This window comes from Buteo buteo, chromosome 23 (assembly GCF_964188355.1).
Source record: "Buteo buteo chromosome 23, bButBut1.hap1.1, whole genome shotgun sequence".
Taxonomy (NCBI): domain Eukaryota; kingdom Metazoa; phylum Chordata; class Aves; order Accipitriformes; family Accipitridae; genus Buteo; species Buteo buteo.
The window spans coordinates 10821992-10963282 of NC_134193.1; the positions used below are offsets into that span (position 1 = coordinate 10821992).

Here is a 141291-nt window from a genome sequence, read left to right on the forward strand (position 1 = left end):
AAGGAGCCGGACGTTTGCCTTTTCGGAAAGAGGCTCTGCCGAGAACGAGCACCAGGAGAACTGCCCACTGTGGGAAAGCACAGATGCCCAGTGTTGTTGTGCCTGCGGATAGGCTGCCCGGGGATGGTGAAAGCCAGCATGAACTTTCAGGTGTGTCTCCTTCCTTGTGGGAGAAGGAGCCGGACGTTTGCCTTTTCGGAAAGAGGCTGTGCCGAGAACGAACCCTGTCACATGTGCTGTCTGTGGGAAAGCACAGATGCCCAGTGCTGTTTAGCGTGTGGATAGGCTGGCCGCGGACAGTGAAAACCAGCAAGAGCTTTCAGGGCTGGCACCTTCCTTGTGGGAGAAGGAGCCGGACGTTTGGCTTTTCGGAAAGAGGCTCTGCCGAGAACGAGCACCAGGAGAACTGCCGACTGTGGGAAAGCACAGATGCGCAGTGCTGTTGTGAGTGTGGATAGGCTGCCCGGGGATGGTGAAGACCAGGAAGAGGTTTCAGGGCTGGCACCTTCCTTGTGGGGGAAGGAGCCGGACGTTTACCTTATCGGAAAGAGGTTCTGTTTAGAACGAGCGCCGTGAGATGTGCTGTCTGTGGGAAAGCACAGATGCGCAGTGCTGTTGTGCCTGTGGATAGGCTGCCTGGGGACGATGAAGACCAGCTAGAGCTTTCGGGGCTGGCACCTTCCTTGTGGAGATGTAGCTGGAAGTTTGCCTTTTCGGAAAGAGGCTCTGCCGAGAACGAGCACCAGGAGAACTGCCGACTGTGGGAAAGCACAGATGCGCAGTGCTGTTGTGCCTATGGATAGGCTGCCCGGGGACGGTGAAAGCCAGCATGAGCTTTCAGGGCTCTTACCTTCGTTTTGGGAGAAGGAACCAGACGTTTGCCTTTTCGGAAAGAGGCTCTACCAAGAATGAGAGCCGTGAGAAGTGCTGTCTGAGGGAAAGCACAGATGCCCAGTACTGTTGTGCCTGTGGATAGGCTGCCCGGGGACGGTGAAGACAAGCAAGAGCTTTAAGGGCTGGCACCTTCGTTGTGGGAGAAGGAGCCGGACGTTTGCCTTTACGGAAAGAGGTTCTGTTTAGAACGAGCGCGAGGAGACTGACGACTGTGGGAAAGCACAGATGCGCAGTGCTGTTTTGCATGTGGATAGGCTGCCCGGGGACGGTGGAAAACCAGGAAGAGCTTTCAGGGCTGGCACCTTCCTTGTGGGAGAAAGAGCCGGACGTTTGCCTTTTCGGAAAGAGGCTCTGCCGAGAACGAGCGCCGTGAGATGTGCTATCTCTGGGAAAGCACAGATGCTCAGTCCTGTTGTGCCTGTGGATAGGCTGCCCAGGGACAGTGAAGACCAGCAAGAGCTTTCAGGGCTGGCACCTTCCTTGTTGGAGATGTAGATGGACTTTTGCCTTTTCAGAAAGAGGCTCTGCCGAGAACGAGCGCCAGGAGAACTGCCGACTGTGGGAAAGCACAGATGCGCAGTGCTGTTGTGCCTCTGGATAGGCTGCCCGGGGACGGTGAAAGCCAGCATGAGCTTTCAGGGCTCTTACCTTCGTTTTGGGGGAAGGAACCAGACGTTTGCCTTTTCGGAAAGAGGCTCTACCGAGAATGAGAGCCGTGAGATGTGCTGTCTGAGGGAAAGCACAGGTGCCCAGTGCTGTTGTGCGTGTGGATAGGCTGCCCGGGGACGGTGAAGACCAGCAGGAGCTTTCAGGACTGGCACCTTCCTTGTGGGAGATGTAGCTGGACGTTTGCATTTTCGGAAAGAGGCTCTGCTGAGAACGAGCACGGTCACATGTGCTGTCTTTGGGAAAGCACAGATGCCCAGTACTATTGTGCCTGTGGATAGGCTGCCCAGGGACAGTGAAGACCAGCAAGAGCTTTCAGGGCTGGCACCTTCCTTGTGGGAGAAGGAGCCGGACGTTTGCTGTTTCGGAAAGACGCTCTGCCGAGAACGAGCGCCAGGAGAACTGCCGACTGTGGGAAAGCACAGATGCGCAGTGCTGTTGTGAGTGTGGATAGGCTGCCTGGGGACGATGAAGACCAGCTAGAGCTTTCGGGGCTGGCACCTTCCTTGTGGGAGATGTAGCTGGAAGTTTGCCTTTTCGGAAAGAGGCTCTGCCGAGAACGAGCACCAGGAGAACTGCCGACTGTGGGAAAGCACAGATGCGCAGTGCTGTTGTGCCTGTGGATAGGCTGCCCGGGGACGGTGAAAGCCAGCATGAGCTTTCAGGGCTCTTACCTTCGTTTTGGGAGAAGGAACCAGACGTTTGCCTTTTCGGAAAGAGGCTCTACCAAGAATGAGAGCCGTGAGAAGTGCTGTCTGAGGGAAAGCACAGGTGCCCAGTACTGTTGTGCCTGTGGATAGGCTGCCCGGGGACGGTGAAGACAAGCAAGAGCTTTAAGGGCTGGCACCTTCCTTGTGGGAGAAGGAGCCGGACGTTTGGCTTTTCGGAAAGAGGCTCTGCCGAGAATGAGCGCCAGGAGAACTGCCGACTGTGGGAAAGCACAGATGCGCAGTGCTGTTGTGAGTGTGGATAGGCTGCCCGGGGATGGTGAAAGCCAGCATGAACTTTCAGGTGTGTCTCCTTCCTTGTGGGAGAAGGAGCCGGACTTTTGCCTTTTCGGAAAGAGGCTGTGCCGAGAACGAACCCTGTCACATGTGCTGTCTGTGGGAAAGCACAGATGCCCAGTGCTGTTTAGCGTGTGGATAGGCTGGCCGCGGACAGTGAAAACCAGCAAGAGCTTTCAGGGCTGGCACCTTCCTTGTGGGAGAAGTAGCCGGACGTTTGTCTTTTTGGAAAGAGGCTCTGCTGAAAAAGACCCCAGGAGAACTGCCGAGTGTGGGAAAGCACAGATGCCCAGTGCTGTTGTGCATGTGGAAAGGCTGCCCGGGGATGGTGAAGACCAGCAAGAGCTTTCAGGGCTGGGACCTTCCTTGTGGGAGAAGGAGCCAGAAGTTTGCCTTTTCAGAAAGAGGCTCTGCCGAGAACGAGCGCCGTGAGATGTGCTGTCTGTGGGCAAGCACAGATGCCCAGTGCTGTTGTGCATGTGGATAGGCTGCCCGGGGACGGTGAAGACCAGCAAGAGCTTTCAGGGCTGGCACCTTCCTTGTGGGAGAAGGAGCTGGACGTTTGCTTTTTCGGAAAGAGGCTCTGCCGAGAACGAGTGCCGTGACATGTACCATTCTGGGAAAACACGGATGCCCAGTGCTGTTGTGACTGTGGAAAGCCTCCACGGGTCTGGTGAAGACCAGAAAGAGCTTTCAGCGCTGGGACCTTCCTTGTTCGAGAAGGAACCAGAAGTCTGCCTTTTCGGAAAGAGGGTCTGATGAGAACCAGCACCGTGAGTTATGCTGTCTGTGGGAAAGCACAGATGGCCAGTGCTGTTGTGCCTGTGGATAGGCTGCCTGGGGACGGTGAAGACCAGCAAGAGCTTTCAGGGCTGGCACCTTCCTTGTGGGAGTAGGAGCCGGACGTTTGCCTTTTCGGAAAGAGGCTCTGCTGAGAAAGAACACCGTGAGGTGTACCGTTCCTGGGAAAGCACAGATCCCCAGTGCTGTTGTGCGTGTGGATAGGCTGCTCGGTGAAGGTGAAAGCCAGCATGAGCTTTCTGGGCTGTTACCTTAGTCCTGGGAGAAGGAAATGGACGTTTGCCTTTTCGGAAAGAGGCTCTGCCGAGAACGAGCACCGTGACATGTACCATTCTGGGAAAAAACAGATGCCCAGTGCTGTTCTGACTGTGGAAAGCCTCCACGGGGCCGGTGAAGACAAGAAAGAGCTTTCAGGGCTGGCACCTTCCTTGTGGGAGAAGGAGCCGGACGTTTGCCTTTTCGAAAAGAGGGTCTGCTGAGAACCAGCGCCGTGAGATGTGCTGTCTGTGGGAAAGCACAGATGCCCATTGCTTTTGTGCCTGTGGATAGGCTGCCCGGGGACGGTGAAGACCAGCAAGAGCTTTCAGGGCTGGCATATTCCTTGTGGGAGAAGGAGCCAGACATTTGCCTTTTCGGAAAGAGGCTCTGCCGAGACTGAGAGCCGTGAGATGTGCTGTCTGTGGGAAAGCACAGATGCCCAGTAGTATTGTGCCTGTGGATAGGCTGCCCAGGGACAGTGAAGCCCAGCAAGAGCTTTCATGGCTGCCACCTTCCTTTTGGGAGAAGGAAAGAGACGTTTGCCTTTTCGGAAAGAGGCTCTGCCGAGAACGAGCGCCAGGAGAACTGCCGACTGTACGAAAGCACAGATGCCCAGTGCTGTTGTGCCTGTGCATACGCTGCACGGGGACAGTGAAGAGCAGCAAGAGCTTTCAGGGCTGGCACATTCCTTGTGGGAGAAGGAGCCGGACGTTTGTCTTATTGGAAAGAGGCTCTGCTGAAAAACACCCCAGGAGTACTGCCGACTGTGGGAAAGCACAGATGATCAGTGCTGTTGAGCAATTGGATAGGCTTCCCGGGGATGGTGAAGACCAGCAAGAGCTTTCAGGGCTGGCACCTTCCTTGTGGGAGAAGGAGCCGGACGTTTGCTGTTTCGGAAAGACGCTGTCGTGGTTTAACCCCAGCCAGCAACTAAGCACCACGCAGCCGCTCATTCACTCCCCCCCCATCCAGTGGGATGGGGGAGAAAATCAGGAAAAGAAGTAAAACTCCTGGGTTGAGATAAGAACGGTTTAATAGAACAGAAAAGAAGAAACTAATAACGATAATGATAACACTAATAAAATGACAACAGTAAGTAATAAAAGGATTGAAATGTACAAATGATGCACAGGGCAATTGCTCACCACCCACCGACCGACACCCAGCCAGTCCCCAAGCGGCCAAAAAACACTGCCCCCCCCCCCTTCCCAGTTCCTAAACTAGATGGGACGTCACATGGTATGGAATACACCGTTGGCCAGTTTGGGTCAGGTGCCCTGGCTGGGCATGAGAAGCTGAAAAATCCTTGACTATAGTCTAAACACTACTGAGCAACAACTGAAAACATCAGTGTTATCAACATTCTTCACATACTGAACTCAAAACATAGCACTGTACCAGCTACTAGGAAGACAGTTAACTCCATCCCGGCTGAAACCAGGACAGACGCTCTGCCGAGAACGAGCACCAGGAGAACTGCCGACTGAGGGAAAGCACAGATGCCCAGTGTTGTTGAGCATGTGCATAGGATGCCCGGGTACGGTGAAGACCAGCAAGAGCTTTCAGGGCTGGCACCTTCGTTGTGGTTGAAGGAGCCGGACGCTTGCCTTTTCGGAAACAGGCTCTGCCGAGAATGAGCGCCGTGATATGTACCCTTCCTGGGAACGCACAGATGCCCAGTGCTGTTGTGCCTGTGGATACACTGCCCGGGGACGGTCAAGACCAGCAAGAGCTTTCATGGCTGCCACCTTCCTTTTGGGAGAAGGAACCAGACATTTGCCTTTTCGGAAAGAGGCTCTGCCGAGAAGGAGCGCCAGGAGAACTGCCGACTGTGCGAAAGCACAGATGCCCAGTGCTGTTGTGCATGTGGATAGGCTGCCCCGGGATGGTGAAAGCCAGCATGAGCTTTCAGGTCTGGCACCTTAGTTGTGGGAGAAGGAGCCGGAATTTTGCCTTTTCGGAAAGAGCCTCTGCCAAGAACGAGCGCCGTGGTATGTACCATTCCTGGGAACGCACAGATGCTCAGTGCTGTTGTGCCTGTGGATACGCTGCCCTGGGACGGTGAAGACCAGCATGAGCTTTCAGGCCTGCACCTTCCTTGTGGGAGAAGGAGCTGGACGTTTGCCTTTTTGGAAAGAGGCTCTGAAGAAACCGAGCGCCGTGAGATGTGCTGTCTGTGGGAAAGCACAGATAGCCAGTTCTGTTGTGCGTGTGTATAGGCTGCCAGGGATGGTGAAGACCAGCAAGAGCTTTCAGGGCTGGCACCTTCCTTGTGGGAGAAGGACCCGGACGTTTGCCTTTTCGGAAAGAGGATCTGCCCAGAACGAGCGCCAGGAGAACTGCCGACTGTGGAAAAGCTCAGATCCCCAGTGCTGTTGTGCCTTTGGATAGGCTGCCCGGGTACGGTGAAGACCAGCAAGAACTTTAAGGGCTGGCACCTTCGTTCTGGGAGAAAGAGCCGGACATTTGCTGTTTCGGAAAGAGGCTCTGCCGTGAACGAGCACCGCCACATGTGCGGTCTGTGGGAAAGCACAGATCCCCAGTGCTGTTGTGCGTATGGATAGGCTGCCAGGGATGGTGACGGCCAGCAGGAACTTTCAGGTCTGGCAACTTCGTTGTGGAAGAAGGAGCCGGACGTTTGCGTCTTCGGAAAGAGGCTTTGCCGAGAATGAGCGCCGTCAGATGTGATGTCTTTGGGAAAGCACAGATCCCCAGTGCTGTTGTGTGTATGGATAGGCTGCCGGGGATGGTGAAGACCAGCAAGAGCTTTCAGGGCTGGCACCTTCATTCTGGGAGAAGGAGCTGGACGTTTGCCTTTTCTAAAAGAGGCTCTGCCGAGAATGAGAGCCGTGAGATGTTCTATCTGTGGAAAAGCACAGATGCCCAGTGCTGTTGTGCCTGTGGATAGGCTGCCCGGGAACGGTGAAGACCAGCAAGAGCTTTCAGGGCTGGCACCTTCCTTGTGGGATAAGAAGCTGGACGTTTGCCTTTTCGATACCAGGCTCTGCTGAGAACGAGCGCCAGGAGAACTGCCGACTGTGGGAAAGCACAGATGCCCAGTGCTGTTGTGCCTGTGGATGGGATGCCCGGGGACGGTGAAGATCAGCAAGAGCTTTGAGGGCTGGCACCTTCCTTTTGGGAGAAGGAGCCGGACGTTTGCTGTTTAGGAACGAGGCTCTGCCGAGAACGAGCGCCATGAGATGTGCTCTCTGACGGAAAGCAAAGATGCCCAGTGCTGTTGTGCCTGTGGATAGGCTGCCCGGGGATGGTGAAGACCAGCAAGAGCTTTTAGGGCTGGCACCTTCCTTGTGGGAGAAGGAGCCGGACGTTTGCCTTTTCGGAAAGAGGATCTGCCGAGAAAGAGCAACGTGACATGCGCTGCCCATGGGAAAGCACAAATGCCCAGTGCTGTTGTGCCTGTGGATAGGTTGCCCGGGGATGATGAAGACCAGCAAGAGCTTTCAAGGCTGGCACCTTCGTTGTGGCAGAAGGAGACGGAATTTTGCTTTTTCGGAAAGAGGCTCTGCCGAGAACGAGCGCCGTGAGATGTGCTGTCTGTGGGAAAGCACAGATGCCCAGTGCTGTTGTGCATGTGGATAGGCTGCGCGGGGATGGTGAAGACCAGCAAGAGATTTCAGGGCTGGCACCTTCGTTGTGGGAGAAGGAGCCGGACGTTTGCCTTTTCGGAAACAGGCTCTGCAGAGAACGAGCAACAGGAGAACTGCCAACTGTGGGAAAGCACAGATGCCCAGTGCTGTTGTGCCTGTGGATAGGCTGCCCGGGGACGGTGAAGGCCAGCAAGAGCTTTCAGGGCTGGCACCTTCATTCTGGGAGAAGGAACCGGACGTTTGGCTTTTCGGAAAGAGGCTATGCCGAGAATGAGCGCCATGAGATGTTGTGTCTGTGGGAAAGCACAGATGCCCAGTGCTGTTGTGCCTGTGGATAGGCTGCCTGGGGACGGTGAAGACCAGCAAGAGCTTTCAGGGCTGGCACCTTCCTTGTGGGGGAAGGAGCCGGACGTTTTCCTTTTCGGTACCAGGCTCTGCTGAGAACGAGCGCCAGGAGGACTGCCGACTGTGGGAAAGCACAGATGCCCAGTGCTGTTGTGCATGTGCATAGGCTACCTGGGGACGTTGAAGTTCAGCAAAAGCTTTGAGGGCTGGGACCTTCCTTGTGGGAGAAGGAGCCAGACGTTTGCCTTTTCGGAAAGACGATCTGCCGAGAACGAGCACCGTGACATGCACTGCCCGTGGGAAAGCACAGATGCCCAGTGCTGTTGTGCATGTGGATAGGCTGCCGGGGTGGTGAAGACCAGCAAGAGCTTCCAGGGCTGGCAGCTTCCTTGTGGGACAAGGAGGCGGACGTTTGCCTTTTCGGAAAGAGACTCTGCCAAGAACCAGCGCCGTGAGATGTGCTGTCTGTGGGAAAGCACAGATGCCCAGTGCTGTTGTGCATGTGCATAGGCTGCCCGGGGATGGTGAAGATCAACAAGAGCTTTCAGGGCTGGCACCTTCCTTGTGGAGAAGGAGCCGGACGTTTGCCTTTTCGGAAAGAAGCTCAGACGAGAAAGAGCACCGTGACATGTGATGACTGTGGGCAAGCACAGATGCCCAGTGCTGTTGTGCGTGTAGATAGGCAACCCGGGGAAGGTGAAGACCAGCAAGAGCTTTCAAGGCTGGCACCTTCGTTTTGGGAGTAGGAGCCGGAAGTTTGATTTTTCGGAAAGAGGCTCTGCCGAGAACGAGCACAGCCACCGGTGCTATCTGTGGGAAAGCACAGATCCCCAGTGCTGTTGTGCGTGTGGATAGGCTGCTCGGGGATGGTGAAAGCCAGCATGAGCTTTCAGGGCTGGCACCTTCGTTGTGGGAGAAGGAGCCGGACGTTTGCTTTTTCGGAAAGAGGCTCTGCCGAGAACGAGAGCCGTGAGATGTGCTGTCTGTGGGAAAGCACAGATGCGCAGTGCTGTAGTGCATGTGGATAGGCTGCCCGGGGACGGTGGAGACCAGGAAGAGCTTTCAGTTCTGGCACCTTCGTTGTGGGAGAAGGAGCCGGACGTTTGCCTTTTCGGAAAGAGGCTCTGCCGAGAATGAGCGCCAGGAGAACTGCCGACTGTGGGAAAGCACAGATGCCCAGTGCTGTTGTGCCTTTGGATAGGCTGCCCGGCAACGGTGAAGATCAGCAAGAGCGTTCAGGGCTGGCACCTTCGTTGTGGGAGAAGGAGCCGGACGTTTACCTTTTCGGAAAGAGGCTCTGCCGATAACGAGCACCATCACATGTAGCATTCTGTGAAAACATAGATGTCCAGTGCTGCTGTGCCTGTGGATAGGCTGCCCGGGGACGGTGAAGACCAGCAAGGGCTTTGAGGGCCGGGAGCTTCGTTGTGGGAGAACGAGCCAGACGTTTCCTGTTTCAGAACGAGGCTCTGCCGAGAACGAGCGCCGTGAGATGTGCTGTCTGTGGGAAAGCACAGATGCCCAGTGCTGTTGTGCATGTGCAGAGGCTGCCTAGGGATGGTGAAGACCAGCAAGAGCTTTCAGGGCTGGCACCTTCCTTGTGGGAGAAGGAGCCGGATGTTTGCCTTTTCGGAAAGAGGCTCTGCCGAGAACGAGCACCGTCACATGTACCATTCTGGGAAAACACAGATGCCCAGTGCTGTTGTGCATGTGGATAGGCTCCCCGGGGCTGGTGAAGACCAGCAAGAGCTTTCAGGGCTGGCACCTTCGTTGTCAGACAAGGATCCGGACTTTTCCCTTTTCGGAACGATGTTCTGCCGAGAACAAGCGCCGTGAGATGTGCTGTCTGTGGGAAAGCACAGATGCCCAGTGCTGTTGTGCGTGTGGATAGGCTGATGGGCATGGTGAAGACCAGGAAGAGCTTTCAGGGCTGGCACCTTCCTTGTGGGAGAAGGAGCTGCACATTTGCCTTTTCGGAAACAGGCTCTGCAGAGAACGAGCGCCGTTATGTGTAGCAATCCTGGGAACGCACAGATGTCCAGTGCTGTTGTGCCTGTGGATAGGCTGCCCAGGGACGGTGAAGACCAGCAAGAGCTTTCAGGGCTGGCACCTTCCTTGTGGGAGAAGGAGCTGGACGTTTGCTGTTTCAGAACGAGGCTTTGCCGAGAACGAGCGCCGTGAGATGTGCTTTCTGTGGGAAAGCACAGATGCCCAGTGCTGTTGTGCCTGTGGATAGGCTGCCCGGGGACGGTGAAGACCACCAAGAACTTTCAGGGCTGGCCCTTTCCTTGTGGGAGAAGGAGCTGGACGTTTGCCTTTGCGGAAAGAGGCTCTGCCGAGAACGAGCACCGTGAGATGTGCTGTCTGTGGGAAAGCAGAGATGCCCAGTGCTGTTGTGCCTGTGGATAGGTTGCCCAGGGATGATGAAGACCAGCAAGAGCTTTCAGGGCTGGCACCTTCCTTGTGGGAGAAGGAGCCGGACGTTTGCCTTTTCGGAAAGAGGCTCTGCCGAGAACGAGCGCCAGGAGAACTGCCGACTGTGGGAAAGCTCAGATCCCCAGTGCTGTTGTTTCTGTGGATAGGCTGCCCGGGGACGGTGAAGGCCAGCAAGAGCTTTGAGGGCTGGGACCTTCCTTGTGGGAGAAGGACCCGGATGTTTGCTCTTTCGGAAAGACGCTCTGCCGAGAACGAGCACCAGGAGAACTGCCCACTCTGGGAAAGCACAGATGCCCAGTGCTGTTGTGCCTGTGGATAGGCTGCCCGGGGACGGTGAAGACCAGCAAGAGCTTTCTGGGCTGGCACCTTCCTTGTGGGAGAAGGAGCTGGACGATTGCATTTTCGGAAAGAGGCTCTGCTGAGAACGAGCGCCGTGAGATGTGCTGTCTGTGGGAAAGCACAGATGCCCAGTGCTGTTGTGCGTGTGGATAGGCTGCCCGAGGACGGTGAGGACCAGCAAGAGCTTTCAGGGCTGGGACCTTCCTTGTGGGAGAAGGAGCCGGACTTTTGCCTTTTCGGAAAGAGGCTCTGCTGAGAATGACCCCAGGAGAACTGCCGACTGTGGGAAAGCACAGATGCCCAGTGCTGTTGTGCATGTGGATAGGCTGCCCGGGGATGGTGAAGACCGGCAAGAGCTTTCAGGGCTGTCACCTTCCTTGTGGGAGAAGGTGCCGGACGTTTGCCTTTTTGGAAGGAGGCTCTGCCGAGAACCAGCGCTGTGACATGTACCATTCCTGGGAAGGCACAGATGCCCAGTGCTGTTGTGCGTGTGGATAGTCTGCCCGGGGACGGTGAAGACCAGCAAGAGCTTTCAGGGCTGGCACCTTCCTTTTTGGAGAAGGAGCTGGACTTTGCCTTTTCAGAAAGACGCTCTTTCGAGAACCAGCGCCGTGAGATATTACATCTCTGGGAAAGCACCGATCCCCAGTGCTGTTGTGCCTGTAGATAGGGCACCATGGGACGGTGAAGAGCAGCAAGGTCTTTCAGAGCTGGCAGCTTCCCTGTGGGAGAACGAGCCGGACATTTACCTGTTTGGAAAAAGGCTCTTCCATGGCAGAGCGCCATGAGATGTTCTGTCTCTGGAAAGGGAAGAAGCAAAACTTGTTGGACTTGTGTTTTCTGATGACCGCAGCTAACATGTGCTGCTTCATTGCTAGCCAAGACCACTGGAACTCCACCTGATTTTAGAAGCAGCGCACACTGCCTTCCAGAAGACACAATTTGCAGGCAGTGCAAGAGCTGTGGCCATTTTTTCTCCAGAAGTGATAAATGTGGATCTTAAGCAACATAAGTTACATTCTCTTTCTGAAGGATGCACTGGGACTGTCAGCCCCAAAGACTGTTTCAGCCTTCCATTGTCCCAGTTAAATTTGCAAATGCTGTAACTGTTGTGGCAGGTGGAAGGGCTGGTGGTTCGAATGAGTTAGTACTCAGCATGATGGTGCTGATTGGAATCCAGTTTCAGAAACATGTATTCATGGTTCTGCCAGATATAGTAGCATAGTATCAGTGAGAGAAGGCCATAACTTTCACTGAGTCAATCTGGACTGACTTCAGCGATCCCTGTCCTGTATTTGGGACAGGGGGATTCATTGTCAGTCCACAATACAAAGCCATTTTCAAATAGACACCGAGAGCAAGATCCTCACTCAAGTCGGTGTGCAGCAACCTACAAAGGCGCTTGGTGCTTCAGTGATTCCCCAAATTCCAGTATAAATGGGTTGTATCAGCGTGGGCAACAAGAGATAGTTGCAGATGGTGTAATCTGGGAGACAGACAGAGGGTACTATTACTCCTACAAACAGACCGAAATGAAATTCCACCCAGCATAGCTCAGCAGGAACTGATCCAGAGCCAGTTATTTTTGTAGCTTCATCTGCCATTTCTGTATCATCGTAGGACTGTTCTTTCTCAGCCTTAAATTTTCAGCTATTTGGAAATGCAACTGCTCATTGATCCCTATTAACCAACAGTTCCATCATAAAGGCAGTACAGGACAAAGCAGAGAGGAAAAGAATAGTGAATGGAAGATTTGAGGCTCTCTGAGTAGCTCATTTAAGCTGCTTTTCATTGCTAATCATTCTTAGAAATTAAAAAAGCTCTGAAATGTCAAGATTTCTTTGTTTTCAAACAATTACAGCTGGTATAGCAATCTCCTTATAGCTAGCTCTCCAAGTAAGATGTTTCCTGCAGTCTTGTCCAGTAGTCACATAGCAGGGTTTTTATAGAAGTGGATGCAAGAGATACCTTCTTATGGATTTTTTGACTGGTTTAGCTCTTTTGGAAGGTGTCTGTATGACCAAAGATAGAACTAGACTAAGTGACTCTTTCAGTATGTAGACTTCTCAAAAGGTTAAATTTATTTTACTCTGCTAGGTAATGGGGACAATCAAGTGAGACAATGGATATCTCTACACTTCCCAGCTGGTCTTTGTGACTAACACCTACATCTCAACACCCACTGTGTCTTTCAGAAAACTGTGGGGAAAACTCTAGAAAACTAGACAATTAACTCCTGGGATATGTTTGAGCCTTGTCAAGTGCACAGACTGAGCTTTACATCTCATTTCCAGATAAAAAGGCACCAGACTTGATGCCAATTGATTAGTAACGATGTGCTTTACAGTTTGGTGCTCTGGACTAAGACCATGAAGAAGAAACATTCAGTACCAAACAGCATTGTTAGTATCACTGGGCATTTCTGCCATTGCAGAAAAGGCAAGAGCAACAAAATTTTGTTTGCTCCCACTAGAGACTGAACAGTAAACAGCAGAACTAGTATTTAAGACTAGACTGATGGACTGTTAAAGTCACTGCCTTATGTTTAAAAGCCTATACAGAAAGCATTAAAGGAAGCAAATAGAAAGCTGTAACAGACATAAAAGGCATGGCTGACCATCATAAATGGAGGCTCTTTCTTCACATACATTCTGACTTTAGTGCCTGGATGCAGTGCCTGTGCAGCAAGTCTCCTGGCTGGGTTTTCAACATGTCCAGAGACTGCACGTGATACCAGAACCTTTGTATGCTGCCAGGTGCACCCAGGCAGACTGAACACAGACAGTCTACCAGGCATCTGTGGTTGAGAGATGGAAAAACTGCAGAGCAAGCCCTGCTTCCCACTGGTCTTGGGGATTGTTCCAGCTCAGGGGGACTCAGAGGATTACAAGTTGCTCATGAGGCAAATGGTGGCTGCTGATGCAGGGAAATAAGGTGACCTCAGCTGCATTCGTGGCAAATGCAAAACCTGCTCTGCTAAGTGAAATGACTGGATTTTACTAGAGAGGAAACAGAGCCCAACCTGGGCAAGTTTGGGGCTGCAGCAAAAGTTTCTCTATGATAAAAAATGTCACTGCCGGAGCACAGATAACATCAGCCCTTCACAGCTCCCTCTTTCAAGCACAGACCTTCCCTTTCCTTTTCCCTTTCTGTTTCCTTTTCCCTTTCCCTTTCCCCTTCCTTTCACCTCCTTGCATGGAGCGATGTACTCCTGCCAGGCTCTGGTGATTACACTTCAAATGAGAGGCCTTGATGTAGCTACCCACAATCACAGACTGGATTTTAGGGCAAGGAAAGCCCCTTTGAGATATGTTACAGTATTCATCAGTAAGCTATAAGATCAAAAGAAATTTCTGTCTACTTATTATCAGTCATCGTCTGTATCCGCTGTAATGAAAAGTGAGCAAAGGACCTTTCAACCTCTGCATTGTGATGAATGTTTCTTCTGAAAATGAGTTAAGTCAGGGAACTCCCATAGCATGAAGCAGGGCAGGTGAGTAATACATATCTTTAACAACTGTGCTGTCATCTGTGGCACCATAAAACCAGCCAGAGTTTGGCACAGTTGGTGGTACTGGATCTTTTTATTTCGCATTGTGTGAATCAATGAGAATTTTCCATGGGCTTCCTGAAACAGCCTCAGGGTTGATAAAGTGAAACCTAGTCAAATGAAGTTATTCCCTGCTCTAATTTTGCATGGAATTACTAAAATAGGCAAGAAAATATGGTGTCGTGGTTTAACCCCAGCCAGCAACTAAGCATCACACAGATGCTCGCTCACTCCCCGCCCAGTGGGATGGAGGAGAAAATCGGGAAAAAAAGTAAAACTCGTAGGTTGACATAAGAACAGTTTAATAGAACAGAAAAAAGAAGAAACTAATAATGATAATACAAATAAAGTGACAGCAGTAATGATAAAAGAATTGGAATACACAAATGATGCACACTGCAATTGCTTACCACCCACCAATCAACACCCAGTTAGTCCCTGAGCGGTGATCCCCCTGCCCCCACTCCCCCCAGTTTATAGACTAGATGTGATGTCACATACTATGGAACACCCCATTGGCCACTTTGGGTCAGCTGCCCTGGCTGTGTCCCGTGCCAACTTCTTGTGCCCCTCCAGCTTTCTTGCTGGCTGGGCATTAGAAGCTGAAAAATCCTTGACTTTAGACTAAACATTACTTACCTGATGCAGGAGGTTTTTCTGAGTACAATGGCCTTGCTGTTTCTTTGCCTGATTGTTTGCTGATCAGTGGTGGATGGGGGGTCTGTATGTTGCAAAGTGTGTGAGAAATTGCTTTTCGATGGCCTTGCAGTTTCTGAAGAATAAAAGGCCTCTAGCCCTTTTAAGTAACTTAGTTTAGAAGTATCCATATGAATTACGTCAAACTGTAAGCATAGATAATAGAAGCACTAACGAGCATTCTTTAGGATAAGATGTATAAACCATACAGATCACACTGCACAGAATCATCTGAGAAGGGTCAAGTAGCTGACAAGTGACGAAGACTATGGAAGACCATCAGTGGACTCCTGAAGACCACCAGAGACCTTCAATACGCCTGCATACAGGTCATTGTCATATGCTTATAGTTTCCCAGAAAACTAATGAATATGTATAACATTTCTCAGAAATCTAGTGAATATGTATGTAGAACATGTACTTAACCTGCACAATTAGGCCTGATGGTGCACGATAGGTGGAGCGATCCCCGTGCACCCAGCACTGCAATAAAGAATTCCTGCTTTCTAAAACTCCAAAACTGAGTCTTAGAGAGTTTCTTTGACCAGCTTTTTCAGTATCATACCAACAACAGAAAACATCAGCGTTATCAACATTGTTCTCATACTGAACTCAAAACATAGCACTGTACCAGCTACTAGGAAGACAATTAACTCTCTCCCAGCCGAAACCAGGACACATGGAGAGAAAATACATGCTGTAAAGAGGGAAAGAAAGAGAGAGGACAGTTGATGTCATCTCCAGAGTCTGTAGACACTTTCTGACTTTCTGGTTTTATTCTGCATTTGTAGTGCATGTGGCCTGGGTCTCCACCAGGCCCCTTGGGGCTACAATAGCCTGTGTTACCAGTGTAGCAATGGCTTGAAGGTGAAGACTAAAACTTTCATCCCTTATGTGGGGAAGTTGTGCTGAGGGTTGCACTTTTCCCTTGTGCTTCCACATGACGTCTCTGTTGCCAGGCAACATTAAGGTTTCTGGGTCTTTGTTTCTACAAAATGCACTCTATTTTGATTTAACAGAGAGAACCAAATTAAGCTTTTTTCCCCTAACCTGCCCAAGGTTGATGGTGAAATGTATAGTAGGTCACAGAGCCACCAGCAAGTCTGTTCACTGCTTCTGCTCTCAGCATTTCCGAACATGCACTTGCAAACAGGACCAAACATTCAGCAGCAGTTTTGCACTCAGCTAGGTAAGTCCCATACTGAAAACAGACTCCAGCTAGTGATTAAATAAAGCCTTTCCACACAACTTGTCACAGGGTGAGAAGCAGGAATAGGTGTGTGTGGGAAGCTGGGAGTCTGAAGTCTGGGAACTGCTTTTCCACTGCTTAAAGAGGCTCAGAGGGCTGAAAAAATGGGCAAAGAAACAGAGCCAATTCTGCAGAGATAGCCATCCACCATGGGGAGGACTGGCCAGCAAACAGCCGTTGCTCTTCTCTGCCTAGCAACCATACTGTGTAATGCTGATGACTCACGTCTGAGTGAGGGTGAACCTCATTCCCCACCAGCCTTATGGACCTTTGCTCTGTGGAGATGCCTCTGAAGTCTGCTGAACATGCAGTGCCTGAGGGGCAAAGTGTGGGGTGGTGCCTGAGGTGAAAAGTGTGGGGAGCATCCCCAGGACTAACACTGTAGCTTTACAATATGATTTTAAGTATGTGAAGTCAGTACAAAGCATGTTTCAGGTTTTTTTGATTCTGAAGAAATAGTTTCAGGGTTTTTTCTTCTGAAGAAATAGTTTTGGGGCAGTTTGCTCAGTGCCCCAATGCCTGCTGCTGGTGACAGCCTGTGGTGCTGTGGGAAGTGCCTGAGCAGAGTGTGGGCACTGGGGTGCTCTTCCAGGGAAGGTTTTCTGCATTCTGCATCCCACGGCCTGCAGGCTGTGATGGTGGTGCTCCCTGAAGCAGAAGAGTATCTTGATGTAGCCTTGGGCTTTTTGGCTTTTGTTTTTTGCTAAGAATACATTTAATCCCTTTCCAAGCTCATTTTTCTGTCCTCTCACATACACCCCTTTTTTTTCTTTTTTTTTTTTTAATATTGCATTTTTTTCCATAATTTTACCACCCTTTATGTCTTCTGGGCTAGAAACCCAGCAAGTATTGAGTATTTTTGACACTATGTATTAAGTAAGGATTAGTCCAGCTGTGTCTTGGTGAGAGGGTTTCTGCTCACTTCTTTTCCCCTCAAGAAGTCTAAGAGACATCAGTGTATGGGTTTTCTATGTTATTCCATGAATCAAAGGCAAGAGTCACAGTGCAGCTGTTTTACAGGAGTCAGATACCTGTGCACCAGGAGGTGTGATGGGCTCCCCAGTGCTGTTGTCAGACAGCAAAAACTGAGCAATATAACTCGAAAAGTCTGTCTCCCTCAGGGAGGCGAGTGGCTCCTCTACTCCCCACAGCCCTTAGGGAGTGCTGGTCAGTGTTCCACAGAAACCTCCAGGTGTACATCAGCAGAATAAAACCAATTCAAACACATTTTTCCCTTGAGAGTGTTATACAGTCTCCATCCTTGGAGATTTTCAAGAACTGACTGGACAAAGCTATGAGCAACCTGGTCTGAGCTCAGCACTGATCGTGTTTGGAGCAGGAGCTTGGAGCAGAGACCTCCTGAGGTCGCTCCCAGCCTGAATTATACCCTGATCCTGTAGTCATGTAAAAAGGCCACTCCAGGTAGAGATCAGGATAGCTGGTCTCCTCTTTCTAGTTCTTAAAACTCATGAATTTAGGTGTCCAATAAAGTGTGGTCTTTTCAGAAAGAAAACTCAAGATCTGTTTAGTAATAGCTGCACAACAGGGCAGTTAATTTTATTGTTTTACTGCACAGGAGAAATAAAGAGGTTACACAGGTTTTCTGGTCTCTACTTACTTAGGCGCTTCGTATTCTTCTGACAGATGTGCCGGACCTATAGTGTAGAAAAGGTGGATGTTTCCTAAAAAAGCCAACTTCTTGTCTCCTTTTTTCGCTGTGTTTTATATCATGTCTGGTCTTTTATATCACACCTGTCATAAAATTTTATTTTGCTAACTACACAAGTCTACAAGGATCCTTTAGTTAAAAAAAAAAAAAAGCCAAAGAGAAAAGCTGCTTAGAGTTGAATTTAAATGATGGGATTTGAGGAACATGTGGTTCGGTCAGTCTCTTTAAACAGAAGCATGTGTCTCTGAATAAATTCTTGTGACATCTCTACCTAAAAATAAACAGTCTGAGAATAACACTCATGCCCAGCCGAGATATACCCAAGTATTGTCAGCACTTCCCTTTCCCCATATTTGTACATTTTTAAAGCCCCTAAAACAGTGACAACCTTGTCAGCAATGCTAGCTTCCTTTTCCAGTTCACCCATCAGTAGTTAATTCTCGGTTTAATATCTACCTAGGAGCAAAGAGCTGCCGGGAGCTGTTAGCCAGTGGGGTCGTCCTGAGTGGCTGGTATCCCATCTACCTCTGGGACTGCTGTGCCGTGGCTGTCCTCTGTGAGCTGGAAATGGGCGGCTGGCTGGTAAGTGCCACTAGAGCAGAGGTGTGAGGCTGCCCCGGCCCCTGCGGGTGCACAGCTTCCTGCTCCGGTGCCAGCCAGTTTTCCAGAGACAAGTGGATGGCTCCATGGACTTTTTCCAACACTGGAATTCCTATAAAAAAGGTTTTGGGAGCCAGCTGACTGTATTCTGGCTCAGGGATGACAGTATTCACGTGCTGACATCAGAGGTTAAAGAAACTGCTAACATGTTTTCCTAACACTGTTCTCATCTGGCAGCAAGACCTGTAAATTGGTCCAAATGCGATGGCTCCTCAGCAGAGCCTGGCCAGGGAGATATGGAAACAGCCGTGTCCCCAGCCCCTTGCCTTCAAGCAGAGCCTTTGAGGGAGAAAATGGATGTGACTGCTATTTTGGCTGACTCGGTGGGGATGGAGGGCAGGAGCCGTAGCTATACACAGTTAGTGAGCTGTGAAGGACCCCGGCAGCAGCCAGCATTTTCCCTTCGCATGTCCCATAGCACATCCCAAACCACTGCTTTACTCCAAGACAAGAGGGAGAAAGATAATGGAGGAAGACCCTAATTTCAGACGGAACAAGATAATCATAAAGATGGAACACCAAAATAAACTATTACCAAAAAAGAAAAAAAAATTAACAAAAATCTGGTTTTTCCCCCAAAAAAGTAATCAGGTTTTCCTGGAAGTCTAGAGATGAGGCAAGAGACTCAGCTAACATCCAGGAGCACAGATTTCAGTTGTGCTATGAATATTTAATGAGCTGAGGAGTGGCTGTGAGCTAAACTAGGAATCTCTTCAGCAGTAAATCAGAATTCCTAAAGACCACAGAAATAAAAATACAGAATTAAAAAAAAAACCAGCAAAGCACTGGCATAATGTGTCTATCAGTCTGTCTGTAAATTGTTGTGATTAGGTAATAACAACCTTTGCATGAAACTGAGAGACTTTGACAACAACCATCATTTTGCCTAACACGTCATTCACAATTTTAGGGGAGACTGAAAATTACAAACTGATCCTCAGAAACTTCAGCAGGGGTAATGCAGGTAAGGAGGCTCCAAGGGATAAACTAGAGCTTCTAGCAGGGCAGGGAGGATCTGCAGATGAAAAGTTGTATTATATAGTGGCAAGACATTAAATGCTTTCTGCATCATGCAAATGATCTTGTCTCGTCTGTCCCATAAGGGACCATGCAGGACCTTTCATGGGCTGGCACCACTAGGGATGCTCAGAGCACAGGTAATAGAGCATCTGTTGCAAATATTTTGATAAAAGTTAAAATTTTATAAGCTGGGTTTGCTTAAAAGGTAAAGATTGTAGAACATAGGGGTTTGAAGCTCGCAATGTAGTCATAGAAAATCAGGACCATACAGGATGTGTTGTACACAATCATAAGAAAATAAGTATTGTCTAAAATTAGTTAACCATAGAAACTTTGACAGATTTGTTAGTCTGTAGTGTTTTAGTTCTGTTGCTTAGAAACCCGACTTTGATCAAGATTCCAGTTAGTGGAATTAAGTAAGATTAACCAATGATTGTTTTAGTATAAGAATATTGATAAGGTGGTGTGACTGAAGGGCCAATCATTAGAAACGTTAAGGTTAGGAATTAACATAGAATGTATTTTATGTAATCTAATACATGATGGCGAAAAATCGTACTGCGCAGAATCACATAAGAGAGGTCAACTATCGGACAAAGTGAGGAAGACTATGGAAGACCATCAGAAGGCTTCTGAAGACCACCAGAGACTTCACTGTGCCTGCATAAAGGGACATTTACATACGGTAATGATTTATCAGAAAGTTGATGATTATGTATGACATTTCCCAGAAATTTAGTGAATATGCATAACAGGTGTGTATTTAATCTGTACAGTTAGACTAGCAAGGTGCACGCACTAGGTGGAGTGATTCCCTGCGTGCCCAGCGCTGCAATAAAGGAGTGCCTGCTTCTTAACTTCTCATTGCTGTCAAGGAGTTTTATTCCGGATTTTGGCAACACATCCAGCATAATTACAGAGCCCCGTTAAATACCACCCCAGAACATCACTGATGCTGCTGGGGTTACAAGTTCTCCTCAGACCAAGGTCACTAATCCTAAAGACTAAAAAGGCATAGCATAATTCGGTAATACTCCCTGGTGATCTGTGCAGGCAAAACTCTCACTCCATCAGGTGTCCAGAATTAGTTGTACCAACTAAGCTTTCTATTTGCAAAGGGACTCTTTGATTCAGCCACACTTTGCTGAAGAAGGACCTGGATATGGAATTTGCTGGACACTTAAAATAGCAACAGATAGCTGTTTTCATGTCTGGGTTTTCTAGCACTTCAGACAGGACACCATCACAAGCAGGTAACAGCAGCAAGAGAGAGACAAGACAGACCTAAATATTTTTGATCCCAGACACCTTGCCGCTAGTCCAAAGTGCCTCCTCCACTCTTGCTCAACAGGTCCTCACCACCCTTGGCTGGAGGAAGGGGAGGTGTGAGGTCAGGGACTTTGCCCCCCCTGCAGAGGATTGTGCGTTCCTGGAAGGCCAGATAGGATGTATGTGCAGGATGGACCAGTGATGGTGGTGGGGACAGGGCTCTAGTGACACATGGAAGCTGGAGTTTTAACAAGACTTGTTTGTTTTCTCCACAGGGGATTCATTGGTCAAACACAAAAACATGCTGTTTTCATCCAAAGACCGTGATAACAATGCATACCCTAATAACTTACAAAGGTGCCTGGTGGTACCACCAGTGCCACAGCCCCAACCTCAATGGCTTTTACCACTATGGAGCTCATGACAGGTTTGCAGATGGCATCAACAGGCAGACAGGCAAAGGTTACTCTTACCAGCTGTTGGAGATGAAATTCAGGCCAATGTAGCCTAGCAGGAAGGCTGTGGTTTGTCTGTGGCTTTCAGGAAATTTTTCAGTGACACAGGTTGTTGCCAGCAGAGCTGGATTTCAGCTGGATTTTAGCTCCATGTGGGGCAACAGTCCAGCTCCAGCAGCACTCAGGCCTTGGCCTTCACTCCCAGCTCAGGCTAAAGGAAAAGAAAAAGTTACTTTCTACAAGATTCATTTATGCTGAAACAAACAAAACTAAAATAAAGAAATGTTTGTTTAAAACCTTATACTTTTCTGAGTAACAAAGTCACTCAGTAGTCCTACCAAAGCCACAATGGATATCAAATCAGAGAACAAAATACTGGACTGAGCGGCCCATTTGCCAAACCATTAACACTGAATCTGTACCTTTCCTCTCCAGGCTCAGCTGAACACTGTCACTCGAGAAGATACTATTAAACAACCTGAAAAGATTTAGAATAGAGAAACTACAATAGAGTTCAGCCCTGCAGGAAACCAGGGAAGTCTATCCCTCAGCTTTCCTGAAAATCCAGTCCTTATTCTCCATATAAAAAAGTCCATCATGGTTTTATGGCTTGTATTGCACAATGTCTGGAGGGAGCCAGAAAACCTGGACCGAGCTGTTATGCTTGACATACAGCACTGCAGATAGCGGTGCCTGTTTGGGGAAATAGTTTCCTATTCTAAGCTCTTCAGCTGCTTAACTCTGCAAAGTTACTGGACTCAAGTCAGGAGAGCATGAAAATCTGGAGAGGAAGGAAGCAAATATTGTAATGCAGTGGTCACTAAAAAATGGGACATTTGAGGCCTGAATGGAGATAATAAGAGAAGTACATGCAAACCCTTCACCAAGAACCAAATAATTCACCTCATGCAGGTATAACTTCCAATTTTGTGACATTTGTCTGGTCCAACAGCAGGCAAATTGTTGGGGAAATTATTCTGCTGTTTAGCTCTTGCTGTCCTTGCCCATTTGGTGTGCATAGCCTCATCAGATGTCCTCACAGCAAGAGCCTCCTTTGCCCCTTTCCTGAGCACATTCCTCATCCAACCATTTGTGCCAGAGTGACCAATCCCTCCTGTGTCTCTACTGCTCTGTACATGGGGAAATTAATATCAGCAAAGGAAAAGGGCTTGTGCCCTTTTCCTTTCCACTCTTCAGGATTTATCTGAGGAGGGAGGGTGCACATCTCTGCCTGTCTTCTCTGCTCTCAGTGATGAACAGCTGCCAGCCTTTCACAGATCAGATGAGGTGTTACCAGCGATTATAAAATAAGTTAAAAATGGAATACAGCAGGAAATATCTTGTCAAAGCAGAGGCTGATAGAGAGGCTGGTAGGAAAGAAACCACTGAAATGAAATCCTTTTTTGGGTAGATTCTCTCAATACGTTATCATAAGGAGAGTTAAGCAAAGGCTCCCCAGCACCAGCTCCTAGAGGAAACCAAGCAAATGCCAAACCAAATGTTCAGCAAGGGCATGCAGCTGGTGTGCAATAACTGATAAAGACCTGTCCTAATTGGCTCTTGAAATTAGGAAACCACTGTGCCCCAAAATCAGTGTACAGAAATGTGGGGAAGGAGCCCCTAAATGCACTGCCTGGCTGTCCAGTACTAAGACATGCTACAGTCAGCACCAGCTATGGAAAAGGTTGGCTTTGCTCTGCCCAGCAAAGCAGACTTGTCTGTGGGCATCAGTCAAGCCCAGGGAAACCAGCAGCCTGAGCTCCTCACAGCCAGGAACTTCCATTGAAGCTTCCCTAGGAAAGCAGAGAGTGAAACCCAAGGGGTAAGCAGCGAGAAGTCTTCTCCCTTTGCTTCCCCACATTTCCCTTCCCTGGTGAGGACAACTGTCTTTAGAAACTCTACCAGTTACCTTTGCCTTTTGGGAGCCTCAGAAACTCCTTGAAACTGGTTTTGTAGTAAGGACAAGGGAAATTTGCAGCAGGGCTCTTAGGACTGAGGGGCTTGGGCACTCAAAGATGCCATATGCTCACAAAACCCAGAAGCAGAAAGGGAAAACCAAGGGATATCTTTTGAAAAAACTGCTGTCTGACCTTAAGCAAATATACCTACCACAGGTATTAAGACGGGTTATGGGCTGAAGAAATTCTCCCTTGGAAATATAAGTGTTCCTCAAAATAACCCTGGAAATTTTGTTATTTGCACATAGTGAAGAGCTTTAAATAGCATAGCCCACAAAAGGCTAAGCCAGAAGAACATCTTTCCTTGTTGCTTTGGATGAAAACCTACCCTTGCAGGTTGACATCACTCCTTTCCCAGCAAAGCAAGTCTCCAAAGCACATGGAAGCTCCCCTTGAGCACACGCAATGGTGCCAACTCTCAAACAAGCTCTTATTTCACATTGCTTGAAGTCAGGTGTGTCAGAGCTTACCTCCCAGCTCCCCAGTGCCGACTGCCCTTCTTGCAGCTTTAGGAGTTGCGTAGTAATGTCCTTAGTTTAGCACAGAGGAGAGGAATGCAATGTCTGGGGCTTGCTGCATGTTGTTTTAGGTACTTACAGCTTTTGCAGCTTTCCCCATTCCCACTGCAAAGCTCTAGCATCCTGGTGGCAGCAAAGCCCCAGGACCACACCCGGAGCCAGGATTTCACCTACAATTTTGCATTAATCAGTGCTAAATCCCTTGTTGCACACAGTTATGATGTTCCCACATTAACTTTTTGAAGCTCCTCTGTCATCTGGTTATGCCTTCTGATTTTCTAAGCTTAATTTCTTGGAGATTTGCAGATCAGTTCAATTCTGGGAACTTCACTCTTGGCATGTATGTCTCTAGAGGTGAAGTGATGGGTCACAGTGTTCAGAGGTGCTCCCCATTTACCCAGTGTGCTTAAAATTCTTGTTTTCTCATCCCCAAAGTGATCCTGGACTTTTGAGATTTACAGGGGACATTTTCCAGGGCTCAAGGAAGAATCTACATAGAAAAAAGAATTGCTGGTGGTGTAAATGATCACGCCTCTGCAATCTTCACTGGGTCCTAGCATGAGGAAAAGCAATTAAGGACATATTGATCACTGGGCCAATTTCAAAATCGACCCTTGGGGGCCTGACCTACTTTCGCCTAAGCTTGTTCATTGGCAGTTTCCCCCTGCTCCCAAAAGTAGCTGCATCCACAAGGACATTGCTGCTCTCCTTGGATGGAAGTGGGTTGACATCTCCAGGTGTCCCCCAGGTTGGATGGAGCCTGCAGCTGGTAACACCTAAGGGGATGCACCAGTGCTGGGCAGATGCATCACAGCTACCTCCACAACATGCATTCTCAGCCCAACCCAGAGCTGGCCACCCTGCTAATGGAACAACTGGGAAAAGTTGGACAAACCCATTCTTACTTTTCTTTTTTTTGGCAGGACGGATCTAGCCTGGTTCCCTTAAGAGACTGTAATGATGGGGTAATCTGCGAGACAAATTTTGCCATTGCTTTTTGGAGTGATTTATTAAGGAAAACAGCTGAGGGCAGCAGCTTTTGCCTCCAGATATTAGGAAGAAGGTATTGCAGCCATTTCCAGGCACAGAGCACAGGATATAAGGCACTGGGTAGGAAAAGGCTTCTCAGTGCTAGGGGCTGGCTCTTCTTCATCTCCACCTGCCCCATGGGGCAGACACAGATCTGTCCCAGGTGGGCAGCACAGGCTGTACAGATGAGAGAAGAGGAGTGCGCAAGTCACCCTGTAGCTGCCCTGCATAGACCTCTCCCTCCCTAGCAGCTCAGAGGCATCTACTCATCCTTCTTCTCTTTCCTTCTGAAAGGCTAAAGAAAGAAGTTGCTCTCATTTCACCCCAAGAATTGCATGCACAGGGCTTGCCACAGATAATGAGATACTTTTTCCCATGCAAAGCAAATCCCAACCTTGAATGCAACCAGTCTGATCACAATCCCTCTGATTTCCCTGCACTTTTTTCAGATGGGGCAGGAAAGTAAAGTGTGCATTTCCCTGCCAGAATTGGTTCTCAGGATTGACAATAATCACAACATCTACTGGATTATTATTTTATATGCATGCATATATGAATTTGTATACAAGTGTGTGTATGTATGGGCTATTTGGGGGACACAGAATTTAAGTGACAGCCAAATACTTATCTCCCCCCTGCTTTCTCCCATTTGTTTCACGTTAAAGAAAGCTGTCAGATATCATTGGAATTTGGGATGTTAGAGGAACCTCATGATAGAAGCAAATGCTTGAGTGGTAGCTATGTTCTGCCTCTGACATCCTGATAGCTGGGAAAGGCTCCAAGAAATAAGAGTCTTCTCCGAACTGGCATGCAATGGTAAGGAGAAAAAAACCTTAAACTCTGCCCTCTGCTAAAATTCATAAACTTTACAGGCTCTATGTCTGAAGGTAACATGGGGGTCAAACTCGATAAGGCAGTTTGGACCTGTAGTAATGCTGCCACAAATGAGCAGAGCACAGGGCATAGCAACAGCAAAGCAAAACAGAAATCCTGCTCATTATTACAATGAACAGGGACTAGAGAAAAAAAAAGGTGAGGAAAAAAATCAGACATGCTGTGCCCACCTAACCTTGCCTGGATACACAGAGTTTTAACTCCATATCAGTCATGGGTCATGTATAAATTGAAACCTCTGTTTGAAGGGTTGCAAAATGACGCTGGGCTGCCTGTCAGGCAGAGCATTGGAGCATGAGCCAGGCTGTGCCAGTGGCCTCAGCTGACCTTGGGCTTTTCATCTCCCAGTACCTCAGTTTCCCCATCTACACGGTAAGCTCTGCACTTTGTAAATGGCCACTGGCAAGCAGGGTGAGGGGGGGTGTCTGCTCTTAGCTAAACCTGTTTTTGCAGGTTCATTTCCTCTAGAAATACAAAATGGGAGGGGAAAGGCATCCAAAATTTGCTGAGGACAGAGGCGAAGCAGGCTGGGGCAGCCAGGCGAGAACTTTCCCATCAGACTTGTGGAAAGTGGCTTATCTGGGAAACAGCTTGAGACCCAGCCAGAGTCCCAGACCTGAGAGAAGGCAGTGGGCCAGCGCAGAGGTGGAGCTTACAAGGGTGGGTGGTTTTTTTTTGTTAGATATAAAAGGCTTAGATGAGTCGATGCTAACCACAGTGCCTGGGACGTGGATGAGGGGAGCTCCGCAGAGAGCGGAGAGCAATGCTGGCCATGGGGAGGGCAGCCCCAACCCTCTTGGCTCTTCTCAGCCTAGCAGCAACTATTTGTGATGCCCAGGACACCTGCCCAGGTGAGTGGGACACAAATCCTACTGCCATCCTGCTGAGACAGCCTGTTTCATCTTCCCCATAACACAAGGAGCTGGGGGGAGGAGGGTGGGATATGATTTTTTTCTTCTATGTTTTTTTTAATTCAGCTGCAAGTGGGAGGAGGGTAAGGGGAGGCTGAAGTCTCAGCAGCCACATAACAAAAATCCTGGCTCCAACCAAAGACGTAGCATCCTCCCCCACTCACTAGTGGGATCTCCAGAAACAGGCTGTCCCAGTTGTGGTTTTCCATTCTCGTTAAGGTTTTTTTTTTTCCTGGTGCCTTGGCCCAGTTATGAAAGGATGCAGAGCAATACTAAGGATCGGTCAAGTGCTTGCTGGGTCCCAGGCACCCTGGCAGCTTGGGGACGCTGCACACCACAGCTTTCTGCCTATATTCCTTGGGAATGTGATGGGGCGATTTCAAACTGACATGCTCTCAGGAAATTTAGTAGAACCTTTACTGTCCACAGATCCATCAATGTCACTTACTCTGCTGTCAATACCCCCTCAGGGCACCTCTCACCTTTTGTTTTATTGAGCTACAGTATATGTGTCATGCATGTAATGTCATATATAACAGCTTCCTCTCCCACTGAACTCCCATGAAGCCCGAGAGATTCAGTGTCTAGCTCCTCTAAAATGTTAGATCCTCCATGCCATCTGTTAATTCATACAACACCTCCAGACTCCCAACCCCATTGCTTTTGCTTGCACTGTTCCTCAACTCCAGAGGGTTTGGTTTCCTCTCCAAGACATTTCAGAGCCCTAATAATCTCCATGAAGACTGTCTTCATTTCCTCAGAGGTGAGAATAGTGGGACTGGGTGATGCGGACCGGCTTGCCATTCTCCAAGGATGCCCAGGGATCCCAGGTGCCTCTGGCCCAAAAGGAGAACCAGGCCTCTCAGGAGCAAAAGGTGAGGCCCCAAAAGCTGGTAATGAACACTGTGATATTAGATGGCTTTGTTGCTGAGTAAGGGAAGCAAGCTAAGGCCGGAGCAGTGGCTGGCCTGGCATTGGCTTCTGTGAGCATCTGGAGTATCAAATAGGAGTGGAAAACACCCCATCTAGAGATGTGCTGGTACATGCAGAGTCATCTTTTTTTTCCCTGAGTCCTGTCACAGGTCTGAAGTGGTCGTGGGGTGTGAAGTGTCAGAACTCACTTGTTTCTGCTACAGTAAAAACATCCATTTATTTTCTGAGCCTTTACTGAACAGCTTGGGTAGGAGGAAGGTTGCAATGCTCCTGCAGTGCTGCAATGCCTCCATTGTCTACTGGGAAACAGTCTTGGAACTGTACTGGCACGCCCTACCCCAGGAAGCAAGGGAGATGGGGGTCCTTCAGGGTTTTCATAGCCAACTTATAGAGAAGGTGAATCACGTTAGCAGAGGGAGCAGATCGACCGCAGCAAAATCCATGGACTGTCTTCAAGATGTACAAAGCTCATAGTAATTCATATGGGTACTGCAAATTAGGAATTACACTGGCGGTACCAGTGTATTGTAGCGTCCACAGAAGAAAAGGAGTAAGATACATTGCAAGATTGAACCTAATTAAAAAAACCCAGCTGCTTTGTTTCTGCAAAAGCCAAGGCCCAGCTGCCTGGGCTTTTGTATCACCTCCCCTCTTGTAAGTTTGCAACGTGCACATACAAACTGAGTCTTTCCTTGCAGGAGAAACGGGAGCCCAGGGACTCCCTGGGAAAGCAGGACCACCTGGTGCAAAAGGTAATGCATAACATATTCAGCTCTACTCCATAAATCTGCCCAAGTTCAGGACATGCATTGGGAGTCTGGGTCTACAGAGATGAACTGTAGAGCTGGTCATAGTCCAAGAAACAGCCCTGAAGTAGCATAGGAAAAGCAGGATTTGGGGGTATGGATCTTGCATGGGGTGAGTACTAGAAACAGTGTCCTTGATTGGGACTACATCACAGAGAAAGATACTATTCTTCTCAAAGTTCCCCACTGACCCTTACCAGCCCCCTAAAATCAGACTTCTCCCCATTTCCCACTGCTATCCTAACCTGCCTCCACCCCAACAAACCTGCCCAAATTCCTCCCCTCTCTGAGGAGCTTTGGGGTGCTTTGGCCAGGAGGCTTGGTGCAGAGACATGATGCTAAGTGCTTCCAGCAGTCTCCAGGCCTGGACTCAGCATGAAATGCCATTGTAGCCCACTTGACCAGAAGGATGGGATCAAACCACTGGGAAACAGTTGGCACAGGGTGAAGCAAGGAGGGAATGGGGGGTTCTTTGCAATGGGATGAGCCCCTGAAAAGAGGAAGATGTCTGCTGATAAATTGGCTTTCACTCCATCCAGGCTGTGCTTAAGGTCTTCAGCAGGATCTGCGTGCTGCAGACATTGGAAAAGTGTCTCTTCTGAAGAAACCAGTTTCTAGCACAAGGTGGCACCCAGTAACTGAGCACTGGTGCACTGAAAACAGACCCTTTGCATGCTGAATATATAGCTATTTCCTGGCCAAAAGCACCAAAGACTTCAGCTGAAACCCCAGCAGGAGATGGATGAACCCACTGGAAAAGCAGCTACTGCCCAAAATCTCACAGGTGCCTGGCTGAAAACAGAAAGGTCCCACAAAAAGTCACTGAGACGGAGCTGTGAATCCCCCATACACTCCAGCAGACAGAGCACCAGTTCTCCCTCCCGTGTCCTGTTCTTCCTGCTCTTCCTGAGAGATGCTCCTGATCAAGACAGCAGCCAGGCCAGGGTGCAGCACCAGCTGGGACACTCAGCAGAGCACCATTGCTTTGCACCACTTGACAGCCTCTCCTGCACATTTGGGACATACGGGAGGGCTGGAGTAGCCACTTGGGGAGCCACAGTAATTCACTCGCATTGAGTCATCTGTGATGAGCATTTTCCTCTTATATATTTTGCAGGAGCAGCTGGAGATCCTGGCTTCCCAGGACCGAAAGGTAAATCATGTCATGCTGAATTTCTCATGTGAGCTGGTTTAGTTAAACTTCCATCCTGTGCTGTTCTGGAACAACACACCAGGTGGGAGCAACTACAGAGAAATAAAAGTATCCCATCATGTACTGGGTGGGGCTATTTGGTGACAGTTGTGCCCCATTCTTGGCTCAGCCCTGGCCCAGGTGGTGTGAGCAGACCCTCTCCCAAACCAGCTGTTCAGCCACAGGGGCTGTCCCTATCTCGGGTGCCTGATGCTGCTGGCCAGCACCATGAGCTACAGAAACTGCAGGGCTTCACATGCCCCAGCCTGAGGGACCAGCCAGATTTGGGCAGATCTCTGACCTTCCTGTGCTAAGGCAAAAGGCAGAGGCTCAGATGCTAGTTGCTGCTGGTGCCAGAGGAACATGTCTCTACTACACTACATGTCTCTACAGCACTAGCAATAGGGTAGAGGGAAAACAAGTTGGTTTTTTTTTCCTGATGCCATCATCCTGCATGCGAGAGCCACTGGCACCTGTCGCTGAGCTCTGCCTGCACTGCGGCTTCACTCACTGGAGCTTGGCTGGTAATAGCTGGGGGCAAGTACTGCTGATCTGGTGGCTAGTTCAGTACATTTGCTTCAGCTGTCACAGCTGCTCCCAAACCACTGACTAAAGCCCTCTGCCAGCAGCAACCATTCTTCCCTCAAGCTTTTGACCCTGCCTTCCTGCAGGTGCATTTCCTCCTCCTTCCCACACCCACCTTCTCCTGGCCCATGTATCCCAGCCCAACAGGAGTCACTAGCACAAATGTTGGTACCCAACTCCATGGGCTGGCCAGCAACAGGCAGAGCAGCCAGGTCCAACAGAGACACATCTTGTGTCAGTCTTGCCGTTTGGACCTCCCATCCCCAAATCAGATGTCAGGGGGAAAGATATCCTGCTGGGTCCACTAGCCTAAGAGAGGCAAGGCTGCTCCTCCTTGTACATCTATAATGTGTCCCACCTCCCTGGCAGCCTCCTTGTATGCCTCCTAGGCAACTTGGAGAACTGTTCCCAGTGCCTGAGGGTGCTGGGTGTCACCACTGTAATTACAGGAGTCTGTGACTTCAGTTCCCACCCACCATTGTCCCTCTGTACTGGGCTGGTGGGTCTTCTCTGGTGGGCCCAGGAGTGGCCAGGGCAGAACTTGTATTGAGTTACTCCTGCCTAGTTTCTCTGTGGCTCTGCTCTGTGTGCAGATGAGCTAAACACTTCCCCTAACATCACAGCCCTCTACCGGTGCAGCAGGATTTGTCTTGAAAAGCAGATGATGCCAAATGCTGGAGGAGGGGAGGGCAGGCTGTGGAAGGTGAAGAGCAATTGATGGTGTTGTTTGTCCAACAGGAATGAAAGGAGAGCCTGGATTTCCAGAAACATGGGGTGAGTTTCGTCCTAGGTTCTTCATACCACCATTGGCTTTGCAGAGCAGATGGCAGTGGACTCCCTGCACCAGAAATCAGGACAGGGAAGCAATAAAAACAAATTCAGAGTGACACTGAAGGACAGAGTAAGGAAATATCACTGTTAACCCATTTGCTTCTCACAGCCACATGCAGCTTCTGTATGTCTACTCTGTAATCCAGCCAGGCCAGGAAAGTCATGTCCTCTGAGCACTACTCAAGTCACTTGCCCTCTGTGTGTCCTGGAGGAGATCTGTCTTAGTTTTTGAGAGCCTCAGTGTCCTGGTTTCCAAGATGAAACCACTAGAAACACTGCTATAGACATGCTGCTACTTCAAAAGTAGTTATAGCACCACACTTGCAGTGGCAGGTTCAGTAGATGCAGGTTCACGTGTGTTATTGATAGTGCACAGTTTAACTTAATCATTGAAAAAAAAAAACATACGAAAGAAAGAAAACAAACAAGCTCCAGTTGACCCATCTGTCTTCATAAGCTAAAGCCAAAGCAGAGCTACAACCTGCTCTGGCTACACTTGGATGCCATAGGGCCACAGTCACATGCAGAGGCTTGGGCAGATCATAGCTGCTCTAACACCTGGAAGAGAGAGACTGGGATGCCACTGAACTGGCCCTTTGCTGCCCCAGGCACTCCTCTGCCTTCCTATGTTTCCTGGGCATGTAAAAACATTTGACTAACAAGGAACAGGACAAATCCAGGACCACCTCTCCATTATGAAGGACACCCATGCCCACAAGACAGCCTGGTACAGCTGTGCATCCGTTCATTAACTACAGCACACTCAGACACCTGCACCACCAGCACCACTGTTTCAGATTATCTCCCAAGGCTTTCCCCTGTGAACGTCACAGACACAGCTGTAAGCTGGGATGTCTGACAGGGACCATTCCAGTCAATCTTTTGGCATCTGTGAATCTGAGCTTCTGTCAGGTGTGGGTTTGGGGAGGAAAAATAGATTTATACGTAATATATATGTATATATTCAAAAGTGCTGTCTGTCCAATCCACAGACGATGATCTGAACACTGTTTTCTGTATTACAGGTAGGTGTTTTTCTGTGCCACAACTCCTTTGCTGCCAACTACCCACACACTCTCTGTGCTCCCTCTACATTCCTGAGCCTGGACAAATTCCTGGATCATGAGTTTGTCATCCTGCTCATAGCAGCTCCATCACCCAGAACCCCCAAAGTGTCACTGCAGTTGAGAGGAGTCTGAGCACCTTAGACCATCTCTTAGAAGGTGCTCATCTCTCCTGTGACCTATGGACTCAGAAACTGCAGTGAGGTTTGGCTCCCAGCAGGTGTGCACCAGAGTCCTGCAGTGCAAAGAGTCGGCTGGGAGGCTGAAGGGCTCAAAACCTCCAGCTTAGGGCATGAGGCTGATGTGCTCCCTGGATGCAGTGAGCATGTTATAACTCTTTCCATTTGACCTCTTTCCCTGATTTGCACAGAAGCCAGGAACTGCCAAGAGCTGTTGAGTAAAGGGAAGATCCTGAGCGGCTGGTACACCATCTACCCCCAAGGCTGCAACACTACCACTGTCTTCTGCGACATGGACACGGATGGTGGAGGATGGATTGTGAGTAGGGTGAGGAGAGGGAGGTTTCTATGTCCCTACAGTGATTTTTATTAAGGCTGCAAAGGATGGCACCAAAATAGAAACAAAAAGAGAGGAAAACACACACTGAGGGGACAGCTGAAGTTCACATCAGCAAGCCTGGGTGAATCCCTGTGGATGCATGGGATTCTCCTGGGACTTGTCTCTGGGAGCAGGCTGAGCACCCACTCCCTCCTTAAATCAGCAAATCATTTCCTCCTCATTTCCAAGGGCAGATGGAGTTCTGTGAGCAAGGGGTTCCCCGGGGGTTCGGTCCCCAGAGACCCGCAGCAGAGTCCTGATGCAGGGGGAGTGTTCACTGAGGGAGGACTGTGCCACACCAATGCTGAGGATGCTTTCAGGACGGGGATGGCCTGGTGGGACTGAGGCTCTCCTTTCCTGCAGGTTTTCCAGAGGCGCTGGGATGGGTCAGTGAACTTCTTGCGAGATTGGGATTCATACAAACGAGGCTTTGGCAATCAGCTGACAGAGTTCTGGCTGGGGAATGACAACATCCACTTCCTCACGTCGCTGGGTAAGGTCTGCCTCTGTCCCAGGCTGGGGCCTTGAGAGTCCACCCCTGTTGGGGTTGACCACACTTGGTCATTAAAGGACTCCAAACTTCTGCCATCCATCTGAGGACTCAACAATTAATCCTAAAGAGAATGCAGGCTCTTGCAGCCCATTACACACAGGTAAACTGCACTCTAAAAAATAGAAAACTAGAAGCTGGGGAAGAGAATGAGCTGGCTGCACTGCCTGTCCCGGAGATAGGCCAACATATCTTCCGGCTAGGACTGGTTGTGACGGCAGTCATCTTGCTCACACATAGCCGTGGAGTCACAGTTGTCTGCAGGACTCCTGGGAGTGTAGATCTCAGTGCCCGTGACCACCCAACATCAGATCAGAAAAGGTTCTTCACAAAAAAAGTCACCAAAGGTACAGGAGGTTCTACAGGAATTTCACATAAATCATAAACTCTCAAGTAGTAGAAGCTGCTCTCAAGTTAGCTCAGGGTTCCTTAAACCCTCCACCCTGAAATCCAGGTGCGTAGTCACCATCAGCCCTGCAGCACTGCTGTCCACCTTCTCTTCTAGGACCCTGTGAACTCCGCATTGACCTGAGAGACTTTGAAAACAACTACTATTTTGCCAAGTACGCTTCATTCAGAGTCTTAGGAGAGTCTGAGAAATACAAACTGGTTCTAGGAGACTTCCTTGGTGGAAATGCCGGTAAGTAAGCAGCAGCTCACTGGTAAAGGCTGTTTTCTAGAGCATGTCAGAAGTGTTCAGCATTTATAGTGCAGAGCTGTATCATGCAAACTCCTTGTACCATCTACATTTTGGGCCAATTTTTTAAAACTGGCCATGGTATCCCAGGTGCTGAGTGACCTCTGGGTGCAGGGGAGTAAAGGGACATCCATCACCCACAGAAGTGTGACCCAGAGTATTACCTACAAGCCCAGCCACATGGTTTAGCAGCAAATGTGGAGCCTGGTCCTGAGCAGCAACTCGTCCAACATAACCTTCCCAACACCTCTGCAGCAGCTGGGCCAAGTTCTGCTTTCAGTTACATTGGAAGGAAGTATTTACCCATTACGTTTGGCATTTCCAGGGCTGGGGTGCTGTTCAATATTTGCAACATCAGCACTGCATCCTCTTAATGCCTGATGTTTCTTTTTTTTTTTAAAGCAAAAAAGTCCTCTGCAAAATTCAATACCCCTCATGCAGGAATGAGTAAAACCAACACCTGAGACAGCAGTGCTCTGGGTTTATGTGGCTTTGTACACTGCAATTCTGTCTGATAGTCCAGACCTCAATATGTCTGCAGAGATTCTGAGTGGTGCAAGAGGAGTGACACCCATGTAACTACGAGGAGAACCATCTGATTCACAGGCATAGATAAGTTCTCCGTGTGTTTTAGCAGTCCTGGCAGAACTCAGGATACTCCTTGTCTCCAGGACCAAGGAGGAAACCTGGGCAACCAAGAGAACAGCAGGATTTATAAAATCTGCCTTGCATCCAGCAAGGCTCAATGATGCCCTGCAGTGGTGTACAGACACATTAGGTTCCCTTTTGTGCTCTCTATTGCAGTAACTGTGAATGTGTACTCTCTGCAGGAGACTCCTTATCATACCACAAGGACATGCCATTTTCAACAACAGACCAGGACAACGACATGAGCTCCTTTAACTGTGCCACAGAATACAAGGGAGCATGGTGGTACAACGACTGCCATTACTCCAACCTGAATGGAATGTACTGGTTGGGTGTTCATGGCAGCTATGCTGATGGCATAAACTGGAAGACAGGCAAGGAATATCATTACTCCCATAAGCGAACGGAAATGAAATTCAGGCCAGTTTAACATGGCAAGAGGGTGTCTGACTAGCACCAACAGGTGCCACACTACAGCCAAGAGAAGACACAAAACATGTTGTTTGAGAGCAAAATTGGACCGGGAAGGATATTACGAGTTGTGCCTTCAGCCTAGAGTAGAGACCAGAAGAGATCAGTGCTTGTTTGAGTCCCTGTAAGCACCAGACTCTCACCCTGGACTATCTCAAGCAGCTCCACAGATGCTGACTGAGCCCAAGCATCTTTTTCTGAAAAGTGCATTATCTTGATCATGATGGTGAAGCTACTGCATCTCAGTAAAGCTCTCAGATATTATTACCCTAACTGGTAATTACTAGTAATTTTCAGTCTAATCCATGTATATGAAGTCTCCAATGTTCTTGCAGCCTCCTTTTCTGTTGGACCAAAGAGCCATCTGAAAGGCACTGATTTCCCACCCCCCCCCACCCCCTCCACCCCACTCTCCCCACAGGCTGTGATGGAGCCACAATGTAGACCAGCATGGAAAGGACTGAGCTTCCAGCACAAGGCTGTCAGCACTGCCACCTCCCTCCTTCCCTCCCCACTGCCTCACATAACACATGCTCCAGGACCTCAGGTGGGACCTCAGCTCCTGGAACCACAGTAGCATTGCCTAGCACTTCCCACCATGATACAGCTGCAGCTACGCCCAGAGCCAGCTTCAGCCACTCTTCCAGGGCATGTTTCTAGATCTCATTCTTTAGCCGCTGTGGACCAAGAGCTGGATACAAAATAGTCTGTCCAGCAACATGTGTGGTACCAAGACACTACAGTAGTCCCAAGTCAAGCCTTGCACGAGTGGACATTATGTGAATTACCAGCAGGTGCCAGTACCTTCCATTTCACCTTGTTTCCAGTAGCATTTGAAGATGGGCTATTTGCTGGCAGATGGAAGTAGTTCATCAAGTTCATATGAAGTTGTAATTGACTATTAGCAGAACTGTTTAAAGGGTCTCTACTTCCTGGACTCCTCCCCACAGCTGATGGAGGGCAGGAAAGCCTAGTGCTAACAGGATCAGTGGAAGCGGAGTATTTATTTGTGTTATATTCCTAACAGTCCCAGGTTTATCACATTACTTATTGTACAGATGTGTAGCAAGGGCAGCTCCAGCCCTACAACACTCAATCCAAACCTTGTGGGTGAGAAAAGCAAAGGGACCACTCACCCAGCACACCACAGCAGATCAACAATGTGCTAAGAAATAAACCTCAGGTGTTCCACCTCCCTATTCACTAGGTCCTGTCCCTGCTCACTTCTTCTTTTCAGGTACATGAGAAAGTGCGTGTCTGAGCAGAGAGGCACACACTGGAAGTCCCATAGTCACTTCTTCTCCAGGAGCTTTGTTTTGTTCTTTTCTTACTCCCAGATTGATGTGCCCCCAGCAGGAGCAGGAACAAGGTCCCACAGAGTCCAGCTGTGTCTCACCCAATCAGCTGCCGATGCTGTTGTCCACAGGTAGCTTCTGAGAGAGGCCTAAACTGCTGCCACAGACAGCTCTGCAGAACCACAGACAACTTTGCAGAGACATACGAGCTGGTGCTGACATCCTCAGCTTTAACCTGGCTAAAAGTGCTGAATCCCCTTTTTCTGCTCCCCTCTATCTTCTCCTCTTACTAAACAGAAATCTTCAACATTTAAATTTCATCTGTGAAGGACATCAATGTTAGAGGGATTAAGAGAACACCAAGAACAGTTTACCTAAGCCCATCTAGTCGATATTCCCAGGCTGACACCTCACTCCATAGAGGAAATATTCAGGTATGACAAGCCATCACCAGTAGTAGGTGATGTGGTTTGGACTTGGCTGCAGAGTGAAATTCTCCTGCATCCCCTAAGCTAGTGCAGTAAGCCATGGGCTGGCACTGCTTCCCCTCCAGCACAAGCCTCAACCACTTCAAGGCAGGAAAATGCTCCCTGTGCTGATACAGGCACGTGGGGAGGAGGGTCCTTGGGCTTGATGGTCCACCCCAGGCACCATGCCTGCAGCAGTCACAGAGAGGGCTTGCACTGACTCCAGCTGGGAAGAATTGAACCACTAACATCAGGGTCTGGTTCCCTAGATACATACACATAGTAGCAGCCCAGAGCTCCCACCTCTCCTCAACAGAGGATTCCCACTCTTCCATCAGCTCTCACACCTGACCAGTGGGGGAAGAGACAGGGAACAGACTCAGGATGTCCTAAAGCAATATGCTCCCAAAACTGTCAGGATACCATCCAGTCCCTCTTGCTTTCCATCCTCTTGCCAAGGGTCCCCAGAAGAAAAGCAGAATAGCCCCAGTCAATCTGTGACTGATCCTGGCCACTGCTCATCTCTGGGTTTTTTTCCCTGTGTCCTGGAAAGCTCATGGATCAGGTTTGCATTTTGTGTTTGAAAACCCTTTTCTGCTAATTAGCAGATCTGGAAAGGGCCAGCCCTGAAGCCTAGAAATTACAATGTCCCTGGAGCTTCTCCAGACATTTTCCTTGCTGCAAATAATGACAAGTGAGGCTGGGGGAGTCACCAGAGGAGCAGGGTGCGTCAGGCTATGTGGTGTTGGGTGAGGACCTGGCTTCTGCCGTATCAGGGAGCCAGACACAGGATGAGAGGCTGGAAGCATCTCTGATGGCTTGTTGATGCATAGCCATCTGAAAGCAAAAGTGGGGCCAAACTAGTCCTCTCTGGTCCCACCCAGGCCAGCCTCCTGGCCAGATCAAGGCTGCCTCCAGCAATACCCTCCTCCATTGACTGGGACATGGGAAGACCCAGCAGTCCAAACCACCCATGGGATAACTGCCAGGCTCCAAGGCATGCATAGAGGCTCTTTCCAGGGAGGAACACAGCACTTTGGCCACATGCAAGTGCCCAGAGATTTCACAGCTGTAAATCTGAAAGCTGACTGACTTCAAGAAACTGGACTTCGGAAGGAAAGGTCTTTTTCCTTACTCCCAGATTGATGTGCCCCCAGCAGGAGCAGGAGCAAGGTCCCACAGAGTCCAGCTGTGTCTCACCCAATCAGCTGTTGGCTGATTACTATCACGTGAGGAGGTCAGACAACTAAGCTTCAGCACTGCTCTATGATTTGCGTTTGGATGCAGCAGACCCGGTGGTCCTGGCATAGTGAACAGCTTCCTCTGATTTTCCAAGGTGTCCTTGTGAGAGGGTTGCATCTGAAGAGTAACTAATGCCATGTATGAGTCAGCATAAAATAACGTGCAGCTGGGGAAGGAAAATCATTCACTGTGGTTTGGTCCTTTTGGCTTATGGGCTGCTGGGGTGGGAAAGATGAATCCAACACCCTTTGCACTATGCTTATGCTGCTGGTGTTACCTTATGCCCACCCAACCAAAGTGAAGGGATGACTTAAGACACCAGCTGACCCTGCCACAAACCGAGGGCACAGGTGAGCAATAGACTCAAAATACCATTCTTCTGTAAATTACTTCTAACTAAAGGTTTATTATGCCAGCTATGCTGATAGAGCATGAAGCTGTTTGTTTAGTTGTGTTTGGTGCCTATGTGTGGAAACATGACATTTCTGCAGCACCATTCAGCAGACCCAGGATGATGAAACACAGCAGCCAGGGCTGATGTGGAAAAGAACCACTAGACTTTATTTCCAAATGGCATTTATAAAAACAAACAAATGAAGACACAATGAAGATGCAGGAATGCATGGCCCATGGATGGGCCCAGCATGGCCAGGTCTGTGCCATCGGCAGCTGCAGAGCAAGTGGCCAACAGAGGGAAGAGAGGCAGATGAGGCAGCTCCTGGTCAGGTTCAGCAAAGGCAAGCCTGCTGCACCACCCAGACCCTCTACCCACCATCGCAGTTGGGGTCAGTTCAGTGCCAGGACTCCGAGACATGAAATTCAACCACTGACCTGGACTTTGCATCAGACTGGCATGGGAAAGCCAGGCCCTGCACTCCCAGCACAGAGGTTCGTACCTGGAGGGCATCTCAGCAGATTTCCCATACTTGCTTCTCCCTCCAGCTCTCACCAGTGAAGATAAACTCTTGGTCCACGAGATGCACCAGACAAATTCCCAGACAACCTCTGTTATCTGCAGACTCCCAACATTGGCTTTTCTAGTCCACATGGTGTCTGCAGACAGTCTTGGTCCCACCTGCCCCTACAGCAGGCACCAAAGGTCCTTATAGCAAGGACCTGATATCCTTCAGTCACCTGAGATCCAGCATGTGGCCTCACCATGAGAGTGGATGGGGCACATGGCAAGCCCAGAAGAAATGCAGTTCTGCTCCATCACAGCTCAGACTGTGCTGGCTAATGCTATCCTCTGTGCTCTGTGCAGAAAATATCCCACCCCCCACCCCCAGATCTGTTTAATCCTTGAGCAGGCTTCCTACCTCCAAGCAGATAAATAAAAACAAAAGATCTCCCTTCATACCACAGCATCACCAAAGTATACCCAACTCCACATGCCTTTTCTACTGTGTCCCAGCCCCACGATTGTTGCTCTGCAGGACCAGAGTCAGATGTACAGCTGGAAGAAGGATCAGCCCAGTCTGCAGTAGGGCACCACTAGCACCAAGCCTTGCTGGTCCTAGGAAGGGGGTGGCCAGCAGGGGAGCAGCCCTGCAGGGAAGTGCCCATAGAACAAGACACCTTCACCCTGTAACAGGCCATTTGAGGGATCAATATGTTGAGGGATCTTCCTTTAGTCTACTCTTGTGCAGGTGGGGCAGAGGAAGAACAGACTCCAGCTTGGCAGATGAAGCAGCATGGGGAAGGCTGGGGAAAGGCTTTGTGAAAGCAATGCATCTAGCCAGAGACCGAGCTGAGATGAACGGCTATCCTTCATCCATAGTGGCATTTGGAAAAGGCTTTGCATCCTTAATGCTTTGGGTGTTAGGACATACTGTTGGATTCCTTACTCTCAAGCCTATTTCTCTATGGATGAAGAGCCCAGGCAAGACTGGGAAGCCCTGGGAGGTTGCAGTTAGCTCCTCAGATCCATCTCCTGGTAGCCAAGTCTACACCCTGTGATTTTCGTCCAACACATTGCTGTGATGCTGGTGGTGGCTGGCTCTCATTGAAGACACACACATACAACAGTGCTGTTTGCACTGCTGTTGCAGTCCATTTCACTCCACTGGTCTAAAGTGCCCAAACTGGTGCAAGTCAAAAAGTGGCCACTCTCCCTCCTCCAGGTTGAAAAGCTTCCCTTATTTTCAGTCTTCTACTTCTCGAGGCTTTGCTTCCCCCCCCACTGGCAGTATCCAAATGGGATGAAGGTATTTGCTGGGCAGTTTACTGTTGAGCAGGAGGTTTCTTGTGCAAATAAGTCAGTATCCCACAAAAGCACAAGAGCACCTCTGGGGAATGAGGAGCTGCAAATGCCCCCCTGGAGCTGTGGCCGAGCTGGTGACCCTGGTACCATTCAGTGCATTTCAAGCCAGCTCCCAGTTCCTTATGATCCCTGGTGAAAATGCATCATGCTCCTCCACTATGTCTCTGTCCCAGCACACCTCTGACACTCCCTTGTGCACGCACCATGACACAGAGATGTTGGGCTATATATGACACCAAATGTGGCTCCAAGAACTTGAGATGAGGCCCCCAGGTAGGTCTACCACTATGTGGGAGAACAGCCTTAAAACTGTATGTTGAAGGCCCATTGGGCTAAACACTGTACAAATACCTTTTGGTGGACAGATGAATGATCCTTGCTCCACGAGCTTACAGTCTACAAGAACAGAGCCACAGCTCCACCACTATACAGACATTACACCTATTTACACTCACAAACATTTTGGTCCCAGTAGAACACGTCTTTCAGACCAATGGCCCAGCAATCAGCTGATCTAGGGGCAGGGACTTGACTGCTCACCTCTTTCTCTTAATTTGCAATGCCAGACCATTTCTAGCCATTATTCTTTCCACCTCTGGTTTGGATCTGCAGCCCCAGCACCCTCCTCTGGCCCACAGAAGAAAACATGATATCAAAACAAAGTCCTTTCCTGGCTGCCTGAGCCCTGGGGCCTGCAAGGGTGTCCCACATAGCCGAGGAAGTGATGGGTAGCTGGGTCAGGCAGAGAAATGGGTGAGATGCTGGATGATGCTGGATGATGCTGGATGCAGCTCTCCCCCGTTTCAGCCTCACAAACTGTTGGCACTGTGCTCATATCACCATGTTTGCAGCAGGACGAGAAGTGGGGAGGCAGACCCCTCCATCTTTGAGTCGAGGCAGCAGGGAGAAATCCAGACTACCATGATGCTGGGACATGTGTCTGACAAAGCTTTTCTGAGAGGAGATATTAGTCAGTTAGTTCATATCTCGATAAGGCACACCCTCCCCATCACCTCAGCCAGCGCAGGTCAGCACCCTATGGGTGGCCCCGGCTGATTCTCCAAAACCTTGCCTGATGCCTCCATGTCTGGATGCACCCCTAGTACGATGCCAGGAGACCCAGACAGAGACCTTGCAGAGCATACCTGCTCCTGCAAGGCTGCCAGACAGGTGCTTTAAGGCTTTGAAATATAAGGCAACTCTGAGGCTCACCAAGCACACCAAGGCCCCTCTCCTTCACACTCCACAGACCCCAGCCCCCTGCGAGACAATTCCTCAAAGCCATGGGGATGGAGAAGGGGAATGCCCTGGGACCCGGGGGCACAGGGAAGCAGGAGAGGACAATGTTTCTGCTGGGGTTTTGGAAAGCATCCTCAAGGGAATTCAGGTCCCTCCAGGATCATTTGTTTTTAACAAGCAAACAGACAAAGGCTGCTCCGTGTCCTAATTACATCTGTTAAAAACTTTAGCTAGGAAAAACATACCCTTGGTAAGTCCTTTCTCCATTTTTAACCATGTTTTCCATCCAAGAAATTAGAGACCGAGACTATGATTCAATAAACACCAGTGCATCACTTAGCTCTTCCCTTCCCCACCTTCCTTCTTCACTCCTGACCCCCCAGATAGTTAATTTACAGTTTGGGTGCTTCTGTGCCAAGCCTCACAGAAGGCCAGCAGCTCAGCCCAAAAGCTGATTGTCCCTCCTAGGCTCCAGGCTCTCCGTGACATCCTCCAACTCATCCAGGATTTCAGAGAAAGACGGCCTCTTAAATGCTTCCACCTAGAACAAGAAGGGAAAGCTGAAAAGGACACCCCAGACAGGAGGTGGGCGCTCTGCAGCAGCTCTGCTGGCTCCCCCAAGGCTGGGCAATGGCATCCATCCGTCTTTACCACTGGTCTGGGTCACACACTGGTCAGTGGAGCCTTCTGGTATCACCACTTGGTGATCCAGGCCTGGGCAGCTGCAGAAAAGCAGCCGCAGAACAGGTCCCATCGTGCGGTACAGCTCAAGCAAAGGCAGCAAGATGCTGAAAACCAGCCTGACATACCCCGACCTGGATAGGGCATGGGAACTGCTCATTCCAAAGCCCACCCAAATGGTGCAGGGGCAGGCATTGTGCAGGGAAAGGCTGCAGGTAGGTATCAGGAGGGAGATGTATCATTCCCTGAGCTTTTTCATGGCAGTCAGGATCTAACTGTCTTGTCTCCCTGATGTAGCTCATCCTCAGTGAGCTGTGATCCCCCAGCACTCCCAGTGCCATTGGGATGTACCCAGACTGAGAGACGTGGCCTGGGGCACCCCCATCCAGCGCACCCACTGTGCCATCCTGGGGCTGCCCTTTGTGCCTGACCCCATCGAGCCAGCCTGGGGAGCTGCATCAGAAACTTCCCAAACCTGCACATCACACAAGGGCAAAGAACAGCCCCAAGGGCCATTACTGGCAGAAGCCCGTTATTATATCAACTTGCATTAGGAAGCTGCCCATCAGAAATACAAGGCGTCAACACTAAGCCAGTTGCTGACATGAATGACTCCTCTGATTCAGGGCAAGTTATTCACACATCCTTGGGACCCATGCAAGGATTTACTTCCATTCGCTGCCTTGAGCTCCTAACAATTAGGTGCATTATGATCACCCAGCTTCTCCACTCTGCCTGATTACTGCCTTTGTTTTTCTCTTCCTTTGAGAGAATAACCTGAATCCTTGCTTTCTCTCTGCTTTGCTTCCTGAGGCTTTGGGCATCATGGGGAGACCCCCCAGCTTTCACAATTAGCTTTTATGCTAAAGCAAGAAAGGTTGGAGGACTATGCTCCAATACCTGTAATGCCAGGGCTGGTAACAGCAAAGCAGTGCCCTCCACAAAGGATCAGCCAGGTGCCTCTGCCTGCAGCCTGGCTTAAGGAGGGACTGGACATCATCACCAACCTACTTCCCACTCTGGGGTTGACATGCAAGGGAACAGGCAGGACCTTGGGTTGTTTCAGGCTGTAATATACAAACTAAACTCTTCTCCTAGGGGCAGAACTGCACAGTGAATGAAAGCATACTACTGAGCCCAGGAAGATCTCATCACTTCACAGCTCAAGTGGCAGAGCCCTGTGTGCTAACATTAAGAGCAGCAGGTTCAAGCTCTCCAGGGTTCACAACAATTTTGGTCTCTGTCATACAAGTGTGATACAAATCCAACAAAATCAAAGAAAAAAAACCCTAGGAAGAATCTCACCCGACAACAGCTAGCAGCAAGGTCAATCACCCGCTTGGGGCATTCGCTGATCATCCCTTGGAAGGCAGCAACGTCCAAGCCATAATCCTGTGAGGAAGGGAGAAGAGTATGTAGAAAAGATTTCAGTTATAAAGTCCTTCAAAAGCTCTTCATCCTTCTGAAGGTGTTAAAGCACAAAATGGTCATGGTTTAAAGCTTTCGGGGTCTCCATCACAGCTATTTTACTGATGGCAATGCAAAGGTACCAGGGCAACATCAGCTCTGGCAGGGCAGGGCTGCACAGATGGTAAATCATTAGCAGAGCTGGGAGACTGCAGCATTCTTCAGCTTGCTCTGTGCTATCCCTGAGGGGCAGTATGTGTCCTCCTGGAAAAGCTCAGCCTAAGGCAACAAGAGCCACAAAAGTGGAAACCAGCAGAGGACCAGCACCAGGTGCTGAGCAGTGGCTGCTGAGGACAGGAACTGAGAGTCAAAGGGGTCCAGCCAGCTGCTTCCATAACTACAGCTTTGTCCCTCCAGACTTCAGTCTCCAATATGTAATTCCCTTTCATCTTGTGAACACAGATGGAGTGTTACTTCCTGTTCAGTCTCACAGAAACATGGAACAATCTCTGGTCACTGCAGGTTCTTTGCATTGCTCTTTGGAAAGCAGCAATTTGCTGTTTTCCTGCTGGATTTTTCATCCCTGTTCAGGATAAACTTTCCCTTCCCACTTTGTGGAAGGGAAATGTTGCAAATGTTGAAACAAAAAAGCCCATGTTTTTAGGAAAGCCCACTGTCTCCACATGAACTGTGTATTAACTGCAATGTATTTGAAAATAAACATTTGTGATGTAAGTTGTGTTTAACCTGCCACTTCAATGGGGAAGCGGAAATGTCAAAGCGAAATGAAGTATTTGGAATAAAGCTCTTTAAACAGAAGTACTTCATCTCAAATTGTTGATCTAGCAAAAATTTTGAAACTATAGATGCACTGAACTCTTGTGCACTGAATATTTTGAGATCAGATTTTCTCATGGAAAAACCTCTAGAGAGAAACTGAGTGTGAACACATACACGTGTGTACAGGTCTGTCTGGTCCAGAGAGAAGCCACAATCTGATACCATGGAGAAAACACCATTAGATTTGACTGCGGGAATCATTACCTGTGTCCTGGGAAGCACTTCAGGGTCAGCTGGGATCCTGCCCAGGATTTCACAGAGGACAATGCCAAAGGAAAACACATCCACCTGCAGAAGGGGTGGGAGAGCAGCAGGTGGGACAGAGCATGCACAGAAGCAAAGCATGAGAAAGGAGAGTACCAACAACAAGGTCCTTCCCTGAGTTATGCAAAAGCCCATCAAAAAAGCCCATTGGAGATGGAGGCACCAAACCCCTAAACTTCTTCTGGGCTTCTGAACCCACCCATAAACACCACAGCCCCACTTGGAGTCCAGCCTCATCTTCAGGAAGTCTGGCCCTGCACTTTTGTTCAATGTGTCTGGTGCTTCTACCACAGTTCTGGCAACCTCCATAGACCCTGCAACAGGCTCATCAGGCTGTAAATCATGAAGCATCTTCCTCAGAGAGGCTTCACTGTGTTTGTCCATGGCAGCAATCCATTTCCCTAGAAGTTTAACTTAACAAGGCCACATAACGAACTTCCAAGCTGCTAAGCAGAGCATTACTGAGCAAAGGTCCGGGTAGCAGGGCAATGTTTCCCAGGGAAGGAGGGAAGGGCTTTTCTGCTGGTGGGACATGTCACCAGCAAGCAGAGGAGACATGTCCCATGGTTGTTCGGGAGCTCTGAGGATGAACAAGGAGCTGAGAAGTAGTGCCATACCTTCCGGTCATAGGGCTCTCCCCGCAGCATCTCAGGAGCCATCCAGAAAGCAGAGCCCACCAAAGACAGCTTCCTCTCCACATCCTTCACAGGCAGCTCCACCACCTCCCTGGCCAGCCCAAAGTCAGTCACCAGCGCCTCACGACCCCGCGGCATCAATCGAATGAGGCAGTTCTGAAAGGAGCCCACGGGGCATGGCATGAGACTCCCAGTGAGGAAAGGCTTGAACACTTCACTGAGCAGCACCTCGTCAGCCCTCAGCCCCACCTCGCCATTACAGGCTCTCCCCTCACCAGAGACCTGCATCCTGGCAGCACACATGGAGTGCGCAGGGCAGATTAGGGGTGGACTGATCACATCTGAAGCCAGGAAAAGTCCTTTGAAGAAGGGCAAAGACTGTTGTTTGTTCAACAAACATGATCCATAACCTTTTATCTGAAAGAGACCTTGAAATGTGCACGTTGACCTTATTCACCATGCAGCTGAAGGTGGGCAGGACTACAGCTAGAGCTCTTCTCACTGCCCATGGCTACACTCCCCTAACACAGCTTTCTAGAGGAATTCCTATAAAACTATCTTAAGGTTTCTCAAAACCTCAGCAGTTTCAGACTGTCAGTTCCCCAGGATTTCCTCCTCAGCATCTGCTCCCAGGGAACTAGCAGAAATGACAGGCATCTTCTCCAGATGGCTCACTAACAACTAGGTTTCAAGTGAGCACATACTTCTCTCCTGTATCTTCAGCCATCATCACTGCAGGTTTCCTAGGTTTTCCTGGGGAAGGATGAATTTCTTTCAGGGTTGAGCCACCACAGAGAGACAGAAGGGACAGGCAGGGACCTCCAGCACTTTCCACAAGCAGATCTGGGAAGATCCTGAGCTCATCAGTCAGCATCAAATAGCAAATTACGTCTCACCTGACTTCAGAGAATACTAGCCAAGAAACCTGTGGTCAGAGTGCACCAGGCTCTTGCCTTGTCCTTGCCTGGTGTTTGCGATTTCATGGTTAGTAACTGAGCCAAGTAAACAGCCTGAGATTACAAAGGTGAGTTTCATTCCTGTGCTGATGTCTCTCAAGACTGTAATGCTTGACTGGCTTCCCCACTGCCAACCTTCATCAATATTTCAAGTTTCTCTTAAAATGCTCACAGAGCACCAAAAAAATGGCTTGTAAGAGTTACACCACTACTTATTCAGCATCAACTGCAAGGACTTGCGGGCTCCATTTCCATTAATCACCAAGCCAGCCTCTGGCGTCAGCTGACACAGATATGGTCCAGGCTGGTGGCCAACCCCTCAGCTCACATTCCCTGTGATATCATGGACATGCTGCAGATCCACCTGAGGTTTGGTTTGGAAAGTTTTGCCCAAGAGAGATCAACAAGGCACTGCCCCACCATGTTCCTACTGCCATACCAGTGGCAGAGGAATAGCCACATCAAAGCCCCATGGACAAACGTGAGAATGGCAAAGCCCCAGTGCTGTTCCTGCCCCCATCAAGCAGCATGAACCCACGCTGAGGAAAGCAGCCTCCCAGCCAGATGGCCAATACACCAGGAACATGATGTGCCTTTGCGTTACACCCAAAGCCTGTCTCCAGATGCCAGTCTTCACAGCTGGCATGCTGCCAGCATGTGAAACCCGTGGAGGTGACCATCCTAAAATTGGTGACCTGGACCCTCTGGATCAAGGAAGAACAACTTCCCTGCACTTGTGTAAGAACACACACATCTCCTGAGCTCTGCTGGTGCTCTGCGCACAGACAGGGACCATCTCACATGTCACTTGCTCCCAGAGTCCGTGACCAGGTCCTGTTAGCAACAGCTTCCTCCTTCCTGTGAGCAGGAAAGAAAATCTCTAAATCTGGCAGAGCTTCTCCTGCAACTGTAGGCAAAGAAAACTATGTGCAATCCTGCACACATTTCCATCTGTTTTCTTTTCTGACAGCAACAGCACTAGGAGCAATATATTTTTATCTCTTTCTGGGTCTCCTGCTTGGCAAGCGATGAATGCAATGTAATGACAGGTTTTATCAAGAAAGCTTGCCTGCAGAGGGATTAGCATGGAGCAGAGGACCAGCATGAGGCCTGAGGCCTCCTGGTTACAGCCCTAAGGGGTTCCTGTATGGCCCCCTAACACAGTTGCCTTCAGCAGTTCAGGGGCGATGTCCCCTTTCCAGCTGTGTACCTTGGAGTTGAGATCTCGGTGGTAGATGTTCTTGGAGTGCAGGTAGATCATTCCTCTGGTGATGTCAGAAGCTAAGTCCACTTTTTCCTTCCATGTCAAACCAATGTCCTTGCTGGCCAGGAGCTCCTCCAGGCAACCTCCATTCACGTACTGTGAACAGAGACAAAAAGCAGGTGGCTGTGCAGCTGGGCACAGGCTCCCCTGGAGCTTCCCAGGTGCTGAACCCTCCCTTGCCAACCCAGGAGCCCCTCCTTCAGGAGGGAGGTTGGGAATGCCACCGCATGTAGGACATAGGGGCCCCTGTGTGTGGTACGGTGCAACTACCCATCCTGGCACAGCAAGTCACTGCCGGTCTCTGGGCTCTGCCCCACTGCAGGGACAGCTGTATAAGCCAGCTATGGTCTTCACTCACAGGCAGCGAACTAGAGGCAAAAAGCCTGGCAGCGGCTCAGTGACTGCCTTCTGCCACTGACAGCACAGGAACAAGGAAAGACCTCCCCAGTACCAGCCTAGACTTTTCCATTAGACCACACCACCACCCCAGAGCCAAGCTGGAGATCCTGCCACTCTCTGTCTGCTTTACTTTCTACTCCTGCGCTCCATCCCTGGCTCCTCTTTTCCCCGCCAGCTGGCCCATTCTGGCCCTTTGGTGGTACCAAGCTAACCTGAAACACTTTTGGCTGTCCTGCCTGAATCTCATGGCCCTGCAGTGACTGTGCCCCACACTCCAGCTGTGACCAGCTGTAGGGCAGAAAGGACCAGAAGCCCCTCCGAGGCAACCTTGCTAGTCCAGACCCACTCACAGGCACAGGAGTCAGAGGCATAGATATGCGTTACAGGATATCTGCCATCCTCCCTGCCAAAGAACCTCAGGGTCCTTGCCTGCCCACAGCACACTTACAAGCAAGGAACCTTTACCTCCAGAATGGGGTACAGTTTGTCATCCTTCACACATATCCCAAGGTACCTAAGCAGAAGAACACACACACACAAAAAATAAAAAAGAAAAGAAGCTATCAAGGTTCAGCTCAATCCCTCATCGTAGAACTGCCTTAGAGACACCAAGCCAACTCCAGCCCCTGCCAGTGCCCTCTGCTCATGGCTGTAGGATGTACGCACCTAACAATGTTGGGGTGGGACAGCTTCTGCAGCAGGCTGATCTCACGCACAATCACCTCTTGGTCCACGTCGTTCTTGTAGATCTTCACCACCATCACCTTACAAGCAGCAGCCTGAGTCACCTGGAGGCAAGGTTGGATCAGGACATCTCTTAGCTTCCAGAGGTCTGCCAGCCCCTCTGGACAACAGCATCCCTTCCCAACCGAGGGCTTGAATCTCATTTCCCTGCTGCCCAGAGCTTTGCACAGTCATTTGCACAAGTGCAAGGTGCTGTTCCTTCCACATAAGCTCCACTCCAGTGATGCCTGCCTGGGTGGCTGGGGACAGCTAGGTCCCTCCTGTCCCAACACATCACAACACTATTTCTCTGCCAAAATTTGTGTGTTCCTTGGGTTGGAGCAGTTTCTCAGCCCACACTGGGTTACTACAGAGCTGGCCTTCTTCCCTCCAATGCCTTGCATTCAATGTCCCTTCCCAGCCGCAGCCTGCCCCACATCTCCCTCCCTCTTTCCTTCCTGGGTCTGATCACTGCACAAGGCTGCTAGCCACTCTCCTCATCCCCAATTCTTTCTGTACTCCTGGCCACAGCCAGCCACCCTCCACCCAGGCTCTGCCAGATGGACACAACAAAGTGCAGAGCCAGCTCATCTCTCCCACACATCCCAGGACGGAGGTCCCATGTCTGCTTCCCAGCCACATGCTAAACTGAACCTCTGCTATGGATTATCACCAGACATTTCATTCCTAGGGCTCCCCCTGGGCAGGGACACTGGAAGCTAAAGAACAGAAAAGAAAATGCTTTTCCCCCACCTTACAACACTGAACAGACTGAGCAGGCATTTTTAGGAGGAAATTTGCTGTCCCCTGTGGAGGCACCAGGGTTGGGCAGTACTGAATGCAGGGGTTTCACGCAGGCTACAGGACATGCAGGGGTCCCCTGGCTCTCAGCCCTGACAGCACCATCCAGGGCCCCTGCACTGCAGCTCATGTTATCTGGGTTGACGATCCAAGCAGTAGTTACCAGACCACATCACAGAGCATTGTGGTACTTTAACATTTCCATCCTCAATTAACATCTGTTTTAAGGAGAACCATGTATCAGGTGTGATCCACACTGATGTCCTGACAGCTCCCCCAGGGCTAGCAGAGACTCTAGCCGTGTGTTTAATTTTCCTTCACTTTGAGGTTTATGGGGGTTTGTTTGTTTGTTTGTTTGTTTGTTTTAAGGGAAACATAGTTTAGACAAAGCATAAGCTGGCTTAAGAGCAGCACTCAGAGTCCCAAAGTGTCACCCATTGCTCTCTGTCATGGTCTCTGTACAGATAAGTTTACTAGCCCAGGTGAAGACAACAAAGAGTTGCATGTAAGACCTAGCTGGGCTGGAAGGAGAGAAAGTTCATTATAATCAGGGTCACAAAACAAACTGTCTTGGGAGCAACATGAACTGCTGCTTCCTTTCTGAAGGAATTCAACCTGATAGTTGATGTTATTGTTGGAATAACTCTTGCCTCTCTACTCAAGCAGGTCATGAGGAAGGCAGGGCTCCAACACCCTCACCTGATGGGACTTCACAACCACAGACTGTGGACTGTGGGTCACTAATCAGATGATTTATAGGTATATTATAGGTAATAGATTATTACCTATAATAGCACAGATGTAAATATAAGAGATGCTATCAATCATCTTTGCCCAAAGACTGAATGCCCTTATGCCCAGGACAGAGTACAGGGAGCAGCCAAAATCTGGAAGATCTGAAAAACTTTCAGAAGAGCTAATACTGAGTTTCAGTGAGACCTTTTAGCTCTGCACAAACTCTGATGGAGACACTGAGCTACACTGAGCTTCCAGGTGAGACTCATGTCCCAGCTGGACACCTACAGAGTTCACAAACACTGCCTGGGCTGGTGGAGTTCGTGAGCGCTGGAGGGGTTCCTGTCCACAGGGCAATGCAAAGTCCAGCCTGGTCTGGAGAAGAAATGACTGAAAAGCAAGGGTAGACCCACATCAAAAAAAAAGTAGTGGGAGAGATGGGCAAAAGTAATGGGCTCAGAAGGCCTCTTCCAAGACCACAGCCCCTAAGACTTTGCTCTGGCCAACCTGGAGCAGCCCTTGGTCTGCCCTGAATCATGCAAAGTGTCCAGTTTTGTCCTGGATCAGTGTGAATCAGGGAAGTGCAGAGGGGCCTCCAAGGTATTCTCATTTCATGCCAATGAGTGATGAAGGGTAAAGATCTGGTGTCAGCCTTGAATGGAAAAATAAAGGTGAAAATCTGGTACTGGAAAGTTGTAGAAAGACAGGGACTGGGACTGTGCTTCCTAACGTGTATGAAGCTTTTTGAGGGCCAACAGAGAAAGAGGTTGCTCAGAGGTTCCCTTTGGGCAATGCCTTAAACCAGCCTCAGAAAAAAGAAGTCACGCTGCATTTCTCTCCTGCTTTTGAGCACCTCAGACCTCTATATATGAGAGCTGACAATGAAAGAAGCTTTATGCTTTCCCCAAGAGAAACTCATACCTGAATAGCTCCTTATTGCACATCAGAAAACTAAGGCAGAGAAAAAGGGAAAGTACCTTGTGCCCAGGTCATGCAATACATAACCCACAGAGCAGAAGACTGTGCCCAGACCTCTTGAATCTGAGTCATCAAGTAGAACCAAGTGAATCCTCCTTCCTCAGCCAACCCACATATAACAACTCCAGAGAACGGGCTTAACCAAAGGACAAAGGATGGCAAAAGCAACAAGCAGCCAGCACAAGCAGTGCCAGCACTTTGGGGAGTCTATGTCCTTGCTGCAGGAGCACTTTGGAAGACAGCATCTGTTGGCATAGAGCTTCAAAGGACCATTGCCACTGATGCTTCACAGCAGGAGTGCTGCTGTTCAGGGCTACAAGTCCACAGGGGACTGGCTGAACCAAGAGGACCACGAGTCATCAGAGCACTCAGTTACAGTTGTGCTTGAGTCCCCAGACAAATATCAAGCCCCCACAAAGGGCTGTCCTTGCCCCCAAGTCCTCCACTGTCTTCTGGCTATTTGACCCATAGCATTTCATTCAAACTTTATTTTTTTTTACATTTCTTTTTCTGCTGCTACTTCAAGAAGTTATTTCATTTTCATTCAAGATCCATGTCTCCAGCCTGCCTACTGCTGGAATTTCATTCACTGCCAGGGCAGGAGGAAAATGTCACGCACGGAGGAAACAGCAACTGTTACTATGAAAATCTGCTAGATAAAGGAAAGAGAAAGCGATGGCAACGGCATGCTGCGTAGGTGGGGAAAGCAATTACTAGAGGGAGGCTGTGGTGGGGAGAGGTATTTGTCATGTATTGCTCCAGTCTGCAGAGAGCTGCCATAGATCTTTGGCTGGAGATTCCCTTTGAACAGCTTTAGTGCATTGTCCCTGGACTTGAAGTTCACCCAAAGGCTTTATCACGGCACCAAGGCCAGATGCAGCAGAGGAGGAGACAGAGCCTTGAGAAAGCAACATGGATTTATCTATCTGACTTGCATATTTTCTGCAGTTCCATGGCCAGATCCTGCCAGTCTGGCTCCATTAGTTTCAACTGGCCACATGTGCTTACACCAGCCAGGGATCTCACCCAGAATATATCAGAGTACTCCTCTGGCAGAAGCATCTTATGCTGGCCCAGGAGAAATGTGCAGTCATGATGTTTACCGGTGGGGCCGGTCAAGCTAAGGAGCTGAAGGCAATGGTAGAGTCAGGCCCAACTTTTTCCTCCAGATCTGTCTCATGTCCCAACAACCAAGACCAGTGTGAGCAACCACATTCGGGAGGGCTGCTGGGAGAAGAGATAAGGTGGGCAAACCTGGCCACACTGCAAAGCAAGTCCCATCCACTCCCCCCAAATAAGCAGTGGCCCTCCTGGGCTGAGGAGCAGCATTGGAGGGGGAGCAAAGCTAGCAGCACCCCGGATCCTGTGCTTGCTCAGAGAGGGTTAAACAAACTCCCACACCAGCGGAGCCTCGTGCAGGGAGTGACCCACAACAGCCCCAGTGAGAAAAGCAGTTTTGCTTTGGTGACATACCATCCACATCCTGCACTTGCTTGCAGGGAGCCACAACTCTCCTGAAATGAAGGCAGCAGAGGCAGAAGTGGACAGACCAGCAGCCTGTCCCAGCCTGACCCTGCCCCAATCCCCTGCTCTTCCCCAGCATCACTGTAACGCAGGGCAGCAGCCAGAGAGAGGTGACAGCACTGGCATCTCCATGGGGTATGGGTGGCGTGTATTCTAGGAGACACATGCAGCTTAATTTTACATTATTTTTCTCTATATATTTTGCTACAGTACTGACAACAAAACCTGCACAGAGCATAAATATCCCCTAATCTCATCCAATACCCAGTTTAGCTCCCTGACAAGCATGTTGTATGGCTAGATGACAGTATCAATGAACATTTATTGATCAAGTCCTCCCATCTCCTTTTTCACTATGGAAGGGGAGATGTGCATCAAAGGTGATGTACTAGGTGTGCAGTGGGGGGGGGTGTCCTTTCCTCCCTCACCCCATCCAACCAGCCAGCGTGAGCTGGGAGGGATGAAGATGAGGAAATAAGCTCAGGAACAGGTTCCTCAGGTGAGGCATCATCTACACAACCTCAGCAGCCATTCAGCTGCTCTCACACAGGTTGTGGGCTGCCTGCATGTCAGTTTACCTTGTAGACCTTGGAGAAGAAGCCGCTGCCTATCAGCTCGGCGTTGAAGTTTTCCCAGAACTCCAGCTTCCTGACAGCCGTGCGTAGCCTCTGCCAGCGGTCCACGTGGTAGTAGGTGTCAGACGACTCACCATAGTACTGCATGGGGTTGGAGGGCTCTGATGCAATCAGCCCTGCCTCGCACATCATGGGGGCAGCAGCTATAACACAGTGTATTTCACAGTGAGCCAACAGCAGCATTTGGACATCAAACAAATACCTGCACTAGAGACCAGGACTGGATGAAGCCTCAGGAACAGGGGAGAGGAGACGAAGCACTGAGATGATGTACCCTGCAGCACACGTTGCACTGGGAAGCACCCATGGGCACCGTCTCCTGGATAAGTCACCCTGGGCTTAGGTCTGCCTTATGCAGGTTGTATTTGGACTTCTTTAGACTAGGACTTAAAGATGTCAAATTAGCATATATTCATCTATAACTTCTAAAGGTTTACAATAGATAGGATGCATCACCTTCAACACATGATAGTGCAGCCCAGGAAAAGTCCAGGGCACTCGGTCTTGCTCAGCCAGCTTATGCTGGGTTAAAAGCCACTGTGTCTAAATTGGGCTTTTAGCATAGGTCACGTGCCACATACTAATGCCACATCCACTACCCCAGAGCTCTAGACAGGGCTTAGCTACTATTGCAGAGGGTCATGGCTTGAGTGTGCTAGCAGGAAACACTCAGTCTTAAAGGGATCCTCACTCATCAGGTGCCTACAGTTCATTATAAGCCCTAAGGAATCACAGAATAAGGAAATGCCCCAGCAACCCTCCTCCTGTCTGTATATCCTGAATTTGACTCCAAGCCCCAAGTGCCTCTGCTAAATTGTCTTCCTATTCTACTGCTCTGATTCTCACACTTCCCTCTCCAGTCCCCTCGCTCCATTCCCCTTTCTGTCTTTTACAGCACCAGGCTCACACTCCTCCAAAGTTATATGCCATCCTTCCCCTTCTGCCTCACCACTTGCCTTTAGTTACATCCAAAAATGCAAAGGAGGCAAATCCAGTGGAAAATGGGCTTCTGACACCCTAAGTGAGGCAAATAAGGCACCTACTTCTGGATAATTGTAAACAACCATTGGTATGCTACAAAGCTGTCTGAGCACCTTCCATTCACAGCATGTGCTCAGATTCCTGGGTGCCTGGCAAGCTGCTTTGCCAGACTGTCACCAGATGAGACAACATTCAAAAAAGGGTAATTTCTTCAATGCTTCCAACTGAAGCAAAGCTAAGATCTGCCCTCCCTAAGTTTCTGTCCTAGGTCTTGCACCAAACAAGAAGCTGTATCAGCATCCCTTGATCCCATGCATTATTTCATGGCTACTTTGCTTCTACAGGGCGAGGCAAAATCTGCACCGAGATGTGCATAAAGTATTTGCACCAGCCACCTCATACACCCACAGTCCAGCAAAGATCCAAAGAGAGAGCTGCCAAACGGGGACAGAGAGATGTGGTGGCAGGGCTAAGCAGGGCAGGGGACTGAGAGAGCTGAGGGCTGGGACATGGGGCAGGCAGCCAGTACCAAGCAGGGCAGGGATCCCTGACACAAACAGCAGGCAAGCTCCAGGCTGAGACTCAGGGAGCTGCAACACCGGGGAACAACAAAACAAACTTCTGAAAGCAGCCAGACCCCAAAGATCCCACCACAGGACAGTCCCACACAGACTGCAGGAATCCAGTCCCAGCAAAATCAACGTGACACATGTGCTCCTACCCGACTGCATGGCAAACGCCTGCAGGACCAAAGCCCCAAAACTGCTCATGAACAGCAGAACCTGTGGCCATGATTGGTGGAGAGCACTCGGATCAGGCAGGACACGTGAAGAGGTTACAGGGCCACAGCTTTACCCCTGCTCTGACCCAAGGACAGGCAACCAAGGAACTTCCCATGATGGGATGCAGCTGCAGGGACTGGAGGTTTTTGCCTTGGGATGGTCACTGCTCCTGATAGCCAGCACCATCTGAAACGCAGCCGCGTCTGGCCCCCTCCCATCCAGCCTGCACCCAGGCACCACACACTGGTACAAGGGAAGAGGTTCATGCAGAAGCAGGGGACAGGACTCACATCAATCACACTCAGCGCTGCTAAAGCCACCCCACTCTGGCTGTCACTGAAGGCATTACCTTCCTGCAGGGACGATTCTGCAAGTATCTCTCTCTCTGGTGTGCAAAACTGCCCAGCTTTTGCAGGGCTTGGGGCACAGGTGCAGCAGGGCAAGGAACTGGCACAAACTCGTGGCAGAGTGCAGCAAAGGGCTTTTGTTGCCCAAGGCCATGCTCAGCATGCAGGGCCATGGAGCAGGAGGGCAGACACAGGAGGAGCTGCAGCTCCAGGCCAAGGAAGTGGTGCTTCACACTCAGTTAGTGAGACGCAGAGGAGTTCTTCCACATCTTGCACAACTGGGCAGGACATAAGGGGACGATGACAGGGTCTGACAGATCCTGCTGACCCTGAGCTGCCAATGGAATATGGAAAAGGAATGGCAAAGGGTCACCCTGAGCATTGGACCCATCTTAGAGAGTGCACTCTCAGGGTTTACCCACTCCTGTGCCCAATCCTGGGACACAGGTTTGCCCTGTCCTGTTGTGTGGATGGCAAAACAGTAACACAGTGAGCTACGGCCTCACCCCGGCGTGCCAGTCACTCACTGGCAGAGCTGTGGTGAGCCCACACACCACCCTCCCCTCACCCCCCCAACGGCTGCTCTAGCCACCAGACACACACTTAACCCAGCAGGTTCTGAAAGCCTCTCCCTCCATTTAGCACCCTTCAATAACAAAAGAGGAGCCTTTCCTCCGCAGAGCAGCACATCCGCAGGTGCCCTGATACCCAGCCACCTTGGAGCCCCTTCTGCCTGCAGGGTGACCCAGGCACAGGCATGACAGGTCCCCTCGGGCAAGGCAGGCTGCCTGAGGCTGCCTCTTCCACAGGGAATGGTTTCTTTTCAGAGGCCTCTCTGTTCAGTGCTTTTCCCACATACCATCTCCTCCCGCCATGACCTAGTTCATCAATTGCCTCTTTGTCCAGTAAAGAATCCCTGCAGCATCCCTAGCATGCCAGGAACGGCCCCTCGCATTATGCTGGTGAGTAGGAGACGAGTCTTTATTTTCTTCTTATAAATGCATCTGCTTGTCCCCAGATTAGTGCTGACATGTAGGCTGGAGGAGAAAACGGCCTTTCAAAATGCCAAGATTTATTTGAAGGCTTCCTAGGAGTCAGGGAGGGAGGGGGAGAGGGTGGGAGAAGGACAGGGAGCAGGAAGGGTTGTCTCAGAGGCCAGCCGCAGGCAGCAGGGCAGGGGCATCATCGAGTCACCAGCAAGGTTTAGAGCACCCAAAGCCATGCTTTTGTCTGAGCAGGCAAGGCACTGGGGCAGCTGCCCATATTCCTGCTGGTCCTAGCTCAAAGGGAGACCAGGCTCAGGCACAGGAGGAGGCTTATCCCCTTCAAGGCTGCCCTACCTGCAGGGAGAGGGGAGATGGAGCCACTGGCTTCCACCGCCCTCTGAGGAAACTCCCCAAGCTTTCAGCTGTGCCCACAGCGAGCAAGGAGCTCTCTGTACATAGAAGCCAACATGCACCTCCCAGTTCCCCAGGGCAGCAAGAACACCGAGGGAGCAGCTCACAGGCAGCCGGGAAAGGTTTGGATGCTGTGAGCTGTCATTGCAGGGAACCCCCTCCTCGCCAGATTAAAAACATGAAATTAGCAGTCATTTCAAAAAGCAGACCTGGGGCACTGTCTTCCTCTGGGCTTTCCTCATCTGCAGACACCAGAGGCACCAGCACACCACAGAAAAGGGTCCTGCTCCCCAGCAGGGCTCGCTGGGGCTGCCCGTGCTTGCTGCCATGCCATGGGCTTGACGAGGTTCCAGCAGCTGCCAGGGCTGGCAGAGAGGCCATAACTAGCCCTGTGCACGCACCCTGCAAAAGCAATTGCCCAGCCAAAAGCGTGGCTCCAGTCCCACCGCCACAGCTGGCTACAGCCCGGGGAAGGGCCCTGGAGGAACAGGCAGGCATTGGGGGGTTTATTCCCTCTGTTCAGCTATGCAGCACCCACAGCTCCCAAGTAAGCCACCACTCACCCAGCAGACCAGCTCTCCCAAATGCATGCACAGCTGGGCACAGCTCCGAGCATCTGCCCAAGCCCAGGCTCTGCTGCAAGGATGCAAACACCAGGCTTCAAACCCCTCTTCTAGACAGCAAATTTTCCTGAAAAAAGGGAAGAGCTCTTCCTCCCCTCACCTGCCAGAGACCCAACCTGCGTCCCCTGCCATTGTTTCCATGACTTTTCTTCCCATCATCAGGAAAGCAGAAAGTTTCTCCCCAGCCTCCTTTGCCAGTAAGTGGGAGGCTGGACTGGCCCCAGGGACCTCTCTGGACTAGGCGAACCAGTGTCTGATGGCTGGAGCCTTACCCTGGGGAGCAGCATATAAAAGCTTACCTGGTGCTTACTAGCGTGCCATGCAAAAACCTTCTGTGAGTGGGATCACTCTGTAAACAAAATATCTTTGCCAGGACAGCAGGGTACGAGCACTGAGTGCCAGCACTGGGGTCCATAAACTGGGGAACCCAACCCTCCTGGTGGTGAAGGGAGTATGTGCTATGTATGTGTGTGTGTGCACACACACGTGTGCAGGATTTGGCCTTGGGCAGTGTCGTGGTTTAACCCCAGCCAGCAACTAAGCACCACGCAACTGCTCACTCACTCCCCCTCCCACCCAGTGGGATGGAGGAGAAAATCAGGAAAAGTAAAACTCGTGGGCTGAGATAAGAACAGTTTAATAGAACAGAAAAGAAGAAACTAGTAATGATAATGATAACACTAACAAAATGACAACAGCAATAATAAAAGGATTGGAATGCACAAACGATGCGCAGTGCAATTGCTCACCACCTGCTGATCGACACCCAGTTAGTCCCCGAGCGGCGATCCCCCGCCCCCACTCCCCCCAGTTTATACACTAGACGTGACATCACACGGTATGGAATACCCCGTTGGCCAGTTTGGGTCAGCTGCCCTGGCTGTGTCCTGTGCCAACTTCTTGTGCCCCTCCAGCTTTCTCGATGGCTGGGCATGAGAAGCTGAAAAATCCTTGACTTTAGACTAAACTCTACTTAGCAACAACTGAAAACATCAGTGTTATCAACATTCTTCGCATACTGAACTCAAAACATAGCACTGTACCAGCTACTAGGAAGACAATTAACTCTATCCCAGCTGAAACCAGGACAGGGAGATCAGGTACAGAAGGATGTTTAGAAATCTGTAGGTGCTTATCAACATTTTGTAAGTGGCTAGCACCAGGGTTTACCTGTTGTGTTGCTGATAATGATCCTGATGCTTCACTGACAGTTTGTTTACATCTCCAATAAATCAGTAAATCATTTCAGTCCCCCAATGGTTTAAACCACAGATTGAGTGGTTTTCTCCTGCAGCACACACGTGGGGTGTATGGGCAATGCTCCCTACAGCCCTCTCCATTCTGCCGTGCCTGCACTTGGCTCACACAGATGGAGGGATGAGTGCTCCTCAGCTCCCAGGTCAAAATGCAAAGCAAATCCAGATAACAATGGTGACATTACATGAGATCATCTGTCTAACCAGATGAACAAAACACCTCAATAGAGTTACTCAGCATTTAACGCTGTCAACAGAGATGGACTTTCTTCCATGCTGGCTTTTTATAACAGACACCAGCAAACCTGCTTGTAGCATAAGGAAAATGTAGTAGGTCAAGCAAAACCAAAATAGATCTGCTGACCAGCACTGTGTTGCTGATCCCTGAAAATATGTCATCAGTACCTTTGAGTTCTTGACCCACAAAAAAAAGGAAAAAGTATTTCCTGAATACTGCCAGCCTGGGGAGGAGGCTAAAGACAGACCACAGCTCCCACTGTCCAGTGAGAGGATGGTTTCCCACAGATAAAACAGTGACATTCACCAGCATGAGGATGTCAGGAACAACCGTGCAGCCAATAGCTCCCAGCATCAATGGGGACCAGCTGGCTTTCCCTGGATGCTATTGTTACATAAGTTAGCAATTCACTTCTTGTAGACATCCTCACATACATGAGAACATCTAGTCTAAGCTTGGCTGTTTCCCTCAAGCTAACCCCAATATATTTGATCTCTCTAGTCAAAAAGACAATTTTCTCTTGGAAAAAATTAAAACAAAACACAATCAGGAAAGCAAATTCCTCTCTCCACAGGAAGGCAAATTAAAGTAAATTACGCAGCAAGGATAAAGGGATACTTGCATTTCATTTGAGCATGAACACATTTTTCATAAAATGAAATAAATAAATACAGCCCAGAAAGTCAGACTTAAAAAGCTCAGGGTAAGTTACTGGCAGGCTAAATCACTTTCACTTTGCAAATTTAAGTGCTTATTACGCTGCTGTCAACAAGGACATCTGTGAGCCACAGACCTGGATGAAATCCTGCCCTCCTGGGATTGGTATCATGCTCACGGGGCCAGGATCATATCCTGGATTTCAATCTCTGCTTTGATTTAGCTGCTCTGATTTCAAACCTATCCCTTGCCAGGTAAGAAAGAAGCCTTAGGAAAGATCTGGGAAATCTGCTTCCCCAGGAGATTTAAACATAAAGGAAAGTCATGAGAGAACTGATAGCTAAAGTATCCTTTTGTTGAGGGGAAAATGCCAAGTAATAGGGACAAGGGCATTATAAGATCCAGTAAATGGGAACTCAGATGATCCAAGAGGACAGCAGGTTCTTGGCACAGGTCTCTTATAACTGGCCACTGTGAAACATAAATCTCCCTTGAAATCTGAAATAGTTAAAAGACTCCACACGTTATGCTGAGGGAGGACCTAAGCATTGGAAAAGCTGATCAGGACACAGTCTTGATCCCACCTAACTTATAAACAAGATGAGTGTTATTCAGAAAGCAACCTAACCAAAAAGCATAAAGTTTCCAGGTGAAGATCTATGGCTGATGTCTCCCCTACAAGGGGGAGACAAGCTCTTAAGATCTTCTAGGCCTGAAAATCAGTATTTCCCCAAGGCTTTCAAGGAAGAGATTGTCTGTAACTTTAGCTTTAGCAGTGAACATTTCTGAAGATAAGTGGAGAGGGACTGGCTCCTCCAGCAAGACAAGTCTATAGGGGAATGAAGACATAGCCAGTCCCCTCTTCATCCAAGGAGCCCTGATCTCCAGCTCACTTGTGCCCACACCCAGTGAACCGAGTCCCACTTGAAACGGCTTTCACAAAACTGATAGACTCGTCAGGTCAGGATGCATAAAGACATTTAGGCAGCTAAAATGCAGTTTGGCCTCTAGCAGAGTTAAGGACAGTCAGGCGCCTGTATTCCAAGAAGAACTTGGCTGTTTGGCGCTAAACTTGTCTTGAGCAAGTTTAACCCAACTATCTGCGAAGGTGTCTGTGTGGAGTCCTCCCCAGTAACACTCCCCATGCACAGAAAGTGCCACAGCACTGCCTGCCTGATGAGAAATTACTGGGTGTTTTGAAGGAAGATAAATAAGACAAGAACAAGTGAAAACACACTCTTCAGGACAGTCAGCAGAGAAGGCTTTGAGTTGGCTCACCCTGCAAAATGGATGATGATCGACAAGGCACATGGATTCCTTTGAGATGGAAAGGTGCAGAAAAGAGTAGAAAAAAAAATAGTCATAACAACTCAGCAGTCACAAGCATAATCCCACACATTTACTGTCTATCTCTGCTCCCTTTGCTACACTCTTCACGCATTTTCTGTGATTTTTATTTTAATTCTGAAGACTCATGGTACAAGGCCCCTAATTGATGTCATATGGCACTTGCTTCACCAGCATATATAAACCTCATTTTCCCCTGATATTTAATTGACGCTATACAAATGAAAAACCAGAGCAGGGCATGTGGGTGTTTAAAAGGAAGCTCAGTGTGTGGGAACTGTCAAACATTTGAGCTGACTAGAACATCCCCAGCCTAGCCTCTCCATCAAGAAAAACGCATTAGGATGAGAAGATACCATGACCTTACTCCTGAAATGTTTGAGGCATCATCTGATAGTGATTACCATAATTTGCTGCTTGTTACAGCCCAGAGACATGGGCTGGAGGCTGTGGAGAGACCGGGGAGGGAGGGGGGGACCATACCATCAAGCAGCCCATGAAGGGCTGGGCATCTTGCAAACCTAAATGTGCTCCACAGCAGGTGAAAGCCATGCCCTTTATCTTTGGGGTTTCTAACTAAAACCCCAAAGATAAATCTCAAATCTCAAAAACTCTGTGTTGTTCCCAGAAGCCAAAAGATTATTTTTAGCTCAAGGATTGTTCTCGGTGCAGATGGCCAGAGTCCTAAGATAGATTAAAGGCTCGGGCTGTCTGCCATGCACTGCTGGTGGATCACCCCATGGTGAATAGGCCTCTGTGTCCATCTCTCCTTAAATGCCAAAAGGCAGTAACAGCACTTCGCTGGTTTCACAAGACATTCTGATATCTCAGCAAGGAAAACCCCATCTGCAACGAGCTTCGCTTCTTATCAGGGAGAACGTTGTTTCCTCCCCCTTGGGTCCTCTCTTGCATGTCTTGCTTGGTGTCCCAAAGTGTTTGCTGCCTCCTGTCCATAAGAATGCTCCAGGCTGGAGACAGCCATGCGCTGTGCTGCAGGCACACTGGCAGCTCACCACAGCAGTAATACCTGGCACTAACAGTGCTTTATATGTTCAACAGGCTGCTGGAGCAGTATATGGTCTTTGCTAGCTGTTTCTGAGCAATGCAAAAGCTCCCCCGCTGAACTTCCCACACAAGATCTCACCACACCTGGTGAGTAGTTTTCCTCCTAAACCTGGTCTATCTCTTTTCAAACCACTGGACATCACTCAGTTCCTGCCAGCTCTTATAACGCCCACAAAAAACACTGAATAGAAACAGCACCAAATCCCCTGAAAGTGCTTCATTTTGGGGGTGCTTAGAGGACATTAACTGGGCTTTGCACTTTGGGAGCCAGGTGAGGAGAAACTTGATTTTACTCATGGAAAACCATCAGGAAATGGCTCGAAGTCACAGAACTGCCACAGCACCATTTCAGAGAGGACCCAGTGGACCTGGGACTCAGCCGACCCGAGGCCCATGCTCCAGCCACATCTCCATCCCTCAGAGACAAGGGGATGAGTTGGGTGAAGAAGACAGCTAATGGGGACCCACCTCCTGTTGATTGCTGTATCTACAGATTCCCAGTGAATCATGGAAAGAATAGCACGATGGGTCCTTGTGGCATCCTCCAACACCATGGTGCTGGCTGCCATCAGCTACAGGGACAGCCTGGAGGGACCATGAAACCCTGATCTTCTGAGGCTGTTCCTAGGAAAACACTAACCATGATAAACTGAATTAAACATTTTAAGGTCTTTGAAATCTGCAGGTGGGCAGATACCAGAGTCACCACTGTGACCGTGCTGCTCCACAAGATTATTCATGTATGGCACAGAAAAATCCTGCAGAATTGGCACAGCCCAGTGAGTAAGGAGCTGACTCAGAGCACCCAGGCTGCAGCCCCAACCAGCATCTCCTAGGCATCACCTTTCCTCCTCCTTCCTCTTCTTGGCTTTTCTCAGTCCTTCAGGACAGGGATTGTCTCTTAACCCGCACAGAGCCTGCAAAATGGGGCAAGTGCTACCAGAGCTAGAGGCTCATGAGGAACAGCTACTCCAGAAACAACCATTTCCCACTGTTTCTCCCTCTCGTCGTGACCCCAAGCACAGTGGAAAGTCTGGGCTGGGACCCCCTGAGCACAAGGACACTGTACCTGGGCTGGGGATGAAGGCCACAGTACTGCCTCAGCTAAAAGCATCCTGCTCAACTGCCCCCCCTGCCCTGCCACGCAGGGGGTGTGCTAGCAACCATCACATGCCTGCTTTGATAGAATCCAACTGCTTTAACTAGGCATCAATTCAGCTGAAAACCATTTTTGCAGGGTTTGTTCTCAGATGATTGAGTCCCTGACATGCCTCACCACCAGCACCAGGACCTCCAGTGCTGGCTTACAGGCGAGGGGGCAGGCAGGGTGGACCTTTAGAGCCTGGACTTCTGCTGGGCAAGCGTTCTCATCTACTGCAGCGTTAGTCTGGAGCAAAAGGGGCCACAGCTCTGAAGCTGAGGACAGGCATGTTTCCTGGCCTGGCTCATGCTCAGGCAAGGCAGAGCAGCCTCCAACAGAGCCCCTCAGAGGCTGGATCAGTGCAGAGCCAGCACAGCCTGGCTGCTGGGTCTTTCCAGAGCTTCATCTCCTCCTGATCAATGTGAAAGCACCCTGAGCCATGGTACTGCACCCTCCCCAGCTCCTGACAAACATCTCTTTGCTGACATTCATCCAAAGCCACACTTGCATCAAGCTGGGGAGGAAGGAAGGGACAGCCCTGCGGGATATGTTGCTGCTCTGTTTCCACAGGAAAGCCACACTCTGCAGCATTCTGCAGCCAAGATGGGAGGTGGAAAGCCACGGACATGGTGCAGGGCATCTGTGTCTTTGGGGATGGACCACGGGCTTTTGCACCAGTTGCAGCCAGACAGGGAAGGAGCATCTGCTGTGGCCCTTCTCTGACTCCAAAAGGCCTTTTGGCCCCACATCCACTTACAAATCATCACTTCCCACCACCTCTGGGATGCAGCAATGCAGGATGGAGGGTGGTACATTTTCCAGACATCTCAGGGACTTGATCAATTTAAGGGAGAGCAAGTCAACCCCTGGCTCATCAGGCATGACAAGCACTCATTCATCACCTGCATGTCCCATTCACCACTCTCAGGTGAGCAAATCTTATTTTATGTCCAGGGCTGCCCAAAGAGCACCACTATCACCATGGGCCCATCTCTCACACCATGGCACCAAGCACCAGCATGAGGCACTGCTCAACATTTAAAATGGGTGTAAATGGGAACCAGAATAAGCTCTTCAAACTGCTCCATGCCGTTCTTTGGCAGGTGCATAGACAGAGCAGAGGGTTCAGTTGAAACTAGCACACAAGAAACAACTGCAGCAGCTGTCTTGAAACAAGGCACCTGAAATAAGCCATGGTCCATTCAGGATCCTGTGCATTGGGGCTGCCAGGGGGCTTGAATCTACCAACAGAAGAGTAAGGGCTGCGTGTGTCCAGCCTTAGAGGTCTGATCATGACGCTAATTGCAGAGGGGGGATGCTGCTCTGCCCTGCAGGGCTCAGGCAATGCTCACAAGGGGCTGTGATGGTGGGAGCATGATGGTGGGAATGCAGCCATGGGCACACCCAGGTCCTCAGGGCCGAGGAATAGAGCTGTGGGCTGTGCTCCGACACTCAGCTATGGGGACGGTGCCCAGCTGCCCTCAGCACCCAAAAGGACTTGGGCAAGCTGGGATGCACCCCATGCCCTGCCAGCAGTGCTGAGGACACCGCAGAAGGATACCCCAGGAGGTAGGATCAGTCTTCCTTGGGAAATGCTGGTCTTTCTCCAGCAACTATTAAAAACACCAGGGACACCCGCTTGAACCAGGCACCCCACTTCCAGAGAACTAAACCTGACAAGAGGCAACCCTGAGCCCCAAATACCCTCAAGGCTCTGGGCCTTAGTTTGTCCTTCTGCTGACAGCAGCCATTTGGGCAGAGAGGAACATCAGCTGAGAGACACCTGAGATAAACAACTTGAGAAAACAAAGCAAACACAGTCTTTAATTTAAGGGCCACCCCCATTCTGGCAGAGGACAATCCCTGGGCCAGCCGAGGGAGGCTGTTGCTGCCCTCAGGCTCGGCAGATGCACCAGCCATACACAAGAAGCATCAGCATGCAGAGAAAGCCAGAGAATGGTGGCAATGTTTTTTTAACTCAGGCTCACACTGGTGAACAACCCACGGGATCTGGTCACAACAGAGGTATATTGAACAGCCTCGCTGTGTGTTCCCTCCCTTGCTCCACCATCACGGCTTCCCACCCTTGCCCCAATGCCCTTCCTGTTAAGCAATGCTTAGGCTCTGCTTCATTTTCTGAGCTCTGCAAGATCTAAGGCAAAAACAAAGCATCATCCTTCTCTTAAGCAGAAATCATTCATCCTATTCCCTTCCTAAAGAGACCACTTTTCCCCTCTCCACATTTGCAGGTCATGGTTCAAGGTAAAAGATAAGCCAAAGACCTGCTGAGAGGATGGAGAAAAGCTGTTCCCAGCCTCCTCCTCTGCGGGAGGCAGCAAGCCGGGGAGCAGCACAGCAGTGGGCAAGCAGGCAGCCCCCCACCCGGCTGAATTTTAAAGCCTGCATAATTCAGCAGTGAATTTGACTCATACTTCCTAATCCTGCCTCCAGGCAAGATGCATGTACCTCCCTGAGGGGATGGCTCCAGTGTAACTTTAATTAACTCTTGATCCACTATGAAAGGAAGGGTAAAGCTTCCCCTGGGCTGAGGCATGCCAAAATATCCATATTCCCCAGCCCTTTCAGCTCTGCTGCCTCCGGACTGAAGAGGCAGTCACTCAGAATAGGGGCTTTACATGCCCCAGATTGAACTCTGGATGCGCTTCTCTCCCTCCATCATTTACAGGAGCCTCTGGGGCACTATCTAGATAATTCACAGCCTAATACTTCATTCTCCACAACCTCTCTGTGCCTTATTTCCCAGTCTGCACAAGGAGAAGAGCTTAAGCCCTCACACCGCCACATTCACTCCAGCGCCTTTGCAGATGTGCCACCTTGGACCAAGCCAGCCTCATGTTGGGCAGGGCAGGGCAGGGCAACCGGGATGAGGTGATGGTGGGTCCCCAACCAAGACACATCTCGGCAGCAGACCTGAATCCAGCAGAGGACACAGACAGGCTGGTAAACCTCGTGTGGGACCTTGCTGGTTCAGAGGGATCATCCTGGGAGAAATTCTTCCCCTTGTAAGCTTAAGAAGCCCCCAGCACATGTTTCCCTTTGCACATTTTCCACTCTCCAGCCAAAGCAGGACTGTAGTACATATCCAGCAGATAAAGCTGAAATCCAGTTAGAGCATCTCAGACATTATTTTTCCCAGCACTGGAAAAGTAATCACAGCAGCCCCATTGACTCCAGCTGGCTCATCCCCAATGCTGGAGCTATGGTCTTCAGCAGCTAAAAGATTGATCTTTCCAGGTGGCTTAAAACAAATTAATGAAAGACAAATAATTTGGAGCAATTTTTCTCAACCTTTCATAGGTAAGGGGCAGAAAACCCCTCTTCTGCTTCTTAGCATTCTTGTAGCATTCGCTACATATCAAGGTGCCACGCTTAGATCACTGGTCGGCCCGGACCAGGGAAAGAGACAGATAACACACGCAGTGTGAGCGCCAACTTCCCCCTTTTATTGCGCAGTTAATTCCTTTTATACTAACAAGGGGAGGTGGGGTTACAGGTACATCACAAGGCTGCGACTAACCCTCTAACTTTCCGTGACATCGCGAGATCTTCCGAACGCCGCCGACCCCTACACATTCTTTCTGCAAAATGCTAGAGCAAAATTGTTTCAACAGGTTTGGCAGAGACTGCCATGCTTTGAAGCTTTCTCAACACTGGAAAAACACAGTTTCACACCTGCTTTCATTGCATTATTGCAGCTCATGCACAGAAACAAACCACCCCCTCTCACACTATACAGACAAAGTCAGGAGGTGATGAATCCTCTTAGATTCACCAGTATTGAAGAGGGCTTGTTTCAGCCAGCCCACTTCTCAGTCTCTGCCACCCAAATCTTCCCAAGAGCTGGTGTGATGGCCAGTGCTGGTGTGATGGCTAGCTGCGCACCTCCGCTACCCCTGGTGCACCAAGACATGCAAGGAAAACAAGATGGCTCCAAGACTCTGTGTTATAAGAAATGTGACTGAGGCTCCAAGTCTCAGCTGTGGCAGAGGTTTTTGAACTGCAAAACCAGATATATTAATTCACTACCCACCCCACACCCCCCCCGCAACAGATTAATTCATGCTCTGAAAAAAAAGCTACTTCAACAAACAGCTGCTGATGGTGGGAGGCCAGCCGGGTAGCACCCAATGGGTGCTGGGCCTCTCCATCCCATCTGTACACAGGGACTAAAACCACAGTAATCTACCTGCCAGAGACTGCATGAGATAAGTAGGTAAGAAAAAATTTAAAAGCCCATACTTTGAGATGGAGGTAACCAGACCTATCTCAGCATGGCAGGCAAGTGCTTTCTCAGAAGTTCAGCATCTCTGCAGCACTTTTGGGCACCATGTGCCTGCCCTGCACTTGGCCCTTGCCCTGGCCCCCCGCAGCCAGGCTGCACGGATGCAGGGGAGATGGTCCCTGCTCCAACAGCGTCCAGGATACGTCCTGCAAGACATGAGTCCTTCCCAGGGGAGTGAAGGAGAGCGAGCTCAAATCCTGCTGTGTCAGGCAGGGTTTGTCTCTCTGCCTTGGGAGCAGTAGCCCAAGCTGAGTTTGCCTCAAGCATCCAGGACTGTTCTCCCCTCTCTCCACTACAAACCTTCCTCTTGCTATCTCCTGCTGTATCAAATCCACCACGGGCTTATTAAAAATCATATGACTTGTGGGAAGTTGAACTTCAGCTGGTTGACAAGCTGCCCAGCTCTCCTGCATGCCTCAGAAAGTCAGGTTACCCCTGCTAGGGAAATCAATCAATCATTTACCCCCATTAAATCCATTTCTCCGTGTAATGCTATATAAACAAGCAGTATTTGCACGACAACGCATGTCATAAGAAGCTTCTCAAGGCAAGCAAGCTCTTTCCAAGAGCTCCACACACAACATCACAGCCAGCTAGTGCCAGGGACACTGAATGCAGCAGGCTCTCTCCAGGAAACAAGGTATCACTCAGCACCTCCCAAAGGGCCAAAGAAAGAGAAATAGATCTGCACCTGAGATGAGCATTTTCTTATCAATGTAGCAAGGAGACTGCGCCCCTAAAGCAATCCCAGATCTGTATAGATGTTATCTCATACCAGTCCACTATGCAAAGCAGGAAGACTTGGCTATTGCTAACAGTTGGAAAAACTTAAGCTAAAACATAAGAAAAGCAAGTTAAGTGACTTGCCCAAGGCCACATGATGAACCAGTGTCAAGGTGGGCTGTCAAGTCTGAGCTGTGAGGGGTGAGAAGGGCCCCCCTCACCCCTGGGCTCACAGACCCAGTTCTGTTCATTTGCCTTTTGGGCTCCCACTTGCAGCTCGGCACAGAAGGGATACAGTGATTTGCACTGAATAGCTCTCAATGCATGTTTTTTCTTCTATGAATCTGCCCCAATAAAGCTTTTGAAACTACATAAATTTTTAGCCCCAGAACATACTTTGGCCAGAAGTTGCACAGCTTGGTAGCATGGCCCGCTGCATGGGGAGCAGGAATCAGATCTGCTGAGACTGAATGCCAGCCCACGCTGGCCTCTGACAGCACTGCCCGCTGCAGCAGGCTCTTCATATCCCCTAACGTCGCTGCAGAGCCCTTAACTCAGCTGTGGCAGAGCAGCAGTGTGGCGAGCAGACTCCACAGCTGGCAGGCTCATGCCCACATTGGGTTTGTACACCACAATTTGCTTGCTGCCCACTTCCACACCGAGGAGGGAGGGCAGCAGAGAAGAACCCCCGCAGAAACCAAGCAGTTGAGGAGCGGGAGGCTGGTAAAGATACAGTTTGTGCAGCTTACCTCACTCAGGACATCAAGGCCCATCCCACCCCACCGTAACTCCAGCAGCTTCAACAAACTTGCAGCAGTATGGAGCTGAAACACAGTACATGCACTTTATCTAATTACAGCTATCACTGAGGACACAGGAGGAGCATAGCACTGGCCAACCACTTGCTAAATAGCAGCAACATGACACTTCATGTTCAGTGGCAAGAGATGTACACCTCTAGCCTTAAGCACTCATGTTGAAGATCAGATGGGGCAGGAGCCAAAGCATTTGCCATCAATGCTCAAAGTTGAAATTTGCCTCAGAAACTGTGCTCCAAGTCAAAACCCCATGGCCTCACTTTATATAAAGCCAGGCTGCTGCTTTACATAAAGTTTTCATTGCAAAATCTGCCTTTAGGTGAGATTATGCAAGACTTAATTTGAACAGTAGGAATGACCCTGAAGTGTTTTCTTTAAAGGCCCTGATGTTTTAAACTCTGACTGCAGGAAGCCGTGAAGCTTCCAGTCCCCAGCAGAAGAAAACCAGCTTCTCTGCTCACAAAGCAGACAAGCAGCAGCTTCTCCATACAGCAAGGAGCAGGGAAGTGGCAGAAAAATCACAACTTCTGCCATAAGTGTGCTTCTCCACTTATGCCCCATGCTCTCCAGAGCACTCCTGTGCCATTCCCCAGGTGCAGCCTGAAGACACCAAACATACTCCCAAAAGCTTTGCCAACTGGTGTAGAAAGGTGCTTTGGTTATGAGAGGACCTCCAGTTTCAGTCCATGAGCTTACACATTGCTTTGGGATCCTCTGAAACATCCCTAGAAAGCACCAAACCTGATGATCACGGGGCTAATAATTTAAAGGGAAAGTAACAACAGTGTATCAACAGCAAGCATCAGCAGCGGGGACTGCCGAGGGATTTACTGTGCGAGGAGGACCTTGCCTGGTGGACCAGCACAACAGAGATACTGGAAACACAGCTCCATCTCACCCCACACAGCTTCCACGCCAGGTGCAAGTAGCGACATTCCTGCAAGAGTGCCTGTTCCCAGCAGATTAAGGTTCAATGGGAAAAGGACAAGCAAATACATGACAGGTACCCTGAGTGACTCAGCACAGACTCCTGCCTGTGGAAGGACTGTGGGCCAGGCAAGGACCCTCCAGCAAGGTCCCTGCAGGACCCTGCAGGGCTCTCAGTGCTGCCCAGTCTTCCCCACGCTGACAGGCCCATCCCATGATGAGCTGACAGCCCACCTTTGCAGCCTGGTGCATCCCTCAGCCTCGCTGCTCGGGTCCAGCTTGGTTTTATATTCTTTTTCTGTTCAGGGACAGGAGCATTGTAACTCTCACCTTGTGATTTATAACCATCCGCATACAGGTAGCTCTGCTTTGAACACTTCAGCTCCAGCTGGTGTCTGTTTGGCCCCTTGCAGGTTCATGCCATGCTGTGACTGACCTTGCATGATAACAGCAATCCTCTCACTAGTCAGCGCTGGCTTTTTAGCATTTGTTTACCCCACAGGTTTACCTGCACTTTGCACGCAGGTTTTACATAACTTCCAACTCAGTCTTCCCTGTTGTCTGAGTGTTGTTTTTTTAAAAAAGAACAACAAGATACATTTGCAATTGAAGCTGAAGGCAGGACCCTGCAGCTCAAGTATGCTCTCTCCTGGGTACTGTTTTTGCACTGGGATTGCTGAACTTGGCAGGGAAATGGAAGAAAGAGACCCTGGAGCTACTGGGCCACAGATGTGGGAGAATCCTGCCTGAGCTGCCCTGAGCCATTCCTTGTCGCGGCAGGGCCCTGCTTCTAGGGCTGCTCTGGGGCAGATCCATGTCTCCAAGCCAGGCACACCAAGAAAGGGCAGGGGAAGAGGAACCTTTTCTGCAAAGGAGAGACTGGGCTGAAAACACATCTCTCCTTCAGCAAATCAGAGCCAACATATGCACTGCATGTGCGAGCAGCATCAGAGGCAAACTACTTGCTTGGACATAGGGAAAGGTGACACAGAGCAACTGCCTAGCAACTCCATGTTCCCCCTCGGGATCTACTTTTTTCTTGCAGTCTTCCAAAAAGCCCAGAGCCTCTCTCTGAATTAAGACTAGGGACAGTGCTAGAGACGTTGGTCTCCATGGGCCACCAAGCAGGTCCTGGGGGCAGCAGCTGGGAAACCACCTCTGGCTCCACTCAGGACCAGCCCAGGCCAGGAGAACTGCCAAACTGCTCCGTCCCAAAGCTGCTCCTCCTCGCCATCACTCTCAGGAACGGCTCTCACCCGCACTCTGCCCGCTCAGCCACTCCCGTAAGGAGGCTTTAGGACAAAGCGCAAAGCGGACTCTTGGGACTGCAATCGGCTCGCTCTCCGTCCCTCCAAAGAGGACGCGGGGCAGCCAGCAGGGCTTAATCAACAAAACACTGTCGCCTTGCAGCTCGCTCGAGTACTCTACGAGCGGCAGGGCCTCAGTGCCGGGGTATCCGGCACGCCGGGGCTCCCCCGCAGCCTGCCCGGGGACGGCGGCTCGGGGCGGGCGGCGGCTCGGGGCGGGCGGCGCCGCTGCCCCAGGCCGGCTTCCCATGCCCGGGGCTCCGCTCCCGGCGAGAGAAAGGGGAGTCCGAGGGCGCTTGGGGAGCGGGGCGGGGTGCAGCCCGCCCGCTCCAGAGCTTCCTAGCGGCGGGCGCCGGCCCAGGCGCCGGGGACGCGGCGGGACACGGCGCGGGCAGCCCGGGCCCCGGCTCGGCGGCCCCCCGCCCGGCCCGAGCGCCGACTCACCTGCTCCGGCTCGGCCCCGCCGGGCCCGGGTCCCGCAGGACGCCTTGCCGTCGGCTCGGCTCGGCACGGCACGAGCGCCGCTACCCCGGCGTGAGCCCGCACGGCTCGGCTCGGCTCGGCCCCGCCCGCCCCGGCAGCGATGCGCCACCCCCTGTGCCGTGCACCGGCCTCCCTCCAAAGGCAGGCATCATCGCCCCAGGACGCCCCCTTCCCAACCCCCCCGCAGGGCTTCCCCGGGACAAAGGGCCGCGGCTCCCGGGGCGGCTGTCCCCCGCCCCAGCACACGGCATTGGCATCGCTCGTGTCCAGCCTGCGGCTCTGCATCAGCTGCCCCACGGTGCTCCCCAGGCCCAACCTCCTCCGTGAAGCACAGCAAAGGCGACCCCCAACTGTCGCCCCTCCCGTGCCCCGCTCTAGGTCAGGAATTTCCCCCACCCCACAGTGGGTCCGTGGCTGGCCCAGTCCCACGCAGCACCTGGGAGCACATTGGCTCTGGACGATGACTGAGGGCTGCTCAGAGCAAAGGCAGTTCAAATTCCATATATGCCACACGTGCACATGGAAGAACACCACTGTTAGATCCCGGACTATTAAATGGCGACAGATCCTGGCGCCAAGACTTCCCAGTACTTGCGCAAAGCCAGAGGAGCTTGTGCAACTCCAACCTGAGGAAAGAAAGCACTTTCTATTCCTGCCCTTGGCGGCGGGCTGAGTCTTCTCACCTCTCCTCCAGCTCTGCCTCCTCTCCCAGCTGCTATCCCGTCCCTTCACTGCCAGGATAAGGGTGCTCAGAGAGGGCAGCCACGCCAGTACCCACCACCACGCACTCCAGCTCTCCATGGACCCACAGGGCAGGAGCAAGGCGACCCCCTCGCTTGTGTGATGGGCACCACGTTTCTCCATCAATACAAACACTGCTGCAACACGGGATGAGGGTGCCCTGCAGGTTACAGCAGCCCCACTACAAGAACACCCAGGACTTGTTTAGGTTATTTGATGAGGACATGACAAACAAATATCTGGGTCATGCAGGAGCTGGAGGCAGCTGGGACTTGAGGAACACAGCTGGTGACAACGGAGGCTGGGCAGCCACAGCCAGAAACACCTGTGCTGCACTAGTGACTCTGGTGTGCTCCAGAGCAGGACAGATCTCCCAGGACAGCAATGTGTGACTGAGACACATGCTTGGCCCTCTGTCCCCTTCACAGCACTCCTGTCCCCACCGAACAGCAGGGGCCAGGGAGAGGTGCAGGCAAGAAGGGGCAGTTATCCCCCTGCCCTCCTCTCTGGCCCTGCCGGCTCCCCAGGGACACCCCACACTGCTGCAGCTGGAGGCACACAGAGCCAGGAGCAGCTTTTATCCCAGGCAGCAACGCAGGCTGCAGGGGATACGCTTGGAGCAGCCACACAGGCTCTCCTGGGTGAGGGTCCTTGAATCCCTCTGCAGAGGGATTAACCAGGCAGGGTAGTTTCCCTCAATAGGAACAAAATCAGGCGGAGCAAAGATGGCTGGTTGGATACAGCAGGAAACTTCATTTTCAGGGTGTCACAGACCCTCTTCCCCTGAAGGACCATAGACGTCCCCCATCAGAGCTGGCACAGGGCACTGACCTGTGGAGAGCAACATCCATCTGCTACAGACTACAGGTTTTGCCCACATCTCCCCAAGGCTCCAGACACCATGTCTCGAAGCCTCTTACACTTCTACATGACAACTACCAACATGGGAAGCAATAGAAGTGACTTCTCTCTGGGATGTCCAGGGGTTACGTTCACCGCGTGAAAGGTAGGTTCCACAGATCACAACACAAGATGCAGTTTCAAAGCCGCTTTCTTGTACAGAAAGACAGCACCTAGACATAACTAGCTGTTAAGGCTATTAATGGCTTCTAGATACTCAACTTTAAGAATATTTACTGCCCATTTACTGCTATCTTGTAAACACGGTTGCTAAGATGCAGCTGTACAATGAGAAACCATCTTCAGAAGTGTCCTTCCACTGCAGCACAGGATCTGAGAGCAGCTGGCTGGGCAGTTACTGCACCGAGATTCAGGGCAGCAGCGACCTGCAAAGCTGCCCAGCCCAGGTGTACTCACAAGTCAGGCTACAACTTTGGGCTACAAACTCAAACTGGTGACCATTTCAGGCACATCTTCCTTACAACCAACACCACAAATGCAGTGGGAACAAGCAGATTTCACATGTGGCATCAGCAGTCTAGCACCCCAGGGCTGTCAGTCAGGTACCCACAGCTCTGTGGCTCTGTTTCCTCTAGGGGAAACTCAGAAAGGGATTAACAGGGACTAAAATCAACTCCATTCCCAGAGCAGATGTGTCAGCAATCTCAGCAAATCCAACGGGTTGGCCAGGCAAGTCTGTTTGCGGGGTGAAGCTCCCTTGACCAAAAGCTCACGTTAGGAAGCGGATGCATTCCCAGTTACTTTGGTGGTCAGCACAACTCTCCTTGCTGCAGTACAGTCTCCACTTCAGGTATGGCTGGCCCAGCTTGCTGCCCAGCCAGCTATCCTGCTTTCCCTGCCCTCCCTCCTTGCCTGCTCCTTCTACAATGTCCATCAAGAGCAACATATTCAGTGCTAAGGTAAGAGGAGAACCCCAGCTCCTTTCTCCCCTTTTGCTTTTCTCAAGTACACAGGCACCCCTTCATAGGCTGCGTACCCGTGTGATGCACCCGGCCAAGGTTGTGACAAGCTGTGCTCCAACAGAGCACCCTGCTACGTCATCCTGCCTCACCTGTGAGCACAGATCATTTTCCCTGCAACAAGCAGCACACAGAGCAGCCCTAGCAGCAGTTGTCTGCTCTTACAGCTAGCAGGGAATCTGTGAGTGATCATCAGCAGGTGTCAAAGCGGAGAGGTGCTATCCCTGTGCTCAGGCCCAATCCAGCTGAACGACACACAAGCAGCCCTATCAACAGCAGCTGGATGGGTCAGTGGCCCCAGTGTTCACATCATTAAGGTGAATGAACACCAGACAGACAACCCACCAGGAAGACTGCTTTCAAGGAGACACAGTGCCAGCAACAAACTTCACAGTGCTGGTGGCTGAGAAGCACCTGCATTACTCTGCAGAAAACCATAAGAAGACCCAGGTTAAGTGCCACTTACATTTCCTCTTGCAGGAATTTCCTTCTCTTGTCCAGGTGCTTTTCTGCCCTGGGAAGACCTTAAATGATGCCACCATCTCTCCCAGCCTCCTTGGTGCCCCCAGTCCTGGCCTCCAGGCACAGATGGCAGGAGCAGGGGCTCGAGCATGTCTGCGGCAGCACAACCAGGCAGCAACTCTGCTCTGATGGACACTTGCAACACCTTCCTCCACCCCAGCTTTCAATCACTTTAGGATTATCAAGGACCCTGGGAGGTTGTCAAGGATGTTCTTTTCTATGTGCTTGCTGTCACTAAAGTAATTAAACAAAGGTCAAAGGGTGTCCCTGGAGCAGCTGAGCAGCTACTTAAGCCTCTCATCTGAAGACCAGCCCAGGATGCCAAGTGGTTCTGGGCATTTCCAAGCCAGCCAGCAGCCATACCGCCCCATCAGGAACTTGTGGGGTGATGGCTGCCTTTCCCAAATGCTGGAGGTCTCTGCAGGTGGATGTTGAAAGATCATTGGCAGAACCACAGGTGTGACAGCCACAGCCAGGATTTGGTTCCAAAGCATCAGCCTGAAGAGAAGCCTCTATAAGGTGCAAAAGAGCCTAGCAGAAAAGGTCCAGCATATGGAAAATCCCTCTGCTGAGGAGGGATGGTGGCCCAGGTACATTTCAGTGAATGCCCTGATCTTGGGAGAGCCGCTTTGTCCCTGGGTAAGGGACCTCTGGGAGCCCTGGCTGGGCCTGTAGACCAGAGCAACAAAGACAGGAACAAAGAGAGACTTGAGATGGGTCTAAGCACCTGCCTTTTTCACACCCAAACTCATGGAAACACCATGTCCTCCAAAGCACAGCCTGACGTCACTCTGTAGGTCATTCAATGCAGTGCAAGACATTTGTTCCCTTTGTGCTCCTTGGGAGGTATCTTCTAGAAAAGACTTGTACAATCACACTGCCTCCACCTGTTTGTCCTGCCTTGGACAATTTTGGGGCTCACTTGTCATTTCATCCACATTTGAGAGAAGGGTCAAGACCTCAGAGGTGCTTGGTTTTGTGAAAACAGGCAGCACATGGGGAAGTGAGACCCTGTTTGTCCTCCCAGTGCAGGAGGTGCTGCAGCCTTTGGCAGACATTTGAGAACCCACACCCCAGAGCAACTGCCTCAAGGTCCAGCAGCAGGAGAGGCTCTGGTGGGAGCTTGCACCTTCTTAGACACCAAGAAAGCATAGTAGCATATCCAAGTGGAAGAAACTCTTGAAGAGAGCCCCTAGTCAGCACAGGGACTGCCCACATCTGCTGAAGTATCTGTTGCGACTCCTCTTGCCAACATGGGAAAACCAGGAGGTTGTCAACACTGGATAGTAGTACCACAGAATTGGGTCCTGCCAGAAGGGGGAAGTTTATAGCTTGAGAAATTGTGTGCACGAACTCTCCTCATGCCCCAGAGGAGGAAGAAACTGGTTGATGTGTCACCCCGCAGGCACTGTGGCTTACTTTGGTCCTTTAAACAAGCCTGAGGTTGCTGCTGAGCCCCATCCCACACTGATGCTTATCCCTCCCACCAGCTTGCTGCACAGCTTTGCTGGCCATGTGCACCTGTTAGCAGCTGCTCCCAGGACCTTGTACTTGAACATCCTTGAGGACTAATAACATCCCTGCCTGCTAGCCTGAGCAGGAGCAGATATGTTGTCCCTTGGCACGCTCCCAGGCCAAGAGATCTGCTACACCCTGTGCAGAAACAGAAGAGGCCTGGACTCCAGCAGGAACGGCATGTGCAGGTAGGCTCCCAGCCTCACCTCTCCTGCCTGCAAAACATGATGCTCACTGACTGCTCTGCATGATGAGCTGCTCACGGCAGGGACAGCCCCTCAGTCACTACCAGCCCACCCACTCCTGCCCACAGGCAAGTTCCCATTTTCTGGCTTACAAAAATCACTCTTAGCTTTTGGCATCCCTGAACCTTACTTAGGGATGGACTGTGCCCTCCTGCATAACACAACAGCCAAGTGGCACTGAATCTGTCACACAGGGCCCAACCATGCCCCACTTCCAACTGGATTTGGAGGCATCACTTGCAGAGTAAATTTGGAGCAATGAACACCTGCCAGAAGTGCATGGACTACTCAAGTTAAGAAAAGCCAATGGTGAAAGTGCAATTTCTTGGGGGCAGAGCCCCTCACCAACACCTTCCCCACGCTGCACAGCAGCTGGGTGGTCCCTCTAGTTCATGTCCTCTCCTGCCTGCAGTGTGGAGCTGCAGATCCCAGCAGCAGCCTGCCACCAAGTGCCACTGGCAGATTTGGTGCACCCCAGAGCACCGATCACAGCATCTCCTGAGGCTGTGGTGTCCAGAGCCACAGCTTGCCACCCCCGCACGGTGCTGGTCCAGACAGAAGAGGTGGCCGATGGAGCCAGCCTCATGCCTGGCCAGGCTCGGCAAGGCCCAGCCCCTAGCTCTCCCATGGCAACTTGCGCCACTGGAGCAGCGCAGACACATCACTCCTCAGCTAACTGCCTCATGAAGGTCATGGTGCCACTAAACCTGACCTCCCGAAGAATTTTATCTGGAGGCTGGTGCTGTAACACCACTTTCCACAGTGCACACATGTTCTGCTTTGGCAAACCTGCACATGGATTGACATTAGCACTTGGTCACCCAGCTGGTACAAACTGCATGATGCCTCCTGCATCCAAGGCTCAGCCCTGCACCGGACCACTTCCAGCTTGCTGTGCTCCTCAGGGACATGGTTTCTTTGTACTTCCACTGCTGCTGTGCGAGCTCTGGCTCAAAGCAGAAGCTAGGACGGCCCTGGGAACCTCTACCCAGTGCTTTACACGGATAGGAGCAGCAAAAGACAAGATCAAACCTTTCCTCTGACAACCACCAGGCCAAAAAAAGATTAGGGTAAGCACAGCCTCTGCAGGAAGGCCTTCTCCCAGCCAGGCACCGCAGCCTCCCACATCACATCCTCTACAAGCTAAGAGACCTGCTCCACAGCATTTTCCTGGGCTATGCCGTTTCTGCAATCCAGAAGAAATCCAGCTGCCACCCGAAGGCATGCCTGCACCTACTCCCTGCTTCAGCTGCCCCTGCCCTCTGCTGGCACCAGCCTCTGCACCAACTGTCTCATGAGCCAGACCTGAAGGCGGATCCCTCTAAAAATTAATTCAACAGGAGGAAAGAGAAACTATTTTTTCAGCTGGCTTAGCTCCCTGGTTCTGCTCTTTACCCAACAGCACAAACCCATGCCTGGGAGGGACCACAACAAACACCTCATCAGGGAGGGGGTGCCCCCTTCTCCTAGCTCCGACCTGGGCATACACAAGACCGAATGGCCAGGTAACCTTGACCTCGCTGCAATTACAGGGCCAGCTTCCCACCTCTGCTGCCTTTTTGGCCCCTGCAGTACACAGGCCAATGTCCAGTGCTCCCCTTTTTGAATCCCTGACCACTTCTTCCTGTAGTTTTCTCCACTTGCTCCACAGGCTGAAGCGCAGGGACGTCTTCCAAAGTAAAGCTGCATTTGTTTGTCCCAGGGCATGCTCCCAGGCTGCCAGCTGAAAGCAAGGGAGAGGACACACCATATCCTTACTCTCAGCAAGACTGCTCCAAGTCTTGATGCAGTTCCACGCCGTCACAGTAAGCAGCCAGAGGAGCACGGGGAAGGGAACCCAGGCCGCTCTGCCCAGAACCACCGCAGCAGGCAGAGGAGTCAGGGAGGCTGCACTCTCATTTGGCCACCGCTCAGGAGTTACATGGGTGACCACTGACAGCCCTCGGTCTCCATGGCTCACCAGGGAGCTGACTTTCCACCCACAGAGCCAAACCCCACTGCTGCCCCAACACCTCCATTGCTGCCCTGCAGAGCCCCCAAGTTGAGCAGCGGTGAAGCCTGCTGGGGACACCTTTGAGCATGTAATAGTGATATAGAGAACAAACTGCTAATTGCTTAATGATTGTCTCTCTGTAACTTTACACACCAAAGACTAGTGTTCGTCAAGGATTAAGCCTGTCAGAGACTGGTACTTGGGAGTGATGAGCAAGAAGGAACCATGAACAGTCACAAAACTTAATTAAATGTTTGATGTATTTACGATCTTGTTAAGAAGACACAAGTAGAGACCTTGCTTGAATAGATAGGGCCAGAAAAGATAAGAACTCCTGCCTTTGTTCTCATCCTTGTAGATAATTTAGCTTAAACTAACCATATGGTTTTACACCACTAATGAGCACTAACGAGCACTCATGTATCAAAATATGTAAAAGACCATACTGTGCAGAATCACCTGAGGAGGGTCAAATAGCGGACAAGTGAGGAAGACTCCTGAAGACCACCAGAGGACTCCTGAAGACCACCAGAGACCTTCAATGTGCCTGTGTAAAAGACATTTGCATATGCTAATAGTTTCCCGGAAAAACTAATGAATATGTATAACATTTCTCCAAAATCTAATGAATATGTATGTAGAACATGTACTTAACCTGCACAATTAGGCCCGACCGTGCGAACGACTTTGGTGGGACTACCCCCGTGCTGCCCAGCGCTGAATGAACATACCTACTTTACAATCTCACTGATTGTGGAGTCTGTTTTCCGCATGTCAATAGGTATTGCTTGATCTCAAAGGCACTCTGGGAATTTTTGTAAACAAAGATGCCTAGATCTTACTTCCTCCAAAGAGGGAAACTGAAGTTACACAATCACTACTTGCAAGGCTGATTATAATTGACTATATGCTTAACCCTGCTTCCTATTTTCAATACGTTTGAATGTTCTATTTCCATCCTGCCAGCTAGGACCAAGGGACCTTTACACCAGCAGTTCTTTAGATGACACAGGCAACAGAAACCAACCCATGGAAATGTAGCGCAGTTGCCACAGGTTATTAGAGCAAGACATGCTGCTCAGTTCAGACAGGACAAGTGTCCGATCTCTCCACTTTCACAGAACAGGAACTTAGAAACAGTTAACCTGGGGCAGATGGAAGGAGGATATATGTAATTTTAAATTAATAGACAAAATACAAATACAGCTGTCTTGAACTACAGGACTGAACTGTTTGGGTCCAGAGGTCACTCCAAGCACCCCCTGCTCTTTTATCCCACTGAGGCCAAGGATCTGACCAAGGGAGATTGGAAGGAGCTTGTCCTGGAGCTGCCCAGGGCTGACACCCTGAAAGTACCACCAGAGAGGGACTTGCCTTCTCAGTTTAGTATCTTTGGATGAGTTTAATATTATTGACAGGGGAGGGACAAACCCAGACTATTTCTTTGTCTTTTCAGATCTTGGAGAACCTTTGGCTCTTTGTCCCATCCACCAGCAAGTATTTTCATTTCTGAAGATATTAAGAGCCTTTTTAAAGGCATTATTTTATTAGGATTGGTTTACACAAAAGGCTTTGGTGAAAAACCTTTTCCTCAACCCAGGAGGAATGTCTTTGCCCATGTCACCTCATAGATTTCCCTAACCTCTTCATAAAACTTGGCAATGAGTACAAATCCTTTCTTCTTCTCTTGAAGCCCTGGATTACACACCTCACAGCCACTACTTGTACCCTAACTCTGCAAAGCTCTTTGGGACAGAATTTAAATAAGAAGTAGTCTAAAAATAAGATCTTAATCCTGCTGCATGCAGCACAGCCTTCACCCTGAGCCAACATAGGACCCGCTTCAAGGACCAGTTCCAGCCTTTCCTCTCCACTGCAAAAGCAAACAATTTCCTGCTAATGTCTTTATTTTTCTTCGTATCAGTTCATATTTTAAACTAACACATCTGAAGACCATCCAGTGGTTTATGAAGCTGAAAAGCCTCCTATGTCACAGCCTTCTCCTCTCTGGGGAGGTGGGAAGAAAGTTGCTTAAGCCTCATCCTTTGCAGAAATAAACCTTCTCAGGAGCATCAAGCCAAAACAGTCTTAAAAACAACAGCGCCCCAAAAATCAGGGATTTCAAAGTCTTAATTATAATGACACTTTACTGAAAGCACAAATGTGGGAGTGCAGGAAATTAATTTAAAAATAACATAATAGAAATACTGCTCAGAAGTCCCCTAATATTTTCATTCTATTAAATTCATAAAGAAAGCATAATACTGTTTAAGTCCTAATGCACTAAAAAACATTTTTCAATCAAGCGACCAGTCTATCAGGGATAAATCTCATGCAAGTTTCAGACAAGAAGGAGGCAGGATCTCTGTACCTCCTCTGGTAGGAACCTGAGTACAAAATCAGCCCTAGAGAAGCCCTGGCCAGAGCACCTCACACATCCTCCAAGCCTAGTGCTGTTCTTTCATCACCCCAAGACAGGCTAGATCTTACTTCCAGCTGGTTTTGTTATCTTGTGACCCCACTTTGGACTTGTGTGGCAGGGTTTTTGGTGGCGGGGAAGGGGCTGCAGGGCTGGCTCCTGTGAGAAGCTGCTAGAAGCTTCCCTGGCTCCAAGTCAGACCTGCCTCTGGCCCCGGCCAACCCAATCAGCGATGGTGGGAGGAGGAGAAGATGCCCCTGCAGCACATGGAGTACCCCACACCAGAGCAGGTGGGTGCCCTCCATGATGGCCCTGACTCCATGGGAAAGCCCCCACTGGAGCAGTCTGTGCCTGAAGGACTGTAGCCTGCGGAAAGGACTCACATTGGAGCAATTAATGGAGAACTGTCTGCTGTGGGAGGGACCCCAACACTGGAGCAGGGGAAGAGGAGGAGTCCTGCCCCTGAGGAGGAAGGTGGCAGAGACAAGGTGGGATGAACTGACCCCAACTCCCATTCCCCATCCCTCTGCACCACTGGAGGGAGGACATGGGGAAATAGGGAGTAGAGTTGAGCCAGGAAGGAGGGGTGGGGGGAAGGTGTTCTAAGGTTCAGTTTTACTTCTTATTATCCTTGTTTTCATTTGATTGGTAGTCAATTAAATTGATTTTGTTTCTTCCCCAAGTTGAGCCTGGTTTTTGCCTGTGACCGTAAGTGGTGAGTGATCCCTCCCTGTCCTTGTCTCCACAATGTTTTCTTTTGTATTTTCTCCTACCCATTCCACTGGGAGTGTGGGGGTGAGCGAGCTGCCTCGTGGTGCTTTGTTGCCCGTTGGCCTTAAACCAGGACACCGCCTGAAGCAGACCGATCTCCCATGCTGTGGTTGCCACTGTGTGGTTGCAGATGGTAACAGTAGACGTGAAAATGCTGCTTCTGCAGCTTCCCACCCATGACCACATCCTTGAAATCTTCCTGTAACAGCTCCTTTGGTCTTTAATAAGCTAAAACTCTTCCTTTATAAAATATAAACTTCTATGTCATTCACAGACATCTTGTAAAGTGTCTGCAACATTTTGAATAAGCTGACAACGTACAGACCCTTTGGGATAAAACCTGGCCTTTTTTTGCATGTTTATACAGCACTTGGCATAACAAGATCAAGCTAGATCATAGGTACTGCTGAGTTCACTTACAGCCATACCATCATGTTCAGCCCTGCCCAGTTTGCAATGCAACTTTCTCCATTTCCATTTCCCTTCAGGGCCATGTGCCATTTGGGGCATTGATACCAAAAAAGCCGAAGAAACTCTCTAAGACTCAATTTTGGAGTTTTAGAAAGCAGGCATTCTTTATTGCAGCGCTGGGTGCATGGGGGATCGCTCCACCTATTGTGCACACCGTCAGGCCTAATTGTGCAGGTTAAGTACGTGTTCTATATACATATTCACTAGATTTCTGAGAAATGTTATACATATTCATTAGTTTTCTGGGAAACTATTAGCATATGCAAATGTCCTTTACACAGGCACATTGAAGGTCTCTGGTGGTCTTCAGGAGTCCTCTGGTGGTCTTCAGGAGTCTTCCTCACTTGTCCGCTACTTGACCCTTCTCGGATGATTCTGCACAGTGTGATCTTCTGCATGTTTGATACATCTTATCCTAAAGAATGCTTGTTAGTGCTTCTGTTATCTATGCTTACATTTTGACGTAATGCACATGGATACTTCTAAACTAAGTTACCTGAAAGGGCTAAAGTCCTTATCTTCTTCAGTGGGGGCTCGTCCAGGATGGCCCAAAAACTGCAAGGCCGTCCAAAGGCAATTTCTCACACATTTTGCAACATACAGAACCCCCCCATCCACCACTGATCAGCAAACAATCGGGCAAAGAAACAGCAACGCCACTGTACTCAGAAAAACATCCTGCATCAGTATCTGCTGGGCCCTCCCTTTGGAACAAAAAACCTACAGAAATCTCTCATTAAACAATCTCATGCTGCTCCTGACTTGCTCTCAGAGCAGCATAAGCTCCCTCTCTTGCCAGTATGCTCAACCACAGGGCCAACAGTGTATCAACACCACGAGGACATGCTCCACTCTTGTCACACACTTACATCCTCCTGCCTAGAGTGATGGGCATCCTCCAGACCTCCTCTCACCTGCTGCTCCCTCACCCACCACTCCTCACCAGAGAGGTGGACATGAGCCAACAAACCCCACCACGGATCCTCACCCTAATTTCCTTCTGTGCTACATTCCCACTTCCCTCACCTCCACTGAGTACCGAGCTGAGCTGCCACGGCCCCTGCATGCTGGCTGGGCTGGGCTTTCACTCCACCCCAGCTCTTCCTTCTCATGCAAACACATCATGGAGGGGACCTGAGGTGCACCACTTGTCTTTGCAAAGGGTGGCAGCACCAATTCAGCACCAGGAGGTAAATGCTGCAGAGGTTTGAAAGGCAGAAGCCAGCAGCAAGGCCAGGGTGGAGACACCCCGTCCTCCACCCAGCAGCTTCCCCCAGACCTGTGGGGAGGGCACAGCGGCCTAGCGCCAGCACTGAGCCTCCCTGGCTTCCACCCTCCTCACCCCCATGCCATAAAGTGGGTTCCCAGCACCGAGACCACAGCCGTGAAGGCCAGTCAGCACAGACAGCACACCTGCTGCCTGCAACAGCCAGCAGCACCACGGGGAGCATAGGGGGCACGAAGAGCCCTGCCAGCCACACCATCCCACCACATCACCACAGGCCCCACACCACCCTGCCCTGCCTCAGCATCCCTGGACCCGCGCTGAGGCTCCTGCCCCGACCCCCTACACCCTCCACGGGGCCCAGGAGGTGACGCCTGGCCCGACCTGCCTCGGCCCCTCCAGCTGCACGCCCGGAGCGCGGGGGGAGAGTAGCGGCGAGGGAACGCCCCCTTAGGCAACATGGCGGAGCCTCGGTAGGCATGGCGCTCACGTGGTCACGTGAGGGGGGCGGCAGGCCGCCATGTGATGCCGAAAGCTCTGGGATCATGTGAGCAGCAGCCTGCGGTTCCCACGCGGGAGGATCGTGCGGTGTGCGCGGAGCGGAGGCGCGAGCTGGATGGTTGCCATGGAAACGCTGCTGCCGCTCCTGCTCCTCATCCCGCCGCCGCTGGCCGGCGCCGCTCCCGGTGGGTGCCCCGGGCCGGAGCCCTGTCTGCCTCCCTGCTCCCCGGGCCGGAGCTCCGAACTGCCCTGGCCCATCCCCGGGTGGGACCCCCCCCGCCGGCCTCCCTGGGCCCCGGACGGGACCTCGAACCAACCTCCCTGGGCGGCAGCGCCCAGCCGGCCCGGGGAGCGCTGGACGGGTGCCCCGGGCTCGCCTGGGCCCCGGTTACCAGCGTTGGGCTGGGCCGGACCGGCTGGCGGCGCCGGTTGCCGGTTTCCCCTGCGCTGACGGTCCCCTCCTCCAGCTGCCGGGGCAGCAGGGCCCGGCCTAGAGGAGCGGCTCTTCCAGCAGGTGCGGGATCACTTCAGCTTCGAGACCTGCGGCAATGAGACCTTCCCGCAGCGGTACCTGGTCTCAGGTGGGTCCCGGCGGGTGTGCTGCAGCCGAGCTGCTCCCAGCCCCGGCATGGCCCGGCCTTGCTATGGCTTAGGGCTGAATTTCTGTCTGCTTAAGCTTTAACCGCTCCTGCACCGGGACAGAGGGCCTCTTCCGTTCAGTGCTCAGAGCAGCCAGGAGTCAGTTTGAGCTGAGTGCCAGCCCTTCATGAGCTAGCCCCTGGCATGGTCTGTATTCTCCTCTCATTCCTTTCAATTTATCATTCTGGCCACCGGGTACAGGGAGCAGGTGTGGGGATTGGCCTCTCCTGAGCAAGAGCAGACTAGAAGCAGCAGCTGCGTTAGGCTTGCACCAGGGCTGGCTCTGTGCATGTGTGCTTTCAGTTGGCCACAGCATCTCTTACAAGTGCAACTCAGTGCTCTGGATGCAGCAGGAAAAACTGATAGTGACCTAAACATTGCACTCTGTACCCATCGTTCTTATGAGTGAAGATAACTCCTCTTGGGTCGGTGTTTTGCATTAAAACCCTGCAATTTTAGATAGCTTAAGCCGTGCTGAACAATGAGGGCATCCAGCAAGGAGCCAGCAGTGTCTTCCTTTCTAGCCAAATAACGTATTATCTTTTGTTAACAGACAGTAAGAGAGAGGAGGCTTTTCTGAACAGTGTCTGTGACTAAAAAGACAGCAGTTTCAATAACCAGTGTCACATGTTTTTCAATCCTGCCTGCTTGGAGGAATCAGGAAGAGATTTGCAGGGAGACAACAAAGGCGGAGCTGTGAATAGCACCAGCCCAGTGCTGCCCAGCCTGGCACCTACCTGCTTCTGTCTCACAGACTGCCTGCGTCTGGGGCCTTGTATGCAGCATCTCACCTTCTTCACATCACCTGTTAGTCTGCAGCTTGTTCAGCAGCTGCACCCAGTCATATATGTTTCACCAAGCATGAATTTGTGGATCAGTTCCGCCCAAAGAAATGGGAACACCAGTGAATTTTGATAGCACACTCAAGGCTGAAATTTCACTAATTAAGTGGCCCTTTTTGAACAGAGCTTTGGGATCATCTGGTTTAAAGCATTAACTTTTATTTGTTTTCTTTTTATAGTGTTCTGTTTTATCTGTGTGTCCTAGGCAGAGCTGAATAATATTTGTGAGAAACAAAACACTAACATTGCAGTTCTGCTGGTTTACAAATAGTTTCTTACTAAAAATTCCCGTGAGTACTTCCTTTCCCCTCTACTGCTACTTGTGCAATACGAGTCTTTTTAGATTATCAGTGAGAACTTGAAGGAGAGTATTATTTCACAACGAGGCATCTGACTGTCTTGAGGTTAGCTGGCAGTTCCCCAGGATTTCAATCTAAAAATAGATAAGTTTTTAAGCAACCTGTCTGGTTTGGTTTTGGCTCCTGTGCATGGTTGTTTACTCCAGGAGCCACGAAGCCTATCAGAAGAAAAGCTAGAGTGAAGATAGCACTTCATTTTCCTACCTGATACCAAAAGCAAATGCAACACAGAAAGAGAATCAGCCTCTTTGTTAACAAAGAGCAGCAGTTTCGCTAATGAAAGGTTTCAAACCCATTTCCAAGCCAAATCCTGCTTTGGCAAGTCTGTGTTGAGAATGCAAAGAATTCAATTCAGGCCTCTCTGTTAATGGAAATGACATCGTGTGACATGCTGCAGCAGTGTCAGTAGGACAACTGCTGTTGGAGGGTCCCTTTAGGTGATGTGGCAATGGGTTTGTTTGGGTTTGTGTGGTGGGGGTTTTGGTAGCAGAGAAGGGGCCGCAGGGGTGGCTCCTGTGAGAAGCTGCTAGAAGCTTCGCCGGCTCCAAGTCAGACCCACCTCTGGCCCAGGCTGAGCCCTTCAGTGATGGTGGGGTAGCGCCTCTGGGACAACATAGTCAACAGGGGAAACCTGCAGTGGAGGAGGAGATTGGAATGTGAGAGGAATACCTATGTGACACCAAGGTCAGAGGGGGAGGAGGTGCACTGGAGGAGGGGACGCCCTTGCAGCCTGTGGAGGAGCCCACACCGGAGGAGGGGGATGCCCCCGAAGATGGCCAGGACTCCATGGGAAAGCCCACACTGGAGCAGTCTGTGCCTGAAGGACTGCAGCCCATGGAAACCCCCATTCCCCGTGCCCCTGTGCTGCTGCGGGGGAGGAGGTGGAGGAAATCGAGAGTGGAGTTGAGCTGGGAAGGAGGGAGGGGTGGGGGGAAGGGGTTTTGAGATTTGGTTTTATTTCTCATTATCCTGTTTTGATTTGATTGGTAGTAAATTAAATTGATTTTGGTTTTTTGCCCAAGTTGAGTCTGTTTTTTGCCTGTGACCATAAGTGGTGAGTGATCCCTCCTTGTCCTTGTCTCAACCCATGATTTTTTTTCATGTTTTCTCCTCCCCATCCCATGGGGGGAAGGGATGGGTGGGGAGGGAGTAGTGAGCGAGCAGCTTCATGGTGCTTTGTTGCTGGCTGGCTTGAACCACAACACCCCTTTAAGTACTGAAGGGCTGCAACAAGGTCTCCCCAGAGCCTTCTCTTCTCCAGGCTGAACAATCCTAACTCTCTCAGCCTTTCCTTACAGGAGAGGTGTTCCACCCCTATGACCATTTTCATGGCCTCCTCTAGATGCGCTCCAACAGGTCCATATCTTTCTTGTGCAGGGGACCCCAGAGCTGGACACAGCACTGCAGGTGGGGTTTCACCAGAGTGGAGCAGAGGGGCAGAATCACCTCCCTCGACCTGCTGGTTACGCTTTTGATGCAGCCCAGGATATGCTGCTGCTGATATGCTGATATATGTTATATATATAACACACACACACACACACACATATATATCATATGATGTGTATATATATATATATATGATCATATATGAAGGTGATGTGCTTCATCCTCTAATCTGTTTATAACTGAAGGCAAATTGAGACTGGCAGGACAAGCTGACCCATGTTAATACTTGCTTATCTAACAAACAGTTGCTTTAATGCTTGCTGACTTTAACAAACATTTGATTTTAGCTTAGTCTTAAATTGCACAGGAATTAAGAGGGATAATAAATAGCTTTCTTCAACAACAGACCTCAGACATCAGTTAAGTGTTGATTTCAACACTGTTGTGGTTCAAGACCAGCTGGCAACAAAGCACCACAAGGCTGCTTGCTCGCTCCTCCCCCCATGGTGGCATGGGGAGCAGAAAATATAAAGAAAACTTTGTGGGTCGAGACAAGGACAGGAAGTGATCACTCACCACTTATGCTCGCAGGCAAAAAACAGGCTCAACTTGGGCAAAAAAACAAAATCAATTTAATTTACTACCAATCAAATCAAAACAGGATAATGAGAAATAAAACCAAATCTCAAAACCCCTTCCCTCCACCCCTCCCTCCTTCCCAGCTCAACTCCACTCTCGATTTCCTCTACCTCCTACCCCCCAGCGGCACAGGGGCATGGGGAATGGGGGTTGGGGGCAGTTCATCCCACCTTGTCTCTGTCACTTTTCCCTCCTCAGGGGCAGGACTCCTCACTCTTCCCCTGCTCCAGCATTGGGGTCCCTCCCACGGGAGACAGTTCTCCATGAACTGCTCCAGCGTGGGTCCTTTCCACGGGCTGCAGTCCTTCAGGCACAGACTGCTCCAGTGTGGGCTTTCCCATGGAGTCCCAGCCATCTTCGGGGGCATCCCCCTGCTCCGGTGTGGGCTCCTCCCCGGGCTGCAGGTGGGCATCTGTTCCCCCAGTCACCTCCCTGGGCTGGGGGGGGACAGCCTGCCGTCTCACCAGGGGCTGCAGGGGCATCAACCTCCTCTGGTGCACCTCCTTCCCCTCCTTCTTCACTGGCCTTGGTATCTGCAGAGGGGTTTCTCTCACATTCCAATCTCCTCCCCTGCTGTAGGTTCCCTCTCTTAAATATGTTCTCCCAGAGGCACTACCACCATCACTGATGGGGTCGGCCTTGGCAACTTGGAGCCGGAGAAACTTCTAGCAGCTTCTCACAGGAGCCACCCCTGCAGCCCCTCCCCTGCTACCAAAACCCCACCACAGAAACTCAATACAAGGGGCCTTGTAAGAAAGATGGAGAGAGACTTTTTACCAGGTCCTGTAGTGACAGGACAGGGGGCAACTTTTTTAAACTGAATGTGGGTGGATTTGGATTGGATATAAGGAAGAAATTTATTACTATGAGGATGGCGAGACACTGGAACAGGTTGCCCAGAGAAGTTGTGGATGCTCCAACCCTGGAAGTGTTCAAAGTTAGGCTGGATGGGGCTTTGAGCAACCTGATCTAGTGGAAGATGTCTCTGCCTATGGAAGGGGGGTTGAACTGGATGATCTTTGAAGGTCTCTTCCAACCCAAACCATTCTATGATATGTGATTTACAGCTTGGTTCTACGTTACATCTCACCACAGGAGCAGCAGAAAGATGCGGGCAATTCCTTAATGTCCATTTTGTGGGAAAAGTGACCTGTGCAAGTATTTGGGGATGAATTGGGCTGAAAAGGGTATATAAATGGGAAATTGCTCTTTTGGGGGGCAACTGTTTCCAAATGCCTTGCAGAACTGAGATTTTAGGAATTTTCAGGCAGAAGTGTAAGTTCCAGGCCACATGCTGATCTCTTGAAAGCTCTTATTTACCCCTGCTCAAATGAGAGATTTGTGTAGCCTGGCCTTTCTAACACCTTTATGCCCCAGCTCAGGTCTCAGGGATCAGCCTGTTTACAGTTTTTCCTTGTTAAGCTCCTGTCCAAACTCACCAAAAGTAGAATCATTTCATGCTCATGTGGGTTTTGGTGGGTTTTTTTATTATTATTATTTGCTTCTGTCAATTGCCTCACTTAGCAAAGTTCTGGAAGAAAGGATATGGACCCATCTTCTTCTATACTGGCAATGAAGGTGACATCTGGACTTTTGGTCAGAACTCTGACTTCATATTTGAATTAGCAGAGGAACAGCAAGCACTTGTGATTTTTGCTGAGCATGTGAGTATTTTAGTCATTATGCATAGTGAGTATTTTAAGTCATTATGTGTACTCTAGAGTCTTGTTCTCTTCAGTATTACTGAATTCAGCTTTCTGCAGGTCCAAAAAAATAATAACATCTCTTGCCATGAAGCTGAGGTATACCTGCTGTAAGCTTTATCCTTGTGGTAGAAGCTCTTCTTTATTTAACCATGGCTTCTGAATTTTTTTTACTATGCCTACCAGCAATCCAGGATACAGACTGTTTCAGTAAAATCTATGCCATGGTGTATTTGCTTTAGACCAGTGCTTTTGTAAGTAGTTTCCATGGGCCTTGAACTCCACACTGGATTAAAGAGTTATTTTCTTTGGATAGTATTTAATATCTAGCCTGAGAAGTCCCAAGCCAACCTTTCCCTAGGCACACCACTCTATTAAATCTACTATTCCACAACTGATTCATGAAGAGATTACCCTGTTCCCTTTTCTAGTTGGGGATTTTTCAGGAGGGAGGGCCCACTTGGCATCCACTGAATTAGCTTGTCATGGACTGTCCATCCTCTACAGGATACACCCTGAAGGTCTCTGTTTATCAGATGCAGGAGACAAGGCACTTCCACGGTTAAGAACAAGTTAGAGGACACCACATGCTCTTATTACTGCTTCCCATTTGTGCACACTTATACCAGTCCTATAGTGAGAACAGAGAAGACCCAGACCTTGACTCCATCATTTCCTCAGCATATCTCTTTCCTTTCAGAGGTACTATGGGAAGTCTCTTCCATTTGGGCTTGAGTCAACACAACTGAAGAAGACTGGTCTGCTTACCGTGGAACAGGCCCTTGCTGACTATGCAGTGCTAATTAGTGAGCTTAAGCAGCAGTACGGTGCTGCAGACTGCCCTGTCATTGCTTTTGGAGGCAGGTAAAGGTTGTGTATGCTCCTCCCCTTCTCTGCATCCTTTCCCAGCCACAGTCGTGCAGTTCTCATAGAGCTCTCTGGCTCTCAATCAAGTTCTAAAGGCAGAGCTTTAAGCTATCCAATAGAGAGCAGATGTGCCTGTGCCCAAGCTCCCAAGAGCTCATCACCAGGTCCCAGTCAGCTCTCCCATCAAGAATTAGTCTTGATTTGTGATTTCTTTGGAGAAGCACCACTGACTGGATGTTTCTAGGCATCTTCAATGTATGAGTCAGCCAGAATTGCAGAAACTGGGCAATTCCTCCTGAAAGATCAGAACATTTTACATTGGAAATACAGAAAACTAATAATTGGCAAAATAGTCTTTCCAGGGGCCACCCAGCTTTTTATTAAACACAGCCTCTTTAATAACATCCAGCCATTTTCATTGTAGGCTCCTTTATAATTCTGCTCTGCAACCTGCTGCTTGGTTGCTCCTTGCTTTCTAGAAGTCTTTCCCCAAAGTGCTTGCTCTGTTGCAGCTGTGTTGATGCAATGTCCTTGTCTCTGGAATGGGTCCCCACACTTGTAGTAGAGGGATGATTCCCTTTAAAAGGCTTCCACCAAGTACAGGGCTTCTAATTCAGTTGCAGTGAGCTAAAAAGCATTTGACCTGACAGTTATCATTAAGCTTCCAGCTCACTGTGGTGGTGACTGGACTGTTGATCTCGGGGGTGTTTGTACTGTGACTATCAGGACAGTAGCTAGTGTAAAAAGGGCCAGGAGCTGTCCTGGGCTGGGGAGGTGGGAGAGGGATTCAGCAAAACCCGCTAGGTGGGCTGCATGTTAGACTACAGCTCTGTGTGTGTAAATCAGACTTCAGTCTGCAGCAGCCCTGAACAGCAGTAAACCTGCATGAAGAATACTGAAATATGGCAGTGTTGGAGCAGCACAGCATTTCCCATGGGAGGAAAAAAATCCCTCTTCTGTTGCTTATAACTTTGCCAAACTTTAACTTGAAATTACCCATGGCAGGTTTCAGCTAATGCCTGTTTCCAAGACCAGGGTTAGAGAAATGCATATTGCTTTACATGTGGGTGATGCGGGAATGATATTTACTCCAACCACTTGAGGTGGTGGGGAGGGAGACTTGAATACCTGTAAGCTTGGAGTTAGACCAGGTTTTACCTGCATTTTGGGGATGTCATTTGCCACCCCCAGGAGTGACCTCAGAGTAACTCTACAAACACTGGCATATGAATAACTTTTGTCACCTTGGGTTTATCTAGCAACCCTTGATAGATCTGCAGATTGTGGCCCTGGCACTGAAGCTACCAAGGTGGCTTTGAGTTTTATTGTGGTATTTGTTAATGTCTCCCCTATATCTGTGCTGATCATCTATGCACCTGTTATTTGGGATGCCTGGGGAGAATACTCTCCACTTCCCAGCACTAGAGAGGGCTGCAAATTGTGTAGTATTCAGGGACACCCTTTGGTAAGAGCCTAGCTAGTCACTAAGAGCCTAGCTAGTCTTTATAATCCTGTATGCAAAATGTGTCTCCTTCCCCCATTGAACAGTAACAGCTTCACTTGAGCCTCATTGGTTCTGCACTGAAGCTGTCAGGACACACTCAGGATGGTGCAGAGTTAAACATTAAGGCAGGATTTACATTTGGTGGCAGAAGCAAACTGGGCTGCTGTGTTCCCACCAGAGTTGGTGTGAATGTTTGGGAAAAGGCCAATAAGAACACATTATGTGCTGCTCATTGACTGTAACTGGATCTTTTTACATGAGGATGGCATCTGCTACATATCCATAAGCTTCATCATGCCTTGGTTTAGGTGAGCCTGTGAATGCTGGCCTGAACTTTTGAGTTACGATGTTACAAGCTGTCTGTTAAAGGAAATAACTTTTGTCTCTCCTATGGCAGCTATGGAGGAATGCTGAGCGCTTACATGAGGATGAAATACCCAAACATTGTGGCTGGAGCATTAGCTGCCAGTGCTCCTCTGTTGTCTGTGGCTGGGCTTGGAGACCCCACCCAGTTCTTCAGAGATGTAACAGCAGTAAGTAGCATCTCTTTTAAGCAGCATTATTTTCTTCCTTTAAGAAGGCTGGATTTTTTTCCTTTTCCATGTCTGTCTTCACAGCATCAATGCTGGGCAGGGAATGCAATTAAATGGGAACCCACAAGGAAAAGCAGCAGCTGCAGATGTGATGGCTGAGCACTGCCTTAGCTCTGGCAGCTCAGGTCCCAAAGGTGCTGCTCTAATGAGCAGCACTACTTGGTTCCAGCACCTTTAGTACCACTAAGGATTCCCTTTCCCATTTCTAGTGACTTGACCATATTACAGCCTGAAAGTTTTCCTTTGTGCCTGGCTGAAGCTCCTTTGGATAACCTATTCTTCAAATGCTCTCCCAAAATGTATTTTGCATTGATATCAGTGACTCACAGCAGCTCCTTTGTCCCAAGATGGTTGTATTTCAGTGAAGAGCTTGGAAATCTTCATTTCACTAACTAAAAATATGCAGGTGTCCTGGGTTCACTTAAAACCTAAATTTAAATGTGGCTTTCTCATTTGGAGGACATAGGGCCCATAGGAAGGTGGTATTGCTTAGAACTGACTTACATTTAGTTTATAAGGAAAGAGATGTACTATGTGCTAGTACTGAAATCTTGTGACGGTGTCTGTTTTGCCTCTTTTTCAACATGAATTTCTATATCTGGGTGACACAGTTGGCTTTGCATTAACTACCGAGTATGAAACTTGTGGTCTTTTTCCTCTTATTTACATATATGAAAACCTTATTTCAATGCAGAGGCTTACAGGACGGATAGCATTACTAGTAAGTGTAAAGAAGAGACTGTCATATGAAAATAAACACAATAGCATTTGAAACTCTAAGTGTATAAAATAATAAAAGACATCTTGTCTTTTCATACATTATACATTTTAAAACAAAAAACATAATACTACTTAGGCACTGCAGTGGGAATTCTTGCCTGGTTGAAGCTAATTCCTTCTTAGAAGCCCTGTTCAGCTGATAGCTTTGACTTGCTTCCAGCTGTGCATATGCTGTGAGTCATTACACGCCCCTGAAATTAGGGCTTTGACCTTTTCATGTGAAAAAACTTTGCAATTCATTTTAAAATATATTCTCTCTGTAGCGGTAAGCTAACCTCTGGGCTGAGATCCTAAGCAAGCACTTTGTGTTGTTTTCAAAGTAATACCTTCCACCTTCAGTGTGTTTGCATAAAAGCACTCTGCGCATCTGAAATCTGAATTCAATTGCTCTTCTTGGTGAGAGAACACCCCCGAGAGCTGTTAATACTAATGAAGGCACAAACCTTTCATGAATCATTGTGGGAGCTCTCTCTTCCCGTGAGTCAGAGTGCGTTGTCTCAAAGCAGCTTTCTCTGTGACTTTTACTGAGCTTTTTCAGCTCACTTCATAAGCCTCCAGCTCACAGGGGATGTGAGCAAAGGGCAGAAAGTTGATTTTGCATAAGGCATTTACATAAGGCTAGGTTATATATGCCAACTGCCCTGCGGGCAGCCGTGCAGAAAGCCCATGTGTGAATACTACAAATACAGGCATATGCATGCTTCCCAAAAGATTACTGCTGCAGGGGCTGTTCAGGCCACCAGCTTAGGTCAGTTTAGGCATCTGAATTAGGTGTGATTCAAAAGAGTAAAGTTCGCAGCCTGGAGGGGGAACAGCTTTCCTTGAAATGGCTGTAACGCCTCCTGCCTCTGCTTCTGTGATGGCTCAGCTGAACTGTTCCCATGTCCATAACGGTCTGGAGAGGAGAACTGGAATGGGTGGTGGTTCCTTAGTGTGCCAGGCAGTGTGCTGCAGCAGTCCAGCATTGCCTAGTGGGGAGCTCAGCCATCACGGCAGCCAGAGCAGACCTGCTCCTCTGTCCCAGGCCGATCCATCCCCACCTTTCAGTTAGAGCCATTAGTAGATGAAGATCAATAAGCACATCCAGAAGGAGATTTAGAATCCCTAAAGTGCCCAGGTAAACTGTAGAAAACTCCATAGTGATTTCTGTAAGCCTAACTATCAGACAAAGGCAGAGTTAGGAATATAAGCAATGTCCCAAATCTATTTTTAGTTGAGGCTCGGTCTTTGTAAGAAAAATGCTTAGCTAGTGATTTGTGTTACTTAACCATGGCTCTAGCAGGGTAAAGGGACCTTAAAAGAGCCCTAATAATTCCTGTTATTACAAAGCACTGGTTGCCAGCAGATTTCTATCTGCCTTACAAGCTGACAGAAGAGAAACAGTTTGGGTTGACAGAAACCCCTTTAGTGACAGAAACAACTTCTTCCACCACCATAACTAGCTACAGCTCTTCAAACATACCTTAAAGTGCTTTTTCAGGACCAGTAATGTTTTTCCCGAGAAAAAGGACATGACCTTCTTGGTCACCTGGCAGGCAACTGGCAGGCTTAAGAAGAAAAGCAGGTCTTGGTTCCCAAACCAGTGCTTTACCCTCCATGCATAACTGACTTCATGGCTCTTTCTCATAGACAAATTGCAGTTAGAAGGACTTGTACTGTGTGGTTAAAAAAAAAAAAAAAAACAACACTTTTGGGCCTAGCAGCCTGGCACCCTCTTCCCATGTCCTGGCCAAGGCATGTGTCTCCTTTCACTGCTTCACATTCAGTCTAATGGCTTCACTAAGTTCAAAGCGTTTTGTCTAACAGCTCATTCCAGCAAGACCTGGTGAAACAGTTGCTGCTTGGTCTGATGTGCAGACTGTTGGCTTCTGCTGGGACATGCTGATTGTCTGGAAGACAAGGCAGAAGCACTGGTGTCACTGCTCCTGGAGCCACAGATGTGGTTCTGACCAGTGGGCCAGTAACCCCTGTCATCTCCTGGTACTTATGGCAGTTCTTCCCAGTGCAGCCTCCACACATATCTCCTCTGTGCAACTGTAATCCCATGTCTTTTCTGTCCCTTCAGGATTTTCAGAAGTCCAGCCCAGGCTGCGTCATAGCTGTCCGCAAAGCCTTCCAGCAGATTAAGGATCTGTGCCTGAGTGGAGGTAAGAAGAGGTAGCCCTGCAAACGGCTTCCCAAGGGCAGCCAGCAGGCAGTCCCAGCCATGTGGAAAAAAAGTTGATTCAGTTTTACTTCAACTAGGTCTTCAATTGGTTCAGCTAAATCAACACAAATGCCCACCTGGGCCCCTCTTTCTGCTTGCACAATTTAATGAACTGTTTCAGTTAGCATTAAAATTAGTAACCAACACCACAATGAAAACATCTATGTGGGGGCTTACACAGTGTTAATGAAACTGTCTTTTCTGCGCCTGTGCAAAAAACCCTGCAGGTGCAAAACACCTGCATTTTATGCTGGTAAAGACTCATGTTTCACCAGATACTTGTCCTGAACATCCACACCATTGACAACTGTTCAGGTGGGTATGACAACTGTGTGGCTCAGCTCACTGGACATATCTGAGAAATATTTGGAAGGCAATCTAGGTCTTGAAGCAGCCATCACTGTCTCTAGCCTTGGACAGTTAGGTGAAGCCAAGGACAGAGACTGGTGAAGATCTCTGCAATGTCTCCCAAGTAAGCCAGACCAGATATCGTGGGCCAATGCAGCATTTCCTGGGAGCCCTGCTGGTGTTGGAACAGCTGTGGTGGGTTGTTGGTCTGTCTCAAGGTTTGGCTTGGTCTGTGGTGCTGCACATTGGGGGCTGTGTGCCTCTGACAGCTGCTGTCACTGCCTCAGTGCAGGGGCCAGTCCTGGAATTGCCCAGCGGAGTTGGGGGTCCAAAATCCCATTTAGCTTTGGGTCACAGCAAGAAAAAAATTACCATTAAATAGCCAAGGTCCTCGAGGTCTGCATGGGGCCACACTTTCTGCAGTGGGGTGGATAAGGTGGTCATATTTAAGACTTAGGCTCTCAAGTGAGGATCAAGAGGCAGGTTCCAGGCCTTGGGTTTCCAAGTAAAGACAGCTGGGCTCCGGTGGGCAGCTTGTAGAGTATGATGAGGACAGACAGGAACTGTGACTCCAAAATGTGGAGGATGAAAATGGAGGGAGTACCTTTCCCCAGCAGAAATGCAAAGGTATAAGAGTGCATCTTGAAGGAATGTCTTCAAAGACAGATTTCCTGACTTCAGCTGACCCCTCTGCTTCACACTGAAGTTTGAAGGCACATCTCAGGAGTCCTTTGTGATTTTGTGAGCACTATTCTCACTTAGCAATTTTTACTGCAAATGTACCCAGCTCCCAAGGAGCTCTTTTTTTTTTTTCCCCCTGCCAGTTTTTCCAGCTGTTGAATCCCACTGGGACTTGTATGCTGTACCCTGCTCTCCTGCGTGAGAGCTTGCCTGGGGAGACGACCCTGCAGGACACAGCAGACCACAGGGAGGGAGCCTGTGAGGGCGAGGAAGAGGCAGCCAGGCAGGGCACCAGTGAGGACAGGCTCATACCAAGATGCTCTTCTCACTGTGCCAGCTGGGCTTGCTTCCATCTCAGTGTGTGCTGATTCCTCTGAGCTCCCCAGGGAGGTGTCAGTGGCTCTGCAAGGGGCAGAGTGTGGGCTGTGGGCCACACAGAGTCATGAAGCTGTACAGGAAGGCTGTGCCTGAACATCCACGTGTGTGTAAATTTAGATGTAATGTGTCCTTCCCACTAGAAACCTCATCTGTGTGTTACGGCATGTCCTTACTCCTGAGTGAAACAAGATGCTGAAGCCTGGTATTATTTTCCTCTGTTGAAGCCTATGTGTAGGGTTTAGGGTTATTCCATGGGGGGTCTGGATGATAGAACACCAATATGATGATTACAGTTGCCAGTTTATTGAGCCTAGCTGATCATTCTTATACAATTCTCTAAGTTGCTTAGAAGCTTTGATTGGCTGCTGCATGCAAGCATTTGGTGTCCATGCGCACAAGCATAAAATGTGATTGGTTATATCGACACTGTACACGCGTATAAACATAAGATACAGTTAGTTATACTCACTCTGTACACGCGCATAAACATAGGACATAATTGGCTATATTAACTAGAGCATGCGAAACTTGTCTCAGTCTAATTGGTCAAGATAAACTGCCGAATTGAGGTTGTTTGTGCCAAGTTCCCTTTATCGTGGAACGCGCACCTGTGTTTTTCTAATTGGGATCTTTCTTTTTCTGTCTTCTTGTTTATTCTGTTCAAGGCCTTCTAAAGGCGTCTGGAACGCTCTTGCAACCATGAGCTACTTTCAGGCCAGTAACTAAGTTCCATATAATTGAACCCTACATCTCCCCCTTTTTTTTTTTTTTGTTTCAATTAACACAGTCTTACTTGATCTATCAATTAATTTTTAAACACATTGCAACATACAAGGATGGACCATCTGTACATTCTTGTGCTGTCTTGCTCCGCAAACTCTGCCCAGCAATCAGTAGGTGTCAGCTTTATGTGGGCATCCCCATGGAGGCAGCAATGGCCTTGCCGTACACCAGCCCGATGCTCTTCAGAAAATCCTGGTATTTATACATTTGCAGAGGAATGGGTTTCAGCACACGTGGCCAGCGGGTGCCAAAATCCGCCTCAGTTGCTACCTATGACGCATGCGCTCGCTGGCCAGGTGTGCCGCACGAGTCACAGCCATCCTGTCTATTGGTTCATGGGCTTTGTGATGCGGTTGCAATGCACAGAGAATCTTGACCTGTTATGTTAGCCAAGATGACCTACGCATTAGTTTTTGGCTGAGGTGGTATTCATATTGCCACACCATCTATGATGCTCCAGATGATGATGGTCGTACAAATCGAACGGAAGTCCATTGTGGGCCTGCATCTGTGGAAACACAAGCATAATCTCGCCCCCAGGTTATTAATGAAAATGGACCTTCCCATTGCTGTGTTTCTAGATTCTTAACTAATACCATGACCTTACCTCTAATTTTGGCTTTAGCTAACTTTTCTTGTGTAGAGAGATTCCCCCTTTTTTTTTTTTTTTTAGTTTTTGTTTTGTTTTGTTTGGGGGGGGGTTGGGGTTTGGTTTGGTTGGTTTTTTTTTTTTTGGTCTTTATCATAAATGACTGCATATCGGGGTATCTTCCACACTCGGCTCTTATGAGTAATGTTTTGCCGGATGCTGATCAACATTAAATCATATATATTTGCTACAATAGCTCTAATCTGCTTATTCTCTATACAATTAGTTATAGGTTAGTTGGTTAGTTAAATTTCTATTACAATGATTACACACACAAAAAAAAAATATTTTTTTTTTCTATCCCTTCCACCCACTCGCACTAAGATACATATCCAGGGCCAGCATCATACTCCATGTTTTTCACATGCGTTCTTAATTTCCACATTGACTGCCAGTCTCCGTCATGATTTGTCTAGGCAGTCTATCTAAGGCTTCGGGACCTGCTGAAGTCTCCACTGCCTCTTGTTCTCGATCTTCTGAGTGGTTTGTGACATCTGGTCGCTCAATCCATGGCTTGACCCATTTCGCCGGTATCCAATGGGGCTGTTCATTACCTGTGGAAATACAAGCATACCCTCTTCCCCACGTGAATAACTTGCAAGGTCCCTGCCATTGCTGTAAAACTGGAACGACTTCGGATTTCCAGGATCCACCCTGAAGATATACAAATCCCGCTTTACCTGTTCTGCTGCTAGCATCAGTAAAAACGGTAATCACCTCCAGCGGCTTTTCACTGCAAATAGAGCGTGGTTCCATTGTTAACATTGTTTTAAATAATGGGTGAGGGGGGTAGTGATTATCCACTTCCCCCTTGAAACCCATCATAGCTACTGCAAGACAGTCATTTTTCATCATGGCATTATTCACAATATCAACCGACATAGGCAAAATAATTTTGTCCATTTGCTTCCCTGAAATTTGTGTTGCCTTTGCCCCTGCTTTTTGAATGCACGTTCCCAGAGCTTCAATTCTAGTGACTACCGTTTTTGACATGCTAGCAGGCAAGAATATCCATTCTAGTATTACCAATGGGTTTTGTTCCCGCCGCTCATCCCACTGACCCAAAATTCCCGCAACTTCCTTATCTGAGTTATATACATATAAATTTATAGGCAAATCAGGGACGTATCTGCCAGACATGGATGATGTGATTTTTTGCTCAATTGCTGTCAAGGCTTGCCGCCCTGATGCACTTAGTTGTATTACAGAAGTCAAGCTATTGCTACCCCGCAATAAATCCAGCAGCGGTTGTAAGTCCGTATTTGTTATACCACAATAAGGCTGAATCCACTGTAGGTCTCCGACAAGTTTTTGTACATCATGTATATTTCATATGTCTTTGTGTAGCGACAGCTTTTGTGGACATACAGAGGCTTCCGCAACTTGCAAACCCAGATATTTCCAGGGTGCCGTTAGCTGAACTTTTTCTGGGGCTATGACTAAACCAAACACCCCAAGGTATAACTTAAGGTCAGCTAATACCTGTTCAGATGAAAGTTGTTGTGCGCAGACTAGCAGGTCGTCCATGTAATGATAAATCAGAGCTTCTTTCCATTTTTTGCGAAATGGTTCGAGAGCGATGTCAACAAACCATTGACATATAGTCGGTGAATTTTTCATGCCTTGCGGCAAAACGACCCAGTGATATCTTTTAGCTGGCGCATGTTGATTTATTGTTGGAACAGTAAAAGCAAATTTCTCACAGTCATCTGGATGCAAAGGAATTGTAAAGAAACAGTCTTTAAGGTCAACAACAATTAAAGGCCAGTCTCTGGGGAGCATAGTAGGGATTGGAATACCAGGTTGCAAGGATCCCATATCTTGTATTACTTTGTTCACTGCACGCAAATCCTGCAGTAAATGCCACTTGCCAGACTTTTTCAAGATGGTAAATACAGGAGTGTTCCACGGGCTTGTAGAAGGAACCAAATGCCCTGCTTCCACCTGTTCAGCCACGAGTTGCTCCAAAAGCAACCCTTTCTGTTAACAGCGGCCATTGATCAACACAAACGGGCTGTCCATTAGCCATTTTAATTTCAGGGTTGGTCGCTTGTCAATGGCCGCTTTTAAAAATGCGTGGTCAATCTAACTCCCCATTGCGCTAAAGCGTCCCGACCTAAAAGCCATACAGTAGTATTTAAAACATAAGGCCTTACATGTGCTGTCCTTTTGTCTTCGCAGTCTTCAGTTGCTATGAAATTCACACTGATTTGTGTGGAACTCTGGCCTCCAATACCGGTTACCACAGGGTCGATATTTTGTAATTCCCAATCCTCGAACCATTCTTCCTTTGAAATTATGGTCACATCAGACCCTGTGTCGAGGAGCATACGTTTATGGAGCAGAGATTTTCCCAAAGGTCCATATAAATTAAAATGATGAACGGGTTTGGAGGATCCAGTTATTTCGGTGAAGGCCACGAATGGTGTGTCAGTGGATCCGAATCCCCTGTCCCTTCGTTCGATGTCTCCGACACAGGGGACGCTAGCCTTGAAGGGTACCAGTTGAGCAATCCGGGTTCCAGCCATAATTGTTACAGGAGGAACAAATACTTTCACCATAATTGAAATGGTTCCTGTGAAATCAGCATCGATAACTCCAGGCAAGACAAATATTCCTTGTTTAGAAACAGAAGAGCGTCCTAAAAGCAATGCACTTAGTCCAAGACCCAAAGGCCTGGTAGCATTCTATGGAACCACATGAACTTTATCATCAGTTATTGTTGTGTCAGCGGCCACGGCCAGGTCAATTCCTGCACTTCCTTTTGTGGCTGCCCTGAGTCTTGAAAGACAGCCGGGCACGCCGTCACCCCTGTTTGAGAGGCACTTGATGTCTTGGCGCCCCTCATCCTGGCGCTCATTATTCCATTTCCCTCGTTGCTGAATGTTAACGGCGTTCCGTCTTTTTTAAACCTTGATCGACAGTCATTGGCTTTGTGTCTGAACTTGTCGCACCTCTCACAGACCCCAGGAAAGTTTGACCGGCTGCCATTAGTCTGTGCTGGCACAGATCGAGGCTGCATTGCTATGCGTTGAGGGCACGCATGTCTCAAATGCCCCAGTTGACCACACCAATGACACACTGAGGGGTCTTTGTATGGGCCATAGTCTCCTTTTCCCTGTTGTACCATCGGTCGTAATACTACCGCGAGCGCTGCAACGTGAGCTTCAGCATGTATTTTAGCTTTCTCTTGTTCTTGTACTATAGTAGCCAAATCCTCGTTTGCATTATTTGAATCAGGACATAGCTGATTTTGAGCTTCCTCAGTATTTTCTAAGTCCCGTTGGGCCCCCCAGTCACCAGAGTCCATGGGCAGGGGAATGTCTTCTGCTCGTAATAGCGGCTGACTTGTCTTTTTCGGAAAAGGATTTACCATCGCCTGTTCCTCGGGTGTTAATGGGGCCATGGGAACATCGGCGTTATTTACCTTCCCCCAAAAATTCAGCTCCCCTACAGGAAAAGCCGCAACCGGTGTTTTCTGTTCTTCTAACGGCGGCGCCGTTGACGGTAGGGGGGGCTCCTGTGCTCCGCGTACTGTCTCTGCTGCCGAACAATACGCTAGGGGACCAGGAGCATTAATGTTCGAATTTCTGCCGCTATAGCATGTTTTAGTGCATCCTGAGCAGCAGTTTCTGATGTTATTTGCTGCATCATTTTGAGACACTTTTTCCAATGTGCTGCCAGACGTGCAGCTATTTTATTTCCTTCTTGTAGAGTCCCATATTTCCCTTCCTAAGTTCTCCCAAATAGACAACGAAAAGAGTGCCTCAGAGTCCTTAAAAAATCCTCTTCTTTGGCTCCACTGTAATAAATCCTCTAACTGATCCTTTTTAATATCTATTTTTGTTTCTTCAAACAACCTCATAAATGTCTTTACGGCTGCTTTTTCTTTCGCAGATGCTGCGATACCCATGCCGCCCTTTTTAACCAACGTAAGCTTATGATTTACCTGCCTCTCTTGAGCAGTCCTGCCTCTCTCGAGCAGCCCAGCGCTTTCTTTTCAAGCCCGCCGGAATCCGCGGCAATTCCCCCGCCTTTTCGGTAGCGTTGCCTCTTATTCCTCATTGGATCACGTCAGAGGTCGCCAAATGTAGGGTTTAGGGTTGTTCCATGCGGGGTCCGGATGATAGAACACCAATATGATGATTACAGTTGCCAGTTTATTGAGCCTAGCTGATCATTCTTATACAATTCTCTAAGTTGCTTAGAAGCTTTGATTGGCTGCTGCATGCAAGCATTTGGTGTCCATGCGCGCAAGCATAAAATGTGATTGGTTATATTGACACTGTACACGCGTATAAACATAAGATACAGTTAGTTATACTCACCCTGTACACGCGCATAAACATAGGACATAATTGGCTATATTAACTAGAGCATGTGAAACTTGTCTCAGTCTAATTGGTCAAGATAAACTGCCGAATTGAGGTTGTTTGTGCCAAGTTCCCTTTATCGTGGAACGCGCACCTGTGTTTTTCTAATTGGGATCTTTCTTTTTCTGTCTTCTTGTTTATTCTGTTCAAGGCCTTCTAAAGGCGTCTGGAACGCTCTTGTGACCATGAGCTACTTTCAGGCCCAGTAACTAAGTTCCATATAATTGAACCCTACATCTATGTCTTTCATTTTCCTTCCTTCTGCAGCCTACGATGAAATCAGCAGCAAAATGGCCACATGCAATAAGATCTCTAACAAGGGGGATGTTTACCAGCTTTTTGGGTTTGCTAGAAATGCCTTCACCATAATGGCCATGATGGACTACCCTTACAAAACCGATTTCATGGGTCGCCTCCCTGCCAATCCAGTGGAGGTGAGTACCAGGACACAGGTGAGAGTCACGGTTTCTGATGTGCACCTTGGTGACCAGAGTGCAGGGGGCTGCACAGTCTGGGATGCTGTCAGGCACACACCATCAGTGATGGTGACAGGCAGAGGTAGTGGTAGATGTTGCAGCCCTTCATGCTGACAGTAAATCTACACATTTTAAACTTCTCTGTGACGATGACTGCTGTGTTTGAAATTCACGGCCATAAGGCTTGTTGGGAAGGGTTTGCTGGAACCATTACCTACTTTGCTCTGCCTTTACCTTAGACACAAAGGCCTGTGCAAGCTTGGTGACTTCAGCTTTTAAACACTAAAAACCTGTAGCTTTTTAAAGGGTAGCTTTGTTGTAGCCCACCTCAACATGCTTTCATAAATGTATTTTTCTTGGTGGGTAGGGATGGAGATCTAAAAATCAGGCTCCTTTCTAAGTATCACCTAGGAAGATGGCATACCTCAGAGTATAATGCAGAGAAAAGTCTGCTGCCATGGGGACTGGAAAACCTGAAAACTTTTAAGAGAATCAGAGATGGCAAAGTGTGGGAAAGGGGCCTGGTTCTCAGGGGGTTACAAAGACTTCTCAGACACCAGCTGGCATTTATGCTTCTAGTCCTACCTGGAGCAAAATGCATACTGTGCGAGAGGTCATACAGGCTATGCTGTTCTGGGACTCAGGAGATGCCGTCTGTGGCTCCACTGGGCATCTAGTTCCCTTCTAGGATCTATTTAACAACCTGTAAAATGGAAATAATTATTCCACCCCTTCTTGAGAAGGGCATTAAATATTCTGACTGTAGGAGTAAGGAACTGTTGTGTATCACCATGGCCTCTGCACAGCTGCTTAACTTGGTAAAGAAACTGTTTGTCCTAGCCCTGTCTCCTTGTTTCTATGTATTTTGTTGCTAGAAGAGAGGGAAAAACAAACCCCAAACCTGTTGCATTAGGCCCTTGGAAAGCTGCTGAACCATAAACTGTGTAAGTGGTAATTTTAATGACTCTTCCAGCTTAGCCCTTCCATGGAGCAGAGACTGTTAACTATTCTGTCTGCAATTTGCCTGTAATGTGTCTCATCCAGGTCAGCTGTGAACAAATCCTTGCCCACACAGACCCAATTGAAGGCCTCGCTGCTCTTGTTGGTGAGTTAATATTACCAGTTTGGTCTTTTATTTAACACCCTGTTTTCTAGAAGCACCTGTAAGTAGAGCTGTTGTGTTGTTGTGCAGGTTGTGTATCGTGGGAGCTGGTGTGACTCTGATCTCCCACTGGGATGTTTTGCCCCATATTGGCTTTGTCTGTTGGGATGTCCCATAGTGGTCCATGGGTTCATTCCCACACCTTTCCAAACTTATTCTTGTCAGGTTTTTCAGCCACTGCAGCCCCTTAGCCTGTTGACTCTCCATGAGATGTGGACTTCTAAGGCACTTGTTTCTTTTCTAAAAGTTTACCCATACTCTCGCTCAAGCAGTCACAGTTTCAATGCGCATTCACTGAAGGAAGTTTTCTGGTCTGCTTGTTGAGGACAAGGTTGTCATCACAATGCCCTATGGTCTTAATCCAGTGCAAGACAATCTTAAATACATAGTGTGCATTTATCTCTGTGAGTACTTAATTTGTCAGCCAGCAGTGTTTGTAAGGAATTTATTAGAGAGAGAATTCCTCATAAAATCTCTCAAGTTGCTTGTTAAAAATAAGTTCTACCTTGGTCATTATTCAGAAAAACAGGTTCTGAATGGCAAAAAATTGATTTAAGGAATTCTTATGGGTTTAACGTGGCTTAGTAGGATTGGGAACCAATTCCTTTTTTTGCAAATTATGCAAGTCACCATGGTAGCACTAAGTCAGAAACATGCCAATTCCAAATCACTGCTAAAGATGTTTGGCTGGCAACTAGAAGAGTTTTAAAATACTAATGTCTTGGCAAACACTGTCAGCTCTGCTTGACGTATTCACATCCTACTTCTTTTCTGAGGCAGAGTGGGACTCTTGTTTCTTTGTGATGAATAAGCTGAGGGTAGACTTCTTCCTCCTGCCTGCGGGGAAGCACTTCGTGCCTCTCCCCATCTCACCAGCTGCATTTACTTGGGACAGTTTAAGCATGCAAGAGGCATGATCCACCAGAGCTTTAGGCAGGGGACTGGCTTTCTTCCATACCTGCCCCTCTGTGTCATACAGGAAAACACTGTCTTCTTTCTGCATGTGCTGCAGCAACCCACCTCCTGTGAGGTAGAGCATCGTGTCATGGGCTGTGATGCTGAACTGGCAGCAGTTGAACAGGGATAGCGCTAGCGTTGTCCACTGATTGCTTACAGGACAATAATACTCTGTCTCGTTGACATGAATCCATTCCTCCACCTACAAGGAACCAGACCAACATTCACCCATTGTATCATGCCTTGAGTGGGCATCACTGTCACATCGGGCTTGCTTGGTTCATGATAAAGGAAACCAGTGTCTCAACATCTATTTGAATACCATGGACTTTAAGGTGCCAGATTTTTGATCCACATTTACAAATCAGAGCCTCAAAAGAAACTGAATAAAATACCAAAATGGTGTGGCTTTAAAGGAGCTTTCTTCTTCTTGGAAAATCAGAGGAGTGAGCTGAGCAAGGTGCCACAGGTACCTGCTGGAACTGGCATAGCCCAAGTCCTGCCTGCTCTCCAGACTTTTTAACACATTACAAAGGGAATCATCTAAAGAGGGGTATATTGCATTGAATTGTGGACAATAACTGAGTTTGTATCTTCTGGAGGATTTTGATGTCAGCCTTGATGTGCAGTTTCTCTTTACAGATTTCTATCCCTTCCTCAGTGAGCAATTAAGATGCCCTCATTCCTTCAAAAGAAACCATACCGGTCATGGTGAAATCAGGCCAGGCCCTGAGTCTTTACACTTTCAAATGGGAATTGCTGAATGATCTTTGAAAACTCAGTTCTCTTGGCTTCAGGGAATGGGATTCTCCTAGAGTGAGCCTTTCAGTCCCTGTCAGGTTTCTTCCCAGAAGGCTGGGCAGTGCTTTCCCTCTTTTTTCAGAGATGGGAAATCCAGGTTTGAAGAGACTTCATTTGCATTCCAGGACTTGAGCCCATCTTTCCTAAAATCTAGGCTAGTGTCCTCACTGCAGTCCATTCCTCTTCCCGTCTCCCAGTGTTTTGCCCCCTCTTAGCTCGAACAAGGAATATTAGGTGGTCAGTGTGTTTGGGGCAGGTACGTGACCAGCTTTACACTTAGGTTTTCCTGTGCTAGCAGGCTGTGCTCCACTGTATGTTTTCTCTATTTAAAAAAATGCTTGCAACAGCCTTTGTACTCTAGCAAATAGAGTGTGACAACAGGGCAGCTTCTAATGTGCACGATTGTAATGGCAGGCACGTTTTCATAAGCTTATTGCCCTGACTTGCAACTGTGCCAGTTCACCAAGAGACCAAAAATAACGAAGTTACTGGTCAACCTGTTGGTTGCCTGGGACTACAAAGACCCCATACTTGGGATTATAAGAGCAAATGAACTTACTCCTTTTAGTGTCCTTCCTCCAACACAAAAGATCTTGTCCCTGACTGTAGCCATCCCATGATCACAACGGGTAAAAGCCATAGCACTGTTGCCAATCCAGCATTGGAGGCGAGGGAGGTAGCTGTAAGTGTCTCGTAAGGTTTTACCTCCAGAGAAGCCCCCTAGAAGGAAAGCAGAAGTCTTGAAAATCTATCCATCATCCTTTCTGAGATCCAGCAAACCTTCTGCAAACATTAGCAGAGCTGATTTTTTTTTCTTTAAAATACCTAAGAAGCTCAGGTTTAAATTTTCACACTGTTCTGCAGAGCTGATGCAGTGTGAAATTTAAAACCTAAGCTTTTCAGGTATTTAAAAAAAAAAAACAAAAAAAACAAAACACCAAAATCAAACCAGTTCCAGCTCTTTCTGTAAATAGTTTTCCACAAAAGATTTTTGAATAAAGCTCTTGGGGTATTTCACGTGTAACCAGGAACGGCTTTAATTAGGGAATCTGCTTCCAGCATGCAGTCACAGAATGGTGGTTTGAAAGAAAAGTGTTCAAAGCTCTTTGAACTTCGAATCTTCAACAGAAGGTCAGAGCCAATCTGCCAGTGCTGCTGTCAACTTTTTCTCCTTATTAGGCACTCACTTGTGTATTTCAGGGGTGCATTATAAAAAGCTCCTTGCAGGAGGAGGGTACTGCTATGGGAAGGGTAAATGCCTCCACCTGCCTGCCTGTTGAATTCCAGCCTTCAGAGAGTCTTTGCAAACAAGGAAGATGGTATTTCAGGTTTGTCATAAGCCCCAGCTCACCTGGGTGTGGACACTTTGTCTGCATGGAGCTTGTGTTTAAATCCTGTACTGAAGTAATGCCCTTAATTTTTCAGTTTGCTTGGGCAGGGCTGTAGGCTGGCCAAACCAAATTTGCAGTTATGCTGCTAGTTTAGACATGAATCAATGCTATAGGTGGGTAAGATCTTATACCCAAGTGGTATATTGTTATCCAGCCTAGATCACTATGGTATGTTTGAAGATCTGTGAGGCAACTTTGTCCTTGCTCTCTTGTAGGAATTGAGACCAACAAAGGTTAAATGAGCTGCCTGTGGCACCGTGGGCCAGCTGAGTCAAAGCAGGGACTTGAGCCCGAGTCTCAGCCATTCCCCCAGCTGAACTATTATCCATCTGTGCTGCCAGTGCAGCAGCAGTGCCCTGCTGTCACTGGGGTACATGTCTGGGTAGGACAGCCCGTGTGCTACCTTCCCTGCCCTTGGGGCCTCGGGTGTACAGTCTATCACAGAGAAGTACCCTTCATTGGAACTGTGCAATTGAAGTTAATCTGGACTAAATCAGTACAGTGATCTCAGATGGCCATAATGGGTTTACAAAGCAGGGAGTCTAGAGTGATAGCAGACTGGCCCAGGACTTTTAACTGCAGAGGCAATAACACAAACAACACAGTGCTTTTCCTAGGACATACCAAAGATTATCTTTCAAGTCCAAATTAGTAGCTGCAAAAGCTAAAGATCCTACAACAATTTCCTGGAGTGTTTAATCTCATGCTGCTTTATTGTTACATATCCTGAACCATCTACCAAAGATCTCTATAAAGACTGAGGATCCCTTCTAGGGCAAGAGCTGTACAGGCTCCATGGGTAAGAGAGTAAGAGCCTGCATTATACTTCTTTTTGTACAGGTTAACAAAGCAGCGCAGTAGGGTTAGTCCCACATCTTCCATTCAGGTTAATAGTAGGATTTAATCCCATCCCCAACACTATGGCAGCCTGCTCCTGGTATACCTTTTCAGACAGCAAAGCTTTGGGATTTAGCCAGGATTGCAAGGTCAAAGATGAGGAGGGGTGTGGATTGCAAGACGATGGTGTCACCTTTAACGACTTGGAAAGAAAATAATTCCTGCCATTCAGGAGGGCAGTAAGGCTGTGCTAACACAGCAGGAAAGGGACACTGGATCTGTGAGTGTTATTGGTGTGGGTGCAGGCTTAGACTGTGACATTAAGATGCTGGCAAAAATCAGTGGAACTATGAAAATATGCTGCTTTCTACTAGCTCTATCACCTGAAATATAGAGGATTCCCTTGTGGGTTGTGCCTGCATGATCAGCAATAGGCCTAGGGAAAGGAGCTGCAAACTCCCACTTGTTGTCAGTGGGCTGGTACAATTCCACGGTGTGGGTGAGGGTCCCCAGCAGTGTCCCACCACCCACGGCGAAGATGCAATCAGACAGCACATCCGCGTGGAAGCGTGTCCGCCTCTCCAGCATGCTGGCAACTTGGAGCCAAGAAGTGTTGCGGGGATCAAATCGGAAAACCTAGGATCACAGCAGATGGGTGATGGTTAGCAGAAGGCAGGTGGCTAGCTTGCATCTCGTGTGGCTTCAAGAACTGCTAAATGTTTTTCCTGGACAGAGGAAGGTTTTATATTCAGACCTGGCCAGGCTCAACTTCCAGTGCCAGCCAGCTGATAACAGCAGTACCTCCCCAGTGAAGCTGGAGGCTCAGTTATGGCCTCTCTGCAGGTCTGTGGGGGTTTGTGAACAGGTTGCGCTCTCAGCTTGCAGCAAGCGGGAGATGGAAACACATTAGCTTAATGAAATACCTTTGTTTCAAACACCAGCTAGCATGTGTCAGCTGAAAACTGCTTCAGTGAGATTTAAACAAGTACATTTTGCACCTCTGCTACTGGTTGGCTGTGTAGTAAAGAGAGCAGCTGAGCTTTGCCCGCTGCTCTCACCCAGGAGAAAGCAGGAGTGGCTTCCCCTCCCCTTGCCCATGGTGGCATCACCACAGGGGCACAGTACCTCCACTTCACATCTTGTTCAGCAGTAAATACCTCCTCAGGCTTATTTTGTCAGTCCTGATGAGAAGGCCCAGGTCACTGAGCAAGGGCAGTATCTGCAGAACCACATGCAGTGAGTGCTGGGCTTGGGCTGTAGCCCAGCAGCCAGTGCTGCAGCCCTGCTGCTTCAGCATCCTCTGCTCTGCTGCTGCTGAGCTGCCTCCTGCCTTCAAGGCAGTGGAAGAGAGTTGCTGTTCACAGTGGCACTGCTGAACTAAGTACAGTGCTGAAATGAGCCCCCTGGGAGCATGGGAAAGAAAAACATGCTGGTTTTTTTAGCAAGCTCACTGAAGCCATCTAGGAAAAGATAAAGTCCTGCACAAGTCTCTTTACTCTCCAGGCAGAAGGGAAAGGGCCTGGGAGCTAAAGCAGATTTGCCTTTCAAGAGCAAAACCAGGGAAGGAGCAATTCTCAAATGAAGTGGTAGGCTTTAACCATGCCTTCCGAGCATGAGTCCCATGGCAGCAACAATGAGGATAGGGGTAGCTAGCATTCATGGGGTTGCTTGATTGACTGATGTGGACCTGGCTGAACCTGCGCTGTGGAAGTTGTGTACAGATTAGGATGACAATTTACAGTAGGAGCAAGGTGAGACCAGGGCAGGACGTGATTGCTTCCCAGAGAGTTTGGAAGCTGTATTCCCAAGGGCTTTCAGTACTGCACAGAGTGCTAAAAAAAATGTAGAGGTGGGAGATATGTGGTGGGCAAGTGGAATTGCTCCCTCCCTTCCTGTCGTGGTTTAACCCCAGCCAGCAACTAAGCACCACGCAGCCGCTCGCTCACTCCCCCCCATCCAGTGGGATGGGGGAGAAAATCGGGAAAAGAAGTAAAACTCGTGGGCTGAGATAAGAACAGTTTAATAGAACAGAAAATAAGACACTAATAATGATAATGATAACACTAATAAAATGACAACAGTAGTAATAAAAGGATTGAAATGTACAAATGATGCGCAGGGCAATTGCTCACCACCCGCCGACCGACACCCAGCCAGTCCCCGAGCAGTGATTCCCTGCCCCCCCCTTCCCAGTTCCTAAACTAGATGGGACGCCACATGGTATGGAATACACCGTTGGCCAGTTTGGGTCAGGTGCCCTGGCTGGGCATGAGAAGCTGAAAAATCCTTGACTATAGTCTAAACACTACTAAGCAACAACTGAAAACATCAGTGTTATCAACATTCTTCACATACTGAACTCAAAACATAGCACTGCACCAGCTACTAGGAAGACAGTTAACTCTATCTCAGCTGAAACCAGGACACTTCCACACACACACAGACATTTTTCCAAGGCTGAAGGTTTCTTGTGTCTTACCTCATTTGATGGCTGCTTTCCTGTGGGATCAAATTTGCACTGTCCCCCGATGACAAAGAGGAAGTCATTGATGATGACAACACAGTGGTTGTACACTGGCACACAGAGGTCCCCCACCTTGTACCAGGTGCTGCAGCTCTGGTCTGCAGCCCACATCTCTCTACACACACAGTTCTCAGCAGTTCTGCCACCAGCAACAAGCAGCACAGTGGAACCAGAGCGAAGGCTCGTGCTCTGGGTCTGCAGGACTGGCTGAGCATACAGCTGGGAGTGGTAATTCAGAGCCTCCTGCAGGTACCTGTGGCAGCCTGAATCCAGCCTCATAAGAGGCATTTCCTGAACATATCTCTGCAGGTCCCGTAAAGGAATGAGAGGGAATCTTATGCGCCTTAAAATATCTGCTGCATCTTTCAGCCGCGTGCGGTCGTGCTGCAGCCAGCTCACAGCGACTCTGAACAGCTCCAGCTCGCTACATCCCTCAGTGTCAGTCCTGTCTAAAATTTCACAAAGGGTTACTCGGTCCAGGTCTTTCAAGCACTGAGGATCAGCCAGGATCTGTTTGTAATGCTGGCCTATGTAGCACATGGCTTTCTGTCTCAACTCTGCTGGGCCAAGTTTTTTAGCAATGTTAAGAACATCCATGCAGTTCTCACAGTTCAAGCAACCTTCCAGAAAGTGAAAGCACAGCTTGATCACCTCCCGAACTAGGAGGGTTTCTGCAGCTTTGAAGGTCTCTTCAATATTCTGTAATGAGAGGTCTAGTTTGTTGGAGTAAATGAAGTTGAGAACGTTCCTCAGCCCGGCAGCACTGACAGCTTTCAGCCTGATGGTACCATCCAGGCTCCCTGCTCTTGTCAAGTTTCCAACAAACAGGGTCTTGCAGTAGTTACTTGCTGATGCTAAAATGATCTTGTGGGCTGGAAAGCAAATCCCTTCTGCCTCCAGTGTCACATCACACAGTGCTCTCTGTGCGCGAAGGCTGCTGAGCCCTTCCAGGAGTTTTGCCAGGTACGTGTCTGACGCAAGCCTTGCTGTGTTGGCCTGTGAGCTGAGCAGCATTGCTTCGAAAGGTGCGTAGACCTGGAGCAACCCCAGGACTCTTCGCTGCACGCACTCAGTGCATCTCTTGGGCAGTTTTCTGTGGCTGAAATAGTGGTTTCATGTGTCAAGGGAGCTGAGGCTGTGCTGCCTGTGCCACAGAGCTATCCAAGAGGCAGTAGCTGCAGCAGCCTTCCTCTTCAATGGCCTCTGCCCAGTGCTTTGCAGGCACAGTGCCGTGTGCCTTGCAGAGCTGTGTGGGGCTGTTTGCAAATGGAGCTGTTGTTGCCAGTTATTGCATAAAACCCACAGTGTTTGTGGGGTTTTGCCTGTGGGCTGCGACACTGGCAGCAGCAGGCAGCCACCAGTGTAGCCACATTCCTCCTCCTCGTTATCTGGTAACTACCCATCCACACAGGAAAAAAAAGCAGCTTATTCTTCGGCAGCTCCCCAGCTATGCTTTGCTGGGCCACCTGGTCAAGCGCTCTTTCATCGGGGCAAGCCTGCACATGCCCTCTTTCCCTTCTTGACCAACAGTCAAACAAAATCCTGTCTGTGACGTGCTACCCTTGGCCCTCTGACTAAATTTGATGGATTCAGATGACAGCAACTTTGAGGGAGGGGGGTGAGAAGGTCTCAGCAGTTGTGTCCCATCCAGTTTGAAGCATTTAGCTAATATGTGCTGCACACAGCCTGCTCCTGCGTGCATTAGGGATTGGAGGCTAGGGCTCTCCCAAGGCTGCTTTTGGCCAGTTGCCTGGCGAGCAGAGACAGCAAAGAGCACCTGGGAGCGGCTTCCTCCCTGTGAATACAGAAGAAGCAAAGGGTATCATGCAGTCATGCTTGAGAGCACATGAAGGTTTTGGCATAAAGAAGTTGGGATTGTAACCTAGCACTGGTGCAGACCCTGCTAGCTCTGCCCCAGCCTTACACACTTGCCCAGCTGGGATAGCTATCCTTCTGCTTGGTCTTGGCCGTGTGAGGTTTGTGTGGGAGGCGGTGGGTGAGACAGCAGAGAGGTACTGACAGGTTGGCTTTGTGCTGTGTTCCTACCTGGCAGGGGTGTTGTACAACTCCTCCGGCTCGGCACAGTGTTACGACATATACCAGCTGTATCAGTCCTGTGCTGACCCCACAGGCTGTGGCATCGGCTCAGATGCTGAGGCCTGGGACTACCAGGTAAGGTGTTGGAGACATCAACAAGTTTCAGCTGCTGCCCTGGTTATCCCCCTGCCCTATGACAGCTCTTGTACCTCTCTTAGGTTTGCACGGAGATCAATTTAACTTTCAACAGCAACAATGTGACCGACATGTTCCCCGAGATGCCCTTCACAGAGACCATGCGAGAGCAGTACTGTTGGAGCAAATGGCATGTGAGGCCACGAGCACACTGGCTGCAGACAAACTTTTGGGGGGGAGGTGAGTTGTGCTGGCTGCTTGTCCCTTTGCATTGCCCTGTAGTTGTCTGCCTGTCCCACCTCTGCCCAGCTGAGCTCCATGGAGACAGGCACAGTGCACTAACAAGTCCTGGCAGTCACAGCCTTGTGCTGACTTGAGACAGACCTTTCCGTACCTCCTTGAGACAGAAGTGGAAAACCTAAAAACTGCCAAGAATTTGTTTTATTCTCCTGTGTTTTCTGTTCTTGACCATGTTTGCAGCATAGCCAAACACATTTGGGTAAATGGGCAGGAAGGAGGCCTCTCAAATGTCATCTCTCTGAATTTCAGACCTGAAAAGTGCAAGCAACATCATTTTTTCAAATGGAGACTTGGACCCGTGGGCTGGAGGTGGGGTAAGCATGTGCACTCCTGCACACTGAACACGGAGAGCAGCCTTTTCAGGTGATACACTGCCCCCTCTCCCTTTCAAAGAAGCACTGGCAATTCATCTTTAACCCATTTGGGTTTCTGCAAGCAGCTGTTTTATGCTGAACCATTCAGGAGCCTCAGGACATCAGTCCATTAGAGTCCATCAGCCAGGAACACTGATACAGCAAAGGTACAGACAGAGCAGGAGCCTTCTTACCCAACACCCAGGGTCTGAACACAACCCATTGTGTTTCTGTGTCGAGACTTGGTCTCAGCGCTGACAGCAAGTGCTCTTTGCTATCTCCAGTCTCAGCATACTTTGTGAGACGAAGCAGTGCTGTAAGCAGCAAGTCGAACCAGGGCATATTTTGGCTTAGGTTCAACAAAACTTCAGAGTGGTGGCAGAACTCTAGTTTAAAATTTAAACCCAAAAATGACCCAGAACTGGATTTGGAGTTAGTTGAGCTCCTGATTGTAATGCAGGAGTTCCTTGTTTTGGGCTGGCTTGGTAATCCCAGCTGCAAGAGGAACAGGCTGCTTAGGGTGCATGGGCCCAAAAGAACCTGTTACTTCAAACCACCTGTACTGGAATAGGCTGACAGTTTTCATCTTGGGGGAAGTCTTCACTTCGAGACAGATGATTTGGTTCATTAGGACTGTTAGCCGTGCACACTCTATCAGCCATACCAAGGATCCCTTCCCATGCTTTTCCTCTGTCCTGCCCAGCTTGGCTTCCAGTTTTCGGTACTGATGTCCAGTTCTGCCTGGTAACTTGGTCAGAGTTTGTCTCTGCTCCTTTTCCTTACAGATAAATAGCAGTCTCAGTCCTTCACTAATTGCATTGACCATTAAAGGAGGTGCTCATCACCTAGATCTCCGGTAAGTACTGAACTCTCCTTTGGCTGACAAAATCCTACTGCCCTGGGTGTTTGATCTTAGCTAGCCACAGTCCAAAGAACCAGGAGATACTTAAAGAGGACTGGATACCAGACTGTTGCAGCGTAACTGTGGAAGAGCAATCTTCCTCCCCAATACAGGGCTCTTACAGCCTTCAGGGAAGCCGGGCTGTGCAGAACTCAGCACTAAGCTCACGTACTTTCATTAGAACATGTTCTTGCTCAAGTGTGTGATGGCCTGTAGCAATCAGTCGTGTGAAGTAGTCCAGCATCTCTTGGCATTAACCATCAGCCTTCAGGCCCTGAGCAAAGAGGGCAGCAGCCACCAATGCAAGGGAGAGCTTGGGGCTCTCAAGCCTGCCTCCCAACCTCCTGCTGGGTGCGACAATGTAACTTGTTTTTCAGGGCATAAAGATGAAGTACAAAACAGGTAATCTCTGTCCTTCAGTTCCCTGGTTTGGCTTTCCCTGTGCAAAAGGCAAAGAGCTGCTGCCCACTGACTAGCTCACACTGCTCTGCTTTCTCTAGAGGACACAATCCAGCTGACCCCCCATCCGTCACAGAGGTGCGCAAGCTCGAAGCGAGCATCATCAACAGCTGGGTGAAATCTGCAAGGATGGAAAGAGCACAGGAGAAGCGCTCGGGAGCTTCAGCGGGCAGATGGCTGTAAATACATTTATGCCTGCAGCCTCCAGCAGGGGTGCGAGGAGAAAGTGTTACCTCCCCTGCCATGAGGGTTGAAATTCACCTTTCTGAAGTGTCTCACCTGCCCCTAATCAAGCATCAAAAGAAAAGCAAAAGGCCAAATCACTGACTGAAGCCAAAACCACATTGTGTGGGTTTCAGGCTTATCTGCTCAGGATAAGAATGCATTATAAATGGTGGAAATAATAAAAGCTTGCCTGGAAGGCCCAAGAATCATCACTGTCGTGAACAGTATGGTTGCAGGAGGCACCTTAAGGTTGTAGCTAAATTATTTTTAGACAAAAAGTAAATATTAGATGACTAGTGGAAAAGCAGAAGTATGTCATTACTCACACAGGTTCACAGGGGCTCTACTTGTGACCAGTTACATAAAAAGGGGCTCTGCCAGCTTCGTCCAGTGCTGTGGGTTTGGGGTTTTTTGCTTGTTTTTAACTTGCACAAGAGATCTCCAGTTGTTGAGCTAGAGATTTACACAAAGTAATCCCAGTGTGTACTGCTGTCACCCAAGAGCTGCGTATTAGTGACCAGTAAAGCACACTTCCACTTGAGACATCTTCAGCTCTTTTTAAAATAAATTACAAGTTTATTAAAGTGTGTAATATAATTTCATGGCTTGGTACTATAACCAAAGAAGATTAAAAAAGGATACTTCTCACCTTTCTAGGTGGAGTAAACTCATCTTTGCACATAAACAGGTGGATTCTTACCTACTGGAATTGTTATACACCAATAAATACTAGCATAATTGCAAAAATATTAAATCCTTGTAATCAACTGGATGCCTCAGTTGATCCATTTACAATGATTTTATGAGCGGAGAAGCCTCCTGGGTCATCAAAGGTTTACATTACTTATACAGGCAAAGTCACAGCATTGCTTCAGCTTCTGTTACATTGCTCAAACACAAGGCTCTGTGTTAAGTATTTGCACTGCTGGGTCCCAGCCACCATCACAGTGCGACTGGTTCCCAGAGCTACAATGTCAGTCACTGATGCTATTTCACAATATTCGGGTGCTGACAAAAAGGGGTTTTTTGCACACAACCCGCTTACCTCTTCCCCGTTCTTAAGTACAAAAGGCCAAAGGTTCTGGTCCTCACCCCCCACTGAGCAGTGCAGGGAGGGGGGAAATGCAGGAAGAGATGAAGTCTATTTATCAGATCTTTCAGATTTGTACAACTTAAGGACAAATCATGGAAGACCCAATTAGTCAAACTCCAGCCCCCAAAGAAAAACACTTTAAGACTGTTAGTGGAACTATATCCTCAATAAGACCCATATTTTCTCCGTTTGTGCTGATGAAAACCTCTGCTAAGAGCTGTCAAAATCCCTTTTGCTCATACTGAAGTCAGGCTTCAGGTTTGTTGCTGAAACTATGGCTTATACAGCGCTGCTGCTTCCAGCCTTTCTGAGACACTAGAATCTGGTATTCACCCTCCATGCTCACAGACCCCCCAAATTTTCTGAATTTACATTTGCTGTACCCCAGCAATTATTCAGGACTAGCACTACATTAAAAAAAAGCAGACAGCGGCAGATGTGTCTGCAGAGAGAGAGGATTACATCTTGCTTATATTACCTTTCTAACAGCATCCTTAGCTCCCAGCAAGCAGGCACCCTGACTAAACCAAGCTAGCAGTGCATTAAAGCAGCCAATTCAGTATGAGTCTTTTAGCAAGTAATCTGCAAGTTACCGCCTTTGTCCAGTGGCTTGTTTTCTGCCTTTGAGTGAAGAGATGCCCAGGTGTCTTTTGACCTTCCAGAAGGATAAGAGTTCTTTAATCCTCTTATAATGGACTATACCGATCTCTTCTTTTCCTCTTGCAGATAGTACTTGCCCTAAAGGAATCTACATAGTGTGAGAGTCAGAAATGGTTTGATTTATATGGAAGGATGAACTAAAGGCTTTCAAATGCTATGGCAAAGGGGTAAACAAGATACACATGGACTTCCATGCAGATGATTGCTGAGCAGCGCTAAGAATAATTACAAAAACAGCCTTCAGAAACTGTGGCAGAAGTCTGAAGCCAGCGCCACAAACACCCATAACATTTTGAAGCCTTGAGCAAGGACGAATGGATCTAAGCAGAAACCCCTGGTTGTGTGGTGCTCTCTGAGCTGAAGCAAAGAGCACAACAGCAGCAGTCACCACTCTTGCAGGAACACTGCTTGTGGCTGAACTTCAGGGAACAGAAAAGGAAAACGGAGTGCAAGAAGAGTAAGTGACCCAGAGGACCATCCATGGGTAGAGCCCCTGTGCTGGTTTAAGACCTGTACCAGTGGGGTTGTTGAGAAAAGGCTTATTTATTCTATCATCGCACACCAGCATGAGGAGTACCACCAAGATGGGAACAGCACACAAAACAGTAAGAAGCATGCCTCTGGTCACATGCCTTTAAGTCAGAGCTTGAAAACTGATCATGTGAATCAGCAGGTTTTCCTTCAGCAGTGGATAACCTGTGCTTGCCAGAACTCGGGGTTGGTTTTTAGTGGAAGCTGAGGCCTCCAGACTTTGACAGTAAGTTCTAGCAAAACTTCAGAGACAAAAAACCCTAAGCCATTCTTCCAGAATCCAAAGTCAGGAAACTCTTAACCCTTCTGTTGAAGCAACAAGCTTGCCAGACAGCATCTTGGAGCCACCCTGACATGTCAGCTTTATTGGTCTTGTTAAATATACTGAGTGTGGCACTGGAAATCAGGAGCTGAATCGCCTGCAGGGGTATTTCTAGGACTGCACAGCTGAAGGGATGTAGTCATAAAGGGCAGAAGAAATTCACAAAACCGTGTAAACATGTTAGCTGCAAAAACCTATCCCGTCTGCATCCCTCATCGCTGCGCTGTCACACTAGTATAGAATAGGAAACAAAGCAGATTCTTTGCCTAGTATTTGGAGGAGTAAATTACAGCTCTATTTGAGCTTGGCATGTAATGTTGAAAATCTTGTTAACGGAAAGCCATGTGAAACACAGAGGGGTCCCTGTCAGCCAATACCACAGATCTTGCAAAAATGCCAGTTTCTAAGACCTGTAGTAAGCCTTCAGTTCTCAAAAAGTTCAGAGAATAGATGCCAACTGTAGCCCCATCCATCTATTGAATTTTCTTTGAGCAAACAGGTACATATTCTTTTCTGAGCTGTGGCTTAAACCCCAGAGTATGAGACTTCCAAGTCCTACAGCTGTGCAGCACTCCATGGCTGTACCCAGATCCATTTCTGTTTCTCAGTGAAAGCATAAGTGAATAGTACAGCTGGGTGAGGCTGGGTTTGGGTTTTTTTTTTTTTGTTTTATTTTAATTAGGCAAGGCACTCAAGGTCTTGGAGAGAAACCCAGGCAGCTCTTTGTGCAAAAGGACAGAATCACTGGCTGAAGAGATGGCCTTTCCGCAACATTTGACTTAAGTGTCAGAAGCATACCAGTATGTTGAAACACCAAAATGGATTACAGACCCTGCAGCTAAGGCTTTGGTTCAAAGAACCACAAAGTACTCGAAAGAAAAATTTTCAAACACGTGCAAAGCTTCTGTTGCACTGGGGGAGCACGTAGTGGAATTGAGATGGGCTGAGAAGCTCAGAGACTAATCTGACACAACATATTATGTTAAGGAAGTAAAAATAAATAAGCAGTTAAAGTAACCTCTGCAAAAGAACAGAAAGAAGCGGATGAGCTTTTATCAGATTATTTAGGTTTGTGCCATTTCACATGTGATACAGGAGTCTGAAACAAGCATTTGTTCTCAAAGGTAGAGTGAGCTGAACAATCTTAACTTCAGATTTAAAGGACAAGGACAGTAAAGCCACACTTTGCAAAGAGATTCAGTTTCCCAGGAAGAATTAGGTAGAAAAGAAATTAGTTGTACCAACAGGCTCAGCTAAAAGACAAGAAGTGTGTTTGGGAAAGTGATGAGTTATTCTGTCCTTCCTTTAACTCATTATGAAATGGCTTATTACTCTCAAGCCAATCATAAAGCAAAAAATAACACAGTCTCCCACAGTCCCATTTGTAGAGTTGATTACATTAAATCTAGTATAAGACTTCAACAACAGAAGATTTTTGGTGAGCATTTATTCCACTTTCTAAGAAATCTCTTTGTTTCCTCAGTAAGCTTGCCATATACGTTGAAAAGCCAAACTCTGGCAGTTTTACAATCCGTAGCAAAGTCATTAATTAAGGGTTCAATACTAACTTCAATCAAAGGCACAAGGCCAAAGCAACACAAGTCAGTAGGGCCTGGGTAGTCTCACACAGGTTTGTTTGGGTTGGTTTTTTTTCTTCTTTTTTTTATCTCCAGTTTTAAGCCTTCAGCTTTTAGCCAAAGCTCAGCTCCTCAGAAACATGAACCTGCTCCACAAACAAAAACACTGAAGGTGCTTCCTCCCACATTTCAACAGCATTTTCCTTCTTTGCTGTTATGTCAAAGAAAACAAAAGTCTCAGGAGCAAATCAGTTGTGCAGACAAAGACTACAGCTACTGGATTCCACTGTACACATAAGTAAGAAACTAATTTCCAGGGTTACTGGTGGCATGTGAACTGGAGGAACATTAACATTCTGCAGAAACTTGTCATGTCTTGCAAATCCCAGGGTGCCTTTGGTGACAGAAAAAGGTGCATTTAAATAATTTGTAAAATTTCTCCATTTCCATAAGCCATCATTAGTACACGGAATGATAAATATTCTTTAAAAGACTTAAATAGTGGTCCCAAGAGTAACTTCTGACTCCAGCAAACAGAATTATCAGCATAAACCAAATAAAGATGCATCTTACTTTACAAATACCATAAAATACACATACCCCCCTCAGCCACTGGAAAATTAACCGTTACAGTCAGATTTAATTAGTTCTGTGTAGCGGCCCTGAATTCAGAGGCGACTGTACCTCACTGTCGCTACCACGCATCTACATACTTCCCACCACTCCCATTAATGTGAGGGGAAAGGACATTTTGGTGAGAACAACCTCTTTAAGAAATATGAACAAGCACATTTCCGAGAACTTATCTGTGAATACAGGACTGTCCAAGTAGCTACAAAACCAAAATGAAAAGCACTATAGAAAGTCAATTTCTAAATTCATGGTTTAAAATCTATTTGCACATAAGATCCCAGGGCTCCCATAAGATTCTTAAAAAAAACTAGGTCTGCTTTGTCTTCAAGCAACTGAACAGATTTCACTAGTTCTATTGGGACCAGAAACTGTTGCAGTACATTTAGACTGCCTGCTTTTAATACTACTAATGAAAACACTTCTACCCAAAGTACTGTTTAGGAAAAAAAAAAAAAAATTTAAAGTTTCTCCACAGTCCAAAAAATGATGAATAACATGAACTTTGCCGTACAGTTGTAAGCTTGTTTTGATTCCACAAACACAATGCAATATCTGGACAGGAAGGGATGGAAGGAGGCTGATTAGAATTATACCCAATGTGCTCACAAGCTTTCCCAGTGCCCAACCTCAGAAAGCAGCTTTCAGTCAGAATACCTGAGTCTAACTGATGCAAATAATATATAAAATGCATGTGTAGTTTCATTTGCGTTTCACATTATCTCCTGCATTCCTGCAGATAAGTTAAAAAACTGCAATACCTCTACAAAATTATATACCACTTTGAGCCCAACCAGCAGCGGATTCTCTTCCATCATTCACTTCAGCCACAGCTTGAACACATTGTTCAAAGCACTCTATAAAACTAAGACACTGTACAACAGATGCTTTGCTCCCACTTCCTTCTTCTAATGTGATGCAGCATAGCTCGGTAGTTTGGAATGAGATCAGAGTATCAGTAGCAATACTGACAGCATTGCTTCTAACTGGGACAACATTACAGTTCTTTGTTTATTCCGCTTACCACCTGAAACACCATACATTCTTATGAAGGAATGGCGCTGTAACTGAGTGTTTCAGTCAATCCAGAAAAAAACAGAAACCTGTAGGCTTATTCCTCTCTCCAGGGACAATCCTGTGCTGTAAGACAACTTGCTGCATTCCCGATATTTAATGAGCATTTAGTAAGACTGACATAAGTGAGTTCTGGTTTACCAGAGCACCATGAATGTCACAGTGCACACTGCAATTATTCGCTGAACCTCATCATCAATACCAGGAAAACCAGCTTAGCATGGCATAGCTTGTCCATCCCACGACCAGGGATTAGACTTAAGACTGACATGACTTCTCCAAACCAGAGATGCCTTCCCAAAGGTTTTGTTTGTTTTAAGCCAAAAAAAGGTGCAATATAGCATCTCTCCTCAAACCCTGAAAAGTAAAGTGACTTGAAGATAAGAATGCCACCATTGGAATATCTACTGACACCCAGTCTATGCTGGCACCCAGATAGGGAGTGGATGAGCTTCTGTGTTAAATATGTATTTGTCAAGGTTGATTAAGTCTATGTCATCTGAAAACAGCAGAAACATGTATTTGAGTGTTTCCCCAAGGAAGAAGCTCTCCATCTTATCTCGTGGCTCTGGATTACTGGGATTCTGGACGTTGTTAATGGAAGTATAACCACCTGTAGGAACCTGTGCCAAAAAAAAAAAAAGCAGAAATTTTGTATATGTTGATAATCTAAAATAAATTATTTTCACTTCTTAACATCCAGATGCACTTGGAGAAAATAAGTGCTAAGAAACAGTTCAGCATGTTTTTAATTTCACACTTGTTTTTCATTTACATATAAAACTCCAGTTATGAAAAAAAATCGCATTGCATTTTAAAAGAAAACATGAGGATAAAATGAAGCAAAATGTCCATTTATGCTTAATTTAAAGAGGTATCAGAAAGAACATCCCCTTGAAGTTTCTGGACAAACATACAGAAAGTAACTAGTGCAATTTCCACATTAGATTTGGTCAAAATTCTCTTAAGAACAGACCATGGATATTTAATGACCACTGGCATCTAGGCCACACTTTTACAGCATCTCAGAGTGGTATCTCCATGAGCACTGTAGTCAGAATGAATATAAAACCCCTTCTATTAAAGCATTAATGCCATTTTGTGGCAATTTTTTTTTTTTTGCAACTTCAACCAAAGGGTGCTTTCAATCCGGCCAGGCCCTACTCAGCTTCTGAATTCTAAAAAAGATCACCGTAGAGATTCTAATAGCTTCCAAGAAGACATAGAGATGCTTTGGTAGTCTGCATACAGCTTCTACATTTTATTTTTTAATCAATACAAGTTCTTTCCCTGAATATACTAAGTAGTGCATCTCAAACTGTAAGGCACTGCATGAACTGAATTTTTCTGTGTGTTCTTACAAAGTTCCCCACAGGTATTTAATGACTCTTGAAAGATAGTAGGTTTTCAAAATTCTTGTTAAGAGAGCAAGTGAGCGAATACAGTCCTGACAGAACAAGGTTATTATAAGCTGACCTTACCCGTGTGTATTTATTGAAGTTCTGCAAGATTTCCCAGCCCCAGTCTTGGTATTTCTTATCACCGGTGAATCTGTACATATAAAAAAGGCTTTCCACAGTTTCTGGTCGCAGTAAGTTGTGCCTGTCTGCAGGCTGCAAGAGAAAAAGAAGGCAAGAATAATTCACACAGGGAACTTCCTCAAGGATACAGGAAGAAAAACAGTGATTTCCATCTCCATTTACTCCAGAGAGTTTATTATGCATAACTCAGATTCTAAATACACTACAGGGGTAATTAAAAAAAAAGGCTAAGGTACACCTAGAGAGCAAGGCAGCAAAAGAACAAGTTTCTCCACATCAGAGCACATCACCAATATCCATCCAGCTGGGAGTTTCAACAGCAGAAGAGATACAGAAGAATAATCAAATTACAGTTCAGGCCATCACCTTGATTTCCACATCTTTGTGGCCCTTTTGTGCATGAAGATTGAAGTGTACGATCTCTGGACTCAGGCCTGTCTCTACTTGAGCATACATCTGGTAACAGGTTTCTATAAGGGCTTCAGCCAATTTCATGTGGTCAGCAGTCAATCCATTGTGAGCTCCCAGTGCCAAAGTACCAGGCAAAAAGCAAACCAAGTGATCCTGCAAGACAAGACAACTCTTATTGGGGAAAAAATTACACAACAAACAGGTATTTGTGTGTGTGCTTCTCTGTGTCCATGTGTGTGTGTCCTGCCCCCCCCTCCTTTTTTCTTCTTTCTCTTCTTCAAAACACGTCTGGGGTACCAAGAACTTGAGAGTAACTTTTTAACAATCTGATGTAATGTAGCATGAGGCAGGCAGCTTTATTACAGAGGTATCACTGATTTGGAAAATGTACAAGACTGTGTATTTTTATGTCAAGTTTCTGGAAAAAAGGTCTCAGGTCAGGGCAAGGGCGAAGAAAGCATCTTTGGTTTACCAGAAGTATACATTTCATACCAATTTATGAAAGGGGGGGGGGGGGGGGGGGCAGACTCACCTCAAGGTTTCTCAATAGACACCTAAAGGGACTACATAAGGGACAAAGATCATCTGAATTTTAAACTTAAAATGGAACAGAGATGGGAGTCAGCCACAGAAAACAAAGCTTTGGTGAAAGGGGAGAGGTCAGCTGAAAGATTTTCCTCATTCTGAAATAATCACCTTAGAATTACTGTAAGAGAGATAACATCTACAGAGATCATTAGAACCACTGATACATCTGGAAAACACCAATAAGCTTTCAAGCATACTTCTGCCTGAAAGCTTGCCCCTTTCTTGCAGCTTTGTTATTTGGGGTAATAAAAAGCTATCACACCTCACTTCCATAGAGCACCAAATATGCAAGAGCACCATTTTTCTAGACAGTCTGGAATACAGCTGGCTCCCATTCCCACCACTAGCTCTCCCAGACTTAATCTCTTGTTTACAGTCAGCTGAATGCCACAGATACCATGCCCCTTGAACAAATCATCTTTGGCTCTTTGGCTCTTCATGTATATATGGAAGAGGGGCACCTGAGGATGATCATGTGAAGAGCATTCCTGCTTGCTTTACCAAGACAAAGCAGCAGCAATGAAAGTAGTGCAGGGACATTTCTTTCTTAGCTTTTACTTGCTACAGCAAAAATTTGTTCAAAGGACAAGAGGAGAGGTATTACTTCAAGAACTGTGCAACATTTGTAAACAATCAAGATTAATTTAGTTAACTTTCCAAGAAAGCTCAGTCGTCAAAGTCAGTTGAAGAACACATCAGAAAACAGACTGTAAAATATGCCCAAAACTCACCTCCAGAAAAATTCTATTTGCAATATAAGACGGATTGTCCTCCTTCAGGGGCTAATCCACCACTGCTATTGTGAATCTAAGAATTGCAGGTTAATGTCACATATGGAATTTCAAATGATTCTTGCCATTCAGAATAAAAGCTCAGGTCTCATGATCCAAAAACATAGTAAAAACACTCTGGTGCACAAGCAGCAGGTGTACGGACCTTTAAAAGCTTTGTCCAGTCCTAGAGGAAATGGTTGAGGGTGGTGAAGGTCATCATAGACCCAGGAGACAAACATCCCCCACTTTTCCAGTTGGCCAGGGTAAGACACCTGTCAAGCCTTTCACCCAATAATAATTCATTAAATACCAAAACACTGACTCCCTGAAACAGAAGCAAGTGTACCAACACATGCAGAAATCTAAGCCAAACCTATCTGTCTGAATCCAATTCTGTCATATGGGGGAGCCCCCTCTACCCAAAACCCAGACTCCAGTCTCGCTCACAGCAGGTTTGGAGAGCCTTTGGGAAATTCAGATGCAAGAAACACATGCTGAAGAACAGAACTGTAAATCTCAAAAACACTACATCAAGAAATTAAACAAGTCAAAGAATTCACTAAAGCTCACTTCAGGTACTGAAAAAGCGTCAGTCATCTTAAAAAAATGCCACACATACAACATCTGCACTTGCTTGAGATCTTTAACTGAAAGATCTTAAAATGCATTTTAAGGAGTATGGATGCACAGATTAATAGCAGGGAGTTAAGATCAATCAGTTTTCCCTACAGCAAACAGCATACTGTTTTACTCAGTAACCCTACATATAGTAAAAGAAACAAATGTCATGAATGGACAGAACCCTCCACAACTATCAGATTCTTTTTTTGACCCAGTAACACAATATTAGATCACCTCCTTCTTCTGAAGGTAAATCAGAAAAGCCAGGTGTGCAAGTATCCACCTATATATTTTTGAATTATGGAAAATAAATAATACATAAAATACACACTGCCTGAACAGTTTCAGACACTTGAATTTTATGACCAAAACAGAAAAAAAGAGAAAGAAAATTTTACTCCAGGACCAAAATGTTCAGTCTTACAGAAACATAAATGGATTTACTAGAGTAACTCAAAGAGAAGGGCCCTGGTTTGTACAGGTGACTACTGTCTACAAACTAGTTACTCAGTACTGCCATCACACTGAGTATATGTATAGTTTTGGCTTTTTGGGGGCAGGGGGGAGACTGGTTTCTTTGGAGGCAGGAAAGAGGAAGACAGCACAGAAGCTTTGCGTTTGCCTGTCCATATGCTGATTTTTTTTTGGTAGTGTTTTTTCTGTTTTATTGTTATTTTTTTAAATGCTGTTGTACTTCTTACCATCTTGGCACTGAAATGGCCGTGAGCAAGCTCTCCTACAAAAGTAAGCTCCTTGGGTTGTGATTTCTGAAGAAGATGCTTTTTCACTCCTTCTATGGCTCTCATATAGTCTTCCAACAGCCTGTGAATTAAAATAATTCCCAGTTGGCTCACACACACACAGTCAGAACACATTTAATCATAGCTGATGTTCAGCACAATCCTTTTGGCAACTGTTATTTCAGTCTAAAGAATTATATTTAACCAAATGTGAAAACTGACATAAAAACTTCTAAGTCACCATCAACTGGACATTAATTAGTTATTGCTACCATGTAGCAATATTTGCTTTACTTGAATTTAAGTATTAAAAAAAACATACCCCCAAGTCTGTTTCTAGACAGTAACCAGATTTTATTTCAGGAATCCTAAGAAGTACAATAATTGAAATCACAGAAAATCTAGGCTGGTAAGGACCTCTTGGAGGTCTCTACTTCAACCCTCTGCTTTGAAGCAGAATCAATTAGATCGGGCTGCCTGAGGGCTCATCCGAGCAATGTTTTATTAATCTCCATCCAAAGATGGAGATTCAATGACTTGAGCAATCTTTTTCAATCTTTGACCACACTCATTGTGAAATATTGTTTCACAGTATTTAACTGGAATTTCCCTTGTTTCAAAGTACTTCTATGTGGAAAAAGCCCTGTTGAATAATTCCATTTTGAAGCTCACAAAATGCCATCGTTCATGGTCCCAAAGTCAACAGTTCTCCATTTACAGTGAGGTATAGCTTGGAAAAAGCAGTGACACAAACTTTCTTGTAGACATGCACCTGCTCTGACATAAAGAAATGCCTGAGAGAGGCACATTGTTGCTCTGTATGCATTAAACCCCTCCACATGAAGTGCAACATAATTAGCTTAAAAGCAGACAAAAACTGCTTGGATTTCTTGTCTTGTTTTGGAGGAAACCTCTTCCAACATCTCTAATTCCTCTGCTCCTTGCAAACATTCTCTTCCACTTATCCAGTGCTGATAAAGAAACATGAGAGACTGGTTTGGGTTTGTGTGGCGGGGCTTTTGGTAGTGGGGGAGGGGCTGCAGGGGTGGCTCCTGTGAGAAGCTGCTAGAAGCTCCCCCCCGCTCCAAGTCAGACTAGCCTCTGGCCCAGGCCAAGCCCGTCAGTGACGGTGGTAGTGCCTCTGGGAGAACATATTTAAGAAAGGGAACCTACAGCAGGGGAGGAGATTGGAATGTGAGAGAAACCCCTCTGCAGATACCAAGGCCAGTGAAGAAGGAGGGGAAGGAGGTGCACCAGAGGAGGTTGATGCCCCTGCAGCCCCTGGTAAGATGGCAGGCTGTCCCCCCCCAGCCCAGGGAGGTGACTGGGGGAACAGATGCCCACCTGCAGCCCGGGGAGGAGCCCACACCGGAGCAGGTGGGTGCCCCCAAAGATGGTCGGGACTCCACGGGAAAGCCCACACTGGAGCAGTCTGTGCCTGAAGGACTGCAGCCCATGGAAAGGACCCACGCTGGAGCAGTTCATGGATAACTGTCTCCCGTGGGAGGGACCCCAATGCTGGAGCAAGGGAAGAGTGAGGAGTCCTGCCCCTGAGAAAGAAGAAGTGACAGAGACAAGGTGGGATGAACTGCCCCCAACCCCCATTCCCCGTGCCCCTGTGCCGCTGGCAGGGAGCAGGTGGAGGAAATCAGAGTGGAGTTGAGCTGGGAAGGAGGGAGGGGTGGGGGGAAGGGGTTTTGAGATTTGGTTTTATTTCTCATTATCCTGTTTTGATTTGATTGGTAGTAAATTAAATTGATTTTGGTTTTTTGCCCAAGTTGAGCCTGTTTTTTGTCCGTGACCATAAGTGGTCAGTGATCCCTCCCAGTCCTTATCTCGACCCATGAGTCTTTCTTTATATCTTCTCATCCCACCATGGAGGGAGGAGTGAGCGAGCAGCTTCATGGTGCTTTGTTACCAGCTGTTCTCAAACCATGACAGGGATGTAAAGCAAAGTTTACACAAACAAACTTCACTCTCCCTTCTTAGAAATATTATTCCTCATGGATTAACTGTCCTACCTCAACAATCTTGTAGGATTCACCTTTCCCTAACAAACCCAGAGAAAACAGACATCACTGGTGAAATGAAGTATCATCAGTATTTCAGAAGTGTCTAATTATGTTCCATATCTACTGCAAAAACTCCTGTCTGTAACATTCCTCACATCTGATGTGCTGAGGAAGAAGTTTTCTGAGGAGAAGTTTTGAGACTAAGCCTAACTCTCATGCTGGTTTTATATCAAGTTACCACAGGTCCCTCTTGCTTGCTTAGCTTGCTTTTAAAAACAGTGGTATTTTCAGTCAACTGTTGGGCACATACATTATTTTTTCTTTAAGCAGTAAACTACAGCCTAAAGTTTTACAGCTCGCATAATTCTCACGCTGATATGAGAAGTGCAAGGAACTTACTCGTTTTCTTTTTTCCCACCCTGAATCCATTGCTTGAGCAAATACTCATAGTAGCTGTCAGCTCTGGCTCCCAGAGTATAGACACCCAAGTGAGTGAACTGCCCGCTATTGGTGTTTATGAACATAGGCACTAGTCCATCATTTTTCCCTGAGAGGGTGTGAACATGCTTCATCACCTCATCTACAGCTTTCTAAAAGAAAGAAAATAGCAAAAATAAATTACAGATATAAATGATGCACAAAACTGTGGCTAGTAACTTCAGGCCGACAACAAATCTTTAACTATTCTACCTCAAATTAGCATCAGGGACATCAAGCTCGTGCATTATATTAAATACAGGATTTCAAACTTTCTGACTCTCAAAACATGATGTCCTGGGTACATTTAAGTACCCTGAAATAATTATAACTGTTTCCTTTCCTTCAAGTAAGCCCACTCGAAAGCCAGTACTATGGCACTGGACTATGATCTGACTTGTATTTGCAAAGTAGAAGTCTAGCTAAAACAACAACTACATGAATTGTGCAATAGCTAAAACTTACTTAAATAACTGCACTCTTCGAAACTTGAGCTGTGGATACAGTTTAAAACAATAAAACATCACCAAACAAAAAGAAGAGTGGAAAACATTATTTTCTCTGGAGTTATTTTTATTTCAACTAACTTTTCCTCATACTGTGGGTTTTTTGGTTTGGTTTGTTTTTGGTTTTTTTTTTTACATCAAAAGCTGTTTCTGAGGGAGAAAAATAATTATTCACCGCCACTACTACTTTATTATATTTAAGAAAATAATCAGAATTACTTTGTTTCTTTTCCTTCCCTCATCTAGAGTTTCACAACTCATTTAACGTCCCTTAGAGACTACAGACACCACATGTATTGATGGAGGTCAGTGGTGGAGCTGTAGAGAGGTGGAAAAAGAGAAAAGCATCAACTGATTCTTCCATACCTGGAATTTCTCATCTCCAGTAAGACGAGAGAGCTCCCTAAACTCCAGCTGAATACTGGTCACCTCTGCCACAGTGCTGTCGGATGTCCAACGAGGTGGATGTGCAGTGCCCCGGCCAATGTTGACATCAGAATATGGTATCTTGGAGGGGGTCTTGAACGCTGGCATAAGCCTGTTCCCAATGTCTTTCTAAAGAAAACCCAAGTGCACAGGACAAAACAACAAACAAAATAAAAATTAAATATATACACACACGCACAGCCCTTTAGATTTTCTTTCAGCAAGCAAACAGAAAAAGAAAGAATAGCAGCTTAGTTTTAGATGGTACAAGAAAGCCAAGAATTAAAAAGGGTCATGGATTTATGTATAGTAATGACTACAGAGTTTATACCTTGCTCCTAGTATTGCATGCCTCATTTGAGTCTGCAATCCCTGTGCAATGCAATGTAATTCTGAAGTCATTAACTGCATCTAGCGAATCTAAAGAGGTGGCTGATGCTGTTAAGACACACAGAAAGGGCAACAAAGCACAACTATTAGTCTTTGCCAACCATTTATTTCCTTTTTTGTTTCATGAGATTTATTATGGTCAGCTCTTCATCAACAGAAGAACAGGCATATAAGAATACCTGATAAAACACAGCAAGGCTCTGAGGTTATTCAGAGAGCAAAAAAGCAGCGCAGGCTTAAAAAATTAATGGTAAATCCCTCTCCCACCACTTTAAATATGAAACTGTTAAAAACCAGCAACATTTAACTTTCTGATGAAACTTTCCTCAACTTTGTCCAATATGGAATACATAATCCAGTTTCATTTGTAAGACTAGTCACTCACGGCTTTTTCCAGGAAGAGGCTATCTCCGGAGAGATGGTAGGTGCTCAGCAAGCCACCCAGGATACGAATAGTGCTCTCAAAGAGGTTCACATCCACATTTTTATCAAATACTAAATCGTTTGCTACCCATTTTCTTGCTTCTTCAAACTCTGCAAAGTATAAAAGGTAGTTCAGTTATGAACTGCTGGCATGTTTCAACAACTAGACTACAGACATTAGTACTCCATGTATCCATGACAGTTACTTATATCTATCTACACAGATCACAACTTTAGGTGGAAAACTAAAATGAAGAGCACATGCTGGGAGAAGTTTGACTACCATTGGCTTAATTCTTATTCAGCACATACTACAGATGCATACAGACAGAAATACCCAGCAAAATAAAAAGTTCCAATAGTCTAAAAAAAGAAGAAATTGAGGAATTCATTGTTGAAATAGTCCAGAAATTGAGGTCTTTTAAGTCCATCCATTTGACTTGTCAGACAATTAGTTACACTTCCAGAAGAGCCTTCTGAACTTTTTAATTAAATCTTTTAAACCAAAGCTGTTATCTACCAAGATAAGGGATAACATTTTCAGTTAACAGCCATTAAGGCCTTTAAGTCTAGCAATGTCCTGGGGACCCTGCCTCCTGCTTCAGCACTTAACCCCGACAGTCTGCAATTTTTCCTCCAGAAACAAAAATGGTTGTTTATCACACTACTAATTAAAAAAGGAATGTAAAAATAAAAGCCATTTTAAATTCAACAGTCAGTTTATCAGCAGCATCATTCAGTGATTGCTTTTGCACAGGGTCTAATTCCATGGTGTGTGTGAGCCAGCTCATGCCTCTAACTGTGAAGGCTAAGTTCTCACACCTTCCCAAAACTACTGATTATCAGCAGGTGCAGAAGAACAACCAGTTTCCCAGAAATGGAAGGTATTCCACAGGAGATTAACTCAAAAGCAAAAGGATGCCCCTGTGTCCTCACGAGAAAAAAAGTCTTGGATGTTGGGTAAATAAGAACCACAGAAAAATCTCTGCTGTCAGATGTTAGCACTGTCTAGCAGTACCATAGAAAAGGTAAAGTCCTCTTTCACAAAAGAGTTAGCATTCATCAGCTTATAGGAAAGACTGGCAACCTCAAATAGAACTTTCATTTATATAGCATTTGTTATTCAGAAGAAACCCCAGGAGCTTTCTAAGACAATCAGCAAAAGAACTGCTATAAAACATGAAGAAGGCTTCACCAAGAACCCATTTTCGAAACATCTAAATTACTAATAATTTATTTTAAAAGCTCTATGCAGTTCACTTAATTTTTTTATGAAAAATAGGCAGCACGCTGTCAACTTGGTGAAACTTCAAGATAGCCTGCTCAGGCCTAGAGCTGCAGACACAATACAGAGGTTTTGTTTGATTTAATATTTTACACAAACTTCAAAGTTAGAAGAGACTGAACCATGAAAGACTTTGACTTTTTATTGTCCCCTTACTAGCAGCTCTGTTCTTCCTATCTTGACACAAAAAATTGTATGATTGATAGAAGTTTACAAAGGTGGCTACTTACCAAGGTTAAATAGATACAGTTCCAAAATTTTTTAAATACCACTAAAAAAACCCTGCACCACACAAAAAAAAACACCAAACAAAAACGCCCCAACCAACCAACAAAAAAACCCCACATACCACAAAATACTTTTAAATACTGATTAAGCAAGTTTTTTTGCAACAGAATTGCAGAATTTTTGGCTTAGTTTTTAAAATCTGTTTGGAAGTTTTCTAACAGTCACTTCCAGAATAACTATGAAAAAATACAGACAGCAGAGCAGTTCAGGAAGGAGATATTGAACACTCCCCTTCTCCATCCACTGATTCCTTAGAGAAACAACCTTCTTAAATCCAGATATGAAATATTGATATTAGGAGTGATAAAACACAAGCTAGGAGCTTACAGGCTAACTGCCTAACACTGATGGGTAGAAAGCCTCCAGTGGCTGTATAATGGCACAAAGATAGCACTAGGGTTTTAGTATAGAAACAAAAATCAGGAGGCTTATTAATACATTCTTCAGATTCTAGCAGATATAGCCATTGTTATATCTAACAGCAGAATATTTTTTTTCTGGCTCAAAATTCTATTCCAAGAAAAATAGTGGCCTTTAATATAGCTGGTGGGGTTTTTAATATTTATTTTTATATATAGTTTATATATATATATATACACACACACATATATATATATGTGTGTGTGTGTGTGTGTATTTACCCTCACAGTAAAACTAAACTTATTGGCCACATGCAATAAATGTTCCCCTCAAACAACTCTGAACATGTACTGCCCAAATAGAAAATAAGGAATTATTTTAGAGGGAAAAAGTGGAGGAGGAAAAAAAATTACCTTCTTTTAAGCCTAAAATCCACATGGTATCCAAGGCATCAATTAAGGTAAGCCCAAGTCCAAACCACTCGCTGTAGGACTTGGACAAAGGCTTCAGCTCATCATGGCCCCAGGCAAAATCCTTGTATCCTTTCCATGCATGGCGGAAGGCTTCTATCACAGCCATCTGACGTTCGTTTATGGGCACTGCCAAAGGAAAACAGCACTTTGCTCAAGACTTCTGCAGTGGAGTTATGCAGCTATACCAAACACCATTTTGCTGTATTCTACCCAAAATAAACTTTCTGCCAAATTAAATGATCAGTGTAATGGAAAAACCATCCTCAGGTTATTCTTTTTAGTACAGCTTTTCCTCTGCAGAACAACCAGTCAGAGTTTCTGGTCAGCAATTCAGCCAGGTGGAAACAGAGATCTCTCCCTGGCAAAAAAAAGTCACTTCTGCAAATAAAACATTAAAATATGCACATGCACAGTTGTTAGATGAGTATCACTAAAGCTCAAAGACCTGAAAATCAGGAAATACCAGAATTAAGATTGCTTAAATTAACTGTAATTCAGCTGCTGAATACATACGCTTAACAATAAAATCCTCAGCTAATTTACCACATACCATTTTTTCTTCATCTTCCCCGTCTAAATTTAGCAGAAAGCAATGAATAAAAGTCAGTTATACAAAATTATTTCCCTTGAACTTTTCATTTAATACAAAAAAGGAAGAAAATTTACATTTTCCATCTTGGGCAAGGCCATGTCTTTTTGCATGGTTCTACTGAAATTTTTGCTTGCAATTTGCCATAAAGTTGAGTTTATGTTACACATTCGAAATGAAAAATTTCAAGCCCATTAGCTGAAATTTTGCAAAATTATAAACAAAGACTTCTAGAGTGGGAAACACCAACCAGCGTAACTAACCCCATATATATTAAGCTAGCAAATGCCACATTACATACATTGTAGTACGCCACATTTATCATATCAGAACTTCCTTGTAAGAACCCAGAAAGCACAGCAACAGGTTCTTTACTCCACAAGGACAGCAACTGCAAAAACAACTGCTACAGCTTTCTGGTGAGCCTTGAAAATAGTTCAGTTTAATTCAGGGACAAAGTCATTTTCCCTGTATTTGCAGAAAAAAAGGAAAGCCACTGCTGAAAAAGGAAGCTGTCTCTTTCAAGCCCTCTCTCTTTAGACTGTCCTTTCCTGGAGAAAAGATGGAAGTGTCTGCCTCCTCCCAGAAGCTATATTTCAAAGATTTGTCACTAAAATTTATTTTCAAATTCTGAAGGCTAATAAGCATGAAGGCTGTCATGGTGGAATAAAGACACCAAAAGGCTTAGATGTTCTAGATAAATAATCTTTCCTTCATTTTTTGTTTCCTTTAATTAAAATACAATAGAAGTGTGTGTGTGTGTGTGTGTGTGTAGGAATTGCACAACTTCAACCACATAAGTGAGCAGAAATAAAGGTATCATTAACTGTGCTATTTACCTGGTTCCTTCTGATCTTCAGCTTCCACAGATGAAGGTTTTTCTGGTTCCTTTATTTTACTAGACGGAGGTTCAGTGCTTTGGTCAGGTTCTATCACTGCTCCTCTCCAGCTGCAAATCCAAGGGATTGTAATTAATTTGATCACAGAAAGTAATGCAAATGAATGACACTTATCTCTGCATTTCCTTTTTCTTACAATACTTTGATAAAACAGCGATTTGGATTTTGTATCAAGGATCAAAAGAACCATGTTGTCCACTAGATAATTTTTTCTGTTCAAAAGAAGTAATTTGCACCAGAGAAATTTTACTGGATTAAGAAATGTATCTTACAGGGTCATGGAATTTCATTAAATATCTTGGCAATAGAATTTAATAAAGAACTTCTAAAAAGAATTAAAACACCTAAGAATGCTGCCATTAGAAGTATTTTGTTATCTACCAGTTCTGAAATGATCACAGGAGCCACCAACACTACATAGTACCACACAAATGATGATCATCAAAAAATCGTGAATAAGCACAAAGGACTAGCCACTTAAGGTAGTACTTGCTTCAATACCAAGGGGTTCACAAGCCTTCCCTACCACCACAGATGCATAAAACAGTTTTTACAGGTTTTTATTAAGAATATCCTTAAGTAGAAGTCTTTCAGAATGGACTTCAAGTCAAGCTAAGTTCCTGTCAAGATCAAACAATCTCAGCCATGCTGTTTAATAAATAGATATGTTGCCTTTGAGTTCATGATATGCCTCCTAAGGGAACCAAGCTTACAGGACCTTTAAAGTTTATATTGTTTACAGTCAGCATACCTTATGACCTACATAAATCCCATAATTTCATTTCTTACTTTCATTCTTTAAATTTGTAACTAGTCTTCACTGCTCTCCTAAGTTTTCCTGTTACCACCCATTTAACTCTACGAGTTATAGCATAAGCACAAGAGTAAGACACTTCAAGTCATTTTGAGAGATTTCAGATAATACCAACAGCCAACATGCTGATGCAGGCACAGTTCTGACGTTATGATCAGTTCAGCTGTGCTGGTGCTGAAAAGGACACAAACATACAAAAAAACCCAGCCTAGTATTCCAAATCTTAAGAACCTCTGCTGAACTTGTAGTCTTTTCTATATCCAAGTAGCATGCCTCCAGTTATTCCCAAATCAGAAGATTTCAATCAATAATATCTTAGGGAATAACTTAGTATAAATATAATCATAGCAGCATAAGGACTCTGTAAAAGATATTACTATATCTGCATAAAGGGTCTTTGAACTGTATGATTAATCTTTTGTAAGAAAGGAGTAAGCATATCTTGTACAGTTACATGCACACAACTACGTACACGTCTACAACTTCTGCCAGTTCAACTTGGGCTTACTGTGCTTAGTGGCATCATACCCCTAACCAGCACTGACACTGGTATAATCTTCCAAGTCTGGCCCAGGACAAAGACACTTGTGACAGTGTTATTGTATTGATACTGGTACATTAATATTTACTACAAACCAAATGGCAGAAACCTACAGACACTGAGAATTCTTCTGAGCATTAAGAGCATCTAAGTGCATTAGAAATCCAGACAGCCTTGTAGGGCTCCAAATCCTCTGCAGTCCTATGATGCAAACAGTAAAACCCAAAAAGCTGCACATTCACTGAAATTAAATAAATCAGCCTAGCAATATCAACAGCTGTCAGGCCAGACCTGAGAACAAATATATGCAAGGAAAGAAACCAACCTCAGACACAGACAACAAAAAGCCATTACAATTTTCACTCCAACATCCAATGGATCTTGGGGTGGGGGCAAGGCGGGGAGCACTGTAACTTGCTGGAAACATTTCTACCTGATAATGGATTTCTCTGTTTTCTCTTCTTTATCAGCCTGGACCTGCTCTTCTACAACCCTGCTGGTATCATGTCGGGTCTTCAGCCTCACATCCCTCCGTGGTGGCTTGATCTGAAGATTGGAAGGACCACGCCAAACATGAGGCGGTTTTGGCGGCTTCTGAGAAAATAAAGAAAAAAAAAGATGTGCTTGGTATGTTGCAGAGATGGTAAAATTTCAAACCATAAATCAACAACATTCCAGCGTTAAACATAACTTCAGATAAATCTTATTTTGATATCGTATCAGCATGCAAGTTCTGCCCTGAATGGAAAGTATGCTAAAGACCTTGGTTTTTTGTTTGTTTTAAACTTTTGGTAAAACTAGCCAGTTCTTAAGTTTAAACTGATAACTTACTTTTAAACTACCTCCACTGCTACCACATACTAATTTAAGAGAAGGCACTGCCAAAGGATTGTAAAGATATTTGATTCCATTTTACTAGGCACAGTAAACTTTTATTAGAATTAGCAAAAAGCATGCAAAAAAAAACCCAAAAAAGCTTACACAATGTCAGTGTTAGATAATACCAAGATTTACAATACAGTAATACATGTACATTTGTGCATGATGAGGGAAATATTTAATACAAAATTTTGTATTCATTAACTGGAAATCCCCAAATTCATGAGGTAAATACATGAAGAGCAACACAGTAACCTGTATTCCTCTACTCCACTAATCCACACAGTCAGCTCATGTTTCTTTCCCCTGGCATCCCCCACAAATATAACCCTTCAAAACCTACTAACATCTGTTCTGTTTGCTGATATTTTTCAATCTACCAGAAAAGCTATTGCAGTTCAGTGTGACACTGACTGTATCCTACGTCTCATATTCAACCACCACTGTATTTAGGCTCCTCACAACAGCAAGACTAATGTCCAGAGCACTCCAAGTCCAAACAAATTAATCACATCAGGAAAGTGAAGCCTCAAGTAAGAGGTCACTGTGACCTAAAGTCCTGGCAGTCCTAGGTATATCAGTGATTAAGAAATAGTATACTGACCACTTAAATAAAAAAGGTAAAGCCAAGAAATACTATACCAAAGCCCTTCCTGAGAGGAGAGGAGTCCACCCAAAGCAGACTTTTATTGCAAGTTATAATGCCTTTCTCCTCAACAACTGTTGAGCCAAGCACTATCTGCAGCTTTCACAAGCTCTTTGGTAGCTTTATAAAACTCATTTCTTCTCATAGTACCTGTGGTGAAAGCTCTGCGTCGGCATCTGCTTTCTGGGGTGCTGGTAGAACAGCTGGATTTGCCAGCTTTAATCCAGGAATTTCTGGTTGTGTTCTCTGATCATCCAAGGATTTGTTTGTTAGACCTGGACATACAAAACTGCTCAGCACAAGGAATCAACAGTTTAGGCTCCAGCTAGAAATTTTTAACAGTTTGCTGCATTCACATACTAGCTGCACCTCCAAAAAGTGTTTCCATTCTCAAAACACTGATAAACACACACTAATTGTTAGATACAAAGTGTCTTTTGGTATTAACACTGTCCCTAACATAGAAGGAGGCTGCTAAAAGGCATGTGATTTTTTTTTAATTGCTATTATTTTAGCTTGTCAATACAGACAGTAAGATAATATCAAAGGTAAATGTGCCTTCGTATTGTAAAAAAGCTTGGAATTTCTAATCTGATGGACAATCAAAACCAAGAGAGGATTATTTTATTCTACTGTTTAGGTTTGGGTTACTAATATCTACATACAAACATCATAAAAACCACTCACAGCCTCCAAATCTTAATCAACTAAAATAAAATGTTGCTCTAGTCAAGACAAACAAGGAAACGTCATATGAAAAATATTTCTGATGAAGCAGAAACAAGTCATTGAAACTTGTCACATAAAATCATCTCACAACTGTGCTTTAATGGATACACTCAGTACTGTCAATAAAAATTAAAACTAGTTATAAGAACTACAACAATCTCCTAAATATAACACCACATTCCGATAATTCTGAGCTATACAGAACACATACTTTTCCACGGTTCCCCCATGCTTGTGTATGAAATGACTCCACAGACTGCCAAGAAGGCAAACAGGAAGAGAATTACACTCCGCTGTAGTCGAGACAGCTGCTTCCATTTCTTTAGGAGAGAAAATAAGTAAGAGGAATAATATTTAGCATGACATTAAGAGCCTAGTCAGTCAAAAATAAACTCTTATTGGTTCATTCAGAGCAAGAAACGCAAACTGAGTAGGTTTAATTTTACCCTCTGTTTCCAATTGCAGACATCCATTGCTTATTTTCTTTGATGATAGAGAAAATAGAAATATAACATGCTAGCATATGACACAGCAGGCTCTGAGAAATATCAGAGGCACTTGCTGCAAGAACCTCAGAGACTGTCAAGTGCCAAGATTCCCAGAGAGCATCGCATACAGTGTGCTTTCATCACAACCTTTGCTGGCTGACCTGTGCATCTGCCCAGATGTCAACTGGGAAATAAGCCAAAAGCCTCTTTCCTCCCTTCTGGCTGGGGAGGTACTGCAGAACAAACATGCAAAGTAAGAAACAGAAGAAAGTGGTAGAAAAACTAAAAATGTTACTGCAGCAAAGAAGAAAGGCTCAAAATAAGCTAAGCACCAGCCACTGAACAAGAAAAGCCAGGCATCTCACCTCTGACAAACATATGTGGAACTGTCACATAGAACAGGTCCTGCCACCACAAATAAAGTCACCAACTTGCAGCAACATGACAATGAAGCAAACCAACAGAACAAGGAACAAGACAAAACCACAATGTTTTCAGGTTTAGTCCTGGGCAAAAATGTCTTTTTAAAACTGAAGTATATACAACAAAATCACTAAAAGCTAGACAGCAAATGCTACATTAGCCTGAGAGAGAAGTTTTCTCCATTTAGAGAGAGAGCAGTTGGAGTTAAACATTAACTGCTAAACCACCATTTTGTTAGTTTTCTAACAGTCCTATCAAAATTCACCAGAGCAACATTTTGCTTCTCATTACTGGTTTGTGCATACAGAGAGGGCACTTCATTGCTAATGCTACACTTGGGAACAACCTACAGTTACCTACAAACCACTCTACACCACACAGCACTTCCCATAGTCCTCATCCTCTTAATAACAACCAGAGGCTGCAAATGTTTCAGTAAAGAACTATCAACGTGCTCACATTGCCAAGCCTCAAAGCAGACATTTCCTGTTTGCCTCCCACACTGCTGACAGTACAGTAATCCTCTACACCCTTCCCTACACACACACACCACAAGTTGCTGATCCCACTCCTTCACCTTCGGCTCTACCTGCACAGCCAACTGTATCATCATCTCCCAGTCGCAGAAGGATGCTTGAAACCCAGCAGCCCTGTGTTTCCTCAGGGTAGGATGGGAAAAGGGGCATTGACTGTGGTGTCTTGGGATGGGTAGGAAGGAGGCACAAGAATACATGTCGACATTCACCACCATCTTACTTTTTCTTGCTGACAAAGAATAAGAATAAAAGGAAGGGTGAAACATCTTGTGCCCTATCCCCACATTTCCCTAGCTGTTAGTAACAGAGAAGCTGCCATACTGTGTCCCTAAACAAGTTCTTCCTACGCTTCACCTGACCACCTGTAAAGCCTCTCTAGGTGACTATACCTCATCTCCTATCTGCAGGAAGGGTTATCGTTCCTTTGGCTCACACTTTCCCACGCTGCCTCTCCAGCCCGACTCCCACCCTCAGTATAGCTGCCTGCCCACTCCCTACCCACAAGCAGACAAGAAGGTCACTTCCACAGAGCTCTGCTGGAGACCCCTCTTCTCACATTCAGCCTTCCCACAGAAAGCAAAACTGTTCCCTTTACTCTCCTAGGGCAGAGGATAGGAGTCCCCCTTCAAACCCTAAAATAGGGGGCAAAGGCACCAAGATCAAATCCTACCCCCTCCCCTCCACTCCTGCCTAGAGAGCACAGTGTTGCCCCCCAGATGGCCACTAGCAGAGGGCAGGATTCCCCTCAAATGCACACCATATACCCCCGCCCCAGCTTTGTTCACAAAAGATAAGATATGACTTAGAGCACTCTCGACCAGCCTGCACTCCACAAATCCCTACCAGATGGAGCTGCCACCCGAACACTTCTGAGAGCAGACCCCCAGCCCGGGGCCACCCCTCCCCAAAGCCCAGGGCATCCCCATCGTCAAGTGCCCGCAGCTTCGGCCCCCTCCCCAGCTCGGAATGGGGGGGTCCCAAGCCAGATCCCCAGGACAGGACACCCAACACACAATCCAACTGCACCCAAGCCCAGGGACACCCCTCATCGTCCACTCCCTACAGCCCAGTCCTCCCCAGCCCAACAGCCCTCCCTCATTCCCAGGTGCCCCCTGCATCCAGCTCGGGGGTACCCGCCACCACCTTACAGCTCCCCACCCGCTCCAGGCCGGGTCCTCCCCTCACGGCCCGGAGCACCCCGCGGCCCCGGGTCCCCTCACGGCCTGCAGCCCGCCCTCACCCGCCAGCAGGAGCGTCGCCTCCAGGCCTTGCTGTTATTGTAGCCGCCGGCCCCCACCACCTCCTCCGGGCTGAGGGTGACGGAGATGAAGTCCCGTCGCGGCGGCGGCGGCGAGGCAGCAGCAGCTGAGTACATGGCGGCGCCTCAGGGGCCGCAGCCCGCCCGCCCTCCACCCCGCGCGCCGGCCGCCATGATCCCGCTCCTCCCACCACAGAGCGGGACGCAGCAGCCGCTTCCGGGTGCCGCTCTAGCCCGAGAGCACTTCCGGGACTCTATGGTGCCCGTAGCAACAGCCACGCCACGCCCTAGCAACGGGGACGCTAGGGCCGGCGAGGCTGTGGGGGCTCGCCCCCCTCACCGCGGGCAGGGAGGCGGCAGCCGCGGCTCTCCCCGCCTCACGCTGCGCTGGTGCCGCGGGGGCCCTGCGCTGCCCACCCGCAACACCCGCTGAGGCTGCCACGGGGGGACGCACTCCCGGCGTGGGCTTGTTCCGAGTCCGAGCAAGGCTGCCAGTCACCCTGGCCCGAAGGGGGTGGTGTTGGCTGGGGCTGAATTTCTTTCCCTTTTCCACTTGCTGGCCCTCGCTTTAGCTACTTTCACCTTGCCAGTTCCCCTGCCTGGCAAGGACTTCAGCTGCCCGGGCAGGAAATGAGATGTAAGGAGAGGCTGGGTGGGGGTCCTCGCTTTTCCTGTGTTGTGAGAGTATAATATAGAGACCAGTCACAGAAATATTGGGGTGAAAGAAACATAGAGGGAGGTGTGAATGTGGGATGTCATCAGGTAAAACAACTCAACGACAATTAAGAGAAGGGCCTGTGCGCTCCCCTCAGTCAAGCTCAGGAAGGTGCAGCTCCCATCTAGCTTGGAGAACCATGCTCTGGTAAGGCCACAGCACCAGCCACACAGCAGAAGACACTGCACCGCGACAAGAGGAGGATGCACCACAGACACCATTGCTCCTCCTGCCAGCCTGCCAGGAAGGCAAGCACAGCAAAGGAAAACCTCAAAAAACTGTTGACTCCCAGAGGACAGAGAAGAGCTGTCTGATGTCATTATCACCTGCCAGTGAGAACCTGAGACACGTGTGACAGCCGGCATCCCTTGTCCTCTGCATCACACACACACGGTCCTGGGCAGACAACACGGGAACACAGGCCTGAGAGTAAGACAACTGAAATCTGAGAGAGGATGTGTGTGAGTGGGTGAAAAGCAACTTCAGCGGTTGTGTAAATAAACCCTTCCATAAGATCTGGCACCAAATTTTGGTACTCAGCAGGATCCACTTGTCCCACACAATTCCTTCCCTCACTTGCTTCTCCACAGACCCCCAGCCCTTCGTCGCTCTCTGTGCAAATGGTTCTCTGCATCTTCATTTGGGAAGAGGAGGGACATTATCAGTGAGTGTAGAGGAACAGGGAAGAGCGCTGT

The 141291-nt window shown here is 47.9% G+C and overlaps 5 protein-coding genes and 1 long non-coding RNA gene across 11 annotated transcripts; 2 read left to right on the forward strand and 4 right to left on the reverse strand.

Moving 5' to 3' along the window:
- The first annotated feature begins 26090 nt into the window (after positions 1-26090).
- On the forward strand, positions 26091-34641 carry LOC142043583 (ficolin-1-like). Its single transcript, XM_075054916.1, has 9 exons — positions 26091-26169; positions 26991-27104; positions 27861-27914; positions 29086-29121; positions 30484-30519; positions 32011-32147; positions 32562-32691; positions 33254-33388; positions 34276-34641. The coding sequence occupies exons 1-9, from the start codon at positions 26091-26093 to the stop codon at positions 34521-34523; spliced, it is 969 nt and encodes a 322-aa protein (XP_074911017.1). The 3' UTR covers positions 34524-34641.
- A 3474-nt stretch (positions 34642-38115) lies between these two features.
- Positions 38116-71367, reverse strand: LOC142043467 (dual specificity testis-specific protein kinase 2-like). Of its 3 annotated transcripts, XM_075054674.1 has the most exons (10): positions 71266-71367; positions 52853-53052; positions 48180-48301; positions 47979-48027; positions 47061-47210; positions 44877-45050; positions 44200-44283; positions 43054-43140; positions 41493-41608; positions 38116-40782 (listed from the first exon to the last, which is right to left on the reverse strand). In XM_075054674.1, exons 2-9 carry the CDS (start codon positions 53039-53041, stop codon positions 41507-41509), a joined length of 957 nt encoding a protein of 318 aa, XP_074910775.1. In that variant the 5' UTR covers positions 53042-53052; positions 71266-71367; the 3' UTR covers positions 38116-40782; positions 41493-41506. The 3 variants fall into 3 exon arrangements, with proteins under 3 accessions (XP_074910775.1, XP_074910774.1, XP_074910776.1); XM_075054673.1 differs by having other exon boundaries at positions 38116-41608; XM_075054675.1 differs by lacking the exons at positions 52853-53052; positions 71266-71367 and adding an exon at positions 52224-52258 and having other exon boundaries at positions 38116-41608.
- A 10579-nt stretch (positions 71368-81946) lies between these two features.
- LOC142043740 (uncharacterized) lies at positions 81947-83584 on the reverse strand. The gene is made up of 3 exons (XR_012654104.1): positions 83471-83584; positions 82358-82416; positions 81947-82276 (listed from the first exon to the last, which is right to left on the reverse strand). It is a non-coding gene; the product is annotated as an uncharacterized LOC142043740 (long non-coding RNA).
- A 29-nt stretch (positions 83585-83613) lies between these two features.
- DPP7 (dipeptidyl peptidase 7) lies at positions 83614-115891 on the forward strand. Its single transcript, XM_075055255.1, has 13 exons — positions 83614-83772; positions 84055-84168; positions 88980-89119; positions 89859-90022; positions 91927-92062; positions 94968-95049; positions 102588-102754; positions 103841-103901; positions 112522-112640; positions 112724-112880; positions 113190-113254; positions 114079-114149; positions 114695-115891. The coding sequence occupies exons 1-13, from the start codon at positions 83703-83705 to the stop codon at positions 114834-114836; spliced, it is 1488 nt and encodes a 495-aa protein (XP_074911356.1). The 5' UTR covers positions 83614-83702; the 3' UTR covers positions 114837-115891.
- On the reverse strand, positions 104719-111578 carry LOC142043807 (kelch-like protein 9; the record flags this gene model as incomplete). The annotated part of the gene is made up of 4 exons (XM_075055401.1): positions 104719-105117; positions 106276-106436; positions 108328-108580; positions 110424-111578. Coding segments are annotated over 4 exons (1968 nt in total), but the record flags the coding sequence as incomplete, so codon positions are not given.
- Positions 115892-118695: 2804 nt separating the features above from the next.
- MAN1B1 (mannosidase alpha class 1B member 1) lies at positions 118696-140059 on the reverse strand. 4 transcript variants are annotated; one of them, XM_075055253.1, is made up of 14 exons: positions 139864-139940; positions 138677-138852; positions 137388-137496; positions 136598-136722; positions 135356-135516; positions 133508-133617; positions 132020-132205; positions 129636-129784; positions 128801-128989; positions 127851-128041; positions 125401-125521; positions 122673-122870; positions 122247-122378; positions 118696-121388 (listed from the first exon to the last, which is right to left on the reverse strand). In XM_075055253.1, exons 2-14 carry the CDS (start codon positions 138836-138838, stop codon positions 121185-121187), a joined length of 2037 nt encoding a protein of 678 aa, XP_074911354.1. In that variant the 5' UTR covers positions 138839-138852; positions 139864-139940; the 3' UTR covers positions 118696-121184. The 4 variants fall into 4 exon arrangements, 3 of the variants coding, with proteins under 3 accessions (XP_074911354.1, XP_074911353.1, XP_074911355.1); XM_075055252.1 differs by having other exon boundaries at positions 138665-138852; XM_075055254.1 differs by lacking the exon at positions 138677-138852 and having other exon boundaries at positions 139864-140059.
- Positions 140060-141291: the final 1232 nt, after the last annotated feature.

Excerpts from the sequence above, each read along its gene's own strand:
- LOC142043583 (XM_075054916.1), top strand. The coding sequence starts at position 26,091 with ATGGGGAGGGCAGCCCCAACCCTCTTGGCTCTTCTCAGCCTAGCAGCA. Across the intron at positions 26,170-26,990 it reads TGCCCAGGACACCTGCCCAG|AGGTGAGAATAGTGGGACTG; the intron begins GTGAGTGGGACA and ends TCATTTCCTCAG. Across the intron at positions 32,692-33,253 it reads CCACTTCCTCACGTCGCTGG|GACCCTGTGAACTCCGCATT; the intron begins GTAAGGTCTGCC and ends CTTCTCTTCTAG.
- LOC142043467 (XM_075054674.1), bottom strand. The coding sequence starts at position 53,041 with ATGATGTGCGAGGCAGGGCTGATTGCATCAGAGCCCTCCAACCCCATG. Across the intron at positions 44,284-44,876 it reads GAGAGCCCTATGACCGGAAG|GTGGATGTGTTTTCCTTTGG; the intron begins GTATGGCACTAC and ends CCCCTTCTGCAG. Across the intron at positions 41,609-43,053 it reads TTGCTGCTAGCTGTTGTCGG|GTGGAAGCATTTAAGAGGCC; the intron begins GTGAGATTCTTC and ends TTCTTGTTCTAG.
- DPP7 (XM_075055255.1), top strand. The coding sequence starts at position 83,703 with ATGGTTGCCATGGAAACGCTGCTGCCGCTCCTGCTCCTCATCCCGCCG. Across the intron at positions 112,641-112,723 it reads CTGAGGCCTGGGACTACCAG|GTTTGCACGGAGATCAATTT; the intron begins GTAAGGTGTTGG and ends TACCTCTCTTAG. Across the intron at positions 113,255-114,078 it reads ACCCGTGGGCTGGAGGTGGG|ATAAATAGCAGTCTCAGTCC; the intron begins GTAAGCATGTGC and ends TTTTCCTTACAG.
- MAN1B1 (XM_075055252.1), bottom strand. The coding sequence starts at position 138,838 with ATGGTGGTGAATGTCGACATGTATTCTTGTGCCTCCTTCCTACCCATC. Across the intron at positions 137,497-138,664 it reads CTGTGCAGGTAGAGCCGAAG|AAATGGAAGCAGCTGTCTCG; the intron begins GTGAAGGAGTGG and ends TCTCTCCTAAAG. Across the intron at positions 133,618-135,355 it reads ACAGAGAAATCCATTATCAG|CTGGAGAGGAGCAGTGATAG; the intron begins GTAGAAATGTTT and ends TTGGATTTGCAG.